Source organism: Pieris rapae, chromosome 11 (genome assembly GCF_905147795.1).
Source record: "Pieris rapae chromosome 11, ilPieRapa1.1, whole genome shotgun sequence".
Classification (NCBI taxonomy): Eukaryota; Metazoa; Arthropoda; class Insecta; order Lepidoptera; family Pieridae; genus Pieris; species Pieris rapae.
This window is the reverse complement of record NC_059519.1, coordinates 7,149,707-7,259,112: the sequence shown is the minus strand read 5'-3', so window position 1 is coordinate 7,259,112 and position 109,406 is coordinate 7,149,707. Positions and strand designations below refer to the sequence as shown.

The window sequence follows — 109,406 nt, the reverse complement described above, 5'->3', positions numbered from 1 at the left end:
CTCTTCGTGTTTGTTATGTTTGCCACATTAAATATTATATTTTCTTTTTCTTGAATGTATCAGTGTGTATATTGTAAATAAATAAGTAAAATCTTATATTTTTCTAAGCAATTCTCCTCATACCAGTTTCGTACTTGAAATCATACATCGGCCATTTTAAGACTCCTTGGCTTAGATTATTCAATCGCCAAAACTTAGCGCTCGGCTAAGTACGACTTCCGTATGTCAAAATTGTATTTAGTTTGACATAAGGGAGTGACAATTACCACTAAGTTCGGCCAATGTGTATATATTAGGCCCAGCTAGATGTTTTCAATTCATGAAATCTTGTCCGATTTGAAGCAGGCATACAGGCACACCTCACACTTGGACACTGACTCGGGACACAATAAAACATCCTGACCGACATCATCACCGAGCAGTATAGACGTGGCCGGATCAGCTAAACCGACTTCTACCGCATTTATCACGTTGAGTGTTTAGAGAAATATGCGTATTCCCGGCCTTTTTTACATTATTAATCACACGCTGGCTTTCGGTCAGACAGATAGTTAAACATTTTCGACACTTCTTTATTTAAATCAAAATGAGATTCAATTAACTTTTTGGTTTAACTACTTTACATGCGACAAACCTACTATTCGTATATCATAAATTAAATAAGATATACCTAGTACATATATTCTTATTAATTTTATAAGATGATGGGACATTTAACAAAGCCAATTAAAAGAAAGAAGTTATTAGAATATTTATTATAAAAATAAGAAATATAATAATATGTCTGTGTAACATTTTAATGATATATTTGTAACGTGAATTGTATTAATCAACAAAATCATAACGAGTGTTTCCATATCAGTCAAACTAACCAGCAATTTATTTTTAACTTCTAATTAAATTAGATAAATATTATCTTAAATGTAAATTTATTTCATGCCATAGTTACGAAAAAAGGCCTTGTAACCATGGCAACAAACAGGACAGAAAAAATTAAGTCCACTTTCATAACGCTGTCAATGTTTTATCAGTAAAATATTCCTTGGTTGGCCTTTAGTTCTGAATTTGGCGGGAACTGACTCGAGTCGAATTTCCTAGTTGTTGTTTCCGCTCTATGGCGCCATCTTGAATTACAATGTCGAAGTAAAATCCGTTGAATATTTCTTTTTAATTGTCAGATATGTGCAGGAATTATCTATTTATTTTGGTATTAGTATGAACACATTTAATTCTAAAACTATTAACTGTAGGATTTTCTTTCGTTTAGAAAATAATACGAACTATTTATCTATGTCGCCGTTTGAGTTCGCGAGTTTGAATCCCGGCAGCAGTAATCCCGCTTGGTACCTTTATATGGCTGCTCCTGCCGCTTATAATGCCTTTACTACATCGACTTATTTATGTTTAAAATCATATAGGTATTTTTTTATTTTAACTACGATTTTTACCTCATATTATCTGTGGTATTATGAAACGAGTTTATCACTCAGATTTATGTTTTGCATTTTATGTAAAATAGAGTGTAAATAAATATGTATATACATTTTTAAATATACATATGTAAGAGATTAGTAGGGTACTTACCATCTCCCGCCCTAAAACCTAAAACTTACTTAGCTCTTTGCAAAATCACTATTTTTATCTAGAAATTAACCCAAGAACTCGAAGAAGCATGATATGAACGGATTGGCCAGACGAAACTAGCCTATTATTTTTTTTATAGCAGCACATTACAGTTTCATAATCTTACCTCAAAACTACTTCACTGAATGTTATGCGATTTGTTGTAAACCATATAACAAGAAGAGCTAAAGTAAAAGTCATTAAAATACAAAATAATAAAATTGTTATGCTAAATTCAATTCAATTTATTCACGAAGACTTCCAGGTCATAGAAATAAGGACTTCAGATCCAAACCATAAATAACTTTATAAATAAATGGGCTTGATACTCTGGTAAATAACTTGTTTAAGGCCAAACACTAGGAAATTCCTTGACAACTATGACGTTTTGCAATCGACGTGTAAACGTGAAAATTGAAGGAAAATGCGACATCTATGAACGATAGCGTGCACTTCAGCGAAAAATTACGATCTTTTATGACTGGTATACAAATTTAGTTCTTGCCCTACAAAAAGCGTTTCTGCTTTCATAATAATAAGAATACGTCGAGCGAGCCGGTCGGTTCGCTCGCTCGATACGTACGGACGCGGCGCGGTGTGCATGTGGGCCTTGAATGTGGATGTGTGCGCGGCCGTCCGGCGTAGCTTTCTGTTCACTTATATAACGACATACATAAGCACGGTAAATAATATACACTCTGAATAGGGAGCTATGTGCTGCCACCTAGCGGGCTTAGCAGTCAACGCGCCACAGACTACAGACTTTTCGGGTTCTTCGCTTCGATGAACAGTTATTTTGAATAAGAATCGGAGTTCAAAGATAACGCCAAAATTTAATTTTTACACTCGATTTATGCAAAATTTCTAACGTTGAAGCCTTGATCTGAAGCACGGAGTCGTATGCCAAGGCCTATATTCCCATAACAACGTAGTGTTTTATAATTAATAAAAAACCTAACATTAATAAGATTATAATTTAAAAAAAATGCAAAGCCTACAATAATGTTTTGATTAGACGACTTTCTTCACTGTGGAATAAAACTTAATTCCCAATGTAAAGTTTTAGAATTACTCTTTTCTAAGCAAATTGTTTTTGACCCAAATTAAACAAGTCGACTTCTTTATTCTACGACAGTGCACGCAATGTCAAAAGTTGCGATCAAGACAAGGTATTCTTTAACGAGTCGCCAACACGAGCTTTCGACTCAAGACTTGCGGGAAAATTTCACAAGCAGCCATCCATGACACTTGCTCTACGCTCTCTGCGTCTTTCCCATCGTTTTTGAACGGAGCAACGCGGCCATTTTGAAATGTTTCCCGCCTCAGACATAACCTCATTATTTATTTAAACTGTTCGCCATTATTTTAGCGCGAATTTAGGTGTTTTTGGATATATTTTTGTAGTGTGACGTTCATGGTAATATTTTAAGACTTAAGTCGCTATGAACAATTATTATTTATTTCAAATCTTATTAATTAGTATATCACACGTAGATATTATAAATATCTTTAAGTTACTCATAGCAAGCAAGTTGTTATATTTTCGAATCATTTCAGAATGAAGGAAGTTTAAAAAATCACACATATGTTACGAGTTTCTTGGTTACACCATGTGTTAAGTGTTGTTATGGGATGATAGTCATTAATAGAAGGGAATAAGGTTTAAATTAGCGTGACAAAAGTTTAAATAGTTTTTAGATGTTGAGAACGGCTCGCGCGTCGCATGTCAATGACTCAACGTTGAAACTGCGCAATGAACACGAAAGAGAAAAAGCAAGGATTTCACGTGCCTGTTTAGTGGTTATAGCAAGAAGCTAGAGTCTGCAGAAAGAGTCTCATATTTAAAATTTTACGGATATAAAGGCGACTGTATGGTATTTGGAATACTTTACAGCAGTTGATAGGATTTATTTGAATAACGTCACAAATCCAACCAATTATGTCGTAAATAATTGATTCATAGTGAATGCAAAATAAGCGTTTTTCTATAGTGTAGTTTTTCAATTGTATTTTCTTTACACGGGTGGCAAGGTATAATGGGAATTCTAATAAATGTATGAATGCGTGTTTTTTTTTAATATAAAAAAAAAGTTTTATTTCCGTAAATAAACACAATATATTGACATCGTTCTATCAAAATGTTTTATTTTAAAATTTATAAATTTTAGTATTATAATAATAATAATTTACAGTTGTTCATGTTTAGTATAGGTAATACTTGAAACAAGGGCAGTGCCGGGTTGGGGGGTGGAAGGGGAAGCCCTCTTAGAGAATCGATTTAAAATAAATAAATAATTAATTTGTCTATTACTTATTACGTAATATGTTTAAAAAAATGCAATATTACATAAAAAATAATACTTTACAATCCTCTGTAGCGTCTACTGCTTTATCGATGTTATAAAACAAGGTGGGTATAATATCCATTTGCCCCTCCAATGCGCTTAAGTGAATCCTGGGTTCCTTTTTTGGTTGTTTTTTAAGAAATTAATTAATTTTTATTTAAAAGTAGTTGTACAATGTATTGCCTTCTTTTTAAATATAATCTATTTATTATTAGATATCAATTTGTAATTTTATTTAAGATTAATGATTTCTTATTGTGTGTTTCCATATTGTATTTATAATTATAACTTTAACCACTTAAAATAACACAAATATTTTATACTCTTTTTTGTTAAAAAGCGAAAATAAATACCATAAAATATAATTATTTTTAAACATCCCAGAGGTTTCACGTTCGAATCCCGTCTGTTTATCAATAGATTGATTCTACAGACAGACAGACAGACAACATTTATTATGAACTTCACACATTGAAACACAAAATAATAATAATCAAAAAAGACAAAAAAACATAGAATTATTATTATTAAAAAAAGGTTCATTTTAAGTGTGTAATTTGTGTGTTGTGGTGGTAACTGGCCCTTAATCAGCATTATGCTGTAGAAAGTGTTCCACAGAGCTGGTCATTCTGCCAGAGACCACAGCAGTTAGTTTGCACATCAGACGCAAAAAAAGAAGAATAATTTAATAATAATAATAGTAGAAAAAACTATGATAGTAAAAATTAACCGTGTAAGTAAAGAAGTCTTGGACGATCTGTGTGTAAAAGTATATACTAAATAAAAATATAAAATAAGAATAAATTGTAAAAGGAGTGAAGAACCCTGCCTAATATTCAATTAAACAGAAGCAGAAATGACATCATAGAAAGACACATTACTGGACCTTATTTATATAGAAGTCAAAAGCAAAAACAAATTACTATGACTGAATTATTATTTAAAATAATACTCACATACGATGAAAAAACCTAAAAAGTTAAAGATTGTATTAATTTATTTTCAACTCGAAAGCGATAAGCACACATTCAATATCTATTTGAGACAAAACAACTACAAACTATAGAACCAAAGACAATTAATAGAACTCGCTGAGATGAGTTCTAGATTCGAATATGGCGCCAAATTCGTTCATAGTTCACGAACACGTGCGAAGCATGCCTCTAGGCAATTAGGTCTAGTTTTAGCTCAATGGAACTTTTAATTTAAGCCGTCTGTCTTTACCCAGTCAGTATACCGAAATAATAAACTACCTAATCCAATCCAAATCAATATCTAATTATGGTATGTAAAGAAAACATGTTTTTTATAGCGGTTCGAATACTGTGCGAAAAATATTAGACAGTGGTACATGATGACATTGCTCCATGACCAGCTGTAATTACGTAATTTACTAGTCTTGTCAGTGACTAAGAATTGAGACTGACTTAAAGTTCGAAACCCCACGAAATAATATCAGTTGTGACCTGAAGCTGGCTGGAAAAATCGTAAATAGTTATGTCTATATAAGTACTGCTATAGACAATAATGAATTATAATTCTTATTTGAGCAGAAATAAAGTTGAAAAGGAAAGTGTTATCATCCCTGCCATTTCGTTATTCTTTTCCAACTCGCGAATAGCGCAAAGCAATATCTCAAACATACAAAAATACACTCTCAGTCCACGCCACACAGTGACATTTCAGTGGTTATCAGTTACTGATAACAGCGAGTCGCGACAGCCATCTATCGAGGAACAACAAACGCGCTAGAGTCAAACGAAAACCTGAACTATCTAGATTAATAACAATTAATGCAGAATTGGCACAGGTCTTATGGCAAATAGGTCGAAAAAGAGGCATTATTTCAAAATACTTATTTCGGAATTTCAGGAGCGAAATCAACTTCATAACAATTAACGATACGACCCCCGCCTCTAAATTCCTCGCCCCGAGCGTACCCGCTATACGTGGCAATACGACGCCTTCGCATAGATAGAATAGAGAGCGGTTTCGGAACGCACCGTACACGGGAGGTTGTGTGCGTGCCGCGCGATCGTGTGCGCCTGTACGTGAACACGCACACAGCCGCATCGCCGGTGAGCGCTGTTCACCGCACTCTGTGAGCGCAAACAACCATCTATAAGGCCACGCTATAGCTGACAGAGGGACGGCCCGCGCCACAGGCCGTTACCTTTTACGTGGAATTAGTTTGTATGAAAATAACATTATTGTTATTTTTGCAGGTAATCAGTTTCTGGTGACGTCATTTTAGTCTTAACTAATGTAGTGGCTATTTATCAAGTTGCTAGGATTCTGTGATTTGCAATTAGGTAAAATAAGCTATGTATTAACAAAAAGTTTTAAATTCAAAATCACTCGCGAATGTATAGTAAAAGACATTGTATTGAAAATATTTTTCTGATATAGCATAGTTTCGTTGTTTTTTTTTCACTCTCAATTATCGATATTCAATGATAAAAAATCTTTAAAATTTATATAACTAGCTTCAAATTGTATTTTATATACATGCAGGTACATCTAGAAATACATTACTTATTAAACTTCAGTCCTACATAGATTAACATAAAAAATACTCAAATAATTAGAAGGGCGGCCTTATTGCAAAGAAGTGGTCTAGCAAATTATATTTGAAAAAAGAATACTTTTTAGGACTTCTATATAAGATTTTTCTGTCTAATGCGTTATAATGTTCTGATATTTATTGAGTGTCGGCAATGTTTTTTAAATCGTTTTAATACACTAACATTAAATATTTAATATATTAGACGTTTAATTGTAAAATGACCTTGACAATTATATACAAATCGCAGTATTACTTTAAATGAAAATAATGGATTACAACCTAACAAAAATATGCCATGTTTTAATTTTTAAGATTTTTCTCTAATTCTTTTTTCAGCAACTATCCAATATCGTTGCAAGGACTGCCTATCCCAAGGTTTATATTTTAAGTATAAATATATTTTAATAACTGTCCCCATTTCCTTAAAAAATGAAAAATAAAGTTCCCATATAAACTAAATGGCAAAACGGTGTAACGGCTCGAGGCGCGGAGCGGCCGGTATATTTCCGACATAATACCGCTGCGTCGAGCGATTACTACTATATATTCTATATACATTTAATAGCTATACAGGCGCGCATAGAACTGGCCGTACTTATGTGAGCGCTACGAAACAAACATTTGCGTCGCTTGAGCGCTTGAAAATTCAGGGCCGTCTAGTCATACATTGGTTTACAGCGCTTAAGCGCCAGAGAATGTTGGAGCCCGGCTTATTATTATCGTAGATTGGCGTCGGCGCAACTACACGGCGTTAGAAGGACGTTCCGTTTTAAATATCAGGTTTTATTATTATGAAGAGCGGCACAGCGGAGTGTGGACGAGGAGCGGCGGTTGCGTGCGATAACATTTGACATTCGTTATGAGCGGACGCGGGCTTTACGCACTGCTCAATGCCCATTGCGAGGCCGCGAACACTTAAGCTAAGAACGGTTTATCGTTTTACTATGAAATCACATTCCTGACACAACAAAGCCGTCTCTGGACTTAATAATAGATTAAGAATTAAAAAATTGAATTACTTGTACCCTAATACATGCGATACTGTATAAAGTACCGGCATAAACTATATACTATATTTATAGGTGGGAGTTCAATTTTCACTAGTAAGAGTATAATTTTAACAATTGGTACGACTAAGATTTTTTTTTACGTTTCGAACACGTTGAACGCAATTGTTTTCGTTTGACGTAAACAGCGGGACGATATTTTGGCGCAACTGGAAAGGAGTTTTGACCGCGGGATTTTGACAGTCGCATGATGGCAACACTGGACATTCCGCTAGCCGGGCAAAGAGGTCGCGTTGCGTCAGCGGCAATCGAAAGCCTCTAGCGTACCACACGCCCGTATTTATGACACCTAAATACAGGCTATACGAAATATTGTGTATGTAAAAATAAATAAAGAATATACTGAGTACAAATGACCGTACACTGGTGATACGTAGTCAATCTAGGTTCGATTCTCGATAAAACATACCTATGATAAAGATGGAAATGTGTTTGTCCCTTTGTCCCACTATGTCTAGCTTGAAAATGACAAAAATACTTCCATTTAACAAATCACCTACGAGATGAGGGCAGTTAATTAATACCGGCTTTATCTAGTGTACTGTTTTTTAATAATTGAAAAACCCTGATATCCAACCGTTATACCGTTTCAATCAGGTAAATAGTATTTTCTGTTAATTGTAGCGATCTTCATACTTATTAGACACATTTTATAGTTACGAAATGCTTTTCATGCGTACAAATATTATCTTAGTAACAATTGTAGTATTAATTGTACGTATTATGCAGTATTTCTTAGTTCCCTGAAGAAAAAAGGGTCGGTTATATAACATACCACTGATTAACTAATTAATTACGAATATAAGGGAAACAAAAAAATCAACGCATTCTGTCATTGCTACAATCATCAATACAAAACTGAAAATTCGAATTTCGAATGCCCGCCTAATGAGTCCAAAATTCAAGACTCTGAATACATTTGAAAAACGACCTTAACAATATAGCTTTAAAGCTAAATTTTAAGTATCGAACATGTTGTACGCCAGCCGGAGTCAAAGAGCAGAGATACGGATAAATGAGGAAAACCGATACGGAGAATAGAAGTAATATGTGTATGCGATTATAGATCTTATGCTAATGCAATAAGTATCACTTTAGCATGTAAATATTCTTGTGTATAACAAAAGAGTTCTGTACACCTGGAGTAAACTCCTATTTTAAATTAATCGTAATTTTCAAAATTTTCTTTATAATAAAGAACATTAAAAATGTATTTTAATTAATGTAACAATCAAAGGTCTCTAGTCTGGACGGGGCTTACTTTTTTATTAATGTCCAATCCTTTTAAAACCGATTTCAGATTGTTGTCCCAAAATCGAACCTAGGATTTATATGCATCCAAAACCCTACTAGCTATATATAGTGACAGTTCCAAATTAATATGGACATATTAACGTACGTTAATAAACTAAAAACTGTATGTTAATATATATAACAGAGTCGTAAGTCTATAGGTTTTAAGGCCGGCAACGCATCCATCATCATGGGTGTTCATGGACTACGACTACTGCCCTTTTTGGGCGTAAATATAGATTTGTCAATAAATAAATATCTTATCAACACTTTAAAAAAATTTCGATATTTTTCTTTTTAATAAAAAATATATATTAAAATTATAAATTGTAAAAAAAACAAGTTGAAATGATATTAAAACTTTTTACAAAAACCTTCATCTTTCAACCATTTAAAGCACAATTCACAATTATTCAAAGCGGTCGAAATGGCTTACTATGGAAGAATATTGTGTCGGGTTGAAGAAGACTCTATTAGGTTTTTGGACCACCCAAGTCCGCGACACCAGCGCTGAATATTGAAAATACAGTGAAATATATATGCGCATTTAACACTCGCTTGTATGTAGCGAATATTGTGAGGAACAAAACTCCTGACCTGATCTGATCTGACTGACCACCTAAAATATTAGAAAAAACAAATGAACAATGTCACACAGAAATCTGAAGTCCAGGCTCACTGGGTTACATCGAAATTGGATAGTCGTTATCGCTATTGCAAGGTAACCACGGGTAGACCGTAAGTGTAGACCAGGTAGTCCGTAAAATTTAAAGAAAGGTAAGAATTTGACAATGGTAGTTGCATTCGTCCAAATTCTGAAAGAAGGATGCTATTACACGTATACTATTAAAACGTTTTAATATTGTGGCTTGTATGAATTAACTATTTATTTAAAAAAATCCCCCAATACATAATATGAGTCTAGACAATACACGTATCATTTAAAAATAGTTTAAACTTTCATCTAACATTGGTATTTATAAGATGTACACTTATCAATAAAGGTATCTTAATGTCATAAATAAAAACAATTTTTCTGGTAATTAAAAAAATATATGTACATGACAGTATACTGCGTGATTTCCATCGAATGGCGAAGCTCGCTTTGCGCATGATCGAGGCTGAATTTATAATGACGTTATTTTTATGTACAGTTTTAATATACATATATAAATCAGTGCTTAACGTGTTCGTCAACTAATTAGTATTGTTGTTCTATGTCCAAAAGGGTTTTCAAGAAACTTAAAAACAATTTTTGGATGACAGACTAATTTCATGTATTTTTTTAATTATCTGTGATTTAAATAAAACGCGTCATATTATGTAAGTTGTTAACAAATTTTGTAGAATTTGGAAAGAAAGGTTACCAAGTAGGTCCTATATCCAAAGATGTTGTGTATCTGAATCTACAATACATACATTTTATCATTGTTTTTCGTATAAAAATATATCCGTTTTCCTCAATATAAAATTCTGAATTTAAAATCTTTTGAATGATGAATTAAATTTAAAAAAAGTTATGAACACGTAGAAGCGCCCTGGAATTTCTAGATCTATGATCATTCAATTACAATTCTTTCGATGTTAAGCATTGTGAGAATATTTATATGAGTGTAAGATTCAGATTTGACAATTAGAGCTAAGTCTCGACTTTGACTCCATAACTAAAAAATTTTCAAAAAGTATATATGCTCAAATAAAAAATACCCTTACATTTTTAAGTATTATTTATTCATTAAATTCACAAATTCTATTGAAAGTTGATGAGAATGCCTGTTATCCAAATAATATACTCATACCACACCTATAAATACATTTAAAAATACTGTATCATTGATATTTACTGAATTAAATTGTTATAAGTTGGCAGCACTGTAATTTCACTTTCGCGATCTGCAGTAAAGAATGTAGCATGTTGCATCTTAAAAATTCATGCGTGTATAGTTTTGGTAGTTATGAACTAGAGGGCACTATTTCGCTTAATATTCCTTTTTTAAAAGGCAATATCGTCAAAATATCTATAAGTCCTTTATAAAAATTTCATGAAATCATTGTGTATGAAATATTGATAGATTATGGCGCTTTAATTAAATGCTTAGGCTAAATGTTATATTTGTTTAGGGCTTCAGGATTAATTTATGCAAAGGTAAGTTCAATTGCAGCGGCTTGAGTAAGCAAATAATTATTATTCTAATTAGTATTACCGAATCATAATAGGTTTTACTTTGTATCGCAAATCAGTAATATAATTCTTTTCTATGCCAAAATACTTAGTCGGGAAAAATAACCTCTATTTGTTTTAAGTGAGAAAAAGTTTTTTTTTGTGTATACTTTTTAGACGAAAAATTTATTTTTTAGAGTTTAAGCAGTTAAAGACATTACGATATAATTATAAGAATGATTTGTTGTTGATGTTACTCTATTAAATTAAGTCCTATGTAGATGATATAATAATTGATATAGAAAAGAGAAAAAATATTTGTGCAGAACATAAGTGCTTCATTATAACGATAGAATTTCATCGTCCGTCAACTCAAAGGCGGCTTTAATTATCACATTTTTTAAATCGATATCTGCTTAATAAACTTAATTCTATGGGTTTACAGGCGATGTTTTTCTAAGAATGACACTCTCACTTCCAGGAACCTTGTTAGTGCTCTAAGTAAGTACGCTCTTGAAGAACGAGTTGGTTCGGAAATACTTCAGCAAGCAGCTGACTAACTGATAACTTATTAATAAAATAGCAATGAGCAGTGTTGGCCTTTTTTTAATATACGACGTGGAAATGCATTTGGGAAAAAAGTTCCAGGGGTGTGTGGGACTCGACCCACACCAATATCTCTGCTATTCAGAGACTGGGTGAACATTACCCACTAAAACCACCTCGAGAAGTTCCTACAAAGCCGCGATACAGAGACTCCGGGGTTGCTGTATTCTACCGGGACCTCAATGACAAAGCGGTGCGGGCCTAGTGGTTTTTACGTCTACTCTTTTTGCCGGGTATCAAACCTACGACTTACACCAATGGACATTATAGTATGTGCGTATAGTCTTCCTTTTCGAGACGGCAACCTTTACCAAGAAGTTTGCCGTTGAGACTTGATTTAGGTCAGGTAGTGTATTGGTATAATTACTAACAGAACGAATAAGATATTATATATTAAAATACTTAAAAAAATATCGCCAATAAATAGTAAACTTATGAATAACATACTATTGCCTCAAATAACTAATTTATTAATCACATATTAAATAAACTAGAAAAAAATTCTTGTCGATAAGACCCAAACTTTGGAACTGAGAACGAAGAACTCCTGTGACTATATGAACATCTCATGTTATCTTCGTAAAGACAATTCGCCGAAATAATAATGAAGTTATAAATACAGATAAGAAACGGTTCCATTTTATAAAATATAATAGACTTAAACTACAGTTTACTCATAAAAAATATATTTATTTTGTAATCCTACAACTTACATACTCATACAATATACATATACTTACAGAAATATAATAAAACACAATCAAACTAAAGATATGCCCAAATATGGAATACGTATATCATACAAAAAGGTTCAAATGTGGAAGAAAATCGATAAATTAAAGACATTTAACTAAGTAATGTATAATTCGGCTGTACTGTATGCTGGTGTGAAGGTAGATGCAGGTTATTTAGCGCTATGGTTATTTCTTAATACTCCTCATTCCTGACTTTAAAGACCGTATTCCGGTCCACTGATACTTCTTCGAGTCGTTACTATGCGTCAATTTTTTTCCAAATATGTGATCTGTGACGTACTTATATTCTATGAATAATAATTTAACATTTTATAGAATAAACAAAATACAAGTATATACAAGCATAAGTCGAACATGATATCCATGCCCTGCTTTCACACTGATTGTGTAAAACGACACTATGAAGAGTCAGCTTTTCAGCATCAACCAGCTGCATCGTAATATGCTCCGTATCACAACGTCAGAAGGCGAAATGTCCCTTGCGCAATTAAAAACCTATGTTGCTATTCCACAGCGCTGATCACGCGAAATGGAGCGCCGTAGTGCGTACGCGCATCGCAACCTGCAAGCGCACCTTGCGCATAAAATACCCACTAAATGATGCCGGCTGAATCTATGTTTTTGTGGCATTTCTACGCAGTTACAAACTATATACTAAAGATAGGCTTGTTAATAATGTTATTGGGAGATATAGCTTTTCGATTTTCTACGATTTTTCACAAATAATTTGTATCTGGTGAAGGTGATGTTTGATCTTCGATTTGATTCTCTTAGCGTCTAAGGTATTCTATAATTATATATCACTTATTATTTTCTACTAAACATGAATAAGAAGAATAAATGTTATTACGATACGTATGTTGCACAGACTAGCACCAACAGACTACAGGAGATGTTTTTTAGTCAGTTTAAAATAAAGTATTTGTAGCCAGTGCCATAACTAGTGGTACATAGGCCAGTCATATATTATTACTTGTATAGGCCGTTATAGGTTTTTAATCAAAATGACCAATACCTACTAGTGATATATATATGTATATAAAATTATATAATAAAATAAGGTAGAATATTGAGTTGAAGCTGATCTTTTTGGCGAAACTATTCCGGCTTGTATCATTCATTATATAAGCCGGGATAGTATCCTCTTCTCTCTCTCTCTTTATATTTATATAATGTAGATTATAAATGGCCATCTGCTTTAGAAAAAAGAATAGAATAATGAATCATTTTAATGTATTGCCATAATTTTTATGTTGTTGACAATAAATTAGAAATGTGTTAAATTTTGAGACACATTAACACAAGTGGATAATCACAGTATACATATGATGACACGAAACATGCATTTGTGTGCTTTACGCAAACCAAAAAAATATTTAACTAAATATAATGAACAATCTTTTGTCACTACCGAAATAAAATATTATTCAAACTAGTAATTTAGAATGTCCAATATGGCAATAACTTTAAGATGGTACCGTGTGTGATGAATGATTGAGATTCTAGGACCCCGAAGTTCATACATGGTCATTGTTCAGTCACCTTCAGAAAAACGTACAGTAATGGGCGTAGAAGTAAATTTTCTCGTTCAAATTCAATTATTATATGACCTTAATGCTAGAGAAAGAAAGATATCTGTTTTTTTTAAATTTGGAACGTCATTTCAGTTTACTGTAGAAACATTAGTGGATTAGAATAGTCTACGCTCAACATTGTCCATGGTAGATTTTCCATGACATAGGTTAAAATCAATAGTGTCGTGTTGATTCCAAAGACTTTGCGCAATGCGGTGCAGTGGTGACACCGCTCCATACATACAGTGGGATGTTGGTTTGGTCTGGGATCCGAGTTCTATAAATTCTATTCGTATTTTTTAAGAAATCGAGTTAAAACATTTATGTTTCTTCATCTTTAACGACTTGCAAAAGAAGTACCAACTGTTTTTTCTTTTTTTATATACATATGTTTACTAAGAATTTAAGTCTAAACTACTTTACTAAAAAGGGATTTTTATCATAAGAAAGTGTCCAATAACACTACTCAGTCTCGATTAAGGGGAAGACACTCTGTTCTTAAGTTCTATTTCTTTACTCACTGAAGCCTGAACAGCCTTGACATTCACGTGATGGTTGAGCCTATGTTCGTGGGCTAAATCAGTTTTTTTTATTAATATGACGACGTCCTCTACATTAAGGTCTCGATGGAGGGCGAATGTACCAGGGACCATTGAATATTCCCAGCACTTTGTTTTGGAAATGTTGGATTACTTGGATGTTACTATTACTGGTGCAACTCCATAGTTGGTAACCATAAGTCCATAGACGTGTCAGGACTTGCTTGTAGATCAGTAAATTATATTATATTTAACATTTCGAAGCCTTTGTTTATCGTTTAGTCTCGTTCTTATGCACTAATCGAAAGCGCTTGGTCATGGCGATAAGCACTGCATGTGTAAACGAAAGTAATGCATTTCGCGCCAAACCAGGCGTTTAATTTCCAATACATTATTTTATGATTTTCATTGTACCGACTTCACGACAGTTGCAAGTTTCCGCAATATAAAATTTCCCTTTCATACAATTTCATCGCAAAAGTTACATTGCGCTGTAATCGAACAATCGCTTATCGCTAGAAATGCCGAGCGTGTAATGGATAGCACCGTCCAAACAATATTTCTTTGTTACGCTGTGGCTTGAGAAATTCTTTATCAGCTTAGTAAGGGGCGTCGGCAGGTTACATCCTAGTGGCGCGCTCTATTGAGAGGCAGGAGAACAGATAAATCTATGGACAAGGTTGTGATGTCGATTACAATTATTGTTCGGTGTACATTGATGACTCTCTGTGTAGAATTGTGAAGGCGGAATACGTGCCACGCAATGTATATCATGTTATGGATTTCTGTTGTTTATTTTTGTAACTGGGCATATCTAGCGCGGCCTAGCGGCCTTCTCCACCGCAACGCAAATCGTTGAAATCAAAACTTTCACGCTACGGGCCAGGGTGCTACGAGTTTGCTACAAACTTCCTGCTACGCGCCCTGCACTCGAAACTTTGTTTCAAAACGTTTGTTGTCATCTTATCTGACCTACGAAAATCTTTTTATCTACGCAATCGCTACGCGTATCGTAGCTTATTGCTAAAAATAAATGCATGTTCATTTCGTCTAATGAACACAAAGTCAGATTTATAAGTTTAATGAAAAAATCTGTGGTTTATATGTGGAAAAGTATGTGATATGTGAGCAAAAGCTTCACATAAATTGCAATTGCATTACGCTTAACCTATGTATGTTACCTACATTATTCTCGTAAGTATGCTTAAAAAAATCTTAATTGTGTAACATACATTTCAAATATTAGCGTGAAAACTTTCTTAAACATTTAATATAGTCTCAATATTATCGCTGCTAGAAGATTAATAAGTCAAGAAAGAACAAGTGATTTATACTAAAGAACGGAGTAAGTTTAATTTTGTTTTTCGTAGAAGCAAACTGCTGAGCGCAGGTGGGCCGCGCTGAGAACGAATCCAAATACTGTACGAAAGGCGAACTGGCGAAGCAGGTCGGGCTTCATCGGATACGAAACGTCGTAAACGCCACGCTATTCGCCGCGACCCTTCTAGGCTCAGTCTGCGCTCGGCCTCCGCACAGTTGATACGTGTTAGTGACGCCGTGCTGTGACATATTTGACAGTTGTTATCGTGTTCGTGTTATGTTTTCGTATCGGAACTATGGTCTATCCCCATGAAGATGTGGAGTGATTTCCAGGTAAGAATATAGTTTAGACGCCTTTTGTAGTTATTGTGAAATTTCTTTATTTTCGACAAATTTTCACCAATTTTGTGTTGGAGTTATTTTGTAAAATATCAGACGTTGTATTTTTTGTTATAATGAATATACAGGTTCGGATCAGGAAAAGTAACTATTAAATACTCTATCTGCAATTTTCCTGGCATTACACAATTTCAAGTTTACAACACTGATATTTTTCATTAGCTTCTGCAATAAAACTAGTTCAAGATTCAATGTTAATTTATTATAAATCTATCTAAAACTTCATTTTATAACGTGTTTAAATTTGGAAAAGGAGCAAGTAGGTAGGTCGGTAGTCATTATTTAAAGAATAATTTGAGCGTACCTTTCATTGTTAAGCGTTTTAAATCAAAATTTTCCGTTGTCTTTCGTTTTGAAACTTTGTGATATTTTATGTTATTTAGTTTGAAAACTAGCTTTCTTTGTCCCGCTAATAATATCACCTTACAGATATACCATAGCATTAATTCTTTGTTAGTTATTAGAATAAGACCGTTGAAACTATGACCAAGAGAATAGACACATTGTTCTAAATTCTTTGTTTCTCGTATAATTAAATTATATAAAACTATTTCCATTTAACGTGCGATACGCGCCTTTTTTCGAATCTGACATCTTGCCGCGTTTCCGGCGACCTGTCAAACGTCATGTGATAAATAGAAGGGCGCATTCTGTAGTTTTAAATCAAAAGCGTTCGAATCTTGATAACTGCGCGATGCTCGAGGCGAGCGAGTAGTCATCAAGAAATATGTAAATGTTGCTGACTCGCTCTAGCGCGTAGCGCTGTCCCTGTCTGACGGGTGTTTTTGTGTCGGGGCGGGTTTTTTGTGTGCGCGGCCGAGGCTGCCGGCGCCCGACTCGACTCGACTCCACATTAATTATCGCAGAGTTGACTTGCCAGCGTGAACACTTTACTTTCTATATTGCTCCTTCGTTTTATAACGAAGAGTTTGAATCTATTTTTCGCAGCAGATTTGCGTCTTTGTTTTATTTATCAATTTATATCAACGATAATGGCATTTTATCAAAGCAGATAGCGCGTACCTAACAAAGAAAAGTATATCATTTTGCTTATATCAATAATTCTGAGCAACTTAAACGAAATTTAATTTAATTAATTAAAGTAGAAACGTTTAGAAATGTAAAATGTATAGGTTCGGTTTTCCCATGAGCACAGCGAGGGCGCGTTGCCATGCCAACGTACTGGGACGCCCCGCCTATATTACGCTCTCTTCTCCAAGAAGAGAAACTGAAACACTATTAAGAAAAACTTTGCGTATTTCTTATCACCGCGATAACGTTATCAAGCTATCAGTTCCATGAACATTTCCACGGAGTTGAATTGCGTAACATAAAGAAATTTTATATATTTTATAACATTTTAAAATATTTTTATTATTGTTTATTACCTTTCGTATTTATATTCTCTTAAACCAAAAATCATAATATAGAAATCATTATCAATTACCAATTTACCCAATCTTGTTTATCTCTTAAGCCGCTGAGCCGATAATTATTAATTTTACTATAAAATCTTTGACAGAAATGATAACCACTTTTATATGTTATTCAAAAACGAGACCAAATAAGTATGTCAAAGTCCATGAAATCATTTTTGACGCGCTTCAGAGTTTAATATTTCAGTACTAAGTACATATTTCATAAATTACAATTATGATTTTTTTATATCTAGTATCCGTATCTAGCAATAATGATAAATATTACTCTAAGAATTATAAGCACCAACACGTCATAACATTTCATAATAATTCAATGTAACAATCTTGCGTATAATATAGACTGAACAAATGCAGATTTTTTATCTATTCTGTGTAGATACTATAATATATCTGTGGCATAACTCGTTACGGCGTATGTAGACTTTGAGGGGGTGAAAGGGGGAATCTAGGAATGCGACTTGTTGCAGTTGCGACCTCACATGTCATTCATGTTACTTAACACAACAGTAATGTATCACTTATTCGAAACTTCAAGAGGACTTGGAGTGGAATTTATGCCCCACTTAAAAAACCTAAACTTTAAATGACAATTTAAAATTACAATATTAAGTTAATATTTTACAAATACATATAATGTTCATTTCAAAGTCGCTTAAACGTTGACGAAATTTTAAATATACCGTATAAACCGAATTTTCAAATATATACAGCGATGTGACTTGTTATTTTATATTTCTAATATTTATATTCTGGATGGATTTGATCCTAGATGTGAACGGTAAAGATCGATCGATACTGAGATCAGTGCCATCTACCGTAAATGCTTGAACTAAATATCGTTAATTGTTGCCAATATGTATCACATTTCTTTTAAAATGTAAAGGCTAATTCTAAAATAGTATTTTCACCATAAAATTATTTTTATTTATTTATTTATTGTATAAATAATCTTAAATAATAGAAGTTTGTATGGTGGAAAAATAAACTGGACACAGTTTTTCTGTCCACCAGGACGTCGAAAATATTTAGTAAATTATAATTAACTTAATAAAGTGACATAATATACAACAAAACAACTTTACCCGCAAAAATTGCACAAACAACGCACTAAAACAATCGAAACACCGCCGCTTCATACATAGCCGATGCAAAACTAATGATTTATGGAAGTTCAAATTTTAGCCTTTGCATCTGGATCGGAACTTACTAAATCTACTAAAAAGTACATTACTTTAAGATTCCTACTTTACGCTAAGTACATATTATGTCAAAAACATTATTCTGACATACACAAGAACGAAGAAGTCTCGCCTGTAAATCTATCTATGTAATGTATTTACTTTACAGATTACGAATGAATCGTTTTTACTACACACAAATATTCATATCTCATTGAAACGTAATTGACACGCACGTGTCGTAGTAAATAAACGAATGAATGGGTTTTCTTACCGGACATGCACGCATTATGCAAACATGCTAATTATTCTGTCATATAGAAACGCTATTGTCCCAATTAAATGGGGCATTGACATGTGAATTATGACCGCACACCTGTTGAGAAACGTCAGGTGTATAAGTATTTGTGTTGTATTGAATTACTCGAGCGTCTTTTGTTAGGCACGCGTCGAACCTGTCTAATGATAACCTAATTCGTTGCGATTTTTTGTGATTATGAGATAATATTTATTTATGTACATACTATACAGTATACATTAAAATAATCTTAGATACATGACAATTACTGTGATCGTAAATTTATATTTAACTAGTAATTAAAATTTATCAGCTGCATAAGTAATGTTTATTCTGTTGTGTTCACGAAAAATTCGACTTGGTGCCTGTACTCCTAGGTTGGTTTTTGACAATTTGGATGTTTCTACTCGTAATGTAGTTTATATTATATGAATAACCTGTCAAAAGACTTGTGAACGTGACTTGTAAATCGGCACAGGTATCGCGACTCTGTGTGCCAGGCTAAGAGGTTTATTTCGCACGCACCGCGACCCAATTACAAGTCTATAAAACAATATGATGTCGTTGAACTTCACTTTCGTGTGCCCATGTAAACATTGCAACTGTGTAAACACTCCCGTCCCAGACGCTCCGACGCCAATAATTTATGTAAATTCACGTCATGCTATAACAGTGACGTTTTTATTACATTTTTCTTATTTTGACGGTCAAGTTCAGAGCGGGGTGAAAGTTTAATAACCGTCATTAATTTCAACGCTTATTTATGTCTTTCCCCGTATTTGTTGTACGAACTTCAGCGATCAAAAATACGCGACATGACCTCAACTCTAATAATATATAACGACACCTTGTTTTAAAATAGATCTATTATTTATAACTTATTGTTTATAGTTTGTCTTATACCTTTTGTTTAGTCACTAGTTGTTAGTGCAAATTTAAATTATCCCGTAATGGGCGTGACTGACGTAAGAATGCGAATAAAACGTTTCTATGTTGTCAATTACGTTTTACTACTAGCGTAAAATCTTGTTTAGGTATAATTGCTGATAGCTTTATTAATGCCATTTCGTAGGTAACTATTAATCATTTATGAATGAATTGATGTTATACCGGTCAACGATATCGGCTATAAACGTCACTTTATAAGCACATAAATAATCATAATGACGTGTCGGAAGTTACCGGAACCACGTGCACAGATGTTATATTATGTAACATTGTTTTGACATTCGACGACACATTTAGCGGACATTAAGTGGATCAATGAACTTGAGCCGTTTGTTACGCAACGATCGGCGTTTGAGTGTGATTTATGCACGGATTATCACGCGATACATTTCAATTTACGTTTCATTCATTGAGATAATGGCCGTGCACCACTCATTTATATGCACCTCGTCACAGCGTTCTCATCTCATAGACGTGCGGGCGTTAAGCCCATATCGAGAGTGAACCTGCATTACGTTTTGAAGCCACATACGTGCTGTCTTGTCGAATAACTTAGTATTAACTGGAAGTTTCAAGACGAAGGGGTGAAGGGAGTACGTCTTCACCCATTGACGGTTGAAGCGAGCCGCGACACTTTCACTGCTCCGTTATTGCAGTTACTACGCGCCTACTGCATTGGGGCTGCGCCACCCCTAGCGCTCCCCTAGCCACCCCGTGCAGGGCACGATAAATACAAGGGTGCCTTTGAAAATTTAGAAACTAACGTTATTCTATCTTCAATAGATTCCGTTGCCCATCAAAAGAATGCTCAACTATTTTAACTGTTAGAATTCTGTTCATACGTATTAACGCCACCGCGCAAAAAATTAATGGTTAGCAAGTATGGGCAACCTAAACTTAACCTAAACCTATTTTGCTTCTAAAGTGTCTTGATTAAAAAAAGTGATTTATATTTAATCATCAATAATTTAGTTTTAGGTCTAGCTAGAATTCCTTACTATCGTATACAGTTGAACTGCATTTAGTAATACCACTATAGTAACGAAGATGTTTGAGTTAAGATAACACGAATGCAATGACAATAGATAAGTTGTAATCAGTCTTTCAACGGACGCGTTTTAAGTCTAGACGGTCGGTCGTTAAGTGGGACAATGTCAATGGTGAGGGCTCGCCATTATTTGCGTAGACGTGTGGAGGAACGTAGTGACAAGTGTTCGGAAGTTTGTAAACATTGCCGGCCTTGTTCCCGGCACGTTAGTCACGCACCGGTAATACTTCCACGGTAATTACCATACACCGATTGTTTACTCATCTGTGCGAGATAATCGAACGCAACTTACGTCAAATCGGCAACGCGTTCTATTATTTGTTGCGTATGTGTTGATGTCACAAGAAAATAATAACATTTCCAATATTTAAAACTTGTTTAGATAAAAATTTAGCAATGAATAAATATGGCACAGCGAGCTGCCGGCGTTTAAGGTGCAGACAGGGATCAAACTTTTTAAATTTGTTTTAATTTACTACTCATCAATGTAAATACTGTATATACATATATATTACATATTTGCAAAGTGTAACCGATAGTACGGTATCGTAGTGAGCGTGAATTGGAAATATGGAGAAGGCATTTGTTTGCGAGGAAGTCCCGCGTCTATCGGCAGTGATTGATGGCCAATAGATAGTTCGACATTGAACCTGCACGGCCACTGTAAATATGTATAGCTCCAGTGACGTCACGCGCTCTGACGTAATCCTACGTCACGTACTTTTTGTTACATTGCATTCGCCTTATCTTTTATTGGCTTACGCTACCTGTTGTATGAATTGTTTATTTGTGATCGGCGGAGTGGGATTTTATCTTTGATATTGAATTAGATTTTGTTATATTTAACGGTATTTACACTATTGTGAACGCTATGAATGAAAACGTCTCCCCTAATACAGAATATGGGACTTGAATTTAATATAAACCTTACCTTATTATAAGCGATTGATGTTACTTGAGTTGCTCTCGGGACTAATCTTCTAAGTGCGTAGCGTTTAGGTGGGTAGTTGTAGGAGCCGCCCACTCTGCTATTAAAAATTCATTCTTGTTCCAACGCTTGGTTTAATCAGTCGCGTTTGATGTTGGATGTATGAAATACATTTAACTGTCAAGAAAGTAATGTTACGTAGAAATTCCTAATTAATAATATTATAGCAGTTCGAGTATGTTTTTCTGAGGAATGTTTTTGTGGGGTTAAAAATTTGAAAAATTGCTTTCAAGCCAGATTTTTTTAAATAATTTCCAATTATTAAAAAAAATCTGTCATATCAATTGTTCCATATGTTGGTATGTACCTAAAACGTTAGGCTAAGTAAAAAAACATTAAGGTGAAATGAAGTTAGTTAACAAAATATTGATTCCTCCAAGTATAAAACAACTTTGTATACAGTGTTATTTGCAGTATACCCAAACGAATCCGTTTGTAAACACCTACGAAGCACGAATAGATAGAATAAGAAAACATTTTTAATTGTAAATTACTATAATGCAGTGTTAGAGGGGGTTCTCCAAGGGAGACCGGCGCTCCACCCCGGCCCTTGATCTCGATACGGGCGTTACTATGGTAACTCGAAATTATCTCGAATGAAATTAATAATTAAAGTAACAGTCGTACCTAATACAGTAAATCGTAATGTAACGCAGTGGTAACACAAGAACATAATGTTTTCCACTTAATAGAAACTGTAATTGTCGTACAGTAATATCTTCTTCTATTACATATATGTGTTAAACAAAGAATAATTATAGTACAAGCTGCCCACTAAAATATTTTCGAACCAACTCGACTTAGGGTCCAAAGAGAAGATAGTACCAATTTTTGAAAGGTAAGCAGCGCGGACAGTTTGTCTATGGGCGGCGGTATAACTTAAGATTAAGTGAGCCTTCTGCCCATTTGCCTTCTGTAATATACAAAAATTTACTTTCACGTACGTTATATATTTGAACTTCTAAAACAATTTTTTTTTAATTTTAATAAATAGATTAAAGACATAATAGATAGTAACTTCTTCTAATAGTATATTTCCTATGACATATTGTGATAACCGAACAAAGGATGATATTGACATTTATTAAGTGCAGGCTAATAATGCTTTTCTATGATATCACTATGGTATATACAGTACGTAATCTTAAACCAATAATTATATATTCATCTTCCTAATTGTTATAATGACGAAACAACTAATGAGGGCGTTAAATCAAATTCGAGAAACAAGCAGTAGGGGTTGGTTGGCGTCAGTCCGCCTCCGCTCACGATCTTCCCCCCATCTAATCTCCTTTACCCCACCGGAGTCGTGACGTCACGTCGCATTGCTTTTTTGGCAATGAAAAAATAAAGCTTCTAGCCCCTCCCACACTTTGCAAATTAGAAAACCTTTGTAGTTGAACTAACATTTACAAGCTCTCTTTAAGTGCTAAGGTCTAATCTAGGTCTAAGTCTGTACGGTTAGTCTTACTATTAGGATTTAGGACACAGTCTTTTTCCACCTATGATGAGTATCATTTCGTCTTCATCTTACTCATCATCATGAGCATATTTATACAATAATATTTACAATCCAGTGGCGCTCCTGTCTGTCACATAGCCGTCTACTTTTTGGGTCTAGGGCGTGTTTCCTCCCAAAGTTCTTCTTTATAGTTCAAGCGAATGTTGCACACATAAACAGAAAGTCCATTGGTGCATTGGGCATCGGGCATCGCATCTGAGGCCTGCTAGTAGGCCAACACTGCTATGGTTAGGAAAATATAACAAGATAAAAAACACAAAGCAATAGACAATTCGTTCAGTAATAATTGTTAGATAATATGATTAATACCCGAGGCAGAGATCAGCTGATCGCAGCGTGTCTACTCGTAATTGTTATTAATCTGTGGGCGGTCCTAACAGCTGGATTTGCCCTTTACATACACGACCCATTAGATTAACTTATAATTATTTGAGACACTTTAGTATTATCTAGACCGTGGCCATGAAAAGACGTGTTCTATATGATATTTGTTTTTTACATTATCACTGCGTTCTACCCGCATGGCAATAAACTCGTATGAGACGTGATTAGGGGAATGGGGCCTTCGTAATAGTAGAGTCAAGTAAAACCTGTGCGCGTGTTGGGTAAGAGAACGTGTCGAGAGAGGCCACTGTGTATCAGGCTAGTATTTCTTATGTTGCAATGTCGTTTGGTAAGACTCGGCTGCGAGTGAGCGGCGCGGGCGCGTACGCGTGTGTGACGTCATTAACTTTCACCATACTTTCGTCGGTGCGCGCTAAAAAACAGACGACTATTAATACATGCGATGCGTTCGCTCTGTTGCGTTATTGTTTTCTAAATGAAAATGCTTTGATTGTTTCAACTCGAATAAGCGATTATGATTTTTAATATCACGTGGGTGTTGCCAACTGTTAGTAGCGGGTCATTGCTAACATTATAAGCAAACTAAGTTGTCTATACGCCACAGTAATAGAGCAAGACTCTTGAATGCTTATTTGCGAGACAAGTAAAATCCATTTGTCGCTATCGCCTGTCTAATTAAGCTCTGTCATACTGTTCGAAGCCTCTATTATAGCTCCAAACTTAGGTGAAACATTTGGTGGAGCAAATGCAAAGGATAATGTGTTTTATATTTAAGGTATAAGGATGATATTAAAGGAATACAGTAATTTCAGTGTGACAATTATGGCCCCTCCCTCGCGCCGCCGCAATCGATAGGCCTAGCGGGGGCGGGCGAGGGGAGAGCGCGCGGGGCGGGCGGTATCGGTGGTCATTACTTATGCAAAACAGTAACGGTACCACATCAGCACTATCGTCTATGGCCCAATGGGTTAAGACAAAGACAATAATGAGAATCAAGAATTTAAAAAAAATATTCCATTTATAAATATCGGTGCCAAAATAAAGTAGAAAATTAAAATGATCTATTTTTAAATTACGATTAAATTTTCAGCTAATACGTAGCTGCTTAAACGAACTAACTGGCTATAAGTTTAAGCGGGAAAATGCGAGCGAATTTTCTCGTAGGAGGGGCAAATATATAACGCCAGCCCCTTCTCTACATAATGTATACTGGAAACTTGGAGTATTATCACTGACTTCAGTTCAACGGGCGCAGTTATCAGGACCCCCGTCTTTTAGAAATTAATATTGGACTTTATGATTCCAAAATTTTCTAATTAATTATATTTAATTTTTTTATTACATTTTTCTAATGTAACAAAAAAATATAATTGAACCTAACATTCAGGGCATTTAGTTTAAAAAATCTTCTGAGTTCGATTATAGGCAAAAACAATAATTTCCTGACCTGGATTTAGGGCCTATGAAGCGTTCAAGAATAAAAGAATATTATTAAATATCTTCTACTGGCATATTATTACGACATACCTAGCGCAATAAATTGTTTAAAATATTTAGGTTCAGTACATTAAAGATATATTTATAAGTAAATAAACAGAGCTTGTAATACGAATGTCGCAAGCGTTTTATCAAGCTGTTATCAGACTTCAAGGTGACGGTCCGATGTAACTGATTGCTCGACGCACTTATCACACTATTATTAAAAATGTATATTAAAGTATACTTCCTATTATTAAATCCTCTCCTAAGAATCTTTAATACACGTCAGAACAATTATATTGTTGACATTGATAGTAAACAGTCGATAAAGTCGTTGCGCGGGAATCGGTAATTATGTATATCGCCACGTGCTCGGTTGATGTTACCAAAGTTTCCCGATGCCGAGAAAAGTTTGTGACATGTGAGCTATACTTATAGTATGAAGTCCGCTCGTTCTAGCCGTGACTCAACGGCGCCCTCGCGTCGCCCCGTCTACCCCCATGGACAATTTATACCCACCCTCAAGAATATTACCCTCGCTCCCAAACTCCACCTTGAGACGGTGAAATACGATCGAATTTGCAACACTCAGAATCACAAAGCGAAGGAGCAATTTTGCCGAAAACAAACCCTAACTCCAAAGGGATATAGTTTGTTATTTATGAGGACATGTGACTCACGTGGTTCAAAGCACTGTCTTTGCGATCGGAAAACTGAGACTAAAATTGGTGAATAACTTCATCTATAATTCTGTAGGTTAATTTTATATAGAATATCTCCAATTCCTATTTCTGATATCCAAAAGAGTTTTTGCTAATTACTATTTCATTTCATAAACTTCAGAAAACGAATCGAGCAACGCTTATTCAGGCTTTTCTATAATTCCCCAGTTGGCACGATGTTTCGTCTCGAGAGCGTGTGCTCTCTCATCTCCTTAATTCGTCCTTCGCCGCAGCCCCCTTATTCTCCCTTCCAGCGAAGCCGCGAGGGAGGGTGCTCATTCTCTTGTTAACCGGAGTTGTCCCCCTTATTTATGCCGAGGGTGGCGGGCGCGGGGCGGCGTGGGAGCGGGGTGGCTCTATCGACGTACGCCGTATCTATGTGCTGGTGAATTAAGAGCGAAGTCTGCTTTCATTTTACTTTAAAGCTTCTACGCTCGTGTGCTCGCCTTTCAGCTGCGAGACTTTCGTGTGCTCCTACCTTCGAGCCACTTTGAGCTTTAACAATGCGAAATAAGGTCGAGAACTCGGCGATCTAAACTACCTTCAGTGTTTTATAACTTCAGAGAGGGCGTGGAGGTAGGGTTTTTGTGAGTAGGACTTTTTTGACGTACGTTTTTATGTTTTATTCGGTTGGAATTTGCTAAGATAACGATGTCACACAGGCAAAAACTAAACTGATTTTGCAGGTTGTGTTCTTCGAAAAAAATGTGATGCATTCACTGTGGAATTATAGAAATTAACTCTAAAAATGCAATTTCAATACAGTTTCCAGCTAATGGCATAAATAAGACGGGTTAATAGTCCGGGCGGCAAAATTGCTTCAGTAAATTTTAGAGTCGGATAAAACTATTTTCTAAAGTTTGTTAGCGAAGTAGGGAGTTGAGGGGTGGTTAACTTTACGCATAACATCTTCAGAGAAAGTGAAATTTTGCGCAAGTTCGGAGTAATACAACTCAACTCCGCACCCCACCGCCCTTTGAGGAGCCGTCGTCTTGTGGGGGCTGTGCGGTAAACCCGTCTTAAAACAATTATATGTACTCGAATTTTTGTTTTGAATGTTTATTTAATTGCACTGTATATCATATGTCCCACATATTATGTTTATGTATGTTGAAATATTATCTATATATGTTCGACTGGCGATCTATAATCCTTCGAAAAGGGGGTTGAGTTAAAAGTTGTATGAAAAATCAGAAGAGCAAAGTACCCTGTGACGGTTGAACGACCTTTGTTAAGGTGTCGCTTTCGGGCAGGTTATTTAGTGCGGGCGGGCGGCAGGGCGGGCGGGGAGCTCGCCCGGGGACAGCCGGGTCGCCGGGCGACGCAACTGGGTCACTCCGGGCCCACCCACCAATTATGTACACGCTCGTTACCGGACACGCGTTTTTCAATCACATCCATATTTAATTGGGCATCACTGCCTGAAAATATCATGTAGCAGTGTATTTTACGTGTTAAACTCGCATGATCTGTTTTTTTTTACAAAACAGCTACAAACGGGCAGGACGCATCTGATCCATCGCCTGCATTTTAAGAATTGGTACGGTCTTTTCTTCCAGGAGCCTAAATCGTAACGATAGCATAAGTATAATGTCTAAAGTTATAATGTCGATTAGAACTTCATCTAACCAAAGTTAATCTATACAATATCAAAACTATGAAACATACAGCCTTCTTAGAATTATTAATAAGGAGGCAAACTTGTGTTATACCTTTGGGCTAGAGGAGGGAAAGTAGGTGAGAAACAAGTACTTAGGGAGTTTCGCCGAGCTTTGCGATACACGGAAGTTCTTAGATAACTTGTTGCATGGATGCATCGCGAACTTACGGCCCAGGAGTGTGGGGTATTCTTCAGAGTGAATGGGCGTTGTGACCGTTAACATATGGAGATAACACTATGTGGGCTATCACCCTGACCTTTTCAGACCCCTGTCAAATCGGCGGTCTGGATTTGTGAGTCTTTTTATAGCCCGACTCAATTCTTGTCTTTGACTTGTAACTTAACAAAATATGTTTGTAGTTTCAATGTTTTTGCTTTATTATTGAAATGGTTTTCATAGTTGCTTCTGTAAGTCTACTTGTATCTATTTATATATTGATACGTTTTCATGTTTGAGAATAACGTATTTAAGATATTGTGCGGTCAATATACGAAAAATTTATGAAAATTACCTCAAAGTAAAACCGTACGCCTAATGGTCAGTATTAAAAAGCCAAACAAAAAACATAAACAAACCGAGAGTCTAGTTATCTGTTTTAGGAAACAATCGATTATGTGACGTAATTTTGTATGTAAAACAGATGGACTGATAAGGAGGGTTATGTGCGTGTGACGTCACGTGTAAATGGCGGGTGAGCATATCAAGTGCAACCTTGACATTGGGCATCGCCCTAAGCATCGATTGAACAAAACCATCTCCGTGAGCAAGCAATAATAGTCGGGCGATGAATGAACACATTAGCGAGCGGCGCGGGCGTCATTACGCGCCCCCATTAATCACTGCAACAATCGGCCGATATCTCGCTATTTACAAACGCGGGAGCACGTGTTCGCTCGTACTACGCAGAGTGTATTGACCCATTTAGATAGCTCGACCTTCGCGCGGCCATTGTGAGCGAAAAACATAAAAATAAGTTTTATTGCGGCGTCGTTATGCGTATCGCGGTCCCTCCCGTCACGCCCGACAGCTGATCGCTACGTGACATTTTTATTTTATTCTCTTCCGGGGATTCTCCGAGATGTGACGTCATTATCGGTCCGCTCACGCCCGCTTCCTGATTTATTATCTTAAATGAGCGTGAACCACTTCGCCCTGTGGCTTGCGGTGATTTATGTACTACGTACGCGACTCTAACAATGTCAGTGTCAACTGAAACCGCATTCAAGAGGTCCCATTCATGGAAATGTTTTGTTACACATACTCAAGATTCATGAGGTTTAAATAGCTGGTATACTCCCTTGTAACAGTGCAGCCACACACATGTTTTTCTTTTAAAGTGCTGCAATTAAAAAGTATGTGATTAGTTAAAACTCTTTTGATATAACATTAAGGTCGATCGATTCTCGTACATTTTTTTTACCAATCTCAGAATTAACGAACTTACCTAAGTAATACCAGATATCTGTTTTTTTATAGATATTTTCTGGTTGAACAGAGCCTATTCGTACTAAATTAATGAAGTTTTTGCATCATGCAAAAGAAATTATATATTCTTTTTATAAAGATCCTGAATTACGGCCGTTTATGCCCGATATCCGAACATTCAATAGTTAATATCTCACATACCTAGCTATATATGTAGTAAGGCTAAAGACAGTCAAGTAGGTAGAATACTGTGCAACAAGCGGTCCGACATTCCGAGCAAACAGCGGTTCGGGGAAGCGAATGCGTCATTACTACAAAAAACAATTTTCCCTTTCATTGCATCAAGTGGCAAGTCGCTCATCATAATAAACGCATAACGCCACGTCTCGCACGCGCCTGTACTGTAAACAATGCATTTCGGGAATACCCCTGCTTTTTATGCCACATTCCTCTGGAATTCCTTTTGTTTGTTTCTTAACGGTTTGAAACTTTTTGTATCCGTCACATTGAAATTGTTTAACCTCGCCGCGAACTTTCGTAACGGTAATACAGCCTATTTCTTCGTACGGTTTTAATTTCAATACCTCCGTAACGAACAATTTCCATGAAATAAACTACATACAACATTGTGTTCAAATTCAAGATATGAAGATTTTTTTAAGAGCGATAATTGCAGTTTTATATACAATTATTGCTGTTTAATAGGCGAACTAGATAATAAAAATTAGTATCAACAAAGCAAAGAAAATTAATGCTAAAGATAGCATTTTTCGAAACAAGAGTTATAAAATTCTAAACGGAGCAGCAGTGAAATAAAAAGCTCGAAGTAGAAGCTGCGCGAGCGACGGGCCACCAAACAGGATGTAAGACTGGTTGTGCGCACACAGGTCGAGCGCGTTCACATACGTGCACGCATACATACGTACGCGGCCTCGCTCGCTCACGGAAATGTGCGTGCCAGCGACTGGGCGAGCTGCCTTGGTTTGCCAGTTTTGCGAATGCTATACCGTGCGACCCGAAAACACTTACTAAATCATGCGTTATAATAATTTTATATATAAAGGCTGCTTACGGTCGGTAAAATATATTTATATAAGTTCTGATTTGTAAAAATCGTATTCGTGAATGCTATCTCTAAGAGATATAATTAAAATAAGCTTTAAGATATGATTTTGATTTTTATATGATATGTTAAAAGAGGTGATCCCAAGACGTTAATAATTATGCATTGATTTGTACTTCGTCCAGGTGGACTTATTAAACAGATGAATAATAAACTAATACAGGCGAGGTAATTTGTCAAAACTGAGAATTGCGATTGCAACTCATCGTGATCGCGATATTAATCGGAAGCTCGGAAACAATCGAGTTCGAGTTAAGCACGTTTGACTCTATCCTATCTTGATCTAATCTTCAGCCACCTGTAAGCAAGGCGAGCAGCCCTTCAATGAATGGATAATAATCACGTGCTCCATAGCTATTCCACAAAAGGAACGGGTCTCGTTAATCGGTCGTTCAATACAATTCGATATTGCGGATTAACACCTTCACGCTGTGAATTTATGAATGGAGGAACAAAAAATGCTATGTAGATCACTTGTAGTAAATCTTTGCGTTTTATTATTGTGTTTGTAGATTTATAATGGCGCGCAATAAAAAAAAAAAAACCATAAACGCTTTGTTTACATCTCTCGCTTAGTCTATTCACGAAAGTTCACTTCAATGACTAATTAAACTAAAAGCTCTAATTAATTTCGGTATTCAAAAGGACAGTGACTACAAAAAATAGAGTTTGAATAATGTCAAATAAGTAGAAATGTTCTTGTATAGCCTCGCAGCTCGCTTTATACAGAGGCACCCCACGCTATCTACCCCATTTTATAGTCACCTATAATACAGCGTTCGCTGGAGCGTAGGTAGCTAGCTGTAGCGCTAGATACAAGCGGACGGCCGCTACGATGTTATTATGTTGCTTCTGTGTGCGTGCATGCAGTACGAGCGCACACAGCAACGGCTGTGCCCCCTTCGCCGCACTCCCCGCCCCTACATCGACCCTCGTCTGCTCGACGACATGGTTAAGCGAGCTCTGAGGCAATGCTGTGCCAGTATCTACTCCTCACAATGCCATAGAAAGTTCGTTTGACTCGCCCTGGTTGCTTGAGTTTTCTGTACTCTTTATTTAATTCCAGATATGTATTATTTCGAAGTGAACATTTATTAATGAACCAGGTATTTTTCTTGGTTTTTATAATACAAGAAAATGTTCTTATTCTTAATTGGCATCTAGAATAAAATCCGCACAGCGCACGGCTAGGTTATAAAATGCAGTATGTGACATAAGCGATAAAATAAACGTCAGTCGTTTTCAAGTTTCGAATGGATAGAGCAAGCGACGCGCTGAGCATCAGAAAAAGAACTTTACGACAAGATTAGAAAGAGCGTTCGGTGCGGCAACGTCGCACGGCCACGTTCCATGCGAGCAGCGACCGGGCGCGGCGCGGCAACGTTTACTCGACGTCATTATACTAAATTTATTTTCATGAGCGCCAGCCAGCGCTGGCGACACCGCTATTTTACTCGTTCTCATACTAGTTGATTCGCTATTATGATGATACTAATGAAAATGTTTTTGTTTAGAGTACATGGATGCTTTTAATTTTAACTCTACATGAGTAGTGAGTATTCAAAGCGGGCATTGTAAAAGGAATTTCAAAGCGATAAATAGTAATGATATGTATAAAATAATTACTTTGTACGTAGGTGACGTTTCTCGGTATTTCGATATTGCCAAGTTGATAGGATACCGATAAATGACCGGCGTCCTTTAGTATTTTGATGCCAGCTATATTTTGAAGTCGCTGTTATGCTCAATGACCCTTTTTAATTCGAGCCTAAGTTTTTTGGGACCGGGAATTATAAATAGATATAAACTCAACTTATTATTATGGATTGTCACCTTTTCTTTACATTTTTTTCGGTTTTCTTTCAAATGAAATATGTAGTTCAAATAATTACTTAAATATTATAAATATAATTATGAAATGGGTTAGGTGTTCATAGAACATACGTTGTGCAGTTATTAAAGAGTTATTTCGCATACTACGCGTTAGTCTAATTGAGACAGGTGCGGACACATCTGTCGCTGGACGTTCGGTTTATTTTTTTTTTACCTGAAGACTGCAATATGAAATAAATAATACAAATACTATTATTGCGAATTATTTTATTATGATTAAGTTAATTAAGGTCAGAATAAAAACGTAAAGATTATTAAATATAATTAAATTCTGTCTGATTATTATTATCCATAGTATAATCCAAGTTTTAGATAGTTTCTTAGTTAGTATAAATTAATGTACAAAGAACGAAAGTAGGTTGTAGTTAACGTTTAAAGCATATTTGTTAAGAATAGTTTAAATACGAACAACCCTTACAATTGAAATCGCGATAGAAGTAACGTAACTAAGGGTGCTTGTTCATCGTAATGCTCGTTAAAATCTTTTGTAAAGAAACAATTTACGTTGGAGAATGCGAACGGCAGTTGTCTCGAACAAATCCCACAGTTGTATTCCTAAACACGAATCTACCTGGGCTGATCCCTTCTGGGGTGCGCCCCGAGAGCATATTGCGCCCAAAAAAAGGGAAGGGTCGTCGTACAAAAGAACGTAACTTCAGGTACCCAGAGTCCGTCACTAAGTTGTGTAGAAAAATACTTATAAATTATATTCACAATTTGTAATTGTTTCCAAACATAATGTGCGATTTAATCTACCAACTATAGGTATACTAATTTATAGTCAGTAATAATATTATAACAATTAGGAAAATTTTATTGAGTGTTAACATGTTGATTTTGGTGCGTTACAGGGCTCGGGCGGCGGGTGCGGCGCCAAACGGCGAGCCGGATCCCCGTGCGAGGGCGGCGGCAAAGTCGCGCGCTGGGAAGACTCGATAGCGCGGCTGGAGGCCGTGGCCGCGGGAGCCGGCGGCGGAGAGTGCTGGCGCGGCGAAGACGAGGAGCGGCGCGCCTGCCGCCGGCGCTGGTGCGGCGGCTGGTGCGGCGCGCACGACACTATCCGCGCCGAGAACGGCAAGTCCTACCTCGAATTGGGCGGTGCAGCCGCGCGGGCCTGCTGCGACGGCAGGGCCGCAGGCCGATGCGCCTCGCGACGTTGCTATCGCGAAAGACGCCTGAAGATGATGAACCTATGCGCGCTGAAATTGGCGCGATTCCGTCAGACGGCGGACCCCTCGTTACGGCGCTCGGTGCTCGTGTGCAATACTTTGCGTGGCATCGAGAGGGAGATGGAACGCGAGAGCGCCGAGGAGGCGCCCTTCGAACCCGCGGGCGTTGCGGGTGGTGTAACACGCTGCGAGCTGCTGGGTGCGCGAGACCCGGCCGCCGGGCGCGCCACTCCCTTCCCTGCAGCGGCGCCGCCCGATCGAGACTCGGGCTACGGCGACGAGGAACAGCGCAGCATCGACTGGGGCTCCGTGCTGAGCCTGTCATCCCGCTCTGCGCTCGACCCCCCCGAGGAGACGTGGCCCGACGACTGGGGCTGGAGCGAGGACAGTTTCGTGCGGCTGCTGGTGCCGACGAGTTAGTGCAGTGCGCGCGGGCCCGACGCGCCCGCGCCCCCTTAAGCGCCTGTGATAGGGCGGCGGCCGTGCGGTGGCGAACCGCGCCGAGCTGACCGCCAGCGCGGCGGCGCCCGCCCCGCGACATCTAGTCGGCGCCGCGCCGCCGCCCGGCGACGCGACGCAACGCAGTCAGTAGTTAGTATTATGTAATTCACTATGGGAAGGTGCTAGCTTCGGACGAGACGCGGGACTGTAGCGCGAGCCGAGTTATTTTTGATAAGTTTATTTCTTTAAGTGAATTCAGAACTGCGACCGAGTGACTTAGCCGAGGACGTTTTGTGCTTTAGATCCGGACTCGTGTTAGAAATTTTTGTTGAAATTATTGCGTACGATTAGATAAATGCTATATTTATTATGTTAAAAGAGATGATACGATTATTTGAGATTATTTCTGTCTTGATATTTTCTGTAACGTTGTGTCGACCGGCGTGACTATGGGTTGTGTTCTATGGTCCACCGTCTGTTGAATTGTGGACTAACTGAGTTCAATTACAGCTATTTATAGTTTCTTACCATAGTACTAGTCCACACTTCATCGGAACGGGGTTCGTAGGGGGATGTCAGAATGTGTATGGACATGTGCCGCCATTCGGTATGAGCGTCATGACGCCAAGTGCTCTGCATCAGCTGACTGCAGATGTGAACAATTCAGAACAAACTGTAATTAATTAATCGATAAGTACTTAAGGAATCGATGGACTTTCATTATTTCCGCAACTGATATTTACATGGCTAGTCGTCAATTATAAAGCCTTAATTTAATGAAAGTATCACGACCACACTCGATTGGAATTTGTAAAATACTGTCAGGGTTGTACTTAAATCCAGGAATTGCCAATACTCATGCTCTGTCCAAAGAAACGGCCTTCTAATTGGTATTAAAAAACATTAACTATTAAGTGCATATTATTTTTAATGTGAATATAATTTTCACAACCCCAACTACAGTGACGTACAGTTCCTAATACTTATCGACTATTAGTGAAATTAATTTTCAATCCACAAGTTTCGTAGATTAGAGGGCCGTACACAGGTCATGGGTGTTACTTGATTATAGACTACTTAATTAACATATTGAAGACACCGAATTATACCAGAGCTATTAAGGACGCTTTGTCCAACGTCTTTCTTATAATTTCACTGAAGTCTAAAGAAAGAATACATCAAACCTATTTAGTCTGGAACGGGCAAATACCAGCATTATGACGTGTTCGTATAAAGATAAATCCTCCTTCACGGCTCAGGTATAAGAAACAGCGACAACCCGTCGTTCCTACGAGAGATCTAGTCAAAATGGTGCTATACCATTAGAAGCCAAGTCTTCTATGGCGTGGTAATGAGGCATTCTCTTAGGACCTTCGGGTTGGGAGCTCGCGTCAAATGGGCTTTAGCAGTGGGCAACAAAACATTTTTCACATAGCAAAATAAACGTTAGATTGACCCAGGAATTTGTTCATCAAATAATTTTGTATAAAATTCTAAATAGCATTTTAAGTTTTATCTAAGTAACCAATGCTGAGAAAATTATGAGTAAAATCGATTTAGTGAATCTTTATGTACTAATGAAGTAATTTTTGTATCAGACGCGAAATGATTTTGTGGCCCACGCGTTAATCTGTGTGTCATCAGGATTTGCGGTCGGATTTGCTGCGGGAACATCCAAATTAGTTCAGTCGATAATTATTTTTGTATAAGTTATCACTATGAACTGCTTTCTAACCATTCCAGTTATGAAATGTTAGAGAGACCATTGGGTTATCATGTAGCGAACTAAATAGAGAATCGTACAAAAACCCACGATATCATTAACTCTTCGTCTCTGTCAACTGTCGGGAATGTTTAGTCTTCAGAATAAATTTCATAAAAGTTTGTTTTCTTGACAGACCTCTGATGGCACACGCCCATCGCATACACGGAATTGCGACTACATGGACCAAACATACATAGCACGAAGTAATAGAACAAAGTACAAATTCAATAAAATAAGATGCATTAGTGCTCCGGCGCATGTTTGTCCACCGTTGTCAATTAATCTAATATTTGAATTGTGATTCGGTAGCTAATGAGAGAAAAATATCTTAAATTTAGTGTAAATATAAAATTTATGGAGATGGGCATTATACCGCGGTGATACGCGGTTGTAAATAAATTATGTAAATTAATAATTATATCATTTATCACATAACAGCTCCTGGTCCTTCGAATTCCGTTTTGTTCAAATTGAAACCCTAATCAACTGTAAGAGCTAATGCGCTCTTACAGTTGATTGCATGCATTTGAACAAATATTCCCTGTGTCACAAATATTGCCAGTACTCAAATATATAGTTAGAATTCAAATGAGTTGTGAACTCGAGATGCACATATGTTTAACTGGTTTCCCTTACCTTCCATAGATTTTTGTTCATATGTCCGTATGATTGGTTGTGATGGTTTACTTAAGTAAGTTAGAGAAATAATCTTTATCACCTTGTACTGATGAAGTGTCGCACACTCATTGATATTAAAACTGTAAGTACTTAATACGTAATTTTTTAAATAATGTGAAACAAAATTCTAAACTGTATAAATCCGTATCGATGAATGTGCGATACAAATAACCCAATCTGAATGCTTGCAATCGTGTACAAATTCATTGACTGTCCTGTCATAGTGTACAGTGTGTAAAATATGCATCGAAATTTTGTGAACCCTTCTTGTAATTGTTATTGATTTAACTTCGGACGTCAAGAATTAAATTCAATTTCATACTGGCATGAAGCAATTGTGTTGTGAAGACAGCAATAATTATTGTGCGAGTCATCCGTCTAGTCGAGGACATTTCAAAGAAACGTCCCCGGCGACATCATACGTAAACTTTGTAAAAATCGTGTAATTTTCTTAGTGTTTTCATTGCCATTCGTTACCAAATATGACAGGATTTATAACTTGTATAGAACAATTCGTTAGGTGATAGCGAACTCAATTTCGGAAACTCAGGCGCACATCGAATTGTTAACGTTCCTTAGTAGAGTTCCGAAATTGTTTCTCTATAATCTAACGTAAAGATAATGTAATATATTGTTTAAGCCGTTGTGTCGGAAATAACAAGAACAGGAATAATTTTGTGAAACAATGGCACAAAGAATAATATTATATATATTATAGAAACAGAAATGTGGCTATAAGAGCAATTTTTATAATAAATATTTACTGTTGATGAATCACAGCCTTTTTATTAACAATCCCATACACATTTCTAATTCATTTAGTTAGCCAAATCTGTCGGTTGAATACCATGAAGAGTACGCTTATGCTTCCACATATCTCCGGATCGCCTGAAAAGTTAAACAGCTTTGCATTTAATGTAATGTTAAAGTAGTATGAAGATACATATTTATGAGTTATATATAAAAAAGAATATGTTGCTAAAATTCTTTCAATACGCGTTGTTATACAACAAATAGATGCACTGTGGTACAATAATATAGAATTCAGAATTTGACATGTTATTATCATTATTATTAATTTATAACATTTACTACATTACATAGTACTAAATCTACGGCATATTTTATAAAATCTTCCATCTAAAATTAAAGTAAACATAAGTGTTAAAAAAAAATACAATTGAAACATATACAAGATGCTATAAGCACACAATAAAATAAAATTACCAGAAATTTTTGGTAAAGCATAAAAAATCATCACCAAAACAGCGAATTAGGTTTAACGAAGGCACCACAAACATATACAGCAAAGCAAGTTCTAGGTTTAATCCTGTAGCAATTAAGCAGTCGAAGTAATGCCGTGTACAAGAATCAAAGCTAAGTATAAAATAAACTTAATTTTTATGTGAAAAAAAAAACAACAAAACCCGTTACTCAAACGGCAGGCAGACATTTCTATTTCATTGATCTGTATAGAGTATAGACAATTGGTAAGGAAAAAAATATAGATTTACTGGGAATCAAACCCAGGTGTTTGTGTAGTCACGTGCGTCAGGAAGTTAAGAAAATAGTTGTAAAGAAGAAAGTTTTCATTATATTATCTATTACAAAAACAAAATTTAATACTAATCGGAAAACATATCACATTTAACGATGTTTCATTTTAAATTATACATTAAAATAACTATATTGTCTTGCTCTGCAGCCAAGCAAACTCTGTGCAAACAAATTTTCTACCTCTAGACAATATAATACATCGATCTTTCTACATACCAACTAAGAAGCTAATAGAATTTAGGTATTTACCTGAAAGCCGTCCCGCAGACATCGCATTCGTGAGGCTTCTGCCCTGTGTGAATTAGTGTGTGTACGGTCCGTGCGTAGGGACGACGAAACGCCGCGCCACATATGTCACAAATGTATGGCCTAAAAATGGTTCCACTAGTCTATACGGGTAATTAGGAAATTTATTGCTAAGTGATTATGGTATAGCAAAAATGTATTGATGGTCACCGACAATGGCCCCATTTTTGATTGTTCTTTAATTAAATAATGTTTTTCTCTTTTATTCTTCTTGTTTCATTTTGGAGTCATAGTTTGCGCTAAGAAATTCAAAAATTCTAAATTCAAAATTTATTTATTCATGTAGGTAACAATGTACACTTATGAACGTCAAAAAAGAAATATTAAATGAATTTAATTTTACATTTACTGCCAGTTCTGTCGAAGTCTGAAGTCTGATGTCTGAAACAAACCCTCAGGATCCTCGGAAATGTTCCCAATAATTGTTAGAGCTACCCCGGCGCCTCTGGAATGTGCATTTGGATGTACCAGAGATAGATGGTATAAACTCTGCTGTGGATCCAGCCAAACAAAATACGCGAACGAGGGATATTTTGATATCATCTATGCCCCGCAGGTGTAGGAATTTTAGCTAACCGTGATGTTCTGGTCTCCAATCTACGATTTTTACCTGATAGTGCTCTTTCTAAAGCTGGAAAAATGGATTAGAAATACCACGGCATCGTGAAGTGGAATCAAATCGGGTAAACCCACCAGAGGGAAAATGACAAATTAAAGTTCAACGGGAAATCGAACGGGATACCTTACTGCTTAGCCTGGAAGCTCCGCAAATGTGACATACATTTATGAGATTTAATTCACGAATAAAACGTTTATTATCCGCGTTCGTATTGTTAAATAAGATTCACACTCAAATCTAGTCTTATGGTATTTTTGACAGCGCTCAATACACGATTAACTTTTAGAATGCTGGCATAAAAATTTTGTAGGTAAATTGTATTCAATAGATAATGATTTGATTAATCTACTTAACTTAGTTGCGAACTATATTTATATACAATAACCAGTCGTTATTTGTACGAGTCGTACATACATTTGTCAGATGTGTTTTTGAAGCATAAGCATAAGCATACGCATCTTTCGCATACATATGAGAGAAACTATGTAGTTAAACTTATTAGGTATCGTAAAAGTCGGTTTGGGATGAAATTTCCTATAGATATGATATTCCTATAGGTTCTCAATCAATCCAAATCAATTCAGCGATTTAGGCGTAAAAGCGTAACAAACTTTCTCATTTCTTAAGTGAAATTGGCTCTATCGCTTATTTGGTGCATTGCGTTCAGTTGGGGTTTGTGTCCCAGGGATGAAAAAAATGTACGCATAAATAAACTGTCGTTGAAACTCAATATTACGATTTTTTTACCCTATCGTCTCCTTCGTAGTCATTAATGTAAATTAATAGTTTAGTTATTAAGAAAGATTTTTATAAAATTGTAACGAATAAACTCATAAACTATAGGACCGACTTCAAAAATATTTAACCACAAAAAACTAAATTATCCCTGCGTATATGTTACATCAATTTCCTAAAATATATTAATCAAGCCGGGCGAAAGCCATTTATAGTGGCGCCAATTTCTTTAACTACGGTTGCCTGGAAGACATCGCTTGTTAGCGATAAGCCCGCCAGTTGTCAATTCACTTTTTGTTTTTTTTTATATGTATAATTATGTATTTCATGGCAATGAAGTATAAATAAATAAAATTAATACTTTTGTGAATTAGATTTCTTTCACTTTCCTTAGATTGCACATAAATATGTGTGAAAAGATGGAGTTTGTGTTGGCAGGCCTTTTAAGTAATATTTGAGTAAAAGTAAAACATATTTTATATAGCATGGTCATCTCGTTTATACTTTTAAATTCCTTACATATATGTGGCATAAATTATTTATATAAGTATTTAAAAGTGGTGGTATTTATAATATATTGATATTTACGCTACTCTTAAAAATTGTTTCGCGGTCTTGTTGTGTCTTTAAAAAGTTGATATGTCGGTGGCGCCATCTCTGTCGCATTATAAGAACTAACGTAGGAATTTCCTTTGGTTTTACCGTAAGCAATCGGTAGAGGTACTTTTACAGGGACAGCGAGCGAACGAAGATAGAAAACTGGTTTCATATGTTTTTAAAAATAAGTTTTTAAGTTAAAGGAAGAAATAAAAAGTACAAGAAACAAAATATAAGAAACTTGAGAACAAGATTTTTACTGTGCATTCGTCGGTTCTGGGTTTGACTACTGGGAAAATGATAATTCATCTTTGAACTTTCTCATGTTTTCTAGTGTTTACGGGATATCAACTCAAACGAGATTTTGTTGCGCAATAGTTAAATGGTATTTTAAAAACAAATCTTGCGAATAGGATGCAAAAATGTCTGACAAAATTGCTATATTCGGCTGTTTTGTATGGAACAGATAATTCGCAGTAAAAATAGGTCGACAGCGAATCAATTGATCGATGAAATGTGACGAACACTTGACAAGCTAAGTTCAAGTGTGTTAAAAAAAAGGTTCAAAATAAGGAAAGGTCACTAAAATTGTAACCTGGCCGATATAGATTTTTTTGTCTTATATGGATCCAGTCCTACCAGAAACTTGTTATTTTTCATAGAACAGGGGAAAACTGGACAGGAGTTATATGTCACCGCCGCCCATGGACACTCTCTAGTGAAAAGCTCGCGAGTGTGTTGCCGACCTTTTAAGAATTGGTATACGGGTTTCTTTAAGAACCCTAAGTTGAGTGGCTTCTGGCTTTAAAATGACGCCTGAGAAACTGATAGAAAGTTCTAGAAGTCTTCGGAGGAGGCTACGGGAACTACTACGTTATTAAATATTTTGTTCTGAACATACTGTTAATGTCTTGCGTTTTTATGGAGTTAAATAAATTTATTATTTTAAAAGAAGTTTGATTTAACCTAATCCCAAAAAAATTTAGTATTTTTACGTTTTTTTTTTATAAAATAGGGGGCAAATGAGCCTGCGGGACGCCCAAAAAGGCAGGCATCACAGTCCATAGACATTTTTAGTGGGTGCGTCGCTGGCATTTAAGGGTACGATTACTTGATTATTGATTTTGATTAGTTGAAGGTCGTATATCTCAGAGAAATCCCCCCACTGGTAGTACCGCAGTTCGCTGGTTCGCAAAAGAAAATGCCTTGTGAAACGGTCAACGGACTGTGGAAGATTTCCAGCCATCAAGGTGATGTAAGTGAAATTTTGAATTGATACGGCTCGTACGATGCTGAAACGAGGCAGGAGGGATCACCCCAATTCTTTAGAACACTCATAATACACTTTTTAGAAAACGCAAAGAGTTTGCGTAGAGAGAGAGAATTAAGCTTCAAGTGTGATCAAATCAATTGACAAACACAACAAAAACGCTTCAATCAATGCATCTGTGAGCTTACCTCTGGTCTGTATGAATCCTGGCGTGTTCACGCAGGCGTGCAGCTGCAGTGAAGGTCTTAGGGCAGGCGTTGCAGGCGAATGGCCTCTCGCCCGTGTGCGTGCGTCGGTGGTCGTCTCGCTCCACCTGCGACCACCCTTACATTTAATATGAACGTTGAATAAAAAGTTTTAGCGCCTTTTTCACAATGTCCGGAATCCGGATAAGTTTTAAATAAGCTATTTGTTACTTATTGGTATGATAAATAGTATTTTTCGTTTCACGACTGTCAGATAGCGCTATAGGTACGTCATGAAATTCGAAGTATCTTATTTGGAACTTTTATCTTTCGAATAATTTATGTGTTGCATAGCTATTTGGTACTTAGCCATACATTGTGAAACAGGCCCTTAAAGTACTGTTTTTCATATGTACATGATAAATATATTAATTGATTTATAAATGAGTTAATTTTGATCAATTTATTTTATATGATTAAAGGTTTATGAAACTTATTTGACGCGAATTTATTTTGTCGGGGTCAGCGAGAGACGCTTCAGTGAGAAAAGTTAATAAATTGAAGATTTTATTCAAATAATAATCTAATAATGTATCTCTCGCTTCCAATCCAAAAATCCGTAAGAATGGCGCTTTAATTGCAACATATCCCAATCAAATATACAAACATACGTTTTATTCATATTGCCTTGCCCTTTGCCCTCTGTTCTATAAGTAAAAAATAAATAAATACTCTGTGTCTAAGACTATTTACACTAATTTTAGATACGGCTTTAGTCCTTTACTTAACAGGTAAAAGGATGATTGCTTTTGTGAAAATTGAGTTCCCCGCGCTAACTGCATGGGATAAACCAACGTGAATTGATAACAGTTTAAATAGCTCCGTTATTATGCATTTGCGAGAATCCAGGTTTTTATGTTTAACTGTTTTCGTTACACAGTTCTCAAAATCATGGGTGTAAAATGGACGAGAAAAATTAGAAAGAAACTATCTGCTATATTTTAAATCAATTATTTCATTATGTTTGATGGCTGCTAGCATTTCACCATATTGACAGATTTAAGAAAAATAGGGACCATTATTATTATTACAATTATTCTTATTATAATTATGTTGGATAACTTAAATATATAAAACTGAGCTTCATGTTTATGTTTGAACGCGCATTCCGTTTTTGGCTTTTTTGTATAATATAATTGTTTGAATATTCTTTAAGGAGTAGCTGTAGGAATACTTTAATAAAACAAATAAAATAACTGTTAACTTTATGAGCAGTATTGGCCTAGTGGCTTGAGCGTGCGACCCTCATCCTTGAGGGTGTAGGTTCGAGCCCCGGCTGTGGACTTTCTTTGTGTGTGCATATTTAACATACGCTCGAACGGTGAAGGTTAAAGCCTTGCCTTAAGCTTAAAAGTCGAGGGTGTGTGTCAGTCATAGGAGGCTGATCACCTACTTGATTTGATACTATTAACAAATGATCATGAAACAATTACAGAAATCTGAGGCTCACTAACTTTAGCTCAGTATCGATTCATAGTCCTGGTAAACTTTTGCACACTGTATCAGGCTAATTTCGCCAAATCTTAAGTGCTTTTTAAACTATGATATAATTAATAAAAAAAAACATTTGTGCAATTCACACATGGTAGAAGTGAAACCTTCAAAAACAAATATAAATTAATCATTTTCCACTATCTAAATGTGTGTGTTCTTTAAAAACAGTATATTTTAATTATACATTTTAATTTATAAGTTTAATATAAATCTTTAATTTGACAAAAACTAAAACAACGAAAGTTTGAAATTCGATCAAAAAAAAAGCGGCAGTAAATAGAGGCTGTATAATGCCTCCTATCTCATTTTCTCCCACGTTAAATCATATGATGAATTGATGTTTCTGTCTCTCTTTACCGCTGCATCCGGTTTGAAATCACGACGATTCGAAAGAAGTTTATCTATCTCATTTTCTCCCACGTTAAATCATATGAATTAATGTTTCTGTCTCTTTTTACTGTCGCTTTTTCGTTGCATCCGGTTTGAAAGCACAACGATTCTAAAGAAGTTTCACTTCAATAATAACAGTAATATGATTATTACTATTATTATTTTAAGGAATCCTTTTCAGGTTCTAAACATGGTGAACATAATTATGATAATATATTTTTAGTTTATATTATGTGTATTAAAGATATGTAATATATTATACTATGCTTGATACAAACCTTAACTTTGAAAGCCTTAGGACATAAATCACATGGGTAGGGCCGCTCACCAGTGTGCATTCGCATATGAATTGCGAGATGCCCTGATTGGTTGAAGCGACGCCCGCATATTTTGCAAGGAAATCCCTGAGAAAAGTATTTCTGATTTATGGAGACAATTGTTAATAATAATTACTGATAAATTAACTATTTTAATAAAATATAGTATTGGTTTTGCGCCATGATTTAAGATTTCAAAAGACATTTTTGGCAGTTGATACGAGTTTTTAGAAAGCAAACAAAACCAGTCTAGTGAATTCAGTGTGCGTCGTGCTATTCTCATTTTATTGCCAGTTCTTCTGCTGCTCTTCCGTTCTACGACCTTGATTTGAGAACTGGCAGTTAATTTAAAATTAGAAGCATGTATATTTTTTGCCGTGCATAAGTGTACATTGTGTTACATACAAGATTAAATGATTTTTTACTTTGACTTTCTCATCTCTGAGGTCGTATGTATTACCCCGCTTGTGCACCAACGGACTTTCTGACAATGCGCATTTAACATCCACGTATGTATGGTGAAGGAAACCTGCCATAGACCGAAAAAGTCGAGGATGTGTGTTAGGCACAGAAGGCGCAATACCTACACGCCTATAAGAAAAAACAAATTATGACGAAACAGATCAAAAAGTGAGAGGGAGACAAAAAAGGTGGTTGCGCTATTTTTTTCTTCTTTTTAAATTATCTTTCCTTGTGTGTGTTTAATAGTGTTGTATCCAATTTTTATCAGGCGTTATCTTTCACATTTGTACTTTCACTTACCAAGAAATAGGATTGGGTGTATTATTTATATATAAGTAAGAAAAACATTCACCCGATAACTAATGTATATGATGGTATTACTGTAATTAATATGTATAAAACGTCGTAAAATGTTTAACATATTGTACCACCTAACACCTAACACCCCTCGTGTTCAATAAATAGTGATCTTACGATACATTCTCCTTGCAAAGGAAACAATACTGGCAGGCATAGAATATAGTAATAATAAAAAAATACTAATTTTCCTTATTGTTATTTAAAAATAGAAGTCTGTTTGAAATTTGTTTGCGTCGAATCGGAACGTGGTCCTAAAAATGTATAAAATTCGCGGAGACTGCTTGGTGAGAGAAAATTGAATTGCTTGGAAGTTAAGATTAGGATAATGAGTTATTTAACAAATTTGTTTTCTTAAAAAAAATTCTAAAGCACCGTGGCTTTCTATTTAACATGTGAGTTAGCATCTACCTACTTTAAACAAGAATGTATAAATAAAACATGTTTGCGGACATCGTTATTTATATATTTTAGTATCGTTAAAGGTGTAAACCGCATCAAAATTCAGAAAAACAAATTTATTTATGTTGTTTTTTATTAATTTGACACTTCAAACTCTTCAAACCGCAAAAAACGAATGAAGATGGCAATAATGGATTTCATTCACTCAGTCTAGTGTTGTCGTATGTATAAAATAAATGTTCCCCACAAAAAAAAATCTTTTTTTTGGGGATATCATTGCAGTGGCAACAAATTGACCAATTCTTAAGTTTGACTATAGTTAAAATAGACGTCGAAAAATGCATTTACGATTAAAGTTAGTCATTTAACTATAGTTAATGTAGCAAATGGTTATACCATTTTTAACTACGGATCAAAATCTAGCCTTTAGTGATTGCACGTGCAGCAGATTTAGCTACTCGGGTTGGTAGCTGATTCTAGGTACGCGGGTCCTACAGCTACAAACCACTTTGCTTAGAACTTATTACTATAGAGCTGTTAACACAAGACTGAAAATATGAAAGGTGACGTGGAAAAATAAAATTGCATTAATAAAAGATAATTGCGTATTACTCATAATCACTTTTTATTGAACACACCTAGTACGGGCGTAGCTAGTAGTTGCATGGTATGTTTAATTTAGATTTTATTAATCTAAATATATAAAACAAAGTTGTGTTAGTTACACCCTTATAACATCGGTCTAGTTAATGATTTCTTGTTTGCTGGATTCTTCTCCGCTCCAAATAGCAGAATGAGTAATGAAATATCGGATAAGTTATCGAATAACAATAAATTAGTGCATTATTTTTTCGAAGGCAAACAGTATGTGATGCCATCTGTTGACAAAACTACGCATCATTTTACATCGAATTACTGTCAGTTTAAAAGATTCAGATCTTGAAGTTAATGAGGAGATGTATACCAAGCCTTTTTTTTAATTTTATGGCAATGGTTATAACTTTATGCCAGTTTCAAGTAAAAGGTAGTGAAACACACGCAAGAAGAAATAAAGAAACAAAAGAAAACAAAGGGATTACGTTAAAACATAATGTTTACATATATATTTAAATTTAATATTATTATTAATTATGAAGGAAGATTATACAGTATAAGACGTTAAAGGATAAAGCAAAAGGCAGGAGATTTAAGTAGGAAACGGAATATGTAGTATTTGTAAGGAATTCAGAAAGGAGGTGCGGTCATATTGGGAACAAGAAAAGAAAATATGGTCGAGGTCACCAATGAGAGATGTGTTACCACATCAATAATGTCGTATATCACGAAGTGCAGACAGACAATGGCAAGAAACAAAACATTTCTTTATTTGCAAAAAAAATGTATTAATATTATATTATTACCTTAATGAAATCCTAAATTAAGTTCAACTAAATTTACCACGATATTATTAGACTGTTGGTAGAACGAAGTTTGGCGGGTCAGCTATAGGTGTATAATAAGTGTTTGTAAATATAGGAAAACTGTGGCGTGATAGAAGTTCACGCATGGATTATAGCAAAACCTCACAAATGACAACGCATCAACGACACATGCCACAAGCAAAGAGTATTTATTGTGTGCTAAGAAAAACAATAATAAAAAAAATCATATTATTTGATATTCTGTGTTTAAATATGTCATTGTAAAATCGTTCGTAATTTAAATTTTTCTACTTGACACAGGTAATTAACTCACTGGTTTGGTAACTTTATGCATTTTCTTGTGGGTATGCAGAGCGCACATGCTGCCCAAAACCTTATCGCATTCTTCACAAACGTAAGCCATTAATGGAGTCCCTGGGGGTCGGTCTTCTCCCCTCTTGTGACGGTAAAGCTCCCTGCAACCCATATTCTTGGAGTCTTATTAATCAATTTTATAATGCGGTATGGGTCACACATAACCAACATGTATACGTGTTTATTTATAATGAAAACAGGTCGGTACAAATAATTACATTGTGTTCAGTCTACTTGAGGTATAGTAGTTATTGAAGCTAAAAATAAAAGACAAAAAATAAGACAATACTATTACCAACCCTATACCTTATAAGGCGATTAACAAATGGCGATTATACATACTTATTTCCAGAGTATAAAAAGACGAAACTATAAATAGATTTGAAATTTTTGTATTTTTTTATTTCTAGGCGTAGCTAGAACTGCTACGATGTAAGTAAGCAAGAGAGCAAGATGAAATGTAAAGTATAATTCTATAAATATTTTTAATATTTTTTAAATTTTTGAAGTGATATGCATAGGGCCTGACGCTAAAAAGAAATGTTCCAGTTAACCCTATTCAGAGAAAACAAACACATAAATAATATAACATATGATATAGGTTTCAGTAAAAGTATTCTAATTAAGCTTAATTAGTTAATCAAAGACTTTAATTGTTTGTGCTATAACCATTTTCTCCATTTTCCTTCACACGCATTTTTTCCTTTGCGATCCGTTGGTTTTAAATTCATACAATCTGCGAAGACATTAATTTAGTTTATTAGTAGAGAAGATTATAATACCTTGCAGTAGCAAAAAGTTGATTACAAGACCCGCAATTCCACATTTTACTGTCGGAACTACGTTTATACGTGCGATGAGGACGTGTTTCTCGATGGCTATCTTCGTGGTTCCTCAATTCGATTTCACTGGGAAACTCCTGCCTGCAATACGTACAGGACATGTCCATCTTTTCGTTAGGTGTTTGTTCGTTCTAAAAAAGAAATGATATTGAAAGTTGCCGCTGAAAAATCTGTTGAGCAAATATCCTTGATAAAGAAGTCTGTTGCTTCCGATTCAAATTTTGTCAATCTCGCAGAGAGAAAAAAATAAATATTGTAAAGTTTATTTTCTAATAAAAACTTACCAATTCATTTTTACGTGTACAAGTGAGTTTATGTCGATCAAGTGCTTCTCCGTCAGCGAACAAATAGTTACACACATCGCACACAAACATGGCGTCAAGTTTTCGTGATCCGACGCACCCTTTGCCAAAAGCGTCAAGACAGCACAATTGTTCTAAAAATTAAAAGCTATAGTTATTATATAAGACAATTTCCAAAAACGACTATGAGCATTTTTAATAATAATAAAATAATCACTCAATCATTAAAAAGAAATCACGTAACGATGGCGAGTTTCGTTTGATTGTGATTCGTCAACAGAATCTAGTTCAATCATAGACGCCCGACTTGATCCGTCTATCCGTTTGTCCAATTGCAATTAAACATATTCATTATCATTCTATATGAATATCAAACATATTATTAGGTCTGTCGTGTTATATGTATGACTCGTTTTGTAAATTATCCGCAATTCTTACCATTGGGTTCGATTTCTAATGCCATCGATAATACACGTTCACAAATGCAACATACTAGCCATTCCGCGTCAAAATTCGTGATGCTGCTGGTATCTAATGAAAAAATTAAAATATAGAAATTTTTATCAAAAATTAAATAGATACAGTTAGTTCCCGCCATTAATAAGAATTAAAACAATCATGTGTCAAATGATGTGACTCTGACGTAATTGAAGTCGATTAATTATCTGTTACATAATCTATCTACAAACGACAGTCATAAAGTTATTATCCTCGATACCGACAATAATATGAATACAGAGTAAAAAATATAAAAATTGGTGATCTAAGATTTTTTTTTATGTATGGTAATAACAAAAGTGGTACCTTGCAGTTCGGAGTTTGTACAAGTAGTACCGGTTTCAGAATCGGACAAATTAATTGAAGCATGCATTAGAATAGTATGATCTAAAAGATCAGCGTCTGTCGTAAATATATCATGACAGATTACACATGAAAAAAGCGCTAAAATATCTGGACCGTTATTCTTGTCATCCTAAAAGTATATTGCATATATGAATGAGATTGAATAAATGTGTTTTTGTTATATTGCAGTTAATAAATACCTCATTTGAATTTGAAGATGTTGGTGTTGGTATCAGAAACTGGTCTACTATATTTTCATCTAATAATGTTGATTCATCATAAAAGGAAGTATGAATTGGTATGATACTAGTAATATTGTTGTCACTTTGGCAACTCTGAGCATTTAGTTCAGTTGTGGATTCAGTTCCAATAGAAAAATGCTGCCCTGAATCGTTACAACTTAAAAGTAAATTGTTTTTAACAGGGGATGTTATCCCTTCAGATATAGGTACACAATTTTTTCCAATACTTTCCGTTCCATTTTCTATTATTTCATGAGTAAACAGAAGGGTATCTGTATCAAATCGATCTTCTAAATCCAAAGCTTCCGTAAAGTCTCTATACGAAAATTCTGCAGATTCATACATATTTGTTAGCTCTGAAAAGTAAAAATTAAGTAATATTTTTTTACGATATAGTATCTTCCTAGATTTTACACAGCATCAAATAATATTATTTACCGCGCTTACACTTATAATTATTATACAAACAGTTCTATTATAAGTCATGGATAGTCTTTCCCCTCAAAAATAGTATACATAAATAGTTACTGAATATTTCGATCTTGTCGCTTGTGTCGTTTTGTAAAGAAATAAATGTGACGAAACTTTAGAAAATTTAAATTTTTAATATGTATTACAATGATACACATACTGTGGTGTTAACATGATTACATGATGACTTTGATAACTACTAACGTTTTGACGTTGACGTTTTTACGAACCGATAATCATTCGCCAACGACCAATCAGCATTCATTCATTCATGCGTTCATTAATATTTGTAAGAATATTTGTTTATGTTGCGGTGTTTTTGTAAAAAGCTGTTTTGGTAGAATTCAGTGCGTTTTCATTGACATAACTTGCAAGATAATATCAAAATGAAAGTTGATGTGCCAGCTCCAAATGATAAATCTAAGATACCTTTGCCGACTCTTTCTCAAATAAATGCAGATAGAATAACACTTGTAAGTAGAGGTTATATTTTTACAAATGGTTATTAAGAATATAACACTGCACTATATTATATAAAATTATTTTAAATTTCCTTCGACTCAGTTTAAAAAAAGATACATATTGCATCATATCCCCAAAAAATTCAGGAATTTTAAAAAGTATAACGAGGAAGACAAAATAAACATTTGTTTATCTTAAAATTGCTATATAATTTTAAAACGAAACAAAATTGTTGTATAACACTCGCAGATGGTATTGTGTTATGACTTCGGAATTTGTAACTTATACACAATAACTTCAAGTAGCTGTTATAGTTCATATAGTTCTATGGGGATAAAAAAAATGTTCTAAATCATATCCTAAATATCAAATATTGGCATAATTGTTTTCATAATGGTACCAACTAATGTATAGTACTATATTAAAATATAATTTACTATCCCATACCATAAAATAATTAATATAACTATAAATATTTATTATATTACATATTATAGCATAGTTAAACAAAAATAAATTTGTTTTTATATTATTATGCTATTTGTAGCATACCACATGAAGATAGCATTTTCCTAAGAAGAAACATTATTTTTAAAAAAGAAGCTTGTGTTTGCTGTTTTAAATTCAATACTAGGAGAAGCGGCCTATCCCAAATCATTCTATGTTATGATTACTGAATCTGAACTAAAACAATTTTGAAGTATACTTGATTCAATAAATCTATGAATATTATAATCAACTTAAATTACTCCCCTTTTATACAATTGTAAAGCCAACTGGTATTTAATAATCTAAATCTATGTTACTCACCTAATTGATTTAAATCACTATGGTTGATATTTTAGCTTGCAAACCAATATTGGTCACCTCAAACTAAAGATAATCACTTGCCCTATGATGCTGCTATTGTGGAGTCCATATATCAAGCAGAGATCCTTGGATCAAAGTAAGTTTCTTAAAATGCATATATTTTTTTTTATCTTAATGTCTTAGCCCTCCTGAAATGGACAAAAGACTGAATTGGGTTCAGTGGCCTTATAGATTGAGTTCAATGACCCCATTTGTTTTAAAATACATTAATGGCATGCTATTATTTTGATAAAAAAATAAAAATTCAGAGCTTATAACTTTTTATTATTTATAGTTAATATCAGTTGAATTTTTACATCATATTAAAAATGTATAACATATAATGACTTAAACATTGATATTAAAAAGTAATTGTATTGATTTCTCATAATTTAATTTCTAAAATTTATTTATATATAACTGAAACCAGCGTTTCCTGAATTCAAACTATACAAATGAAAGTATTAGGTTTTGTATAAAAACAAGATCTACCTCTAAGATTAATGTAAATTATTGATGATTTTCAGTTTTTCCGTACGGCGTATAATGATGTTGGAATTTTCGCAATACCTCGAAAATTATTTGTGGCCACATTATGAGACGGGGAAGGCATCTCACGCTCATATGATGTCAATAATCGTAATGATTAATGAGAAGTTCCGTGAGAGGGTGCCAGCATGGCAGGTAAGTCTAAATAAAAAAAATAACACACAGATAGACAAACTCTTTTATGTTTTGTAACACATATTATCGTGATTTAAACCCTAATTAAAATTAAATGTGTAAAATTTAATTGAATTTAACTGCATTATTATTTATTTTAGTCTACTATATAAAAGAAATATCTTTATGTTTGTAACAAATAATCTCAATGACTAATTGTACTGAGATATTATAGTAAATATCAATAAACAATGATAGCGAAGCTTAAGTCATAATATGTTATAGTTATTGAAGTCTGCATATGACTCTTATAATCTTGGTTTTGGTAAGATTTCTATATTTATATATTACTATTAATTATTTATATTTTACTATTAATTTACAGGCACTATTAAAGAAACCAGATTACTTTCCTGGTTTCTTTGAGCAAGTTCTTCATGCTAGTGTAGCGGAAGACCATTTAAGTAACAATATGAGGGAACAGACAAATCTCCTACTCTTTTTGAACCATTGCTTTGGGAGTATGGAGGTGCAATTATGCAGAGATCAAGTGAAACGATTGGTGTCTCTTAGCATGTGGATTAGTTTGCAAGAAGGTGAGAATCAATCAGGCATGACATTTGTCCATCTGGTAGTAAGGCTTTGAGTCCGCCTAGTTGAGCTACATAACCCTATTTTCTGAATTTACCAAGCAGAGACTCTAAATACAATTTCATTTAATTTGAATCAGAAGTTTAAGAATTATAACTAGTTTACTAATTTGTAAACTAATTTTTTTTTATTTTGTCACTCACTGAATGAACAATCATCAAAATTTTAAGGCACTTCTAACAGACATGGAAGCTTCAAAATATAGAATAAAATTAGTTTTTAGAGTATAATTCAAGGACAAACTAAAATATTTTACTAATAGCTAATTATGTATTAACTTATTACAGTAAGTAGGGATTGACTGAATGAACAAACATCGATCGCAGAACTTTTTACGGTATTAGAACTGCATTGTAAGATTTGTTTCTTTTACATGTTACGTTTTGAAGGCATATATTGACACAATTAAATATAAGTACAAAAATTCTCAGTGAGAAGTTTAATATAAGCCTAATACAATACAAGTATTTGAAGTTCAATATAATTTTTAAACAGGAAATTATTATTTTTTATTACTCAGCTAACTTCTTTAGACCTAGTTATTTACAGAAATTTGAATTCAGAATGTAGATAATGATAATAAATGCTTGAATAACCAAAGAGATCGGACACGAATATTCTATAAAAACTTTACTGGCCGTCAACAAAATTGGCGCGCAAACCAAATTAAAAACAAGAAGTGTGCAAAAATAAAACGCGCGAAAGCCGTAAATTAAAATAATGAAATATTCGTATTTCAGATAAAACTTAAAAATTACTCTGACCCAAGTAGCGATAAAATATTGTATTTAAAAATATTGTTCCTCTTTGTAATATGATTAAGATGTTTATTTAATTAACGTTATAAGAAAAATGATTTATTTAATATTCCAAAGGTCGAAGAAATCAAGAGTTCAAAAACGTGCCAAAATGGCGGAAGTACTGGAGGGCCATTCAGAAGAAAGATAAACCTGAAATGTTAGACAAGTTGAACTGGGAGAGGCGATACTTGCAGAAACTCATGATTAAATTTATGAGGACATTGGAGAGCATTCCTGAGGAGGGAGATGTTAATCCAGATAAAATCAGGTAATACAGATATGTTTTATGTGCATGTTGAATTTAATGTGTGACATTTACTAACAAGAATAAAACATTCAGTTGGCATAATATGTGGATCATAAATTAGACTTATTTTGTTACCATTGTTTGGCGAGCTGATAATTATTGTTTATTATGGGTTATTCATAATATTAACTTATGTATGTAAATGGTGGTCCAACTTAAATCATGGGCAGACATTGGAAACATTTCCAAGGTTTCTTAGTAATTTTTTAAGATCATTCTCATAACTTTTGTATTTATTAACTCAAAACTAGAATTGTTGTGCCGGAAATCGAGCCTGGAACCTCTTTGAAGAAGAGTGGAGCATAAGTTAACGACTAAGCTACGGAAGCAGTAATTTAAAACTAATAGCAATGTAATATTTATCAGGTACTGCGAGCGATTCCTGGAGCTGATGATCGACCTTGAAGCATTATTACCAACACGGCGCTTCTTTAACACCGTAATGGACGATTGTCACCTCGTGGTCAGATGTCAACTTGCAAAACTTGCTGAACGCCCGGAAGGACAGCTCTTCTCACAGGTAAGTTTTTAAACATACATGCATTATTTGGAATTGCCAGATTTTTGTTATCTGTTTAATGGTAACCAGCAAGGCCCAAGTGGGTTTTAGGAAGGGAAGAACAATAAATAATAGAGTTTTTACTGACATTAAAATGTTAAATGAGCAATAAAAGAAAAAAAATCAGAAAACAAATTTGTCTCTTGTTTGATGTCAGCTATAACCTGAACAATTAATGCCTACATAGGTTTGGAAAATTATATATGCAAATTTTCTGTAGAGGTTTCATAATATATTTGTTGAATTTGTAGAAATATTCTGTTTGAATGAATAAGTCTGATTTTATAAGTAGATATAAAAGAAAACTCAATATTATTATTTTAATATATATTTTATTGTATACTCATTAACTACATTATTAATAAAAATTATAATAAGACCGTTATTAATGTCTTCTTTTGTATATAGTGCATACATCTAGGCCTATTGTCCTTAGAGAGCAAAATGTTTCCAAAATTGTGATTTTTGGACGGATATTTTTTACAAAATTCGAGATATTATTAACAATACAATAATAGTAAAATGTATGCTTAAATATTGTTAGTGATTTGTGCATCATCCTGTCATAATTTCATAATGATTAAAGCTTCTTAATTTCTATTAGTATATATCTGTATACCCTAGAAATGTTAGTATGGTGCTATTTTTATAGTGAGATTAACCAATATAATAATTAAGTATCCCCAATGAGCGCTTTAAATTATCACAATTTTTGTTATAAATGCTATTTGTCAATTTAGTCCTAACATATGTAAAATTTGTTTAACTTAACACATTTATATTCTACTTTGTATATTCTTAATTCTATTATAGCTGCCAAAAATCACACAAAAATAATTCAATAAGGCACAAATTTTGAAGGAAAAGCTCAAACATCACAGAGTAACTACAACTTTTACTTTGCGTTCAACTTTATCGTAAACTAGAGAAGATTCAAAATTTCCTTTAACTTAAAACTATGAGAATATGTTTATTTTCTTATGATGATTGTGATCAGAAAGGTAAATAATGAACATACAATGTCATCACTATTCACAAATTTTAGACTTAAGTCTACAAACATAACTGATCCAGTAGATTGTGGTTATGTGTTAGTTGACTCAATAGACAACAAACAAAAGTTAATGTATATCAATATATACATTAACTTTATGCACCAAGAAAAACTATGGGACCTTAATAATAAATTATTGATTTTGGTATCAGGCTTGGAAAGCAGAATTAACCTAATAATTACCACCATTCATATGAGTCATTTCATCACCCCACTCCCCGGTAGGTACAGGCTGAGCATAACAACAACTTTTGCGAAGTAAAAATGTTACATGAGACTGTCTTACCACACAAGTGTAGAATATGAAGATGGCTTGCAATAAGTTCACTACTATATGTGCATACAGCAACCCATCAAAGTTCAACCATGATAATAGCAGGAACAACCATGATATTGTCATTATCAGAAACATTTGCAAGAATAAATCGAAACTAAAAAAGAAAAATTAATGAGTGTTTAGCATTTACTATTTGTTATATACATAATGTAAAACTATATATATATATATATATATGATATAAAAATATTTATCATTTGTTCAACAGATCACATTGTTTATGTGCTTGTGAGTAAAAGCTGGTTTTGCCAAACTAAACTCATAGCAGACAGAATTACAATTTTTTTTTATTTTTGATAGGCTATGTGAGTAAAGTATTTTACTTACCATCCTTTTAGCTTGTAATGTATCCTTCCATAAATATTTATCCTCTTAATTACCTTCAATGTTGTGATATAGAAGAATAAATTGAATATTATGGTAAATGCAACTGGGGTAAAAAATATAGCTATGCCAAGCCAACCTAGAAATATATTTTATATTATTGCTAGTTTTTATTCTAGAAATAAAATCATTGTAATTTGCATTGAATTCATTTAGAATTGACACTTATACTTATTTGTTACATAGTCTTTCTAGAATTTATAAACTTACCTATAGTTTCTTGCTCCACATCGTCAACAAGTATTGAAGATGAAAACTGTCTTTTCATTTTCCTATATGGATTTGTTCCTGTATCCAAAAGAAAATGTGCACATATTGCCATCCCTGCCATTAGAGCTACACTTGACCAGACCACACTTGAATAGTAACAATATTTGCGCACATCTGTTACTCTTAGAAACACATTTCTTGATCTGCAGAATTTAATTAATTTAGTCTCAACAAAAGTACATATATATTTTTATTCAAATTAAAAATACTAACTTGAATGTTTTCCATATATAAAAGCCAAAACTGTTTAACCAGAAGAAGGCTCCTAATAAGCTTATATATAAAATTATATCTGTAAGAAAAATGTAATATTTATTGGTGTGAAACTTTACTAAGTTTTATTTTAATAAAAGTAATAGTTCTACATCTCACCTGTCACCATAAAACTGACATGATTACTTAGTTCTGTAAATATTCTTACAAAATCTGCCGCTTGGCTCACAATAAGACAAACATTTATTGTACTTATGATATTTCCAGCCAAATCTCTTAGAGTTGGTAATACAAAATAAATTATAGCAACTGTCAAATACAAAATCATTGCTATAGCATGAAATATAGGATTAAGTATCTTTTTCATTAGGAAATCTGAGTCCTTCCAATTTATTTTTACTTCTGGAACACAAACAAGTGCATATTGACCTGTTGTATTGGAATTTGTAATTAAAATCTGTAACCCAAAATGTATATTATTAAAATATTGAGTAGATATTTAATTTAAATTATCATTTACAATACAGTTGATAGCTTGTTTACCTTATCCATACAATATTTATTTTGATTATGAATGTATGATGATGGTTCTTTTGAATCCGGCATTGTAATGATGTCATGCAAGTTAAATGTACTTGTAACTAAAGGGTCATTTTTAATTGATTCTGAATTTACTTGATGATGAATTAAGTGCTTCAATCGTCCATCTGACAGAAGGTTCAATCTGAAAAAAAAATATAATGATAACCAAAACATTTTATGATGATTCTACAATATTTTTTTCTTAAGAATTAAACATACTTGTCTTCAGATTTTCCTAAGTCAAATATAGGTCTCAGTTCAGTTGTTTCACAATTTGGTACCCCATGTATAAATCTAAAATACTTCAGTTTAACTTCCTCTCCATTTTCAGTCTTAAATATTGGATTCCAAAGGGCTGCAAGTCAAAAGCTTATTTATGCTATGTGAAGATAAGTACTATACAGACACAATACAAAAAGAACGTTTATACTAACTTGCATTGTATTGTTCCGCTAAACGACACACTGAGTCAACAGCAATTTCGTTTTCTTCACAACATTTGTTGATTTGGACGGAATTTTGTTGCTCAGACAAATCATTTAGGTCTGTATCGCTAACTTCAGCATAAGTGTATAGTACAATTGAAAACAGTACAAGGAATACCACGTTATAATGCATCATGTTTATTCATTCAACTTTTTTAAGTATAGTTTTATTCCACATTTAAATGCACTTTTGTATCACAACTTTAAAGTTTTCTATTCTCATTATTATATTCATATTCCAGAAATTTATAAAAAATGATCGGCGGATAAAGTTGAACTTGCAATGCGTATTCCTTGATTCTTAGATTTCCGAATTCCGATTTGCATTACATGTTTGATGTTTGAATTGTGATTGACAGTTATTTTATGTTCATTTTGACAATTTACATAGAGTAAGTGTATTTGAGATTTTGACAAGTGTCTGTTTCGCTGCTCTAACGAAAATACACTGTAGTATTTCTTGTATATATGTATAATAATATGTTGATCATGAAATTCATTCATTTAAGAATTGAATTCTAGGTGCCAAGTTCGATAATTAGATATATTATTATATTTTATGTATTGAGTTTCGAAATTTGTTAGTTTTTGATTTATTACCGCTTAAAGTATGTGAAATCTTTGGGTGGACTAACCTTGCCCTATGACACACTGCCTTTTGTTGATCCAAGGTTCAATAATTTATTTTAAGTATTACTAAACTGGGCATGGATATTGCATGTAGCTAGAAGTAAAATTAAAAAAAACTATTTTTTTCAAATATTCTTTATTTAACAAGCGCAACACGCGTTGTGCTGACCACATAACGCGGCATAAGTAAAGGTACATAATATTTATATTCTGTAGACTTTATACCAAAAATAGTCAGATCATATTTAAATTTTAAATTTACAACAATTATGGCACGTACTTCTGTCGTTTAAATGTAGGAAATATTATGAGCATTACTTAGTAATTCTAGCAAGTACTTATACTTAATTAGTTATTGTTACATATTCGTAATTGTTTTATAAAAATATCATTGACAATTATTTTAATTTTACGTGACTAAAATTAAAAAAATATATATTTACATTTTATTTAACATAATTATATAGAGATTCTATGATAACTCGAATATATTATACAATTTAAAATTTACTATTCAAGTGTTGCGAACAATAAATATGATTTTGTATTAAGAAAAAATTTTTTTTCAATTACATACATTTAAGAAAATAATTCTATTGGATCCACTTAAAGGCGCTTAGGTAAAATACCATTTGTCTTCCTTCTTTAAGTGATTTTGTTTCAATCTGTGCCTATTAAAACCCATACTTGTTTATACAAATAGAATTATGTATGTATATGATATATTTACATCGTATACAAAATATACCCTGCTTTCTTACGCTCTTAATTAAGCCTAACTTCTACTGTATCATCTAGCATTTGCTCTTCATCAGCATCATCATCTGGGCTTAATTTGTTAGCAAGTGGTCTGGTGACGAAGAGACAGAATCCTTCTTCGGCAAGTCCTCGCATTGCACGACGTCTTAGAATTACCAGTATCAGAAATATCACGATACCTTGGAGACAGTTGAAGGTGTCCATTATTTTCCTAGAAACACATATTATGCATTACAGAAGTGTTAAGTTCAAATTTATATGGTCGATTTCCGCAAATTTGGTTAGGGTTGTAAGAACACTTTCTAGATAACATGATAAAATATTTTGTTTAGTTTCACTAAATATGATATGCGTTCTTAAACGGGGTTATATGCAGCGTTTTAGCTGTTTAAACAAATAGTCGTAAAGATTTACAATATATAAATTTGTTTACCACATATTCCTAAAGATGTATGGTATTAATACATCAATGTTTGTTGTAAAATATAATATTAAAATAATACAATAAAACGTACCAAAGGATATGTTTCTCGCCATGTGCAAAACTGGCTATTTCAAATATCCAATTAATCCCCATTACAAGAAATAGTTTCAGCGATACAAGGAATCTGTAAGATAATAATATTAATGTAGGGTTAATTCAAACATGGCTCATACAAATTAACTAAACGTATTGACAAAACTTACTTGCGTTTAAGATAATTTAGTTTGTTAACCTCATATTTCTTGTTGTGAGTCCATAAGCTGTAGGAGGATAGTATAAAAAGGATGACATTAATTGCAATGAGGATCGCGACGGGGCCATAGAAGTAAAGCCAGGTTTCAGCGCGCCCTGAAATTTCAAATAAATTTTAAAGTTACTAATTACCGTAATGAAAATGTTTTATAATACTTTGAATTTGCCTTATATTTATTTACCAACAGTTTCGAAACTCCTTTAAATAACCCGTTGCCAATTAGATTATTAAATTTTCCAATTGACAGTGAAATTATACAAACTACACTTATAATATCTGGAAGACTTGCGACATACAAGATGTTTTATCTGACTGTTTCTCTTTCTCTTATCGGCAGTTACAGATTTTGATAAAGATCAAATACATAAGCCGTTGGAAAATTATCATCTCTTGACCTCGATCGCAATTTTTTATATATTTTGTTGCTAAACAAAATAAATATGTAAGAGGTTACAGTCGCAAATAAAACGTACTACACTATTAGAAAGCTGGTTATTATTATTAGGTCTCACAACACCGAACTGGCCATAGACATATACAGTAGGTACTGGTTATTTTATAAATCTACGTGAAGGTTGTCTACATCTAGGAACCTTAGTTTTTTACCGTTAAACCAGCAGGAGCCTTGGCCTATACCGGGCTTGTAGTGATCTCCCTCTATGAAGTTCGTGGTTAGGGCTATTACGAGGAAAGCCAAGGTGCAACCCCAAGCATAACTGTTGTAGATAAGGCACTGCTTTCGTTCCGTCTTTTTCAGATATGTTGCATCCCTGAAGTAAGGAAAGGTATTAGAATTCCCTATTATTATTAAGTTATTAATAAATTTTAATCAAAACTTACTGTACTGTGCGATACATGTTGATGCTTATCACATTCATCCAGAAAAATGTTGCCATCATCCAAAAGTAGACTAGGAAACCTGAAAGAATATGTCAATTCACCATATAAATCAGTTTAATCAATTATTATTGGCCTAGTGGTTTTAGCGTGAGACTCTCATCCCTTAGGTTATAGGATCGAGCTCCAATGCAACAATCGACTTTCAGCCTATATAATATTCGAACGGTAAAAAAAGTCGACGGCGTGGATCAGGCACAGGAGGCTGATCCTACTTGCCTATTAGATTAACAAATGATCAAGAAACATACAAATCTGAGGCCCAAAACTAAAAAGCTTGTACTGCTACTGGTTTTTATATAAGGAACTTATAAAATACCTGCTACTGTGCACATGTCTTCGCTAAATCCAGGACTTATCTGCATACTGCCGAGTGATAGAAAACCAAGTGCCATACTCATGCACATGCAGATGTAGCATATTCCTTGTAGGTCTCTGGAAACATCAATAATTATGTGTCGGTTACTTTAACATGTGTAATAATAATTTTATTAATTTAAATGTCGTCCGTTAAATTATCTCATTGTAGATAAGTTAACTACAAATAATAAGGTTACTACAAGGTACGTTTCGTTATCGACTGATTTATATATATGAAAACGTTAGTTTCGATTGGAGCTATATAATTTATTTATTAAACATTCCTACAGAGTTTATAACACAGCAATTTTCTAAAACACATTATCCAGAGGGAAGACACAGAACACAAACTGTGAAAACCAAATTATAAATTTACTCTTAATCACCTGTTTAAAAAAAGAAAAGTAGTATATGATACGACTTACCTGAGTTGTGGTAGATAAATGTACACAGCCGAAGTAGCAAGCAGAAATACAACTGACACCAGAGTGAGAATACCACTAGTCTCAATATCATTGGAGAGTTTTATCTCTTCATAACACATCACAGCAACTGGAATCGTGCCTAGCTGAGGTAAACTCTGATTTTTATACATTTGGCTCAGGCAGTATCTGAAATTATTAGATTATGTTCTAAATAGTTCGAAATAGTTTGTCCAGTGAAAACGATTCATAAATAAGGCGTCGGTTGACTGAAAGATTTAGTTAGGCTGGAAAAAGGTTATATTTAAAACAACCAAGAGAAGTAGACGCTGCTGACGGTGATAGATCTCTTGATTGCCTGTTCATTGTATGGCTGCGACAACAATAGGTGACAAACAGTTGTTACAAAAAATAATTAGTGCTTAATCATGCTAGTTACCAATGCCTTTACTTATGTTACATATATACATAAGTTATTATACCTTATTAGTAATAAATAATTCTCGGGAACTAGTGAGGAAATATAAAAAGTCTATCAAAAATTAAAATATCTTATAAGTGGCAAAAATAACGCTTCAGCTTCCATCGAAGAATAATCAGTAATATATTTGATACTGACCGATCTGGATCATCTGTGAATACGTATTCAGGAGAATCCATAGTAGACAAGCTAGTTCCATTCACAATAACATCTTTCAAAAGCATGTGCCCCAAAGTGCAGTTCATATTGACTCGTGTCATTCTGCAGTAACCGCCCGATCTCATTATAACGTTATCTGGGCAGCATTGTTTTAAACCCAGGGTAATCCCACATCCTAATAATACGAAGAGGAAGACGATCTGAAAGATAAAAAAACCATTATACAACATTTTTACGTTCTTAATGTGGGTAGTCTACAATTTCAATGTAGTACCCCCTTTTTCCCAATGTGGGTCTGAAAGTTTTAAGTGTTTATGAATGGATATTTATTTTGAAGCTATGATGTTTCTTAAGTCAAGACGAATTTAATTACATTTTAAGTATAGTGTTTCACATTTGAGCTTTCAAATGCCAGTCTCTATATAGAAAGAGAACACGCAGACCATACAACCCACATATATAAAACGTATTAATACAGTATTATAATCGGTGATTTACTGCATTTTTAATCTAGAATAATAAACGTTTGTGGGGTCAGGGTCGAAGGAGCATATTAGTACTTTGATAACGGTATATCTTTCACTCTGTGTCCGGTTATTGAACTGTTCGTTATAGTAATTATTAATTTTGATACTGAATTTTCATGTGAATATTTAAATCAAACCAGTTAACCATATTTAAATCAATTATTTATAAATAGATGTTTAAAAAAAATAAACTGTTACCTAAAATAGGTACTACGTTTTTTAAATATAAACACTGAAAATAATATTTTATTATTACTATTCTTCTCGAAGTTTTATCTCGATGTTAAAATTTGACATACTTTGATAATAGCGATTGATACTCGTAACGAAGAATATACTTAATTGAAACATAATATGCGAATCAATAAGTTATTTTTCAGAATACTTTACATCTGTCATGAGATAGACTATGTTTGTTATCCCCTGAAGTTTATTAAATGAGTAGTACTCGTGCACCAAAGACCATGTATAACGTGAACCTTATCTTCTACACATTTAACACTTATATTAACGATAAAAATACTAGCTTATGTAAAATACGGCGTTATTTTCTATTCGTCATTAAAAGTATGAAGTTTGAAATATATTGAATTGTAGTAGACCTAGATTTTAGACATGATTTAGTATTTATTGCAATACATAAATTATATTTACTGACTATTGTACCTGACAACAAAATAATAATTTAAACAAATATCGTAAATAATATATTCTAAGGATTAATAGAATAAAGGGTTTTTATATTCCGTTACACGTAATAAAAATTGACTCTGAATCATACACTAGCTATACTATATACTAGCTTTCTTAATGCGATTTTCAGCAGTTCAGTTTAAATAGATGGTTCCACTACATCCAACTAAGTCCTTTGACACGTCTACTCGATTAACTTAGAAAAAAGGATTTTATATGGGGTGTTTATTAAGAGACTGATTTATGAGGAATCTGTCAAGTTTTATATATAATACGCTTCACATTGTATGAAACAGGTCCAGTTTCTACCCTTTTTCCACTTACCTTTATCCTTTATTCATAGACACAAAGGTTAATGAAGTTACAATAACATTAATTCGACCAACAAGTCTATTTATTCACAAATTAAGTTCACAAGTCGCTAATATTGTAAATGGGTCAAGGAGCAATCAGAGATCGGTAATGATATGTATAGAGGGTAATTCGATGACATTTTACGATGTCTTATTTAATTTTGATTAGTTATCGTAGTGCCAATTGATAACAATCAATGTAAAAAGTTTCTATTCGTAGATTTAGAACTGCAAATTTATTAAAACGAGCTTTTCCGTTTTTTATATATTTCAAATATCGAACAGACCATAAATTGAATTAAAAAAGACAGTTCATTAATTCGGTATATTGTCAACTATAAGATATGAAAGATGCGGGTACGCCCCATTCGCTAGAACCATTTGTAATTGCTACGAGTTGTAGATTTATCTGTAAAATGCCGTTCCCTTTTACGTTTAAAGTATCCGACCGTACATTCGAATAATTTCAATTATAAACAAACGGATACTTAAGATACAAAACAAAACCAGTTGTAAATGTTACCATTTTGGCTTAAATCGTTTTTCACTAAAGGTATTTACTAAAACCTCAAACATTCTTCATGTTTGCTTTAAAGTTTAAACAAAGATCACCCGATTAAGATGTTCGTAAGTACTCCTAAAACAATAAAGGAATCTTATGTTTAAACAATTGAATAATCGAATAATCTTTACAATTATATGAGCGGGAAAAACAATATATAAATTTCCTATGTAAAATGACAATTGTGCGTCAATCAGAGAAAAACATCGCTGATTAACTTGTTTGTTTAGATAATTCTTCGAATACCCAAACATTGTACGTGTAATTGTGAATAGCGAAGGGAAATCCTATGACTTGGTCTTAATTTGCGAATGGGGCAAACAATAAAAAAACATTGGTCATATAATATTTTCTTGTACATGTGAGAGGCAGTCTCAACCATTAATTCCACCGTCTACATTACCTTTCGAATGATTTAGTCTTGAAGACTTCGTTAAGACTGACTTTTTCACACATTCGAATTTTAATCATTTAAACAATTATATTTTTTGTCAGTATATACATATATGTATGGACTGTATAAAATACATTTTAATTATTTTTTATACACTCTGTCGATACTACTACATATATTATGGTCGGATATTGGATCAGGGTGGAGATAATTAATTAACCTAGAAGCCTGTAATATGCTAGGAAAAAAGTAAATTGTAAAATGTTTTCGTATTATTATTATCGCTGGGGATTTATACGCTTTGGTAATTTGACGCATATCCTAGTCCCAGATTCATTTCCGATAAGAATTTTACGAGTTGGTCGGTACAGAGCGGTATTAGCAAATGTAATATAATATGATTGATATGCCGTATTGCGAGGCTACGGTATTTAAACAAATATTTTGATCACCACATTTATTAACGATAAAAAACTATCTCTTTCGTGAATTAAATGATACATGTTTTGGCAAACGATAATACTATTTCTATAGTTCGAAAGAAATATCGTAAACTATAATTTGTTAGACGGGAGAATAAAAGAATTTGTAATTGTGTTAATTAAGTCGCTAATTAACACAATTACAAATTCTTTATCTGACATAAAAAAATCTAAAAAATAAACTAAAGAAAGGCACTGACTAAATGAATTTCCGATTAAATTGTACATTATCCTATAAAGTATGCTCACGAAATTATCGTTTATACAAATAACCCTTGGCCTCAACAAGCGAAATCAGAATTACAACAATTTAGATGTGCTAATTGTGTGGTTTTAATAAACATTTATCTCAAAGAAAATAAGAGGACAGCGGTATTACAAAATTTTAATTCATCTCGTGTTTACTATTAAAACACTAGATGAATTAATAAGTACATATATCCATAGTGCTCCATTTTGAAATTGATTTTACTTTTCCATTACTTTTAATAATTCAATTGTTTGGTTTAATTTATTTTTTATCTTTTCGTGTATGTTATGTTTAAAATATTGTATTAATTTTTCTTGTATGTATCAGTGTGCTGAGCGTTGTCAAGCTTTTACAAATCAAAGTCGTAATTATTTTATAGTATATATAAAATAATTACGACTTTGGAATTAATTTTAACTTACAAAAGTTGGATATCATTTCCCTTCGTGTAGAATTAAAATTGCCACCAGTATTTTATAATGTTCTATTTGTAGACGACCGGTTATACATCCTATCTATATCTAGTTCCACCCTTATCAGAGAATGATAGACATAAATATATTTGAATCATAATTCAACTAAATACCGCGTGGTTATTTATTTAGAAAATGAGACATGAATCTTTTATCGAATACCTACTTGCATGTTGTAAAGGGAAACAAAGAAAATCGTAAAGATGCGAAGACATCTAAAAATACATTTCTCGTCCAAATATAGCTTTAGTCGCAAATATTGTTAAAACGACTTGTCAGATGTATACAATTTTAAGTTAAAGGTAAAATATATTTGTGAAATTAACCCACCTACATTTAAGTATAACGAACGATTAGTTGCTGAAAATTTAACTAAATCGGTGTTCTGGCATTACAGATAATATTTATCAAGCAGGTGCCACTTAATATTTAAAAACAGACGATTACTATGAGTGCATAATTAATACTAATTATTAATATGTTTAAATATAGTATAGTAAACTAGCATTTTTTACAAATAACTTACCTTCATTTTAATTAATCACAGCACTTTCTGATGTTTATCACTATTTGTATTCGATTTTTAAAATTGGACGCAACATATGACATGCGTGTGTTTTATCCACTGTCCGTGAGCAGAATAAACAGGGTACCGAAGGAAAGATTGATAGCGAATCGTATGAACTGAAGTTACTCACGGTGCAATAATGGTCACAGATGATGAAAAGAAGAAGTTGCACTTAAATTGGCAATTATTTATTTATTATTTCCTTAAGATATTAAAAAAACGTATTTTGCTTTTTAATGTAAAATATTTGTGCTTACTCAGATAAAAAGCCATTGGTGAAGTTACATTTAATTTTTTTTAATACATAATAATACAGAAATATTTTATAACAAACCAATATAATCTGCTCTGCTTAATTGACAGCGAAGACAATCATAATTTATTAAATAATATTTATTTAAGACAATAACAAGTCCTGATTTAATTTAATAAGATTGTTTTTATTTAATACATTTCCGAAAACAATTTTTATTTATTTATTTCAAACATACACCCATTATTATTTATTTCTGAATTCACAAAGGGGGCGTATAGGTATATAAATTATTTGATTTCTTTGTTTTCATTTGCTTGATTTGACCGCCATCTATGAACTCATTAACGTGAATGAGATTATTTCTGTCGTTTCTTAGTTTGTTTAAACCTGGCTAGATGGCGCATCAAACATACTTGATTAAGCGAATCGAAATAACAATAAACATTTTATCTTTGTGTTTTCATATGGGGTAATTTTCATGGAATTATTAATATAATTTAATACAAATATCAAGCAATAGATGTAACTATTTAGATTTTAACAGTAAAAAATGAATTGTTTTGAAGAAAGTATTTCAGGGAAAAGATTAATTTCAAGGTGTAGGAGGTTCTGTAAGAAAAAATGATCAGAACTAACATAATTATGATTCCATGTCAAATTCTGTATACGTTTTTAAAGTTCAGGAATCAGACTTAGGGCTAGGTCTTCCTATTAGTCTTCCTTTCTAAAAGTCGTCAACGCACTCGCGAAAATCCTCTGCATTGGAGAATGTCCATGTATCACTAAAGATCAAATGAGCCTCCTGCCCGTTTTCCCTAAAAAAGTATTTGAATTTTTTCTTCGTGCCTTTGGTCAAATTATGACCCAGTGCTTTGATACCTACTATTTTATTTCACAGACCCCAAGTAGTTTAATTACTAACGGCTGTTTGTTGTACTGTCTACATTACCCTTATTGTATGGAATCCAATAGAATATTTTACCTTAAACTAAATTGTTATTAAAACAATTATTCCATAATACTTTATAATGATTCAGACTTCATTTCCAAAAACAAATTTTTGACGGAATATAGTTAATTCCTAAAAAAACAATTATTCCAAATTTAACCAATTATTCATACAGGTTCATTCATAGTCTTTAAACGTCTAAAACAAGAAGAAATTTTCCTTCCATATGATCGTGCATTAATTGTGGTTTGAACTCCCTCAGGCTTCGACTACAAGCTTAAAGTCCTAGCTACTAATCTTAAACTGCTTCTTTTATTATTATTGAACACGTTGTAAAACAGCAATAAATTGAAAAACAAAGAATCGTTTAAACGTTATTTTTATTATGAAATTATACTTTTTTATTAGAGCGACATTTAAATCTTAAATTAACTTAATTTATTAAATGCTTAATACTATTAAGGATTGATTAGTATAAACAGGAGGGAGAGGGCGCTACTGAGACGCGGTAAACAACACAGTCCGTATAAAAAGTTACTAAAAATTATAATAAAAGTGAATTTAGTGATAACAAAATCGTACAAATGACTATAAACTAGTGATTAAGTCTATATAGTGAAGGCAAGACTCTAAGTTAACGAACAATACAGAAAAATCCACAAAAATCTGAAGTGTAAAGAAACAACAATTTCGAAGCTCTTCAAGTCTACTCTCGCTAATCCAAGAACTTAAACTGTACCAGTGCTAACTTATGAAAGTGCCGAAGACCCGGAGTGCAAATAAATAGTGGATGGTGAAAATTATCTCGTTTTTTGAGAAACATAACCTCACACCTGAATGAATCTGCAACTTCCCTTGTCATAGAATAAAGAATTGTAGTACAGCGCCATCTATTTGAAAAGAAACGCACTACCTTCGACTAGAATTGTTCGCTACAGAGCGTACAACAGATCAAATAATACTACCCAGTCCTACTAGAGGGCGCCACGAGTATCAAAACAAAAATAGTCACCATGGAGGAAATTATGAAAGCTTTAGAAAATATCCAAAAAGAACTGAACGCACAAAAAATTGAAATTCAGAAAAATGGTGAAAGGGTGACAGAACAAATAACACATAACATAACCAACAAACTAGAAGAAAAATTTACAATTCTGGAAGGAAAACACCAGATCTTGAATGAAAAAGTTGAACAACAAGAAAAAAGAATTCAATTTATGGAAAAACAAGCAAGACAAAGAAATATAATTTTCTTCGGTATTGAAGAGGACGAGACGTCGTACCATAGCTTGGAGAACAATATATTGCACTTTATAAATGAAAAACTGTCCTTAAAACTGAATTGCCGAGATATTCAGGAAACAAAGAGACTGGGAAAGAAAGGTGATAAACCCCGGCCAATAAAGGTGACTTTTTCTACCCTTGGTTTAAAGGTCAGTATTCTCAAGCAAAAAAGATTATTGAAAGATACCCAATACTATTTGAACGAAGACTACCCTAAATACATATTGGAAAAAAGGAAAGAATTACAAGAAGAAGCGAATAAAGAGCGTGAGAAAGGAAATAAAGTCACAATAAAATACGATAAACTCATTGTACTAAAATCAAACAACAAAAGATCACTGGCGAATTCACCAGAGTCAGATCCCAAGTCTCAAGGACTAGTTGGTAACAACACGAGAGCCACCAAGAAAAACAAAATAAACCAATCCAACCCATCTTTACCTCGATCAAACAGTGTCTCAGAAGGAATTCTAAAACCAAGCATACTAAGCTACCTAGCGAAAAATAACGCCAATAAACAAATCAACGACAAAACAGCCAGTAGCTTACACTCATAGCAATTAACAATCCCCTCCCTCAAAGATACAACATCTAATAAATTTCAACTAAACGACGAAAACCATCTTCCAACCCGGCTGGTCACCGTGGAAGATCAAGACCAAAACCCTCTAAAGAAAAAACTTCAACATTCTTCAACGAAAGAAACTAAATCCCTAGAAATACTTAACTCAACTAAAAAGAAGAAAGACCAGCTCTACATATTATCTTACAACGTCAGAACTTTATCTACCTACGAACGCCTAATTGAACTTAGCGAAGCAATCACTAGAGTCAAATACGACATAATTGGATTGTGTGAAATAAGAAGGGCGGGTACCCGGATAGAAGAATACAATAATTTCGTACTATGTCACACAGGACACACACCTGGCAAATATGGAGTCGGTTTCATAATAAATAAAACACGTAAGAACTGGATTGAAAGCTTCTTGGGCATAAACGAGAGAGTAGCATTATTAAACTTAAACATACAAGGAATGTCCATGTCGATTATACAAATATACGCACCGACTGAAACTGCGAGTGAAGAAGAGATTAACACCTTCTACTCGAATATTAATAGAGCCCTAGACCAAGCTCATAAAAAGTATATAATAATGGGCGACTTTAACGCGAAAATAGGACAACCGCGAAAAGAAGAACACCTAATAATGAAACCAAACGGGTATGGGGAAAGAAACCAGAGAGGTCAGAGGCTAATTGATTTTGCCCTTGAACACAACCTTGCCATCTTAAATACTTTCTTTCACAAAAAACCAAACCAAAGATGGACCTGGCGATCACCAAATGGTAAATACAAAAATGAAATAGATTACATTTTGTCAAATCAACCAAATATCCTTCAAAACATAGAAGTTTTAAATCTGAACTACCCGTCAGACCACAGGGCAATCAGAGCAACAATGTCTCTCACAAAGCAAAAGAAAAAACGCACAACGTACAGAAGTAACCGACTTTCATCACTGAAAACTGAAGAAGAAATGAGATCTTACAAACAAAACATAGCATCTCAGTTACAGGATATAAATAAATGCCAAGAAAATACACCAGTACAGTATTTCTATGACACATTAACTAAGGCTATAACCCAGAGTTTACAGGACGCTCGAACATCCAACGAAGTACCAAAAAGTAAACATAAAGTTCTAAAAGAGCGTACTCTAGCACTTATCAAGAGAAGACAAGAGTTACAACATGCTAAGATAAAAACTCGAGCCTCAAGAAACGAACTATCAGCTCTATACAAACTAATAAGTAAATACATCAAACATGATTACAAAAACTACAGATCGAAAACTATAAAAAACCACTTGGAAAAAGCAGGAAGCTCAAAAAAGGCCCTTAAAGAATTAAGAACAAATAAATATTGGATAGAAGGCTTAAACAGCAAAGACAAAATTGTAAATAATCGCAAAGAAATTATAGATGTAGCAACCCACTTCTATAAAACCCTATATAAAGCCCAAGGAAACGAGCAAACTAGCTATAGAAATGCAAATGACACTTACTCTACAAATAAGAGCGGAAACATAACACCAATAACTGAAAGAGAAGTCACGCAAGAAATAAAAAGGCTAAAGCTCGACAAAAGCCCTGGACCAGACGGCATTACAAATGAAGCCATAAAGGTTGCCTGGCCGCTACTGACTCCCCCACTAACATATTTATTTAACCTTGTATTAAAAACTGCCGAAATACCGTCGCAGTGGACGGAGTCGGAAATTATCTTAATTTACAAAAAAGGGGACTCAAAAGATATCACAAACTACAGGCCTATTAGCTTAGTCTCATGTATTTATAAACTGTTTTCCTGTATAATTAACAAAAGAATAAGTGTCGCAATAGAAGCACAGCAACCAGTCGAACAAGCAGGCTTCCGCAAGCGCTTTTCAACAATAGATCATATACATACTCTCGAACAAATAATAGAAAAATATCAAGAGAAGCAAAGAACACTCTACATCGCATATGTCGATTATAAAAAAGCTTTCGATACTGTGTCACATTCAAGTATCTGGACCGCTCTGCAAGCTCAAAAAGTTGAACAAGAATATATAGATATAATCAGAAACATCTACAAAGGTAGTACAGCAAAAATAAAGCTGGAATCCACTGGCCCTACGTTTTCCATCGAAAGAGGCGTAAAGCAAGGCGACCCCCTGTCTCCAAAACTATTTATATCTATCTTAGAGTCAATAATAAGAAGATTCAACTGGGAAAAGACAGGACTAAACATCAATGGCAAGTATTTATCCCACCTACGCTTCGCAGATGACTTGGTTCTGATGTCAGAATCAAGCACACAATTACAAAGCATGATTGACTCACTGAACACAGCCAGTAAACAAGTAGGACTAGAAATGAATCTCTCGAAAACCATGGTCATGACAAATAGTATACAGAAAAGAATATCAGTGGAAAACGAAACTCTGAATTATACAGAAAATTACATCTACCTCGGAAAACAAATGGGCTTCAGCAGAAAACAAAACGAACTAGAAGCAGAAAGAAGAGTGCAAAACACTTGGAACAAGTACTGGTCCTTAAAAGAGATATTCAAAAGCAACATGCCAATAAATGTTAAAACAAAAGTCATGACGTCATGCCTCCTACCTTGTCTAACATACGCTTGTCAAACTTGGAAATATACATCTAAATTAAAAAGCAAAATCACTACCTGCCAACGAGGAATAGAACGAAGTATGCTGAATATTAAAAAGATGCAAAAAATACGTCACACAAAAATTAGAGAAACCACAAAAGCGACTGATGCTCTAACCTACGCTAAGAAATTGAAATGGAAGTGGGCTGGGCACGTAGCGAGGTTAAAGGACGAGAGATGGACTAACAGGGTAACAACGTGGAAAGGTCCAATCGGCAAACGTCCCAAAGGCAGACCGCTCACAAGATGGGCAGACGAGCTGATAAAAACAGCTGGTACCTGCTGGCCGCAAATAGCTCAAGATAGAGACTCATGGAGTTCTTTAGAGGAGGCCTTCACCTTCACTTGAGGAGGGGTTCATGCAAAACAAACCTAGTTATACATTTAAACTATTTTCTAAATTAATTGGAAACAAGTGTAATTAATGTCTTTACTATTATTTCTTTCTTTCTTAAAACTACACATGTAACCTGAAAAAATTGCATGAAATAAAAGGTTTATTATTATTATTATTTTAGTATAAACTTATTATTATGTACATTCTAATGAATTGTTCAAATATGGCACATAGGTATAAATATAAACATTATGAAATATATTATATAAACGTATGAAATGTTTTGTAAATTTTTTCCTAATTCTCAGTTTTATCAGTTTTGTGTATAAGTTATCGTATCGACTAGGTATCTTTGAAACTCCTATTTATAAGTACAATTATTATTTTAAATACAATTTACTTATATAATTAATAATTATCCAGTGGCGCAAATTAAAAAACAATTAACTTATTATAATTATTCGTCCACCGCACGAGCGAGTGTTATATACACACATAGACAGAATGCAGAAGAAACAAAAAACTTAACTGATAAGAGTCGCACGCTAAAGGCAAATCTGTTACTGTTATATAAATATTACAATTTAAATGATTTTGAAACACAATTGTAACCATTAAAGAGTTTCATGTCGTTGGTTATATAAAACATTAGACAAAATTATTTAATCATTAACATCTCTTATCACAGACGCGATCCGTATTTTGATTGACCAATCACAATCCAGCGAATCTTTATACAATTTCACCTCACTGTCTTTCAGCGTAGCGCAATCACAACTGGATAGAAAGATACAAACGAATAAAAGAATAACATAATCATGGTAGCACATTAAAATTATTAGATAAAATACATTCAATTAAATGAAAATGATTTGATCTAATCTAATTGATCGTTTTTAAAACGTCGTTTGTAAAACATACAATTTTATCAGAATAAATAATGATTTTTGAAATATTTTATAATATTTCAATGTAAAATAATATTATTTATAGCTGCTTTTGATTGAATATAACTAAACTCTATTAACATACACTTAAGAATATTAGTAGTAGTAGTTAGTAGTAGTTTTTAACCGTGTTAAATCTGTCCTCTGGCCTTGTAAGTGAATTCCCAGACCAGTCATGGTATCTTAATAGACACAAAGCCTTTCCAGCAAGATCTCTTCAAATATTATTATGTTTTTTATCGTCTAAAGGCACGTCAATGGTGTGTTGCACAACTTCTTCGTCGTCTTCTGCGATCGCCAGGTATCGCTCAACTATACCGGAAACGCAATCCAGGCAGCCTCTTTTGTATAGAGCTTTTAATACACGCTTTCGTAGCACGACTAGGACGATGAATATTAAGAGGCCTTGGATGAGGTTAAATATGTCCAAGAGTGTCCTAAAATAAAGAATTTTGTATCAGAATAAATGTAGAAAAAAATCCGAGCCCATACTCTGTAACCTCCAATAGCCATATCTAAATAATGAGTACAAAAATACATTTTGATCGCAAACTTGCGTCATTAGCACTATGAATATTATAAGAACAATATCTGAATTAACATAATTAATATAATATTATATTAAATGTTATATAATTAATATAAAAGGCCGGCAACGCACTCGCGAGCCCTCTGGCATTCAGGCCATGGGCGGTGGTATCACTTAACCGTTTGCCCCTACGAACAAAACACACACAGAAACACAAAATAAAAATAATCAAAAAATAAAAATAACAAAAAATTGTATTTGTAGCGAATTGAAGGCTGTTAATGTTTAATTATCTAACTTACCAAATGATATGTGGTTCGAAGAAAGTACTAATCATTTCAAATATCCAGGGCAGACCCATTATAATAAACATCTTTAATGTCATTCGGAACCTGAAAGAAAAGAAATCGTATTATATAATCATCATTATAAAACAAATCTTCGCCTTGACTTAATGGTTAACGATGGGACTAAGGCCCTGGTTAAACTAATATTCCAGTTGGTCTTCCCCATTGTGTGCTTACAGGCTTTCATCCATGAATACACAAGTTGAATAAAAATATTTATTGCATTTTAGGTAATAATGCAGTTTATAATGCATTGGATTTTTAAATAAAATTTGATTTCCGCCAAATTAATAATTTAGTTATAATTATAATTACTTTGTCGTATCTACATTATATATACTATTAAGTTATTTTGATAAACAATACATACTTATAACGCAATTCCTTGACGTGTGTTGATAGGAAGGTTTGTCTCCACAAGTAAACTGACAAGTAGAAAAATATACCTATATTTAGTGCCATGAGTATTGATAGTACACTATACATGTAGTACCATTGTTGCCTTTTATCTGGAAGTAAAAATAATAATAATCATGAAGTAGGTATTTAAAAAAATAAAGAACGTGTTTAAGGAAAAAAATTAAATCAGTACAGTCAAAACCGTTTACGACGACATCGCTTAGATCAACATACCGGTTATATTGACCAAAATCAAAGGCCCCGGCGGGTAAATGTATTTGGTACCTACCTACTTAATGACATCGTCGTCGGCTGTTACGACTATGAGGTTTTACGACCAAATATGATTTATCCCTTCGATGTCGTTATAACAGATTTTGACTGTATATGCAATAATTAATGAATAAAATAGCTCCTTACCGTAAAACCAACAAGTGTTGAGACCGATGCCTGGCTTTTGATGTTTTCCAGGGTGGAAGTTGATAATGGCCATAGCGATTGTGATAAGCGCGGGTGTGCCAAACGCGTAAAGAGCGTACCACGAAAAGGTGCGCCAGCCATAGTCGGGCACTGATGGACGTCTGCAATGACGTAATATCTGATAAATCAATGGCCCATGGAACATTTTTAAGTGCTGAGTAAATGACAGGAATGAAGACAATTTAGTAAAATAATTTAAAACAAAAATACGTTTATTTTAGAACATAAGATCATCTATCACTTATTCAACATCATTAAATTCGAACCTGTAGGCATCCCTACCCGTCGGCAAAGAAGACAGAGGGAGGCCGAGAGAAAAAGTCGGTGTAAAAAAACTCTCGGTACTACTCTTTTAAAAAAGTAAATCATCAAACAATACTACAATATTTAAAACAAATATAGCAAATTAATTAGAAGTAGCCTGCCCAGCACTAGACCCAGGCCCTTTTATCAACTAGATAATCGCTAACTTTAACGCAAGCCTTTTTATAATACAAATATGAGATGTAGAATTTAAATTGAAAATAAAATTATAAAATGCTCGTCTCCTCCTTAAAATTATAAATGGAGATTATTTCTAATACTTACTTGATTCGAAATAGAATCTGTATCGAGATGGAATTCATCCAGAAGAAACTTGATACCATAAAATAATAGGTCAGGAAGCCTGAAACATTTGTAATCGCTGGTAAATATTGTTAAAAATATTTGTATCGTTTATTCGTGATGAATTTAAATACACGCATTGTACACAATAACAATTGGTATTCTTAGTATGCCTCCGTTATAGATTGTATTAGTGAATTTATAACGTCACCATTTTGCATGGCAACGCGTCGTAAATAATACGGCGTCTGGAAATATTTTACAGCGTAAGAGATATTAAAAGTTTTTTACAAAAGTTTTTATTTTTAAATGTTTTCTATTCGGTATGTTATAAAATCTTAAGCCTTAATAGAGAAAAAAATTCGTATGGTGATCATATTAGGTTACGCTAAAGAGGAGTGTTCAGCACCCGAGGTCGGAGGTGATTGACTCCGGGTGTATGTATGCATTTAACACTCTCTCGTAGGGTGAAGGGAAACATTGTGAGGAATCCCGCATGCTTTAGTCTCAAAAACTTGATGGCCGCACTCAATTAAAAGTTTTCTATTTGTCTTATCAGTCATGTTGCATAGTATTAAATTATACATATATATTGTTGTTATTATATAAATTTCTTCTTCGTACACGCGTAAATATATTGAGCGGAAAAAAATGTTACTTACGATAAGATACGCAAGATCTAGTTATCAATAAGAATAAATAGAGGCTTTATCGTTACTCTCATAATTATTGTTGAAATTTAATTTATATCATTGCTTATATCCGTCATTGTCTACGATGTGCGTAGGAAGGCTGATCACGTACTTGTCTATGAAATAAAAATGATCAAAGAAACGGATGCAATCTGAAGCCAAGTATATAGGGTTGTAGCGACACTGAATTTATTATTTTAGTATATATATATATATAATGAACAATACAATTACCTCGAGCAGCGCATAAATTCATATCGGAATATTCCATGAGTTTCATTATGGCCAAAATAATTAGGCCCAGCGATAAACTCACGCAGAAACAAATAATGCTTTTGCCTTGTAAATCTCTAAAAAAAATTGCAAATTAGTTGCTATATTAGTTAAAACAGCATATTTATTATTAACATAAAATTATGTATTTCTTGTAATCTGCATCTTATAATGCATGAATTTGTTCCTGGCCTAACTAAAATCGTTTTAGTGCGTAGGCTCACCTTGAAATTACCTATAAGCAGACGATCTACCTCATGTCTACTACTAAATAATACACAATTGTATTGTTTTTTGGATTCAGATATAAATGATCCTTTGGACTGTCAACACAAACGAGTTCTTGACCGGTTTCACTATATTTGTTAGTCTAGCTTGTTTTCGTAGATCCAAGTATAAGGTATCTATTTCTGAGGCTCAGGTCATCGTTAAAATGACGTTTTATCAAGGAAGATTTCTATGAAATATTTTATACACAGTTACCTGATATGTACTAATTAAAAAAATATTAGAGAAACGAGACTTATCTTTCTCTGTTCAGCTGACTCAGAGATGTACAATTTATTTACTTAGAAAAAAAAACTCAAATTAGAAAACAAAATCTAAATTTCTGATTCAAAAACTGTCATGTTTAAAGTGCTTATGGGCGGCCTTACATTCGGCCCTTTTGTAGCGTTGTTCTAAATACAGAGTTAGATGTCTATACAAACATTCATCGTTTTATCTAAACAATTGCAAATATAAGCGATATTAAGCGCTTCATAAAAATATTCATAGGTTGTGAAAATCGTTCGTATTCATGTCATTTAAGTAGTAATAAAAAAATTTAACGTGTTTATTTTACTATGTATTAAACAATGCAGCGTAGAACTGGAATATATGTGTGTTTATGTTAATACTTAGTAACGCAGTTTAGTAATTTGTAAAAAATATGCTTAAATAATTTAAGATTACAAAAGATACAGTAAAAATATTAATTATTAGAACTTACCTTAGGATTGGTAATGCGCAGTATACTATAGCGGTTAAGGCAAGAAAAATTGCTGAAACTATCATGCAATAACTCAATACTAAGTTCGTCGTCGTCTCTTCCTGTACTTCACAAAGTAATAACAATTTTTGCGTGTTATTCGTAGTTTCATTTGCGGCACAAAATCTGAAATATTTTAATAACATCACACATCATATAATATGAATTTATTATTTGAATTCAAGGCTTGTAGATCTTTTAACTTTTTATCGAATGAATATTAAAATTCATATTTACAAAAAATACTAAATCGGTAATCATAATGAAATCTTGGTTGCTGTCGCAGAGTGAACACTGTTTTGAGAACAATTTCTCCTCACACATAGGTGTATGATAATAGTCACGCGCTTGGTGACATAAAATTATGTTATTCGTGAAAGGTGCATGTTGTATATATTATAACGGTTAATACTTACGTTCCCGCGTCTTGTAAGAAAGATTGATCTCCAAAAAATAAGGTGGCCGATGCATCATCGTTCACTGTAAAGTTGTAAACCGATTCAAATATTCTTACGGTAATGTCACAATTGAACCGTATAGGCTTTTTACTATCATTGACTGGATTTACACAGATTGCTTCATTTTCGTCCAAAATACCATCTTCTTCCAAACAGCAGTAGGTGTTTAGAGGGTCACTTAGAACTAAATTAAAACACGCGAGAACACACAGTATTCGAAACATTTTAAAACGTTCCGGACTAAGGTGAATGAACACGACCGACTTCTTCACCGACGCTTGATTCACTAAAATAAGTTCATATACGTGATCCGCGAAGTTCCTTAGCGCTGCTGGATTTTGGACCGTAGCACGTGGAAATAGCGGATGGTGTGGTAGAATTAAGTGGTTTCTATCGAGTGTAAACAAATGATTAAAAAAGATTTATATCGTACTGTTTCATTTTGTTATTTTGACTGTGTTTGGTCTGGTTTAGTGCAAAAGCCGGCTTTGCAAATGGTATTAATGGATATTACTGTGGTAATGGAGAAAGTAGACGTGTTTATACTACTTTTATATACTTCAAAGTTGTTCAACTCGTTATTATTTAATAATTTCTTTGGTAGTGAAAGAATCTTGTTCAGTTGCATACGCTACGTGCGCTTGCGCAGGTGATTTTTTATACACAAAATTAAAATTCAAGAACAGATTATTGGAAATTATTTTCATAAAAAATCCAAAAACAAATATACTTTTACGTAGGTATCTTTTACATACTTGTCATAAGATACATACATATTTATAGATAACCGAAAATAAACAGAGTCGTTGTTATGAAAGGACCTACAAAGGTACCTACTGCAATACAGAATTACGATAGAGATAACAAGTTTTATTTAAACAAATTATCTTTTTAATACTCATTAGTTTTTATCTATAATTAATATTGTCAAGGTTAGTATATCTTCATATAAAATGCTAAAATATTAAGATTTTTATTATTATATGGGGCTTGATAATTTAAAAACATATGTGAAACCAGATGGCTTGCGGTGCCGGTTATTTTTATCTACATATTTGATGAAGTATTTGTGTAGCATTAACTATGCTTTGATTTGACTTTGATTGACTAAAAATGTGTATTTTTACTTAAAATGTATGTTTCTATAGTTTCGCATACAATAAAAATTTATCAACTTCTAAACAACTGTCCATTACAACTTAGATACATTACAAATAAAATAAGTAGGTATAATTAATAATTAGGGATGCGAGGAGCCGCTTTATCGGAGAGAAAACATAAAAAAATACTAAAGATAAAGTGCATTACCAAATTCATAACATTAAACAACTATTACAATTAAAAATACAATACAAAAGAATATGAAAATCACGATTAAGCAAAATAGGATATGGTTAATAGGTTCTGTAGACTTTTAAAAGAGGTAGCCATTCGTATGGAATCGAGAAGCGCGATCTACAACTTTATGGCGGAGACCTTAATAGACTTGCTTAAAAGGAAGATCTCTGAGATGGACTTTACAAAATGCGTCTATCGGAGAATCGTACCATTCGTTCGAGAGTTCGGGTATTGAAAGGAGCAGTATTGGTCTAGTGACTTCGTCGTAGGTTTGATCCTCGGCTCTGCACTAATGGACTTTCTTTCTATGTGCGCATTTAACATTTGCTCGTGAAGAAAACATCCTGATGAAACCGGCATACTTTAGACCCAAAAAGTTGATTGCGTGCGTCTGGAGGCTTATCAGTGATCACCTACTTGTCTATTAGATAGCAAATAGTTGTAGGCCACTGATTTTTTATTTGATATTGAAAAGGAATAGAAGATGAAAGTGATGGCATAATAATAAAAATGTTCGTATATTTATACGAACATATTAGTCGCGATTTTAGTATCTACTTGTCAGATAAGTGTATCGTCGGCTTCTCTTACATTTGTCTGAATATAAAATTTATTTTGTCGAATTATCAGATGAAATTTTATCTCAATATTTATCAGCTAATTGCTGCAGTCTGCAGCTAGCAGACTCGGCCAAGCGTTGTTGTGGCTAAGGTGCCATCTGTTAGAATTGTATCAAATTATAGACAAATAATTTGCAATAAATTAAAATTGCGACTATAATTTGAGATTTAAACTATCCTATCTCTCAAGTTGGATCGAACTGCACATGGTGTGCGAATTTTATTATAATCGGTTAAGTGGTTTAGGAGTTCATTGAGGACAAACATTGTGACACGAGATTCATATATACATATTAAGATTGTTAGACATTTTTAACCTATCAAAGTTGGAGTTTTCACTTGATAAGCCACGAGGGCTTAGGTCGGGCTAATGTCGTGGAGTGATTTTGGTTTATTTGGTTATTTTTTTTACAGTTGTTGCAAATGTTAAAGTTCTACGCGCGGTTCGAAATAAGCGACGAGACTGGCGATCCCATGACTGATAAGGACATGGCACTGCAGCATTACTCAAGGATCACATCGCTTCAGGTCAGTAATTTTGATCGATTTTGAATCTTAAGTCTTCATGAGTAGCATTACCTACAAGATTTTACCTTCCTTCACTTTTTACGATCACGGACGGTTTTTTCCAGCGCTCAATGGGAATTGGAATTCGTTATCGTACATAATCTAGAAATAAATCGTTTTTATTTTATATATTTTTACAAGTATTTTTATAGTAATTTAAAAGACACACATACAGGCGTCTTTAAATAAATTGAATTTAAATAGGCCGCACTCAACACATGACCTTGATCTTGTCTAGATTTATATATATATACATAAATAATATTTTCGGATAGTAAATACACAAAATCACGTTCACGTGACTAATTTTAAAACAAGCGGAAAGGCCTAGTGATCTCCTTCCGGTTGAGTTATGACGATAACAAGATGTTATAATTGAATGAGTCGTGTATTACCAAAATTAGTCACAGTGGACGCAAATTCCGTCCCAAGTCACTTTTAGGGTATGTTTCACAATGTCCGGATAAGTTACAAATAAGCTATTTATTACTTATTGGTAGGATAAACAGTATTTTTGCGTTTCACGACTGTCAGGTAGCGCTATTCGTCATAAAAAGTGAAGTTTTTATTCGCAACTTTTATCTTCCGAATAATTTATGTGTTGCATAGCTATTTGGTACTTTATCCATACATTGTGAAACAGACCCTTAGTATTCTATATTCTATTTCGATTTTATCTTGAATTTTACAGAAAGCAGCATTTTCAAAGTTCCCCGATCTGCGACTATTCGCCCTTGCCAATGTGGCAAGCGTCGATACGAGGGAATCCTTACAAAAGCATTTTGGAAACTTGAGGTAACGTACAACATATATGATTGTTATAGTTGTAAGTACGTAATTCACTAACAATAAAAAGTATGTACATATAAGTTATCTACAAGTGAAAGAAAATTTTTAAATTCTTGTTGTAAATGTTTTCTTAACCTACAGATTACACTACAGTATTAATGACGTCACTAAGCGTTCTGATAATAATAGCAAAATGCAATATTATGTCAGATTAATTTCGTGCAAGTATACGTTTAACTTTCTTCTAATGGTATTAATTATCGGTCAGATCCATTTTCGCAGTTATTTATTCAAATTAAAAACAATTATAGTAATTTGTCACGGGAAAATCTATACCCTATACTAATATTATAAAGAACAAAGAATTGTTGAAAATGATTTTAATACTACACGGGTGAATATACCCGTGCGGAACAGGGCCCGCTAGTGCTTAATAATTTTTATTTTAACGTAAAATTTTCACGCTTTATAAACATTCAAAATCAGTTACTTTATTTACTTAAGTGTATGTAAAATGGAGTCTATTCTTGCTAATTACACTAATATGTTATAAATAATGTTATTAATCAATAGTTTATTTGCAAAGAAAGTGGTTTCTGCCCCATAAAAATAGGCAATGTAAATGTTATATTAATTATCAAAATATCATAATAATAAGAACAATTAAGTTATTTTTAATTGTTATCAAAACCTATTTTGTCTAAATACTCTCTCACTTATCACCTTGCCTTTAATGAAATCACCAAATATCTAATACAACTCTGAACTCTCAAGTAAGAAATTATATATTTACAATGTAACGTCGTTTAAACAAGCCGCTATTTTAGCTTAGTTTTAAGTTGTTTAGAATACAATAGAACATTATACAATTGCGTAATGCATGCCAAAGCATTGCTAATTTAATGAAATATTCAACCACAAACTGTACGTTGATGTATGAAGCTGTTACTTGTTCCAGTGATCGTGCATTACGCGCAATTGCAAATTATCTGAATCTCATACCACCTGAAGGCAGAGAGTCTGAGGCTGCTTGGCATCGTTTGGACAAACAATTCCTTCAGGAGTTATTGGTAAGTTCTTCTTCTTGCTTCTTTATAATTGTTTTTAATAGGTGGTGTCACACTAGGCGCTATAGTCAAAAGACTGATTGGTAGAATTAAAGTGTCTATAATCAGATCGTAAAAATTTTTTATGAAACTACTTTGGTTTATTAAAAAGAATGTTTTCCAATTTGTTTAAAGTTTTGCGTATAAGTTTTTTTAACTCGATGTGGTTTTGTAACCTTCGTGTCTTGCATGAAACCCTGGCCTCGTAAGGAGTATTTAGGTCACTGCTCATCATGGAAGCTGGTTTATCACGTGTTTTTATTTTGCCATCTCGAATATATTTAAAAAAACACTTTTTTACCGGATTGAAGCTATATAACTATAAACTTATAATTATTTAACATAAGTTTAAATTTATCCAACGTTTCGCGTGCTTTACAGCGTGCGTGGTCACAGTGACACAGTAATTATAAATTATCCGGTAAAAAAGTGTTTTCTTTAAATGTATAAAATATGTTAATAAAAGACATAACTATCATGAATATATATATTTTATACATGTGTCTTTACTAAGACATCGTGGAAGATAACGATCTAGCCTATCTTAAGACTAATAAGAAATTTAAGTCTAACCTAATTTACTAAAAAGGTTTTTTATCATAAGAAAGTGTCCAATAACACTACTTACAGTCTCGATTAAAGGGAAGACATTCTGTTATTATGTTCTATTTTTTCACTCACCATTTAGCACTTAATATTAACGTACACTAACACTAATTCACTAGTCCAAATGGTAAAACTCTTTCTTAAATCTTATCATACATTATCATTTACATAATCAAAAAGCTTTTGTGAGAATTTTGGGTCATATTTTTATGGGGCTAAATAAATCTAGTAGGTAATATGGTTAACGATTTAATTCGGTTCTGTTGTTTATTAGCGGACTATATATTGTTCACAGGCCTTTTTTGTCACTCCTTTTTTGGGGGCACGTTAATTGTCAAAAGTTGTAAGTCCTAATTTTAGTGGGAAAGAACAACTTGAAAATATCTAAAGTTTGCCATAGAGACTGAAGAAATTTCCTTTACTGTGTGATTATACATATACATATATAGAGAGAGACCTGATAACAAAAACAGACAAAGTAAAATATTCGGTATTTTCTATAGATTTCCCGACATGAACGCCGCATATCACAGTTGGAAGAGCTGAACTCTATGCCCCTATACCCCACGGAGGAAATAATATGGGACGAAAATGTCGTCCCAACTGAAATCTACAGTGGCGAAAACTGTCTCGCACTGCCTAAGCTGAATCTACAATTCCTCACGCTCCATGATTATTTATTAAGGAATTTTAACCTGTTTCGTTTGGAGAGTACATGTAAGTATTCATATTGTTCAATTATATATTATATTAATTATATGTTATATATAAACCCATCTCGGCGTTGGGAGGCATCTATAATGTTTTTTATAGTGGTATTTCCGGAAGAAAAGAGTCGGCAACGCACTCTCGAGCTTCTGGAATTGAGACTGTCCAAGAATAGCGATATCACTTAATATCTGTAAGCGTCCTACCGGTTTGCTCCCGGTTTTATTAAATAACTATAATGCCAGAATTACAATAGCAAAATTTTACAAACAACTAATAGCAACAAGATGGTGGCTATTAGTTGTTTGTTAAATTTTGATTACTTTTGACGTTATCCGTATGTTTGGATTCTTCGTTAAAAGTTACGAAATTTTCTCTTGGTAAACATTTCAAAGGACTGAGCACTCTAGGCGATCGAAATAATAGCATTATTATACTAGCAGTTGGTCGCGAATTCTATCATTTATTTCTTTGTGCGTAACTTGTACGTATATAACGGGTCCCAGGACACTGCTTCGTCATCATTCTTAATAGCTATTTTTTTATCTTAACATATATTGTACGTTCTATACTTGAGTTTCATCATATAAAAGATCAGTCATAGATTTTTAGTTGTGTCATCATTGAATGAATATATAATAGCATGAATGGGCGATTAAGCTTCATTAATCTGCACTGCATTACGCATTTATAGTATCAAAGCGTAACTTTGAAACATCGCAAATTGATATGTCTGTATTTAAATAGTTAGTATTCTCAGAACGATTACCAATAATGATATAATCCCTTTAGGTAAATATTATACTTCCTCAATACATAAATGCATACACAGTGATAAGAATGTTTTTAAGCTTGTTTTTCGGTATAAACGCATTTACAAAACTCGATTTTTGCAATCGTGATTTAGCGTCTTTTGTTTTTATGTTCGTTAAAGATTTTTATGTAAATGCATTGGTTGTCTGCAAGAGGCCGTTGGAAAGCGATTGCCCTAGTTGCACTACTTTTCATTTAATTATGTCAACTGTATTATATTTGTGTAGGCAACGGAGTGTTAATAAATAAATAAATGTGTAAGTACGTTTCTTTTCAAACAAACACAAATAATACCAAAAAATTAATCAATAATTGTACCAGTTATTTAATGAATAACAGGCTCTTTTGAATTCTTCCCGTTTTAAACGGATTAAACATTACAATATCCGGAGCTGGATCGGAAGTGAGCTGATGGGTATTAAAGAGATCATTGTTATATTCCTATCTCGAACGTAATCCGCTGTTTTCCTGATTTTGTATGTGCTTAACCAACATTTTTGGTATTATTGTTTTTTTTAAATCTATGTTTACCTAAATTTATTACATTTTAGATAAAATACTTTGTAACCTATTCCGTAGATTTAGTACATGCATTTATTATGAATGATGTGGTAAACTATAATACATAAAAAAATATAAAGTATACATCTTATTTCGTTTATAAAATGTGCGACATATGCTTATGTATACGATCATTGAATTCTAGCATCAGCTGATTTTGGTGATTTTACCTTATAAGGATATTAGTTAGTTTTAATGTGAGAAGATTGCATCACATTCTTGACCGACTTTAAAGCTGAAGAAGCTTTACAATACGATACGTATTCTTTTGATGATTTGTTTTCTAAGTTTAAAATACCCTCGCAATGTTTGCCTTAACGCAGCTATTTGAACACATGACCTCAGAGTTGATTGACACGCTTTAGCCACTAGTCCAACACTTATTTAATCTATACTAAAACCGCCACACAACTACTACGAGTTACACCTTAATTTGTCACAATTGACGTCAAACTAAATTTATGATTTTATTAATAAAACTATCATGTGGTCAATTGAATCTTAATAAATTCTTGGTAGAAATCATTCATTAAACGTTTGGTTTCCTTATTTTTACGTTCTATATACGTCATACGTAAATCTCCGAGTCTCCGACTATGGACTGGTCAAAGGTATTTCAGACTAATTATATTGGTGTTTAGTATTAACTATGACTCATGTACGTATCACTCATGCATTAAATCTAATATTGGAAGATGTATGTTCTACAAAAAATAACTTAGATTGAAGAGAAATATCAATTTCACTTAGACTTTGTGGCATTTGTTAAGATATTTTAAATATATTCTTATATTTGTTTCAGATGAGATTCGTCAAGACATAGAGGATGCGGTCTATCGATTGGCGCCATGGTAATTATGTTTTAATTGTTTATTTGTATTACACGCCATCTGATGACATTTTGATTAGCCCTTCTCTTCATTAAGATAAGGAATGCAACAGAGAAATTACTGTCTCTTGCCACGTTAGTTATAGATTCTAGTACAATGCGTGTTGATGACTTGATTGAAATTTATTTAAATAATTAATATAAGACATATCATAATTATTCAAAGATCATCATACCATAATCATACTGTCTGAATCTGACTGAAATTTTAATGAAAAAATAATCGCAAATAATTGTTCCATTACGCTTTACATTTTTAATAAGCGGGTATTGCCCGCTTATTAAAAATATTCGAAGTCGTCTTGTGTATATAATATATAGCTAGTTTAATAATGTATGTTAAAAATGTAAGTCGTAAATTGTCTAAACAAAGAATTAGTAATCGCTATTACATAATGTACCTGAAAACCTCATAAACATTATGTGATTGGTTTAAAATGACGTCAATTCGATATATAAGTTTTTTCTATTCTTCTCCACTTTGCTGTTTCGTTAAAATCTTAAGTCTCTCACAGTTAACCGCCATGCTTCGCCTACTGCAACGTCCACTTTAAGAACGCTTTTTAATAAAACAACAGTTACCTAAATTAATCTAATCATATCTGGAATCCTATGACTGTCTAGTTTTTTAATTATTTTCTTAATTCAATCATTTTTTACAGTGTTAGTCCTTATTTAGCCTACATTTGAATGTATGCTTCTATTATATTTTTCTATGCAGGCGCGCAGAAGACGACAGCGTATACTTCGGCGGTTGGGCGAGAATGGCCCATCCAATACAGAGCTTTGCTGTGGTCGAAGTGGCCAAGCCGAATATCGGCGAGAAAGCCCCTTCCAGGGTACGAGCAGATCTCACAGTCACTCTTAGTGTTCGACGAGAAATCAAGCAAGAGTGGGAAAATTTAAGGAAACACGATGTCTGCTTCCTTGTTACTGTTAGACCTACTCAGAGTATAGGTAAGAATATTTAACGAATATCGCTTAAAAGTTTTTGTTGTGCCGCAACGATTGTGATTTGTCAAACGGTTATGTAATGACTTATCTGTTCGCGCGTCAACGGGCTGTTGACCAATCACAAGCAGACGAAGGGTACGATAGTCTCGTTCCCTTAGAACGATCATTACGTATACGTCGTTCGTCGAAAGTTGTTAGTTACTACAAGAATTATATTCGAACTAATAATAAAATGTTAATGTTTGAATAATAAAATTTTCCATGCAAACGTTATTTATGAATGTTTCATTACGGTGCAGTAACAACTAGTTCCAAGAGAAGTGTTAATCTCGTGGCTTGCACCCTCAGGGATGAGGGTAGTAAATTCGAATCCCGACTGTGCACCAATGGACTTTTCTATGCGTATTTAACGCGTGAAGGAAAACATTGAGAGAAAGCATTAAGACCTACTTGTCTATTAGAAAGACCGGCAACGCACTCGCGAGCTCTCATTAGGTGAGCCTCCTGCCCGTTTGCCCCATGTTTAAAAAAAATAATGATTTGTTATTATCCGTTATAAGTGCGAGGAAGAACATTTTGATAAAAAAAATGTTTTTGTAATTGAATGCATTGCTTTTGACCTACTTAATAACTCTACTATAACATAATACATACGGGTGAACCCTCCTAATCAGATGCGTGTAAAATCTCTTAGTTATTAATGTGTCATGACGTGACCATATACGTATTAAATACTACGCTTAATTAAACGCACATGGCGTGATTCACAAGTGGATTAATCGAAACCTATTTAAAATAGATTCCTAACGATTTGTCGCACCTCCTCATGTTTTTTATTGCCTGGTACTTTGGTTGAAGTCACAATGTTATATGAGGCAAAATATTGCAATTTTTTTTTGCATTCAGAAAGGCGTGTGAACTTCATAATTCAGTCTGAAGTTCCGAGTTTTTTCACACGTTAAAATGTTTGATTAAAACCCATCACGCAAACCCATCCCGAAAGTCTGTCAGTTTTAATTTACGACAACTTAGACCAATAATAAACGTCTGGTATGAAATTAGAAATAGGAAATCTTAATGAAGCTAATTTAATTACGAACTTTGCATCATCGTTTTAATAGATTTTTAGTGCAACATTAACCCTTTTTTTCAAATTAATTAAAGTTATGAACACCTGTTATATCAATGAACCCACATCTTAATTTTGTAATACATAACATTCGGCATTTCGCATGTCTTTAGTAAAAACGATTTTGCGGTATCCTTACAAGGCTTTTCTTTACTTTAGTGAGCAAGTGTTAATTTGCCAATTGAAAACAGCGTCCACATTGGTTTTTTCTTTATCATAAATGTCAATAGAGTGCCATGCCTAGAGAATCTAACACTGTGTCATTAAACAGGTATGATATCATTTAATAACGAAACATTTACGAAGTTAAGTTTATGGTAAATGTATGATATCATAATCTGGGTACATTACAATTGTTAGCCTAAGATCAAGGATAAGTGTTTCGGTTAAATTTATGTAAATTTTTTTAGAGTTGAACGAACTGTCATCAGTCATGTATTGTTTTGATCTTACGAGACAAGCTTGCTTGCTATGTAGTAAAAAACTTGGGTTAAACATTCTTTGCATTACGAGAAAGATTTCTAAAGCATTTTGTCTTTAATAAATTAAAATAATTCAAAGAATAAGAAATCTCATATATGCAACCTTTTTTGTTTGATAAGCTTTCTATTTATTTAAGTCTAGACTATTACGACTAAGTACACATACCATTATTGTAGGAACGAAATATGACTACAAAAAGAGTATGGTGGAGCAAGCGGGAATCGTGTACGTCCGCGGCTGTGAAGTTGAAGGTATGCTGGATGCATCAGGACGGGTCATCGAGGAAGGTCCAGAGCCGAGGCCGGAATTAGAAGGGGATTCCAGGACATTCCGTTTATTACTGGATCCAAACCAGTACAGGGTTGACCTTGACCGTGCGAGCAAAGGTCAAGAGGTAAGTATCATAAAACATATGATTTTTTTATAAAATAACAAATGGGCAAGAGGCTCCATTATGGAAGCACGGAAGGCTTGTAATCAAGTAGCAAATCTGACATGATGCAACTCTTAAGCCAATTTACTCTAAGCAAACTGCAATCCTAATTTCCTTAAAAAAAACAAATTAATAAGTATACTTTATACACATATAAAGCTACGGATAAAGCTAACACGTTTTTCTCTGTAATTGTTTGTTGTTGTTTGTATGTTTATTTACAGCCTTTGCACTAGGAATTAAAAAAAACAGCATTGATTTAACCGCAAATTCATTCATAGATGTCGTTGAAACTACGCTCTCTTTTCTGTTTAATGTTTAATAATGACAAAAATTTTAATTACTTATGAGAATAAGTTCTAATTCTGAAATTTCCGAAGTTGATAGTTCATATTTTTAAAATAGATTCCTCTTATTTCAATCTCCTGTAATAATAGCGCTCCTATTCCTAATTTTAGCGATGTCATGGCCATAGTGTTTTTCTACGAATCAGTATTTTAAGATCGCAATATAAACGGTAAATATCTGCTTTGGTACGTTCTTTTGGTCACGTATACCTATCATATGTTAATGTACAGTACCTTACCATTTTATGTACATTTCTATTATATATTTTATTCTCTATTTCTATGTATTTTCTATAGACTACTTGTTTGGTATATACAAAAAATTTATGACGAAATTCTGGAATACCACTGGATATAATTTCCGTCAGATTTGTAATCCACGGACATTAAACCGTCAGAAATGGTTTTGAGATTTTTATACAAAACATGTGAGCTAACTTTCCTTTACCACGATAAATCTAGCCAAGTATTTTGTCCATATTTCAGAAATGCTAAACCGTAGTCTCTGCCTGTATATACAGTTTCTATAGTAACGCTCTAAAAATCTAAATACTTATTTCGACTTATGAGTCATGGTTCATTGTTACACTGTTCTCAATAGCTTAAGATCATGACGTACCTTATCTTGTTTGCTGTTCGAATTTGAACTTTACTTCGAGGTAATATGATCAAAGTTTCGTTTAAAAAAATGTTAAGTCATTAATTTATGGTGATTGGTTTCATGTGTTTCCTGAGAAACTATAGTAAAAGGTTCATTTTTCTTAACCAAGATAAATTCGAAATCGCTAATATTATCCAACTTTATTATAATGTAATCAATTTAAATTTAAAAACATTTATTTTATTAGATCATTAAACGGACTTATTTTTGACCTATACTTCTGCCGTTTCAGGGTAATCGGGGTGCTATAAATAATATAGCATTTTATTTTATTGTTCTTCTATATGAACCACTCGATTTCTTGTAATCATATAATTCCCGGTTCATCAATCAGTGTTAATAATTAGTCAATATACGGGCGGTGTGACTTGTTAATGTCTGATCATCTTAAAAATGAGATGCATAAGCTGTCCATGCCCACCTTCCAAAAACACCACACCAATTTCAGGATGTATACGAGACATTTAACATTGTGATGCGAAGAAAACCAAAAGAAAACAACTTCAAGGCAGTTCTGGAGACCATTCGTGAGCTCATGAACACGGAGTGTGTAGTACCAGATTGGCTTCATGACATCGTCTTGGGATATGGCGACCCTGGACAAGCCCACTATACAAGGTCAGTTATGTGGTGAAACTGCAAAAACTTTTAGCAGTATCAAAATAGCATTACTTCGTAGTAATGCACTTCCAGCCAATAAAAAGTATATTTATAAAAAAATGTAATGACTTTCATCAGTATTATACGCGAACTACTAATTTGAGTGTACTACCAACCTGGCTCCAGAAAATATTGAAGCAATTACTGAACAGCAATGGCAAATCTTATACTAAGGGCCTGTTTCACAATGTATGGATAAAGTGCCAAATAGCTATGCAACACATAAATTATTCAAAAGATAAAAGTTCCGAATAAGATACTTAGCATTTCATGACAAATAGTGTTATCTGACAGTCGTGAAACGCAAAAATACTGATTATCCTACAAATAAGTTATAAATATATGGACATTGTAAAACAGGTCCTAAGACTATTTAAAATATTTTATAATTGTCAATGTACATTTATATTGGTATTATACGTCTTTATATCTACTGATGAATTATTGTGTCTACAATTCTTACTCACAGGATATCCTAATGTTTTCACGTCATTTTTATGATGAATGCAAATAACATGATAACATCGGCGGAGAATTTCACAAGTAGAAAATGCGTAGTGTGTTTTCTTAATTAGTAAACCATTTTTTTAGTTTATTTTATGATACGCCTCCATGTTTCTGAGTTCGATTTCTGAGGTTATTGTTATAGTTTCGTGATGCGCGTAAACATTTAAATTAAATCATTCATTTGCCTGTATGTTGAAGTGATGATTTTTTTTAATCTGAGAGCAGTTAATTCTACGATTTTTGAATTGCCACTTCGATTAAATAAATTTTTACGATAGAAGTATTATGATAATAAATTAATTAATTTTTTGACGACATTAAATCACATAAATTTAAGCATGTATTTATTAATATTAATAATACTATTTTTTTCGTCTATTGATTTACAAAAAATATTTATATTAAATGTATTTTAGGATGCCAAACGAGATTCCGACTCTGGACTTTAACGATACCTTTCTGGATATGGAGCACCTTAGGAACAGTTTCCCCGGCCACGAGATCAAGCTGAAAACTGACAATCCACAGAAACTGGTCAGGCCATTTAAGTAAGTATAACTATGACATAGCCTAAATTTTTAATCTGTGGGTTGTGTCCAATTCGTTTTAACAGCTCTATAGAATTTGATAAATTCCAACGATACAAATCATTAATGAAAAAAAAAACAGCTCAACAGCCAGTTCTCAGAACTGGCACGAAAACAACAGTTTTTTTGTTTATTCTTTCTCCCGTTTACTTCCAAATTTCCATACAAATAATTTCTGGATTATAATCAATATATAATTATCATTTGTAAACAAGATAGTAATGTAGTAGATTTCAGTTTATAAAGGTAGTATATGTAGCATATTTGTAATTATTTTACAAAATACAAAATAGTAGTTTTAGTTGAAAAACAAACAGTTTTTAATGCGACGTACAAAGGCGGAGCATTCATCAGCGACTATTTATGGCAACAGGAAATGATATCGTTCAGATATCGTAGAAACAACGGATTAGAACATTAACATGAGCTTTTTAAGCTTATGAAAACAATTGTGTGGAAAATTTTGTGTGAAAAAGTGTAAATAATGTAAAATTAATAAAGAATTTTTACTATCAATAAAACAAATAGTTATTAATAATCTTTTTCGTCATTCCATGGAACTATTTGTCACTCAATACTAGACTAGTATAACTGGCTTTTAATTTATAAGCAGGCAGACGTTCAAAAATATATGACAATTATGAGGGACACAATGGGTATTTAAAAAATCTTTTCCAAAAAAGAGAAAAACAATAACGTTTATTTTTCAATATTAGTTTTATTTAAGTTATATATTATGTCCCTATCAACGTATTTTAAAGGGTTCGTTTCAGCTACAAAATAATAACCATAGCATCAAAAATCTTTAGTCCGAGTTTCATAATCAATAAATACGTGGATTAATTGAATTTAACTTGTTATAGAGTTACTTTCGACAACGTGTTACGTAAGCAGGAACTTGGAGACAATGCTATGGATGAAGATGAAGAACGGAAGGTCATAGTTGTGGAACCACACGTACAGCCGAAACGAGGGCCTTACCTCTACAATGAGCCTAAGAAGTGAGTATGAACTTATTAAAAAGTCTAAATGGTATCTTTGATTAATATTAACGGACAAACCCGACTTTGTTTTGTATATTAAGATAGGTAGCTTACATTTTACTTAAAGGGTAGTCTCAATGGTTACATTTACTGATCAGTATATGTAATTGAAATAAATTATTTACAAAACACACATTAAACAAAATCCTTTTTACAAATATTTTGGGTGAGACGAGAATTGTGTCAAATATGTATTGGATTTTGACATACGGAGTAGTTAAACCTTGTAATATATATATTCACTTAACAAACGACACATACCCTAAGTATTGTATGTGAAAATTATAAATTGGTTGTTTGAAGTTTCTCACTGGTGTTTATTAATAAGGACCTTAATAGGAAATGTTTATGTCTATAGTTCAATATGTTGTATTAATAAAATAAATAATATTTTTGCCGTCCAAAAAAAGCGATGTTATATTATAATCGATTTCAGTTCAATTCAAATAAGATTGGGTCTAATAAACCGTCTAAATTTTAACCTTGGCGTGCTTTATAGTTCGCCTACTCGCGAACAATCAAGGTTAAAACCGTAATAGAAAGCAGTATTATAACCTATCTTAATCCATTTCTGACGATCTGAGATAGACATCTTAATCCAAATATTGATAAAATTTTGCCAATAACTAATCTACGGATTGCCATCTGTCGATATAAGCTATCCATGGTAGGTAGGATCGGTGTATGTGGACCTTGTATGGTAATGACAGTTCAACTGTGCCAATATTCTATCTTAAGATTTTAACACCAGTTTTAAAAATAATTCAAAAAGCTATTTGATATCTTTTAAACATAGCCATGTATATTTTAATATTATTTGTATACGTATTTGTATTTTGATTATGAAATATGTATGTAAAGAGCGAAGAGATTGCATTCTAATCGTCGCCAAAAATAGAGATCGATCGACTCTCACGGTCTCAGATGGTTTTTTAATCTGAGACTGTGGATTAATTATTGGGCTCGGGCGTAAGTCGACTTGCATATCTTAAATTTTGGCTTCAGCCTATATCTTCCTTTCTCTAATAAGCGGTCTTCTCATAGGGTCTTCAAATCCTCTTTCACTGTTACTGCCAGTCGCCATGCAGATCTCGATTTGCATATTTTATTAATAGTTTAGATTATATACGTCAGGGCTGTCTGGAAACTGCTTTTAGCAGTTAGCAGTAGCTAAAGTCAGTTTCGACTTAGAAAGCCCTAGTAAGCCGGGCGATACATTTACATGATTTGTTTTTTATGTTTTATGATATTAACAAAGTGTTTAATATATCTACAGGAACAATATACTGTTCACGCCGACACAAGTGGAGGCTATACGGTCGGGAATGCAGCCTGGATTAACCTTGGTCGTCGGACCACCGGGAACAGGTAGTATAATAATAATAATGCAAATTATCACACAATTGCAGTATTACTTTTCTTTAAAATACTCGATTACTAATGATGAATTTATTGAGTTTCATATATACTTTTATAATGCGCAATTTTCTCTGGCTTCCTCTGTCCTTGAAAGTCATAGGTTAGTAGGATTACTTGGATTCGACCTACACCAGAATCTCTGCTATTCAGAGGTTATTGGGTGACGAATTCCGACTAAAACCTATTGCGCTCAAAACATAATATGTAAATTTACAAAATTATAAACTATTACTACTAATAATATTATCTATTATGAATAGAAGGCTAACTATAATCCTATCCGCTTATGTCAAACTCATTACTATTCGGATGTATACTGCATATCAAATAATATCAAGTAAATTGTCTTTGTCTTCTATTTTTGTATCCTATTGTTTTACTATAGTCTGTTTTCATGAGTTCCTTATATTACTTACCAAATTTGGATGTTGTCTTTTTTAAGTAGTATTAGTCCGAATTATCTAAATCGAATTTACAATCGCAAGAACAAATGGGATTGGTGCTTTTAAAAGTTTTTAGTTTGAAAAATGCATGGATAACTTACATTGTTATTTGTACAAATATCAGTATTTATTTGTTTTAACCTTGATTATTTACAAAAAAAAATATTTTATATAAAAAAACTATATGATAGCAAATAATGAAAAAAGCTGTTCAGAGTTATACTGAATAACGTTGTTTATTAAATTATTAAGTATTGTTATAAATAAACTATACTACTAAAACCTGTAAAGCTATGTTTATGTAATAGTAGTAACATACTCGTAGATCACAAAGAGGCAGCAATTATATAAATACGTACCTAGTATTGCACCTTGCAGGAACATTGTTATATCAAAAATAAATAATTTCACAACTAAAATTAATTAAAATTAACAGGTAAAACGGACGTGGCAGTACAAATAATATCTAACCTCTACCACAACTTCCCATGGCAACGGACGTTAGTAGTAACTCATAGTAACCAAGCTCTGAACCAGCTCTTCGAGAAAGTGGCTGAACTAGATGTTGATGAGAGACATCTACTGCGTCTTGGTCACGGTGAAGAGGAATTGCAGACGGATAAAGATTTCTCAAGGTAATTTAAAATTGCTATGACAGTAGAATTTTTGGTTTTACGCGCGATTTTTATTCCTAATTGTCAAGAAAAGTATATCTACAATTTTCTACTACAGGTTCAAATTTTGTGCTACTATTTCATTTATTTGAACATATACTGTAGACATGTGTGTATCGCATTAAATATGATGTGGTAAACTTTAAGAAATTAATAAATAGTATATATGTAAGTCCTATAATTCCTATATAAAGATAAAGAAAATTGTAAAGGTGTATTGATGAATGATGATGTTTTGCTAATTGGTTTAATTAATTAATCTTCTTCCAGGTACGGTCGTGTGAACTACGTATTGGCAAAGCGATTGGAGCTCTTAGAGCAAGTAGCTCGTCTCCAACGGACCCTGGAGGCTGGTGGCGAGGCTGGAGCCACATGTGAACTTGCTCATCATTTCCACGTGTACCATGTGCGTCCACGCTGGCAAGCGTTTATGCGGGCCGTTAAACAGGTTCGTTATATATATATCATTAATTATTATAGAAAAATGTTGACAAAAAAAGGGTGGTAAAACTCACATTGCCACCGTGTTTGCAATAAAATCGATGTTATGGTGTAGTAAATTATACTAATTTAGTTGAACTATATGCGTTAATGACCACTTTACAGTCAATGAGAAGCCGGTTCATTAAATATAAACGTTGCAAATTCTTTGCTATTTCTAGAACATTTCGACACTTAAGATTTACAGCTTTATTTTGATATTAACCACGTGTTAACAGACGAAAACCGTGGAAACCATTAGTAAAGACTTTCCGTTCCACGAATTCTTCGATGACGCCCCCAAACCACTGTTCCCGGGAAAATCTTATGAAGAGGATTTGGAAATTGCCGAAAGTTGCTACAGGTAACAGAAAATCAAATTCATAGGTCATAGTAATGTTTTATCACATTTTTTGCATCGTTGTGACAATTGAAACAAAAAAATTATTAAAAAGAAGTCTAATAATACATTTCGTTAGTGAAAAAAAGTCTATTACACAAACATTTTTAAAAAAACTTTTTTAATCATTGTAAGTTTTAACAAATTTAATAATTGATTATAATCTTGAAAATTAAAATTATATTGGTCTCATTATTGTGAAACCAAAATTTTTAAAACTATATTATTACTAGTTACATAGATTGTATTGTATATAGCTATTATTTTATTCGCTCTTGGATGATAATATTAAACCAGATTTTCAAAGAACTAGGAGAGTTTTTAACGTATTCACTTCGCTTTTATTTCATTCATTTATATGTTATTTTCATCATCTCTCAACTTTCCTCAACCCATTATGCTAAGCCAAAAATCTTCAATAGGTACATAGACCACATTTTCGAGGAACTGGAAGAGTTCCGTGCGTTCGAGCTGCTACGGTCTGGTCTCGATCGTTCCAAATACTTGTTGGTGAAGGAAGCCAAAATTATCGCCATGACGTGTACGCACGCCGCACTTAAACGATCCGAGCTGGTTCAGATTGGTGAGTGGGGGCATCTGGTTTATAATTTAATTTAATTCTTTGTTCATATTAATATTGGTAAATATAACCATATGTCAGCTTATAGGTTCGTCTTGTGTCATGTATTCCTAGTACATTGTACAATTAATGAAATGTGTTATTTTAATAATTTGTATTTAAATTATACTCCACATTTCTACGTACCAAAAAGGCACATTATTTAGTGGTACGCATTCTTTGACCACAGCAGAAACCCTCACAAATTTACGTCAAATTGTTATTTGAAGAAAAAATACACGTTCACCTGATTGGTTCGTAATTATTTTACAATCTCATGACGTAACACAGGTTTCAAATACGACAACATCCTAATGGAAGAATCTGCTCAAATCCTTGAGATCGAAACCTTCATACCGCTGCTGCTCCAAAACCCTCAGGATGGTAGATCGCGTCTCAAGCGCTGGATCATGATCGGTGATCACCACCAGCTACCTCCAGTGGTGAAGAATATGGCCTTCCAGAAGTATTCTAATATGGAGCAGAGTCTCTTTACCAGAATGGTGCGATTGGGTGTGCCATATGTGGAATTGGATGCACAGGGACGATCAAGGCCTACGTAAGTGTAAAGATCTTATATTTAATGGTGAAAGAAATCATTGTGAGGTAACTTAAACTGCCTTAGATCCAAAAATCGCCGGCATCTTTCAGGCACAGAAGGATGACCTTACTTGCATATTACGATTTTTACGAACAGACAGACATAAATCCGAGGCCAGACCCAGTTTTTTACCCTGATTAAAAAAATAACTCTAATTTTTGGTTAGAATTTTTTCCCTGAGAATCCACAATGATTTTAAGTATTTAATTTATGTTCATTGTTAACAATTTGCGTTCGATTAAATTTGATATTGTAAGCTTCTTAGTTTAAAATATAATTTATACATGTCGTAACAATGTAGATTTTCGAGAATTTGTAAATCTACATATAAACAATGTAGATTTACAAATTCTCGAAAATCTAAATTAGGTATACTTTAGCTTCGGTTATTCGGCTGCCGCCGAACGAGCGAGAATAATTGGTTGTAAACACTGCCAACCTTTTTTGATAATTGAAATAATATGTTCCTACAAATGTTATAGCCTTATACAGAAATAACATTAACACTGAAAGTTAAAAACGCTTTCCAAGCACACAAAGTAATATTGAATATACAATTGCAGTATTTGCAACCTGTATCGCTGGCGTTACCGCGCTCTTGGAGACTTGGGACACGTGTGCCGCCTGCCCGAGTACCGCGCGGCTAACGCTGGTTTGCGGTACGACTTCCAGCTGATCAACGTGGAGGACTTCAATGGAGCTGGCGAAACTGAACCCAGCCCGTATTTCTACCAGGTGTGTAAAGGGAATTTTAATTTTAATTCGTCGTAACACAGCTTAGATAAAATGAAAATCCTTCGAATATTGTGTTTTTTTACAGAACTTGGCGGAGGCAGAGTACGTGGTAGCGGTGTTTATGTATATGAGAATCATTGGATGGCCAGCGGAGAAGATCTCCATCCTTACCACTTACAACGGACAGAAGCATCTTATCAGAGATGTCATTGATAAGAGATGCGCAGACAATCCACTTATTGGCAGACCTCATAAGGTAACCTTTTTGTAACAAATATATATTTTTTCTATAACAGGAGAGAAACGGGCAAGAGGCTCAGTTGTGGAAAGAGAGACGTTGAGGTCATATGTATGGTATTTTATATTCTGCCTTGGCGTCTGATGATGAAACTCAGCTGCAGATATTAATCTGAACAACTCCTCGGAGCACTCTCGACGGTAAATGCGGTAGAAGATGCAGTAATACCCGGCTCAAGCCGCGCGAAAGTGACTGGTCGTTGACGATTCAAATCGCTCTTCGTTAAATACGGTCAATCGGAATTTGTGCTCTATACACTTGCAGCGGTGGCTCGGAGTGAAGAACCAGAGATGGTGACAATTCTCTCACTAAAACTCTTAAGGTAATGCTAAGTTAGACTAACTTAGCTGAAGATTTAAGAGAAATGCCTTCGAAGAGAGGAGTTCACTAGCTGGAGTTCAGGAGCAGAAAACGCGCAAACTCTTGTCTTCTTGAGGTTAAATTGGACAAGATTTATTCTACCCCAGTCCGAGTCCAGTCAGAGTCCCTACTCCATTGCACGAGAAATATCTGAACGGCCAATATAAAGAGTATCCCCAGTGCTGTCGTCAGCATAACAATGAATTTTGTTAACTTGTGAAATATCATAAGCAGAATAAGCAGAGTCGAGGATAAGGGTTTCAAGGTCGACATGCTCCGTCCATGACGACCTATATGCTCCGATCCGCGAAAAAGCTGGATATCCAGTTGCGTAATTTCTCGGGGAGTCCATAGGTTGGAAAGTGCCCGAGACGTACTGCTCACACCTAGTTTTCACTATGTCCAAACTTACCACCAGCGTCTCTATGTTGGACTCTTTTGCCTCTGCCCACCTATGAGTAAGGATGTCGAAAGAATAGGGTAGTAAACACTTTTTGGATAGCACATTTCCGGAACATAACTTCAGGGATCGTAGTATTACTATTTTATTATTTTATGAGTAATGATTGATTTAAAACAAATATATTAAAACTCTACGATGCGTTTATTTTACAAAAAGTAGTCTCTTATGTTTTATAATTTTAGTTCAATTGTAATTAACACTAATGCTTTAAGGAATTGTATATTTATATATAAAGAAAATAATTAAGCCACGAACTTTATTATCCACGAAATTTATTATCCAGGTAACGACGGTGGATAAATATCAAGGTCAACAGAATGATATCGCTTTGATATCCCTGGTCCGTACTAAAGCCGTGGGTCACGTGCGCGATTTGAGACGTCTGATCGTCGCGGCGTCTCGTGCTCGACTGGGACTTTACGTGTTCGCACGCGCTAATCTCTTCAGGAATTGCTTCGAATTGCAACCTACCTTCAATCAGGTAATTATTAAATTTATTTATTTTATTTTTTAATATTAATTATTACGATAGTTATGCTAATTTGTGATCCGGTTAATTACCTTACAACCTTCACCTTCTTCTTCAACCATGCTGCGTTGAAAAACTACTAGTTTGTTTTGTCGCACGCCAAGTTTGACATCCATACGTAAGACATGAGAATACATGTGTTATATAGTAATTTGCTTTCATTGCCATGGGAATTGTTTCATTTTTAACAATTTCTTTTAGAGACTGTTTTCATGTGTTGCGTATTCTTCATTTATTGAAAAACGGTGTCCTAAATATATATAATCATCAACATAAAGTCCGTTTGAAAATCTAATATATCTAAAATATAGTACATTTTTAATTTGAAAGAGTCCAAATTCAAATAATACATTCTATAATATACTCGTATATAGCTCAAAGCACAAACCGCCCCTTTTACTATTATTCAAAAAATTCTTCTAACAGTTTAAAGTTATTATTACTGACAAATTGTTGTCTTTAAAAAAATAAATGTTATTTAACTTTTCAGCTAGTAGAGCGTCCGTTAGAACTCGAGTTGGTCCCGGGCGAGCGATACCCGGCTCAACGGAGCGCGCACGCACTCACACCCGACGCCCTCGTTATGAGCATACGAGACATGCCGCATATGGCCCGTTACGTATACGACCTATATATGAACACTGCTGTACGACCTCAGGTGAGATAATTCATTAATAATAATAATAATATATTTATTTTATTTCTCACAAAAACATATACAATAATTGTCATTCTTCTTTGGACCACTGCTATTGCTTAAGTGAGACTGATGCCTGTTAAAGGTTGTGCACCTGTGTTACAGGTCATCAGGCCTCCACCACTTCGGATCGACAAAATGATTATATGTAAAGAATAGACAATTATATTAATTATAAGGAAACCAATTCATTACTAGTTGTGTTGCACCCGCGTTAATTCGGTCGTGATTTTGCCTCTTAAAATTTTTTATTTTTTTCCTTTATGTACCAGTGTATCGAGTATTAGTAAGCATTTATGAATAGAACATAAAATGAATTTGCAATTGGAGTCTGTATTTACTGAGTGAATCGTTTTAAATTTTATAGCGAAACACTGAGCAAATAAAAATCAAATCTTTATATTTATGTAATTAACTCTAATGAATATTAAACTAGATAAATAATATTAATTCTGTAGTTTTTCTTTATAGATAATAAATTGTTAGGTTTAATATCAAAATGTCCATTTAAAATTATGAATAATTAATCATTTTCATTTTATCGATACATAAAATTATCTTTATGGGTTTAATAGGCCGAGCGAGAATACAGTGCGCCGGGAACGCGTCGCGCTGCGCATACGCAGGAACCCTCTCACCATGTGTCGGCGCATCCCGGGGGCGACTCTGACGACGAGACCTTCACTCCGACAGAAATTGTTAATGAGATTGACGAAGCCACTGGATAGACAGTTTTCCAGTTCTTAAGTATCTTAAGTTTATTTTTTAAATTGTAAATAAACTTTTTTGAAACATTTTTGTTTTTTTTTTGGTTTTCAGGATAAATTACGTTCTTATTAAAATATCGAGATTTGTTCACCTTGTTATATTTTTACAAAGACAAAATAATATATAGAAATTATAAGGCATTCAACAAATTATCGCTAACAAGCGATCTGTTCCAGGCAACTCTAGTAAGGGAAAAACTAAATAAAGAAGTGCATAAAATCCAGTAAAAAAAATATAACTTTGATCTAAAATCATACACAAAAACTAAACTCTTTTCACTAATATTTCTTCTCTTTCTGTTCTAATTATTTTTACGCTATGAGATACGCTAGCACTAAATGAATAACATAATCATGGTAGTACATTAAAATAATATATTAAATACATTTAATTAAAAGAAAATGATTTGATCGAACCAAATTGATCGTTTTTAATAAATAATGTCGTCTGAATAAATAAATGATTTTTGCAATATTTTATAAAATTTTATTGTAAAAGTCATATTATTTAGCTGCTCTTATATCGACTATAACTAAAACTTATTAACATACATTTAAGAATATTAGTTGAACTGTGTTAAATCTCTCCTCTGGCCTCAGTGAATACGCGGACTAGTCATAGTATCTTAACAGACAAAGCCTTTCAAGCAAGATCTCTTCAAATATTATTATGTTTTTTATCGTCTAAAGGCACGTCAATGGTGTGTTGCACAACTTCTTCGTCGTCTTCTGCGATCGCCAGGTATCGCTCAACTATACCGGAAACGCAATCCAGGCAGCCTCTTTTGTATAGAGCTTTTAATACACGCTTTCGTAGCACGACTAGGACGATGAATATTAAGAGGCCTTGGATGAGGTTAAATATGTCCAAGAGTGTCCTGTAATATAGAAATTTGTATCAGAATAATAAATAATATACGAGCCCGTACTAAGTAACTTCCAATAGCGATACATAATATCCCAATAACCAGTACAAAAATACCTTGTGATCCCAAACTTGCGTCATCAGCACTATGGATATTAAAAGAAAAATATCATAATTAACATAACATGACATTTATTACGTACGAAACACACAGTAACACAAAATAATAATAATCAAAAAAGATAGAAAGATCAATATACAAAGAAAAAAAAGAAATAAGGTACTATTTATGTGTGTGTGTGTGGTAGTCACGTAACCACTTTGGTAAAATTATCTACCTTCCTGATGAATGGGATTAAGTTATGTTTTTGTTTGCCAATATTTGTATCACTAATAATAGCTAGGGGTCCCTATTGGAAACTACGGAGTATGTTAGTATGTACACGGCGAGCGACTATAGTCTAATTTGAAACTCTCTGTATATTTGTTATTGTAAAACATAGTTTCGGATCTGGTACTATGTATATATTTTACTTTATATCGTTTACACATAATGTGTTACTAAAATTTAAACGCTATTGGTAACTGCGGAGCACTTGGTGATCGATTATAGTCTAATTTAATAAAAATATCTGTTAAATTGTTTTTGTAAAACTCAGTATCAGATGTTAAAATAATTCGCTACTAAGAAGAAATATTATAGCTTGGAGTCAAAATATTATTTCAAATTTTATTCATTTACCTTAAACAACTGAGAAATGACGTAATATTTGCATAAACTATACGGCCAAATTCAAGTTTGGTTCGTATATTCAATTGAATTAGATTTAAATAATTTTTACATATTTATAGCGAATTGAAGGCTGTTTATGGTTAATTATTTAACTTACCAAATGATATGTGGTTCGAAGAAAGTACTAATCATTTCAAATATCCAGGGCAGACCCATTATAATAAACATCTTTAATGTCATTCGGAACCTGAAAGAAAAGAAATCGTATTATATATCATCATTATAAAACAAACCTTCGCCTTGACTTAATGGTTAACGATGGGACTAAGGCCCTGGTTAAACTGATATTCCAGTTGGTCTTCCCCATTGTGTGCTTACAGGCTTTCATCCATGAATACACAAGTTGAATAAAAATACTTATTGCATTTTAGTTAATAATGCAGTTTATAATGCATTGGATTTTTAAATAAAATTTGATTTCCGCCAAATTAATAATTTAGTTATAATTATAATTACTTTGTCGTATCTACATTATATATACTATTAAGTTATTTTGATAAACAATACATACTTATAACGCAATTCCTTGACGTGTGTTGATAGGAAGGTTTGTCTCCACAAGTAAACTGACAAGTAGAAAAATAGTCCTAGATTTAGTGCCATGAGTATTGATAGTACACTATACATGTAGTACCATTGTTGCCTTTTATCTGGAAGTAAAAATTTAAATTATCTTAAAATATTTAGTTTCTGTCACGAAAATTTATTTTCGCTGTTTTCTTCTTTGATTGCTAGCTTGGTTTGAGTGAATGTTGTTTACGGAACACATTTTCATATAAAGAACGTTTTTAAACTAAATATGTATGTGTTTGTACACACGTAAGTAGTGAAACTTCTTTAGGACCTTATTTTTCGAAAAATGATCTGAAATGCAACTTTACAGAAATTGGTTAAATGAAGTTAAGTTAAATAAAGTTTAACAAAAGGCTTTTTAATGATAGAAATACGAATTCAAATAATACAATTATTTCATTTCACCTTATTACTAATTTTAATAGAATTGAAATGTATTAAATGTAAATGAATTATTTTTTATTACTATCCTACCGATATTATATATTTTTGGTAATAATGGCTTATGGTAACTGAAATATGAAATATAGGTATTGTTTACATTTCACAAAATCTAGTAACCCAGTAAAAGCTCCATCAATTGTAGAGCCGGATCTTATGAAATAAATACCACAATCACACCCAAATATTAAATAAAATATATTTATTAATTAATATATTTAGAAATTCACTGGAATTACAATTATTTTATACAATGAGTACAATGATATTCACATCACAACAATTATTTACAACTCAACCAGTGTAAAAGTACAGTTTTAACTAAAGTGCTCATCTGTCTCTTATGACCACAACCTGTAGAATAGTTTTGTTAAGATAGTGCAACTACACTGATTTTTATGAATATGCATAGGATTAATTCACACAATTTATGAAGTGATGAATTGAATTTTTTCTTCTAAATAATACAAGATATTTGTATACCTTAGAAATTTAGGATAAGTTCACAAATCACTTCAGATTATATAGGAAGACAATAACTCAATGACTCATATCACATTCTTCGGGTTTATCTAGTTCCACATTGGGAAGTGGTTGGCCTTGAAATTGTTCATCCACTTTGAATGTTGAATAGTGGCAGGTCCCATATATAATAATCTCAAGAATTGCCGATGTTGGAGGTGCTTGAGACGGTAGTGCTCTATTATTGTTTAAACCAGGTACATTTAACAATAATTTTTTCATTCGGCACTGGCTCAGCTGGTAGCCATTGGTAGGTTTTAGACTAAATTCACATTGGATATTGATTTTAACTATTAAAACACAAACTATTACTAATTACCTAAACTTAATTATGATTTAGGCCAATTGTACAATTGCCACGACTGTAAGTAATTTGTTTTGAATATGCTTTTTATAGGAATACGTACAACTTAAAATGAACATGTCAAGTATGGCTTATTTGAGTCCTTTAAAAAGTGTAAGTTATCATAGGCATACAATTTTTTTTGGATGTTGAGAACGGACTAGAGCCTCAATTGCTGTATTTTCTTTGTTATATCGAAAACCCATATTCTAAATACATATGTAATCTAACGAAGCTCTTGTTTGAAGCCAAAGTCTACTTGAATCCGACTAATTTCAACGTTTTCTCGCGAGACTATTCTATGTGAAAACTTTCAATAAAACATCGGATTATTTAGTGTATTTGACGCGTAACCAAAAATTGTAAAGCGTAAGCGAAACCGAAGAATGTGACGGTATTTTTTTCCAACGCCGATATACAAGTGTAACTTTTAGTGAAAATTTTATTATGATTTGAATGACTGAAAATGATAATATAAGGTCCTTACCGTCAAACCAGCAACTGTTGAGACCGATGCCTGGCTTTTGATGTGTTCCAGGATGGAAGTTGATAATGGCCATAGCTATTGTGATAAGCGCGGGTGTGCCAAACGCGTAAAGAGCGTACCACAAAAAGGTTCGCCAGCCATAGTCGGGCACTGATGGACGTCTGCAATGACGTAATATCTGATAAATCTATGGCTCGTGCAAAATTTTTAAGAAGAATTAAAAAAAATGAATTTTTGAGCATGAAATAATAAAATGTTCGTCTCTCAAAAATTATAAAAGACAGGGTGATTCTTTGTAATACATACTCACTTGATTCGAAATAGAATCTGTATCGAGATGGAATTCATCCAGAAGAAACTTGATACCATAAAATAATAGGTCAGGAAGCCTGAAACATTTGTAATCGTTGGTAAATATTGTTAAAAATATTTGTATCGTTTATTCGTGATGAATTTAAATACACGCCTTGTAGAATAACAATTGGTAGGTACTCATCGGATGCCGGAGGCCGGATATTAGATAATTAGTAAATTTATAACGTCACTATTTTGCATGCGTAGGCAACGCGTCGTAAATAATACGGCGTCTGGAAATATTTTAAAGCGTAAGAGATATTAAAAGTTTTATTACAAAGGTTTGATTTTTAAATGTGTTCTATTCGGTATGTTATAAAAACTTAAGCCTTAATAGAGAAAAAAATCGTATGGTGATCATTTTAGGTTACGCTAAAGAGGAATGTTCAGCACCCTGAGGTCGGAGGTGATAGACTCCGGGTGTATATATATGTATGCATTTAACACTATCTCGTAAGGTGAAGGGAAACATTGTGAGGAAACCAACATGCTTTAGTCTCAAAAAGTTGATAGCCGCACTCTTTGATTGATTCGTCTTATCAGTCATGTTACATGGTATTAAATGATAAATATCATTGTTTTAATATAAATTTCTTCTTTTACTACTACCAATACTTTTACGCGTGTGTGTAAAAATATTAAGCGGAAAACATGGTTAGGTACTTACGTTAAGATACGCAAGACCTAGTTATGAATAACTATGAATAGTGGCTTTATCGTGACTCTCATAATTTTTGTTGAAATTTAACTTATATCATTGCTTATATTATACATTGTCTACGATGTGCGTGAGGAAGACTGATCAGGTACTTGTCTATGAAATAAAAATGATCAAAGAAACGGATGCAATCTGAAGCCAAGTATATAGGGTTGTAGCGACACTGAATTTATTATTTTAGTATATATATATATAAAATGAACAATAAAATTACCTCGAGCAGCGCATAAATTCATATCGGAATATTCCATGAGTTTCATTATGGCCAAAAAAATTAGTCCCAGCGATAAACTCACGCAGAAACAAATAATGCTTTTGCCTTGTAAATCTCTGAAAAAAATATTCGTGAATTTGTTGCTATATTAGTTACGCAGCATATTTATTATTAACATAAAATTATGTATTTTTTATTATCTGCGTCGTATAATCTATGTGTTCCTGGTTCCAAATATTTATGTGTTCCTGGCCAAACTAAAATTGCTTTAGTGCGTAGGCTCACCTTGAAATCACCAATAAGCAGACGATCTACGTCATATCTACTACTAAATAATACACAATTGTATTGTTTTTTGGATTCAGATATAAATGATCCTTTGGACTGTCAGCACAAACGGGTTCTTGACCGGTTTCACTATATTTGTTACTTTCTAGCTTGTTTTCGTAGATCAAGTATAAGGTATCTATTTCTGAGGCCCAAGTCAACGTTAATATTACGTTTTACTGAGGACGATTTCCATCAAATATAATATACAGATACCTGATACCTGATACTATTTAAAAAAATATTAACGAGACTACCTTTCTCTGTTCAGTTGCCTCTAAATAGGTATACGATTTATTTTAATAAAGCTGTCGATTCAAGAAAATAAACTCAAATTTATACACGAAATCTCAAATTAAAAAACTGTAATTTTTAAAGTGCTTATGGGCAGCCTTATTTTCGGCCCTTTTGAGCGTGGGTTTTATGATACAAAGTTTCATAGATTTTAAAGATTCATAGAAACATTCATGGATTTTATCTAAACAATTGCAAATATAAGCGATGGAACTTTATAATATTCATAGGTTGTGAAAATCGTTCGTATTAATGTAATTGAATTCGCAATAAAAAAATGTAATGTGTTTATTTTACTATGTATTAACCTATTTGATTATTTAAATACTTAGTTACGCAGTTTATTTATTTGTAAAAAATATGCTTAAATAATTTAAGATTACAAAAGATACAGTAAACATATTAATTATTTGAACTCACCTTAGGATTGGTAAGGCGCAGTATACTATAGCGGTCAAGGCAAGAAAAATTGCCGAAACTATCATGCAATAACTCCATACTACGATTTGTGTCGACTTTTTCTCTACTTTACAAAGCAATAACAATTTTTGCGTGTTATTTGTAGTTTCATTTGCGGTACAAAATCTGAAATTTTCAGTAACATCACTTATGAATTTATTATTTGAATTCAATGTGTTGTAGAAAATCTTTTAAATCGATAATCATAATAATATTATTTCAAACAAGATTTCATAATTAAGGTAAGTATTTAATTATACTATTTATTTTATTATTAACTTATTATTATAAATTATTTTTTTATTATTATTTATTTATATTATTCATATATTTATATTATTTATTTAATTATACTATTAGTTAAAACAGCATGTTCATATACAACGGTTAATACTTACATTCCCTGGTCTTGTAATAAAGATTGAACTCCAAAAAATAATTCCCTATCGTCCCCTGTAAAGTTAAAATCCGCTTCTAAGAATCTTTCGGTATTGGTACATTGGAATCGTAGAGGCTTTTTACTCTCATTGACTGGATTTACACAGAATGCTTCAGTTTCGTCCAAAATACCATCTTCTTCCAAACAGCAGTAGGTGTTTAGAGGGTCACTTAGAACTAAATTAAAACATGCGAGAACACACAGTATTCGAAACATTTTAAAACGTTCCGGACAAAGGTGAATGAACACAACCGACTTCTTCACCGGCGCTTGATTCACTAAAATAAGTTCATATACGTGATCCGCGAAGTCGCGTTGCGCTGGTGGACTGTAGCACGTAGGAAATAGCGTATGGTTTGGTAGATTTACGTGGTTTCTATTATCGAGTGTAAACAACTGATTCAAAAACATTTATATAGACTTTTTCATTCAGATATTTTGACTTTATTTAGTCTGGTTTAGTGTAAAAACCGGCTTTGCAAATGGTTTTAATGGAAACAACTATGGTAATGGAAATGGTAATAAGTATATATACTTCAAAGTTGTTCAGCTCGTTATTATTTAATAATTTCTTTGGGAGTGAAAGATTATATATATTCCAAATGCACGTGCACAGAATTAAAATTCAAGATCAGATTATTGTAAATTATTTTCATAAAAAATCCAAAATCTAATATATTTTTACGTAGCTTTTACATACTTGTCATAAGATACATACATATTTATAGATAACCAAAAATAAACACAGTCGTTGTTATGAAAGGACTGTTACCATTCCAATACTACAATACAGAATTACGGTAAAGATGACAGGTTTGATTTAAACAAATAACCTTTTATCTATTTAAAATATTCATTAGTTTTTATCTTTAATTAACATTGTCAAGGTTAGTATATCTTCATATGAAAATGCTAAAATATTAAGATTTTTAATGTTATATGGGGCTTGGTAATTTAAAAACATGTAAATAGAACGGGTCCTAGAACACTGCTTTGTCGTTCTTCGATCCAAAATGGATCGGCGATCCCGAGATCCACGATCCAAGATCGCGACGCGTGGAACGTGGATCGTACTAGGCCGATCCAAGAACAATCTTTAGCAATCCTGGCAGGCTGCTCTAACACGCTCCAACCGATTCATACTGAATCAGTTGAAATTTGCCTGGCTATGGAGTCACATGTGAAACGACGACGACAAATAGCCGTGGCAGCAACAAGCTACATTTTAATCACTACATAGTATAAAACAAAGTCGCTTTCTCTGTCCCTATGTCCCTTTGTATCTATTATTATCTATCTATCTAATAATTGTTCCAGTACGCTTGACTGGGAATTCCCAGTTGGGCAATTGCCCGCTTTGTAAAAATACTCGAAGTCGTCTTGTGTATATTTAAGACTCGCTCGTTTATAATGACGTCAATTCTTATCATATCTTGAACAGATATGATTCGGCCACGTTCCCTGTTTTATTTTCTACTCTTCCTCATACTGTTTCATTAAAATCTTTAGCCTCTCACAGATA

The 109,406-nt window shown here is 33.5% G+C and overlaps 7 protein-coding genes across 7 annotated transcripts; 2 read left to right on the top strand and 5 right to left on the bottom strand.

The window, feature by feature from the left end:
* The first annotated feature begins 2,173 nt into the window (after positions 1–2,173).
* LOC110994051 lies at positions 2,174–37,144 on the top strand. The gene is made up of 3 exons (XM_022260534.2): positions 2,174–2,305; positions 15,900–16,182; positions 33,169–37,144. The coding sequence occupies exons 2-3, from the start codon at positions 16,159–16,161 to the stop codon at positions 33,904–33,906; spliced, it is 762 nt and encodes a 253-aa protein (XP_022116226.1). The 5' UTR covers positions 2,174–2,305; positions 15,900–16,158; the 3' UTR covers positions 33,907–37,144.
* Positions 37,145–46,828: 9,684 nt separating this feature from the next.
* On the bottom strand, positions 46,829–49,470 carry LOC110994079 (zinc finger protein 90-like). Its single transcript, XM_045629975.1, has 6 exons — positions 49,084–49,470; positions 48,845–49,013; positions 48,479–48,571; positions 48,023–48,174; positions 47,679–47,869; positions 46,829–46,997 (listed from the first exon to the last, which is right to left on the bottom strand). The coding sequence occupies exons 1-6, from the start codon at positions 49,468–49,470 to the stop codon at positions 46,847–46,849; spliced, it is 1,143 nt and encodes a 380-aa protein (XP_045485931.1). The 3' UTR covers positions 46,829–46,846.
* Positions 49,471–49,865: 395 nt separating this feature from the next.
* LOC110994069 (RNA helicase aquarius) lies at positions 49,866–101,084 on the top strand. The gene is made up of 27 exons (XM_022260558.2): positions 49,866–50,069; positions 50,904–51,004; positions 51,435–51,591; positions 51,956–52,166; positions 53,097–53,289; positions 53,695–53,848; positions 80,142–80,255; positions 80,986–81,089; positions 82,042–82,153; positions 83,299–83,512; positions 85,680–85,728; positions 86,488–86,723; positions 88,509–88,726; positions 90,222–90,391; positions 91,357–91,488; positions 92,391–92,528; positions 93,847–93,938; positions 94,869–95,067; positions 95,377–95,554; positions 95,826–95,950; positions 96,409–96,569; positions 96,897–97,164; positions 97,770–97,941; positions 98,027–98,197; positions 99,346–99,543; positions 100,082–100,249; positions 100,864–101,084. The coding sequence occupies exons 1-27, from the start codon at positions 49,983–49,985 to the stop codon at positions 101,014–101,016; spliced, it is 4,275 nt and encodes a 1,424-aa protein (XP_022116250.2). The 5' UTR covers positions 49,866–49,982; the 3' UTR covers positions 101,017–101,084.
* On the bottom strand, positions 54,200–57,543 carry LOC110994070 (probable G-protein coupled receptor Mth-like 5). The gene is made up of 8 exons (XM_022260559.2): positions 57,162–57,543; positions 56,947–57,082; positions 56,689–56,869; positions 56,305–56,602; positions 56,146–56,224; positions 55,873–56,075; positions 55,606–55,741; positions 54,200–55,372 (listed from the first exon to the last, which is right to left on the bottom strand). Exons 1-8 carry the CDS (start codon positions 57,346–57,348, stop codon positions 55,114–55,116), a joined length of 1,479 nt encoding a protein of 492 aa, XP_022116251.2. The 5' UTR covers positions 57,349–57,543; the 3' UTR covers positions 54,200–55,113.
* On the bottom strand, positions 57,960–66,065 carry LOC110994072 (G-protein coupled receptor Mth). Its single transcript, XM_022260561.2, has 9 exons — positions 65,918–66,065; positions 61,637–61,857; positions 61,021–61,206; positions 60,555–60,670; positions 60,179–60,257; positions 59,945–60,108; positions 59,289–59,433; positions 59,117–59,209; positions 57,960–58,812 (listed from the first exon to the last, which is right to left on the bottom strand). Exons 1-9 carry the CDS (start codon positions 65,921–65,923, stop codon positions 58,608–58,610), a joined length of 1,215 nt encoding a protein of 404 aa, XP_022116253.1. The 5' UTR covers positions 65,924–66,065; the 3' UTR covers positions 57,960–58,607.
* Positions 72,192–78,076, bottom strand: LOC123689551 (probable G-protein coupled receptor Mth-like 4). Its single transcript, XM_045630097.1, has 8 exons — positions 77,728–78,076; positions 77,273–77,437; positions 76,243–76,358; positions 75,299–75,377; positions 74,651–74,811; positions 74,202–74,340; positions 73,787–73,876; positions 72,192–73,392 (listed from the first exon to the last, which is right to left on the bottom strand). The coding sequence occupies exons 1-8, from the start codon at positions 77,991–77,993 to the stop codon at positions 73,173–73,175; spliced, it is 1,236 nt and encodes a 411-aa protein (XP_045486053.1). The 5' UTR covers positions 77,994–78,076; the 3' UTR covers positions 72,192–73,172.
* Positions 101,085–101,524: 440 nt separating the features above from the next.
* On the bottom strand, positions 101,525–108,193 carry LOC110994071 (probable G-protein coupled receptor Mth-like 4). Its single transcript, XM_022260560.2, has 8 exons — positions 107,844–108,193; positions 107,407–107,571; positions 106,366–106,481; positions 105,390–105,468; positions 105,080–105,240; positions 103,225–103,363; positions 102,811–102,900; positions 101,525–101,933 (listed from the first exon to the last, which is right to left on the bottom strand). The coding sequence occupies exons 1-8, from the start codon at positions 108,098–108,100 to the stop codon at positions 101,714–101,716; spliced, it is 1,227 nt and encodes a 408-aa protein (XP_022116252.2). The 5' UTR covers positions 108,101–108,193; the 3' UTR covers positions 101,525–101,713.
* Positions 108,194–109,406: the final 1,213 nt, after the last annotated feature.

What these genes read in the sequence shown, in the direction of transcription:
- LOC110994070 (XM_022260559.2), bottom strand. Translation starts at nt 57,348, where the DNA reads ATGATGCATTATAACGTGGTATTCCTTGTACTGTTTTCAATTGTACTA. An exon ending in TTAGGAAAATCTGAAGACAA is followed by an intron (nt 56,870 to 56,946) that starts GTATGTTTAATT and finishes TTTTTTTTTCAG; the next exon opens with ATTGAACCTTCTGTCAGATG. An exon ending in TGTCAGTTTTATGGTGACAG is followed by an intron (nt 56,225 to 56,304) that starts GTGAGATGTAGA and finishes TTTTTCTTACAG; the next exon opens with ATATAATTTTATATATAAGC.
- LOC110994071 (XM_022260560.2), bottom strand. Translation starts at nt 108,100, where the DNA reads ATGTTTCGAATACTGTGTGTTCTCGCATGTTTTAATTTAGTTCTAAGT. An exon ending in TTATTACAAGACCAGGGAAT is followed by an intron (nt 107,572 to 107,843) that starts GTAAGTATTAAC and finishes TGAAAATTTCAG; the next exon opens with ATTTTGTACCGCAAATGAAA. An exon ending in CAACAGTTGCTGGTTTGACG is followed by an intron (nt 103,364 to 105,079) that starts GTAAGGACCTTA and finishes TTTTACTTCCAG; the next exon opens with ATAAAAGGCAACAATGGTAC.
- LOC110994072 (XM_022260561.2), bottom strand. An exon ending in AACATGTATCGCACAGTACA is followed by an intron (nt 60,109 to 60,178) that starts GTAAGTTTTGAT and finishes TCCTTACTTCAG; the next exon opens with GGATGCAACATATCTGAAAA. An exon ending in AGGCTCCTGCTGGTTTAACG is followed by an intron (nt 59,434 to 59,944) that starts GTAAAAAACTAA and finishes TTGAAATTTCAG; the next exon opens with GGCGCGCTGAAACCTGGCTT.
- LOC110994069 (XM_022260558.2), top strand. Translation starts at nt 49,983, where the DNA reads ATGAAAGTTGATGTGCCAGCTCCAAATGATAAATCTAAGATACCTTTG. An exon ending in GCAGAGATCCTTGGATCAAA is followed by an intron (nt 51,005 to 51,434) that starts GTAAGTTTCTTA and finishes GATGATTTTCAG; the next exon opens with TTTTTCCGTACGGCGTATAA. An exon ending in GTGCGAGCAAAGGTCAAGAG is followed by an intron (nt 88,727 to 90,221) that starts GTAAGTATCATA and finishes CACCAATTTCAG; the next exon opens with GATGTATACGAGACATTTAA.
- LOC110994079 (XM_045629975.1), bottom strand. Translation starts at nt 49,470, where the DNA reads ATGTATGAATCTGCAGAATTTTCGTATAGAGACTTTACGGAAGCTTTG. An exon ending in TACAAACTCCGAACTGCAAG is followed by an intron (nt 48,572 to 48,844) that starts GTACCACTTTTG and finishes TTTTTTCATTAG; the next exon opens with ATACCAGCAGCATCACGAAT. An exon ending in GTACACGTAAAAATGAATTG is followed by an intron (nt 47,870 to 48,022) that starts GTAAGTTTTTAT and finishes TTTCTTTTTTAG; the next exon opens with AACGAACAAACACCTAACGA.
- LOC123689551 (XM_045630097.1), bottom strand. Translation starts at nt 77,993, where the DNA reads ATGTTTCGAATACTGTGTGTTCTCGCGTGTTTTAATTTAGTTCTAAGT. An exon ending in CAACACTTGTTGGTTTTACG is followed by an intron (nt 74,341 to 74,650) that starts GTAAGGAGCTAT and finishes TTTTACTTCCAG; the next exon opens with ATAAAAGGCAACAATGGTAC. An exon ending in TTCGAACCACATATCATTTG is followed by an intron (nt 73,393 to 73,786) that starts GTAAGTTAGATA and finishes TCTTTATTTTAG; the next exon opens with GACACTCTTGGACATATTTA.
- LOC110994051 (XM_022260534.2), top strand. Translation starts at nt 16,159, where the DNA reads ATGAAGATGTGGAGTGATTTCCAG. An exon ending in AGATGTGGAGTGATTTCCAG is followed by an intron (nt 16,183 to 33,168) that starts GTAAGAATATAG and finishes GGTGCGTTACAG; the next exon opens with GGCTCGGGCGGCGGGTGCGG.